This window comes from Camellia sinensis, chromosome 4 (genome assembly GCF_055761805.1).
Source record: "Camellia sinensis isolate YWXY chromosome 4, ASM5576180v1, whole genome shotgun sequence".
Taxonomy (NCBI): domain Eukaryota; kingdom Viridiplantae; phylum Streptophyta; class Magnoliopsida; order Ericales; family Theaceae; genus Camellia; species Camellia sinensis.
In genome coordinates this window covers 185859982-186004160 of record NC_138964.1, presented here as the reverse complement: position 1 = coordinate 186004160, position 144179 = coordinate 185859982, and the positions used below count along the sequence as shown (strand labels likewise).

General features: G+C 38.2%; 7 protein-coding genes and 4 long non-coding RNA genes across 19 annotated transcripts in view; 5 read left to right on the top strand and 6 right to left on the bottom strand.

Annotated features, from left to right (window-relative positions):
* The window catches only part of LOC145789083 (DNA mismatch repair protein MLH3-like), a 17596-nt gene extending 8872 nt beyond the window's left edge, over window positions 1-8724 (top strand). The window contains exons 12-26 of the mRNA XM_082923930.1: window positions 253-322; window positions 422-505; window positions 1157-2668; window positions 2753-2846; window positions 2935-3032; window positions 4457-4545; window positions 4602-4859; window positions 6421-6465; window positions 6540-6593; window positions 6721-6827; window positions 7159-7207; window positions 7538-7597; window positions 7732-7804; window positions 8115-8200; window positions 8326-8724. Coding sequence (XP_082780056.1) covers window positions 253-322; window positions 422-505; window positions 1157-2668; window positions 2753-2846; window positions 2935-3032; window positions 4457-4545; window positions 4602-4859; window positions 6421-6465; window positions 6540-6593; window positions 6721-6827; window positions 7159-7207; window positions 7538-7597; window positions 7732-7804; window positions 8115-8200; window positions 8326-8505 — 2859 coding nt within the window. The 3' untranslated portion in view covers window positions 8506-8724. The remainder of the gene's footprint in view (window positions 1-252; window positions 323-421; window positions 506-1156; window positions 2669-2752; window positions 2847-2934; window positions 3033-4456; window positions 4546-4601; window positions 4860-6420; window positions 6466-6539; window positions 6594-6720; window positions 6828-7158; window positions 7208-7537; window positions 7598-7731; window positions 7805-8114; window positions 8201-8325) is intronic.
* Window positions 8725-13274: 4550 nt separating this feature from the next.
* On the bottom strand, window positions 13275-18278 carry LOC145789771 (uncharacterized). Its single transcript, XM_082867134.1, has 4 exons — window positions 17720-18278; window positions 16790-17225; window positions 16064-16143; window positions 13275-15042 (listed from the first exon to the last, which is right to left on the bottom strand). The coding sequence occupies exons 1-4, from the start codon at window positions 18086-18088 to the stop codon at window positions 13657-13659; spliced, it is 2271 nt and encodes a 756-aa protein (XP_082723260.1). The 5' UTR covers window positions 18089-18278; the 3' UTR covers window positions 13275-13656.
* A 2974-nt stretch (window positions 18279-21252) lies between these two features.
* Window positions 21253-27823, bottom strand: LOC145789774 (uncharacterized). Its single transcript, XR_014328088.1, has 4 exons — window positions 27592-27823; window positions 25921-26090; window positions 21769-21838; window positions 21253-21676 (listed from the first exon to the last, which is right to left on the bottom strand). It is a non-coding gene; the product is annotated as an uncharacterized LOC145789774 (long non-coding RNA).
* A 42681-nt stretch (window positions 27824-70504) lies between these two features.
* Window positions 70505-88088, top strand: LOC145789772 (DNA mismatch repair protein MLH3-like). 8 transcript variants are annotated; one of them, XM_082867140.1, is made up of 27 exons: window positions 70505-70744; window positions 70854-71024; window positions 74598-74649; window positions 74744-74791; window positions 76116-76227; window positions 76341-76398; window positions 77459-77516; window positions 77657-77749; window positions 77832-77997; window positions 78096-78111; window positions 78254-78474; window positions 79647-79716; window positions 79829-79899; window positions 80551-80722; window positions 80857-82062; window positions 82147-82240; window positions 82329-82426; window positions 83850-83923; window positions 84055-84252; window positions 85784-85828; window positions 85903-85956; window positions 86084-86190; window positions 86522-86570; window positions 86902-86961; window positions 87096-87168; window positions 87479-87564; window positions 87690-88088. In XM_082867140.1, exons 4-27 carry the CDS (start codon window positions 74745-74747, stop codon window positions 87867-87869), a joined length of 3408 nt encoding a protein of 1135 aa, XP_082723266.1. In that variant the 5' UTR covers window positions 70505-70744; window positions 70854-71024; window positions 74598-74649; window position 74744; the 3' UTR covers window positions 87870-88088. The 8 variants fall into 8 exon arrangements, with proteins under 8 accessions (XP_082723266.1, XP_082723261.1, XP_082723265.1 ...); XM_082867135.1 differs by having other exon boundaries at window positions 76073-76227; XM_082867136.1 differs by having other exon boundaries at window positions 70554-70744; window positions 70859-71024; window positions 76073-76227.
* A 483-nt stretch (window positions 88089-88571) lies between these two features.
* Window positions 88572-97807, bottom strand: LOC114296753 (uncharacterized). Its single transcript, XR_014328087.1, has 4 exons — window positions 97750-97807; window positions 90365-90419; window positions 89239-89377; window positions 88572-88916 (listed from the first exon to the last, which is right to left on the bottom strand). It is a non-coding gene; the product is annotated as an uncharacterized LOC114296753 (long non-coding RNA).
* On the top strand, window positions 91158-94757 carry LOC145789770 (putative protein phosphatase 2C 51). Its single transcript, XM_082867133.1, has 6 exons — window positions 91158-91292; window positions 91666-91772; window positions 92573-92675; window positions 92756-92897; window positions 93067-93241; window positions 93513-94757. Exons 3-6 carry the CDS (start codon window positions 92610-92612, stop codon window positions 93823-93825), a joined length of 696 nt encoding a protein of 231 aa, XP_082723259.1. The 5' UTR covers window positions 91158-91292; window positions 91666-91772; window positions 92573-92609; the 3' UTR covers window positions 93826-94757.
* On the bottom strand, window positions 94896-95561 carry LOC114266221 (uncharacterized). Its single transcript, XR_014365800.1, has 3 exons — window positions 95496-95561; window positions 95288-95358; window positions 94896-95176 (listed from the first exon to the last, which is right to left on the bottom strand). It is a non-coding gene; the product is annotated as an uncharacterized LOC114266221 (long non-coding RNA).
* A 1016-nt stretch (window positions 97808-98823) lies between the features above and the next one.
* LOC145789769 (uncharacterized) lies at window positions 98824-103873 on the bottom strand. The gene is made up of 4 exons (XM_082867132.1): window positions 103276-103873; window positions 102340-102775; window positions 101614-101693; window positions 98824-100592 (listed from the first exon to the last, which is right to left on the bottom strand). Exons 1-4 carry the CDS (start codon window positions 103642-103644, stop codon window positions 99207-99209), a joined length of 2271 nt encoding a protein of 756 aa, XP_082723258.1. The 5' UTR covers window positions 103645-103873; the 3' UTR covers window positions 98824-99206.
* A 6536-nt stretch (window positions 103874-110409) lies between these two features.
* On the bottom strand, window positions 110410-116916 carry LOC114283940 (uncharacterized). Of its 2 annotated transcripts, none has more exons than XR_014328085.1 (4): window positions 116700-116916; window positions 115043-115212; window positions 110890-110959; window positions 110410-110797 (listed from the first exon to the last, which is right to left on the bottom strand). It is a non-coding gene; the product is annotated as an uncharacterized LOC114283940 (long non-coding RNA). The 2 variants fall into 2 exon arrangements; XR_014328086.1 differs by having other exon boundaries at window positions 115043-115243; window positions 116700-116907.
* Window positions 116917-122330: 5414 nt separating this feature from the next.
* Window positions 122331-123572, top strand: LOC145824297 (uncharacterized). The gene is made up of 4 exons (XM_082923929.1): window positions 122331-122702; window positions 122791-122890; window positions 122966-123142; window positions 123558-123572. The coding sequence occupies exons 1-4, from the start codon at window positions 122344-122346 to the stop codon at window positions 123570-123572; spliced, it is 651 nt and encodes a 216-aa protein (XP_082780055.1). The 5' UTR covers window positions 122331-122343.
* Window positions 123573-123592: 20 nt separating this feature from the next.
* LOC145824296 (uncharacterized) lies at window positions 123593-125800 on the top strand. Its single transcript, XM_082923928.1, has 7 exons — window positions 123593-124070; window positions 124168-124197; window positions 124287-124414; window positions 124900-124989; window positions 125087-125173; window positions 125269-125610; window positions 125711-125800. Exons 1-7 carry the CDS (start codon window positions 123767-123769, stop codon window positions 125798-125800), a joined length of 1071 nt encoding a protein of 356 aa, XP_082780054.1. The 5' UTR covers window positions 123593-123766.
* Window positions 125801-144179: the final 18379 nt, after the last annotated feature.

Here is a 144179-nt window from a genome sequence, read left to right as displayed (position 1 = left end):
ATATATACATATATTTTCCTTCCTTCTGTCAATTTTGGATGATTGGTGTTGTTTCTTCCTCCATGTGTGTGATTCATTTGCCTAAATGCTGTAGATGGCTTTTCTACCTCATTCTTCTCACTTACAGTGTGCTAGTATTTCCTTCAGGGCTTTAGTCTTACTAATTTAATTTGTTTGGTTATCACTCTGTTGTGAAGTAATTTAGGAATCCAATTGTTCCCTTGATCCTCTCTCTCTCTCTCTCTCTCTCAGGATTGGTCTCCCATTATTAATTTTATTGAAAAGGCCATCACACACTTGTGGACTGAAAAATTTTCTCACGGTAAACTGCTAAATTTGTGAATAATCTTTTTGCTGTCTGTTAACATTATTTTTGTTAATTCATTTCTTAAACTTGTCTTGACTTTTGATATGTTTCAAGGAAATTCCTCCAGCCGTGGTACTGTTATGCCAGAAGAAGACAATACCTGGAGGGAAGGTAATGATGTTTCATCACCAGAAAAAGGTAGGATCTATATTTTATTATTGAATGTCTTGCTTCTGATAATTCTGTATATAGAGTTTGAATACCCTGATCTAGTTGTTTCAATAGTTACATTCCTCAAAACTATTTGGAGAAGAGAGAACACATTTCCAGAGTAACAAAATTTCATGAATGATGTTTATATAGCTTGCTTGTGAACTGGCAAAAAATCTGTTTGGGTAAATTATACTGTTGGTCCCTTTAGGTCCAGTGAAGTTTTCACTTCGGTCCCTGTAGTTTCAATTTCATCAATTTAAACCTCATACTTTCAATTACGTTTCAATGTGGTTCCTCTGTCCATTGTGGTTAGCATTTTGGACGGAAAAAGGCAACATGTGGAAATTTTAGCAATTCCTGCACAAAAAGAAAAATGAATAGGTTACACCTGTGGTCCCTATAGTTCTTTTGAATTCTACTGTTGTCCCTCTAGTTTCGCACATGTTTTCCATCCAAAATGTTAATGACAGCTGACCACATTGGTACGGAATTGAAAGTATGAGGTTTAAATTGATGAAATTGAAGCTATAGGGACTAAACTGAAATTTGGCTCAAACAAGGAGCAAAGGTGTAATTTACCCAATCGATTTCCTTCATGTGTATCCTAAGATTTCTTTTGTTGCCAAACATTGGCAGATTTGCCAGAAAAATATGAAATTGCAAAAAGGAGGTGCAGGATGTACAATCACCGTGCTTCTTTTGGCCTTCTCTCCCCCCAGCTGGAGATGCCAACTGAAGAAAGTGACCATATGTTTCACTGGAAAGACAATAGATTTTCTTGTCAAGATGCTTCAGAACACCAGATCAGGTTGGGATCTTTGTATCAAACTGACTACTCATTCCAGTTGTGTGATGGATTGCTTGCCCCATCCAGAGTAACTGTAAACCAAAAGAGTGCTAGCTATCTGCAGGCAACTGACCATAATGTTTTCTCTTCTGAAGACCATTTCTTGGGGAATAAGTTCTTTGGGGAAAAAAGATCCAGTGAGCACACAGACTATATTTTGGGTTCTAGATTGGAGGATGCACATTTCAATGTGGATGCCAGCATAAGTAATGGATTTAATGGGAGTGCATTATCTCCTGATTGTTTTGAAATAGGTGATGATGTGGACAAGATCAGCGAGGATCTAAAGCCCTTTCTGCATAATTGCTCCTGTAGGAGAAGCCTTCCAGTTGATGGGGCATCACCTGCAAGCTCTGAAGGATTTGACTTTCGGATTAATGGTTTTGGAGCCAAAAGAAAGAGTCTTGAACCTAATGATTGGGTTTGTGTTGGAGAAATTGATGACAATAACCAGAGGTTTGATTTCCTTCCAGGGACTCTATGGCAGGATGAGGCAGCAAGTGCTTGGTCTTCCCCCGGACCCATGTCTAAGTGTGACGTGCTTACAGGTCTGGATTTTTTGTCAAGGGATTCAATAGAGTCTTCTGCAATAGGTGGAGAGTGTTTAGCTGGAGAGAATGACCTTCCACCAGACTCAATTGCACGTGTTGGAAAATTTTTCTCAAGTCGTCAGTCGCTTAAATCTGAATGGTCTTCTGTAATGTCAGATCCATTATTTAGGACCAAATCTCAGAATGTGGATAATTTCTTTGATGAGAATGCACTTGAGAGGCGTATCAAATATGACAATAGATATGACTATTTAGCGGAAAGGGTTGTTAAGGACCGTGGTTTTTATTTTGATGATTCTTTGCGAAAAAGCTCAAGCCAAGAAGACTTCTCAACAAGTTTTGCAAACATGTGCTCAGGTTTTGAAAGTTGTGTTCGTTCCAAGGAAGATAATTGTAGATTTATCCAACAACATAATCTAGATGATGTTCTCTTTTCAAAATGTCCCGATATATTTATTGATGAAACAGAGTGGTTATGTTTAGACTCGCATGGTAAATATAATGCCAACTGTTCTGCAGTAACGTCACACCATATTTCTTCAACAATTTATGATGTTGTGGATGAAGGCCTAAAGGATCCGGTTATATATCAACAAGAAGGATATGTTTGTAAGAGAAGGCCAAAAAGAAGCCATTCAACTCCACCTTTTTACAGAGGCAAGAAAAAATTCTTCACCTTAAATACACATTTGGCCATGGAAGCAAAAAAACTCAAAGCCCAGGCCATCAATAATGCCCCTACTTCACAAGGTGTTGCTTTAATACAAACTGTTTGTAGGACTTGGTGGTGGTGCAAATAAGCTAGACCAGTTAAGATTTATGTGTATTGTGCAGAAACGAGTGGGTTGAAGCATCCTCAACAATCATCTGGTGAATGTCAACTATATTCTGAGCCAAATTCTGTGGAAGATCCATTGATCTACACCAGGTATAATTACTTTTAGTATTTCCATGTCAAGCTTAAAATGCTAGATCAAATCTGATAGTTGCTAACTTCATTGAGGTTTTGCTTTCAGACCAGATAAGAAGAAAACACATGACATGAAGGACATTAAAAAATGTGATATGCAAAAATCAGAGGATCTTAACATTTACAGTAAGGGTTTGGTTGAAGGTAATGCTGTTGTTATGTGTTGGCAAAAGTTACGTTTCCCATTGATCTATGGGAGAAGCTACCATGTTTGTTAGGCAGGTGTCCATCTATTATGATTATGTTAGTATTATGTAGCATCGCAAGACATAATTGACGTTCAAAAATTTAAAATGCAAAAAGTCAAAGCGCCTCCACATTTACGGCATGGATTCAGTTGAAAATAATTCTGTTATGTGTAGGCAAAAGTTATGCTTCCCATTGATCTATGGGTGAGTACCAGATTTTTTTAGGTAGATTTCCGTCTGTTAAGATTATGTAGCGTTATGTAGGATTGTAGATTGAACAGTTAATATTATTTTGCCTATTCTCCCACAATATGGAAGCATTTATGAATAATGTATTATAGAATGAAGGATTAGTTACCTTTTTAGTCCCCAAAGAATGTGATGTGTCATTGTGATCCCAAATTTTAAATTGTGTCAATTAAGGCCTAGTTTGGGAACAAGCTATTTTAGTAACTTTTTTGCTTGTTACGAAAAGATGTGCAGAAAAGTAAAGGGAGTGATATGACAACTTATAGTGACTTTTTGACCAAAATAGTTACTCTCCAAGTGAGGCCTAAGCCCTCAATGTATAAAAAGTGTTTCATTTTGGTCCCCCAACTTAACTTTGTCTGTAGACTTCATTAAATTTAGGGGTAAATGCAGAAACTCAATTAAAAAAAATACACTTTTAGCTCCCAAAGTAGTGATCCGTGTCATTTTGGACCCCCATGTTTAAATTGTGTTAATTTACTACCCAATTTATAAAAAGTGTTTCAGTTTGGTCCCCTAACATAATTTTGTCTCTCTCCGTCTGAACTAGGGGTAAAGCGTTAAAATCATAATTACATATCTGCTAAAAACAAAAAAAAGAACCAACATCTTTAGAAGGAAATATTCCTGCCATCCAACATGTATATAGATGTTGCTTCCGACATTTGCGAGCCCTACAGATGTGTGTATAGAGAAATTAGGGTTTAGGTTTTTATCCAAAAGAGTAATTTGTTTGAGGGACAAAACTGTAATAAAAAAAATTAGAAGATGGTGTGAGCACTGAGAAAATGAGGGGTGTGCAAATAGAATTAACTGGACTAAAAATGTGTTTTTATTAATTGAGTTTCCACATTTACCCTTGACTTTAACAACACTTCCAGATAGAGTTAGGTTGGGGGACTAAAGTGAAACACTTTTTTATACATTAGGGACAAATTTTAGACATTTGTGACCAAATGACAAATTGCATACTTTAGGGACTAAAAAAGTAAAAAACCCTAGAATAAATTTAACTTTGTTTTTTTTTTCTTCACCATTATTTGATTATCACTTTTGTTGCTTAGCACTTTATACCTTCATCATACCCATATAAATGATATACTTCTGATTTTATGCTCTCTTAACCTTCAGACTGCACATTGAATGAATCTCATGATCCATTAGATTCTGGGCTAAAATGGCAGAAGAGCTGTCTACGGACTGCAGTTGAGTACCTTAGCGTTTTTTCTTTTCTTTTTGAAATCACATTCTATCATGATTACCAGTTTGTTAAAAGAACTTGGGGTTGTCAAGTTATGAAATTAGTGGTTACAAAGTGATTTTGTTTTCTATACAAAGGGGAGACAAATTACATAATCTTCACAATGAGAGTAATATACTTGATGTCTCTTCTGGGATCTTGCATCTGGCTGGTGATTCATTAGTTCCTGAATCTATCAATAAGAATTGTCTGGAGGATGCCAAAGTTCTCCAACAGGTGGATAAGAAGTTCATTCCAATTATGGGTGGTGGAGTGCTTGCTATTATTGACCAGGTTTAAGCACTGCTCTTCTTTCTTTCTTTTTTTCTTCTTGAGATCCATCTATCTCATGTTTTTAAATTTTTGAAAGACCGTAGCCAAATGATATATTTGGGTAGTGTTCTATTCACTGGAATAGAATGGAATGGAATTATCATTCCATCAAAATATCCATTCCCATGTTTGATTGACTAAAAAATATATTGCAAATGGAATCATCATTCATCATTGTAATGGACTGATCATTCCATAGGGGAGCCTAAGGAATGATTATTCCATTCCATTCCATCTTATTCTAGTGAGCCAAATAGAACATTAGTTCACAAGTTAAAACATTATGCTATGGACGTTGTAATTGTGGACTATTTAGTACCTCTGTTACATGGACTCGCTGGATTAGGGCAGAGTACCCGTGTCGACACGATACGACATGGGTGTGGGTGTGAGATGTGTCAGATTCGGCATGGGTTTCTTGGACATGGCTGACATGAGAGGAGAAAGAAGGGTTGTTGAGAGAAACTTATAGTGGAGCAATGGTAGCAACAGGGTGAAGATCTATGTCGATTTGTGTCTCTGTGTCGTCTTGTCTCTGTCTTCATCTATGTCGATCTCCTCTTCTCTCTCTCGGTCTTCTCTTCTTCATCATCTCCTCCTCGTCTTCTTCTTCTTCTTCTTCTTCTTCTCTCTCTCTCTCTCTCTCTCTCTCTCTCTCTCTCTCTCTCTCTCGTCGATTTGTGTTCTCTATCTCTCCCCCCTCCCGTTTTTAACATATAATAAATAATATAATTTGTTATATAATAATAAATCTAATTAAATCATATATAATAATAATAAAAAATCTATAAAAATCTATAAAATAAATCATCCAAATTTTATTTTTTATTTATTTTAACATATTTTGTTATTATTTATTTTTTATATTTTTTTTATTTATAATATATATATCAATTAAAAATAAAAAAAATAAATTATATAAATAAATTAAAAATATTATCAATAAAAATAATACATAAGATAAAAATAATAAATATATTTAAAAATAACTATTTAACTCATCTTTATATAATAAATATATTTAAAAAATAACTATTTACCGTATTCCCGTACTCGTATCCAAATTTGGATCCATATTTATGTATTTTCAATTTTTAATTTTGAAGTATCCGACCCCTAGATATACCTGCACCTGTGCCCGCACCCAATATCTACACCCGAGTCCGTGTAACATAGTTTAGTACTGCTTCTCATGATTCTCAGTCGAGGCCTATTTTATCTCGACAGAATGTTCAATGACACCAATTGTTGAGATGTACATAGCACAGGAAATCTTAGAAGTGGATTGAGGACATGGAATGGTTAACAGTTTCTCATATGAGAATCTTGTAACTGGGAAATCTCTCGTGTCAGCATTAGCCAGTAGATGCCTGGTAGTATATATACATCTACATGCAAACATGTGTGGGCTTGATTCGTGTACATACCAACACACATAATCATATTTATTGGCTTAGGGTTTTGGAGTCTGCTTCCAGCATTTGGCTGCATTTCTTACTTTGCAAGTGATTGTCTTTTACAGCACGCTGCAGATGAAAGGATCCGCTTGGAAGAACTACGTCAGAAGGTAAAATGCTTTTGTAGTTCAAACTTTTTAAAATGACAAATCTAGTGTGGCTAATAGACTAGTGAAATTCGTAGGTGCTATCTGGAGAAATGAAGACAGTCACTTACCTAGATACTGAGCAAAAATTGGTATTTCCATTTCACAGTATATGTCGGGGTTCTATTACAGCCCTAGATGCTGTGCCAAGTTAAACATTTATCTGAAAATTTTTAGATCTTCACTATTGATTTTTATTGTTTTCGAAACTGTAAACAGGTTCTGCCTGAAATAGGGTATCAGTTGTTGCACAACTATGCTGATCAGATTCAAAATTGGGGTTGGCTCTGCAACATTCGTTCTTTGGGTTCAAGGTCTTTTAAAAAGTAATTTTTCTGTGTTCTGTGTCTAGAAAATCTTTAATTAGTACTGTTGATCTATGTGTCAATCATTGTGTGAATGACCTTCAAAGATATTAACCCCATACCAATGTTGGTGAACAAGTTTGTCAAATTTTTGTTTGTGCTGATGACTTTGGAGAACCTTTTGGATTTCCTGCTTCATATCTTTCGTTAAGGATTTGCTGGGATGATTTTTTTTTTCCCCGCTAAATGGATGGTGTTAGAGAATGCATGATATATTGCATTTGTCTTGTTATACAATTCATCTTTTAAATTCTGAGATTTTTTTGGTGTACACCCTTTTGTGTTTTTACAGGAATCTGAATCTTCTACACAGGCAGCCAACTGTTGTCACACTTAATGCGGTGAAGAACATTCCTGCCCCTCTCTCTCTTTCTCTCTCTCAGCCATTCTTTTACAAGCTTAAATTTTTTTTTTTTTTTCTTGATTGTATTACTAGTTAGTCTGTCAACTACGTACATATATATGCATGTATAGAGGAAAATATTATTGCCAGAGAAGTTATTGTTATTACTTCCATAGACATACACATTGACCAACCAGGTGCTTTAAATGTTTAAGTGTCCTCAATGTTGTATATTTACTCAAGATGTATAACATTATTGACATAGTTCAGAGATCCACAATCTCTATTTTGTCTCATTATTGAATATCACAATTACTTTAATGTGCAGGTGCCGTGTATTGTAGGAGTCAATTTGACTGATGTAGATCTCTTGGAATTTCTTCAACAGGTAATACAGAGAAGTTTTTACAGTTCCATTTCCATGATTTTTCTGGAGTTTATTGATTCATCATTCATTATCTAAAATTTTCCCAAACTATATTTGTTGATTTTCTCACTCCAGTTTGTATTTGTGATCAACAGCTTGCTGATACAGATGGATCATCAACTATACCGCCATCCGTTCATCGGGTCCTTAACTCCAAAGCATGTAGAGGTATAATAACCTCAATCTTTAGGAAAAATGCTAGTCTGTGTAAAAGTTGCATTAGTTACCAATCATCCACAAATTAAGTTATTTAATGCTTTATGCGAGGTGATGCTTGTCCACAAAATATTCTCATATGGACTAGTGTCATTTGCCATTTGCCGTGGTTTTTCTTTCTTGCTTCCTGATACATCTCAAATTTCCAGCATGTTAGCAACTTTTTAGCTGCACCGGAGTTGTATTTCCTGCTCTTAAAAGGGTGAAAGCTTCTTTCTTGGGGATTATGTTCTTAATTTTGCTTATTGGTTTTACTATTTAGGTGCAATAATGTTTGGGGACACATTGCTACCTTCAGAGTGTTCCCTAATTGTTGAAGAGCTGAAGCAAACATCATTGTGTTTCCAAGTGAGTTGACAGTATCCTAGTCTATTTGTCAATCAATACAAAAAATTGAGAGTTTGTTTTGCTTAGCTGAGAGAGAGAGATTGCTTAGCTGCATTGTTGATAATTCTGGAGAGTTTGTTTTGCAGTGTGCTCACGGGCGACCAACAACTGTCCCTCTTGTCAACTTGGAGGCATTGCATAAGCAGATAGCTAAGCTTGGATTGTGGAATGGTGGTTCTAATGAATTGTGGCATGGGTTACATCAGCATGAACCCAGTTTAGAACGTGCAGCACAGCGTTTGAGCTCTGCCAGAGGTCTGTCTTGATGAGTAACCAGTTGGTTTTCCAGATTCAGTGGTGGCTGTGGTTCTCCACCAACACGCCTTTTTTCCTTGCCACTGTGAACCCATTCTTTCAATTTGTTATGTATAGTTCTCATTCTGACCGCTGAAGTACCAATAATATGTTGTACCAGTGTAACAGAGTCGCTTGTAGTTTGTAATGACAGTTATTTGCATACAATAAAATCACACCTTATTTTTTCACCTCTTTTTTAAAATCATTTAAGGCAAAGCTACTTGGCAGATGTGTGATCAAAACAGCTAGATATAGTTGCTTCTTCTCTTGTCCCTTTTTTTTTTTTTTTTTTCTTTGTCCAGCAAATATACTAAAATTATGAGTGCTAAAATCATACATGGACTATGTCAAAATTTGAAGTAAATACCTCCAGATAACCCTATTACTGTGAATGAAGTTGGACAACAAAAAAAATAAAAATAAAAATTTCCAATGTATATCATCTAGAACACAATAGACGTTAAATCAACACAGCACGGCAGCTGGACAGAAGATATAATTGAATGAAAAAATTTGACAACCATCTTTCTCAAAGAAGCAGCAATTCAATCATCCAACAACCAGGTGGGCTTAATCTACTGCATGCTAATGATGTCCATGCAGGTATTCCCTATGATTTACATATTTTGAAGTGCAGTGACCAATAAAAGGATTAAAGCAGACACTATATTGATTCTTCTAATGAATAGATTGGTAAAATCAATTTCTTAAAATTTCCCATCTTCCGTTTGCAGAATATGAAATGTATATCAATTCAATCATGTACAAAACACTCAGTTGAGGGAACAAAATTTAGCACAGTCGCCAATCTCATAATGATGTTATATTATATCAAGTACCATTGACCAGGAACTGTCCGAGAAGGTAGATTGTGGTGCATCATAGCTCTTTATTCGAAACAGTTCAACACCATTGATTATTTTATCTACTTGGAACTTGAGTGACCGGTTGTCAGTGGCAGCACATAACGCCTTCCAGATTGGGATTAACATTTTCACTGGTGGGTGAAGTTCCTGGACAAGAATTCAAGCCCTATTTGAGTCAGTACAAAGAGGGAGAGTGGGGGCTGAATGGAAATAACAAGGGGCAACATCTTTGCAAAAAATAGTTCCTTATTTATTAAACAATAAATCACCCTATTCAACTGCTTTAGCAATCAGCTGTTCTTCACAGAATGGGACATAGGATGGGTCCCACATGTGGGGTGTGAAAATCCTCTATGCACTATAATATGCACTTCAAGGCTCACTTGTTCTTTGTGACTTTTTAACAAGTGACTGGGGTCACACATTCATTCAGGACAGGTTTCAAAATCTTTTCAATGGGAATGAAGCGGTGGATTATTCTCCCACTATGTGAGGAAAAAAAGAGTAGTATTAGTGAAGCCGATGATTAGAAATGACAAAAGGAGAAAAAATACATATAACAGGCAAAACAAAATATTATTCTTCGTGATTGTTTGAACTGGTGAATAGAAGGGAGATCCTAAGCATAAACTACTCTAGTGGTGCTATTGAGCAGCTAAAGGCAAGGTTGGCCATATTCTTTTTTAGGCTAGAAAAACTGGAGAATGTTTTGGGTTATGGAAAAAAAGGGAAGAAGAGATACTCCAACCAGTGCTCTTTTGTAACTGTTGCTTCAGTTTGATAGATATGATTTTTAAGTTTAATATCACAAATATACTTATGAATGGATGAGTTCCATAGCTTTTGTTTTGTTTAAAAACAAGCATCCTAAGATATAGGCACTAGGGCTGCAAACGAGCCGAGCCGAGCTGAGACAAGCTGAGCTTTGCTGAGCTCAAGCTCAGCTCATTTGCTTATTGAGCTCGTTTATTGAGCTTTAGCTCGGCTTGATAAGTAACTGGACTCAAAGCTCGGCTCAATAAATAACTGGGCTTGAGCTCAGCTCGATAAGATATTTTTTAATATTATTTATATTATTTAAATAAAAAATACTATTTATATTATTGAATATATAAATATTTATTATATAATTTAAATAAAGATAAACGAGCCGAACTTATTAGAGCTTGGCTCGTTTATTAAACGAGCTGAGCCGAGCCTATTCATGAACAGTTTGGTTCATTTGCAGTCCCAATAGGCACCAATCAATATCCATATCTTTTTTTTTGGACATTGCTATTCAAAGAACCAGCAGAGACATTCTAATAAACAGAGTGTACCATTGAACCAACTTTTCCTTTTCCCAGTTTGACACCTAACATATATTTGCAAATGGGAGTTAGATCCACTCTCTCAATAAATGAAAAATTCTCATACATAAAAAAAATAAGGAAGTACTTGCTGTAGTGAGTTTCAAGCTGGACTCCAAAAGCTGGCATGATTATGATGGACTCTGAAACATTAAGACATAAAACAAAGTGAACAGGTAATGAAAATACCTCCCCAAAATGAAACAAATAAACAACTAGCTTATCTTGCGGGGAAGTTAAAAAAAGGAAAAAATATAAGGGAAGCTAAGTAACAGCCGCAATCTTGCATCATAAAAAACCAGCTATCAACTGCACATAACATAATGAAGATTTAATTTAGGACAGCAAGCATTCTTATCCTCATACTACTTGTTTGGGAATTACTCTAATTTGTTTGTAGACTATCTTTTTTTTAGGGGGGGGAGAGAGAGAGAGAGTGGATAAATATCAGAGAATGTTATCCAACTTGTTCTCATAACCACTTTTTAATAGTCCACATATCAAAAACATAGATACAATTCAGAAAAAATGGCCGGTGTAATAGTCTAAATTTGTGGAAAAAAATATGTAATTACCAAATGGCTTGTGTTTTCAAGAATTAGAGAACCTTGTGCTGTGCAGACCAAGAGAGAGAGAGAGAGAGAGAGAGAACCTTATGCTGCAATACATGTTCACAAATCCTCTTTCCCTTGTAGGCTTGTATGATATATGTATGCTTGTTTATGTTTGTGTTTTCTTTGTGTTGCTTAGAAGGACAATAGAGTTATCATTAGTCAATTTTAAAAATACCAGACAAATATTATAAATAATACACGTGCTGCTCAGCAATGTGTTTCAATATGTCCTCAACAATTAAATACTGAAGAATATAATTTCACAAAAGTTGTGAAATAGACAGGATAATACAAATGAACTTACACACAGTTTTGAAGCAAATAAAGATAGACTAATGTGAGCGCCTAAATTGGTGATGGACAAGCCTGATTACATATGATCTGTCAATAAGTTTTAGACATGTCAATTCTTGGTAGGGAAACCATAACAAAGAACTCTGCAGTTGTAACTTTTTAAACAAAGTGCAATATGTTAATTAAAGGGATTGGTCCAGCACATCATGTTACATGTAAAAAAATTGTTAATGTTTTTTAAACAACTCAGCTGACTCTCATATCTTGATCATATGGTCCGAATAGTGCAATAACTTTGGCGAACTAAACCATTTTCACAAGAAAATGATGATAGACAAGGAGAATGCAGGATAAATAAACTTATGATAATGACAAAGAAATGCCCTCTGCTTTTGCAATGCCTCCAAACAAGGATAACAGTTAGTGTCATCATCCAAATTAACTTGAAGCTATTACTAATAATATAAACCAAACAAATTAAATCCTGCAAACAGAAGTTCAGAGCAAAGAAACCCTTTTTGCTAGCTTCTCACCTTTCTCAACAGGCTTCCAAATAAATTGTTTGACAAGGAATGCACTTAAAAATAAGCTCCAAAGAAGTACATGAATTGATCCATCCTGTTGTTTGTTGGATCATCAGGTCAGAGTTTATCACGCATAACTCGGGTCCCATAACAAAAACATTTTGTGATATTCTTCAAATAGTACACACACATACACACTCCACAAGTAAAATCTTGTAAATCATCATTCTGGCATTGAGATAAATTGAATATCTTTAGCAGAGTTTCCAAGATTTACATGTATGTTGATGATACCCAGAAATTTAAACACCCTTTTTACTGTTATAATTTCCCAAGATTGTTGCATTGCATCAAATAGGTACACCCATGAACACAAAACAGTTGCTCAAACAAAGTAGCAACAAAAAAGCTTTCTTTCACTAAACCCACAAGCAGAAAGTACAATTTATGAGTGAAAATAAAAAAGTAAGATTTTATGTTATTTGTATATATAATATATATTCACTATGATTTAATAATCTAAATTATTTTAACATCATGTAATGACTAATAATTTATATGTATATTTAATATTTTTATATATCTATATATATATAATTCGAGTTTCAGGTTGTTTGACGTCTTTACTCAAGCCCGCCCAAATTTAATTCGGTCTTATGAATTTTTACGCAAACCTGTACCGAATTTGAAAATATCTTTATCCAAACCTTAAAAAAAATTCAGAATGGATTCGAATTGCTCGGGTTGAACCCGTCCGAGTTGTACCCCTAATCCTACGACCTCAACAACAACAAAAAAAAAAAAACAAAATAGAGTAACTTACATTAATTATACCTTTTTTTTTTTTTTTTTAAAGATTAAAAAGACTCAATTAATACAAATAGTATGAAAATAAAAATATATACAAGATAGAACATATATTTTATGTAAAAGAGATGATAATATTATTTTTTTATCTATGTAAGTAATGAATTCTTGATGAAAATAGCTTACATGTTGTATGAATTAAAATTTTAAGAAAACCAAATATAATTACTTCAAATTTGTAAGACTTATTATATTTTTTTCAGACATCAAGGGAAGTAATATAATTTACCCAAACAAATACGGTGGTTCACAATCTTCTATTGATCTGGGATTGTCCAGCAGACTGGTCCAATACAAAAAAATAGTTAATGTATCAAATAATAAACTCAATATACACTCAAAAGGAACCCCAAACCAACCCATATCCTATATCACAACCATCCCCAATGAAAAAAGATATGCAATATTTTGTTGACACTCACCTACAATAACTAACACTGCCTACAATAACTAACACTGCTTCTGCCTCAGCCTCAGCCTCAGCCTGTGAGGAAAGAGATCCCACATCGCGAGCTGAAATTTTCAGCACTTTCTGCACCCTCTACCACGGTCCCTTTGACCATCAGAATGGCCACAACACAGAAGAAGAGGCTTTTCTATGCACCGTTATGACTCTACATGCATATCCTTCACTATTTCTTCAATCAGATATCCGGTAATCTGGGATTCCATCTCTTTCCCCACAGCATCAATGTCATCATTCATCAACCCTGACCAAGTGGTGAACCCCAGATCTTCGGCCACCATATCATTAATGCAGTAATGAAATTTGTCTGTTGGAGGGTATAGATGTGAACGAACAATCTCCCATGCACGATCCAATAACTTCTGTCCACGTGGAGGAAGTAGTGCAGGACCAATAGCCTTTCTGAATCTAGACATGGTCACAGGTGGTCCAAGTACAACTGAAAGTGCTTCATTTAACAAATCAAGCAACAACTTGTGATCTCTTCTGGACCCTTCATTATCCTTGGTCATTTTCTTGTAAGACTCTTCTACTGCTTCAAAGATGTCGTTGGTTATAGGCTTTGCTAGTGGGTCCCATCTTGATAAAATGTTGTCAGATGAACCATTGTACAGACCTGAAGCAACAAGCAAGTCTCGGATGTAAGCTTCTGCTTCATCCTCTAACTCTGCCATTTCAGTTTCCAAGGGCTGCTCTTCGGTGACTGTCTTCTTGGGGCCATCAGCATCGAGTTCATTCAGTTGCCTCAGGATCACTATCCTTGTTGGAGCAGAAGATATATCCAGCTTCTGGTCGGAATTAATCAGAGATGGCTGCTCAAAATCTCTAATTAGGGTTCGGTTCCTTGAAGAATATGATCCCTTCTGCTCAGATGGAAAAAGTTCCTCCCTAAATCCATGATGTTGCAACCCACTTTCACATGGGCTTGCTTTTACTGCATGACCCATAAAATCTATAGGCTTCTCACTTGCTGTAATTCTTCTTGAATTTGAATAGAGAGCAACCTTTTCCTTGTTGAGGGCTTCTTGAGCAAGCCACTGGCTAGGAATTCTGTCAAGTTCAACAACCTTTGAGCATTCCCTGATCCTTGCTGCTTGACATGCTTCAAATTCTTTCTTAAACTTCTGTAGTTCCTCCTCTTGAGGATGTTCTCGTGACCTTGGCTTTTTCAACTTCATGTGAACATGCTGACTATCAGGATCTTTGTCCTTGTTATGTTGAAAAGAATTAAACTCCATCTGTCTAGAAGAATTTGAGTTACAATGGACATGGCCACCTGAGCCTTTTTTATTCTGTTCCTTCTTAAGCAAATTGGTTCCTGGCTTTTGATTCTTTTTTCCATCCTGCCGAGCTACAGATTTTGTATCGAATGATAACATATCCATTCCCATCAGACGGGCCACAACACTCGGTACATTTTGTCTGGTGTTTGGTCCTTTGGACATTTCTTCACTGATCAACATCTTCATTGAAGCCTCAGTTGGATAAGAGTTCTCGCACCACTCATGTTTGACTTCATAAGAGTACTGAAAAATTCGTATATAGAAATAAGAATCAAGAAAGACACCTGCAGAGAGAGAGAGAGAGACACACACACACACACAACACACATGGAGAATGATAGAACAGAGAACATTGACTATTGGAACTTGGAACTGATATTAAGAAGCACTCCTGTATCATGCTACAAGGATGAGTAATGAGTACAAAACATTTGTTCAGTGTAGAAAAAATAAAAAAAGCAAACAAGACAAAAGTTCAATAATAACAAACTGTTTTATACAAAGATTTGGATTTAAATAATGTCGCTGACAAAAAATATATACATGGGAGAAGATTAACAAACGTATCAAAACAGAAAGAATTTGAGTTCAATGAGAAAAGGGCTTCTTAATCTACCAACCAAAATAGACAGCGACAACAGAAATTAACCTCTTCAAAGATGATAAATATCATCAAAATAGTGACAATTATTGATAGAAAAAAAATTTCCAAACCTGATGCGATTTATCCAAAGAGTACTATAAAAACTCAGGAATTGTTATTTTAGTATTTTTCTACTAATATAACAACATTCAATTTTACTTTAACAATAACCATTTTGGCTTGAACCCTTAATTTCTTGTTTGGAAAATTCATCCAAGTACAATTTGCACTGCACAATGGTAATTGTAAAAGTTTCAACCCCAAGTTTTATTTTATTTTATTTTTGGTGAGCCATCAAAGTGTTTGTAAAACCTCAAAACAAACTTCCTTCCAACAAGAGCTGTTGCCCAGTTCTTGTGAGCCTACACTAAAAAGAATCGGGTCAAGCAATCTCTTAAAATGAACACCATGAGCTAGAGCAACAATAAATCCCTTCTTTCTGAAGAATGCAGAGAGTAAACTGCAGTTTGAACACTTCAAATACAGTTTACATCAAAAGCTAACATCCTATCCTCTCTTAGTCACAAAATAACGACAAGAAATAGTAAACCGTTCAAAGGTTCCACCCCATAAACATAGTATAAAGCTCAAATAAAATAAGGTAAGCGATGATGTTATTACCGGGATATTGTCTCCAACAGCGTAATAGCTCTGCGAAGTTTCTACTAGAAGCTCCAGGCTGTTTTGAGGAGCCTCTAAGCCTGTATAGTTGTATCAGCATCATTACCCTACTAATTTAAAAAGCACAAAAGAGATTCAAATGGAAAAATGTGTTTCAAAACTTATTCTCTCTTGCCATAACTAGGTGAGATGAGGTTTTCTTGTGGTGGTAATCATTTTCTTACGAGTGCTAGTGCATCATCTAATATGACAATATTGTGAGTCAAATTAGTAGTTAAATCGTGGTTCTCCTCCCTGAGAAGCAAAGAGATTTGCACATCCTTTTTATTCAAAGAGTCTATAATCACCTTTACCTTGGTTAAGTGTTATAGGTATCAGAATGATGTCAACTTGAGTTTGACCTATGCCAATTGCAATTAGTTTATGAGGGAAGGCACTTGTGACATATCAAATAGTCTATAATCACCTTGATATGTCACAAGTGCCTTCCCTCATAAACTAATTGCAATTGGCATAGGTCAAACTCAAGCTGACATCATTCTGATACCTATAACACTTAACCAAGGTAAAACCATAGCTATTGTTCCATAATCACTGTCAAAATCAATTAGCTACCTTTCATGGTTTCTAGAAATTCAGAATTGAGAAGTAGTCAATTGACTGAATTTATCAAAGTACATTAACAAAAGTTTTGATTAAAATCAATTGTCAAAATCAATTAGCTACCTTTCATGGTTCCAAGTTCAACAACCTTTGAGCATTCCCTGATCCTTGCTGCTTGACATGCTTCGAATTCTTTCTTAAACTTCTGTAGTTCCTCCTCTTGAGGATGTTTTTGTGACCTTGGCTTTTTCAACTTCATGTGAACATGCTGACTATCAGGATCATTGTCCTTGTTATGTTGAAAAGAATTAAACTCCATCCGTCTAGAAGAATTTGAGTTGCAATGGACATGGCCACCTGAGCCTTGTTTATTCTGTTCCTTCTTATGCAAATTGGTTCCTGGCTTTTGATTCTTTTTTCCTTCCTGCCGAGCTACAGATTTTGTATCGAATGATAACATATCCATTCCCATCAGACGGGCCACAACACTCAGTACATTTCGTCTAGTTTTTGGTTCTTTCTTCTTCTTGTCTTTCTTTTCTAGCTCTTTCTCTTTGTTCTGTTTTCAAGAAAATGTAGGAAGATTTAGTTTTTAGATAAGATAATGGTCAACAATTTACTTAAAAAGATAGTTCTGAAACCGGTTTAAGTTTGACTTTTAATGTGTTCAAAAATTTGTTATTTATTTATTTATTTATTAACTCTTTTTCGTAAATAAAAAAAAAAAGTTAAGGGGACATTTAGGGTATGTTTGGTTTGGATTTGTAAAGTCATTTGGGAAAATTTTTTTTAAAAATTTGTTTGGTTTTAACAAAATATCAAATCATTTCAAACCCTCAAATTCCAAAATTACTTTCAAAATATACAACCAAACAAACCAAAAAAAATTTTAAACTCTCACCCAAAAACAATTTTTAAAGAGAACCAAACCAAACATACCCATCAACTCTGAACCATTAATCTGGGTTCAGTCTCTGAGAATATGTAGGAAAATTACCAAATTTTCTCAGCAACCAAACATCGTATTGAAGAGGGAAAAAAAAAAAAACGAACCATGGTGGGTTTGAACTCTTTCATTTTCTGCAACTTCTTCAGCTCCGTCTGAAGCGTTTCTCGCTCTTTCCCCCTTGCTTCAAGCTCCTTCTCCTTCATCTTCAAAGTCTCCTCTCTTGCCTTCAATAGCTCCTCAGTTTGCTCCTTCTCGATCCTCAACTGTTGAAGCTTTTCTTGCAACTCCTCAAAAGATTGATTTTGTTGTTGTTGTTTCGCTTTCGTCCCTGCTTTCTTAGCTTTCTTGGCGGATTGAGGCTGTGACAGGCTCTCATGGTTTTCGAAAGTGGTGGTGGTAGTGGTTGGGATGGTGGTGGTGCAGAACAGGGGGAGGATGCCGGAGTACCAAAAGGCGGCAAAAACCTTATTCATTTTTGAGAGAGAGAGAGAGAGAGATGGACTGTGTAATGGCGTCAAACACTGATGTGTGTTATGAAAGAGAATTAGGCAGAAGGTAGTAGTGGTGTCACCAAAGGCAACCGAATATGAATGTAGTGGTGTAATATGGAGGGAGAGTGATCCGCGGGCTGTCCTAATTTCTTTGAAAGAAATATCCTAATCTATCATAATTTCCATTATTTGGATCATTCTTATTTTAATACTTATTAGGTAAAATTATTAGGTAAAATATTTATATAAAAAATTAGGGTAAATTACACTGACACTCCTGAAATTTATGTTTATTACAATTCTTCCTTTACATTTGAAAAATTATGCTAACTCTCCTGTTAATTTAATTTTATGTATGATGATCATTACGGTAAGGGTGGAACTGTTATGTAACTTTAAACTTCAGGGAGCAATCTATAATGAAACTTTAAACTTTAGGGAAGTGGTGTAATTTTCAAAAGGTGAGAGGGAACTATAATAAACATAAACCTCAAGGGGTGTCAATGTAATTTACCCAAAAAATTAAGGGTAAATTACACCGACACCTCCTAAGGTTTATATTTATTACAGTTCCCCCTCACCTTTAGGAAATTACATCTCCCCTCCTGAGATTTAAAGTTTCATTACAGATTCTCTCCTTCAGTAATTTAATTTTTTTAAATACCAATTTTGCCCTCACTGGGTAAATTACATTGACACCCCTCACATTTTAGAAATTACAATCCATTTCTTAAGGTTTAAAGTAGCATTACCAATTGCCCCATCGGTTAGTATTAGTTGGAAAAAAAAAGTCATTGAAAAAAAATTTTAATTGGAAAAAAAATTAATTGAAAAAAAAATTTGTTAGTAAAATTTTTAAATTTTTGTTTAAAAATCAACGTAAACTCATGTTTTGAATTTACGTTTTTTTCTCAAAATTATCAAACAAGTTTTTTTGATAGTTTTTAAATTTTTGTAAATATAAATTGAAAATTGAAAACGAAATGATTACCAAACAAGTCTCGGATGGTAAAAATGTCAATTAACAAATAATTAAATAAGTTACCAACGTAAGAAATGATTTATCAAAAGATTCTTACACTATGTATAGTTTGATTTTTAGAAAAAAAAAATTTTAAAATTAAAAACTAATTTGGTTAAGAAATAAAAAATAAAAAATAATTATCATTTAAGGATAAAAAATAATGATCATTTTAACTTTTGAGCAGGTTATATACATACGTATGATGGTTTCAATTTAATTTGTAAAAAATTATTTCTAACCACTTGACAGATAAAAATTGTATAAAAAGGATAATTATTTTTTATTTTTTATTTCTTAACCAAATTAATTTTTAATTCTTAAAAAAAAATTCTAAAAATCAAGCAATACATAGTTTAAGAATCTTTTGATAAGTCATTTCTTACGTTGGTAACTTATTTAATTATTTGTTAATTTTATGACATTTTTACCATCTGAAGCCTGTTTGGTAACCATTCCATTTTCAGTTTATATTTACAAAAATTTTAAAAACTGTCATAAAAATTTCTTTGATAATTTTTTTGGTTTATAAATGGTTGTCTCAGTTTATAAATTTGAGGAAAAAACATAAACTCAAAAAATGAGTTTACGTTTTCAGTTTTCAATTTTTTTTTTCAATTAATTTTTTTTCAAATAATTTGTTTTCCAAATAATTTTTTTTCAATTATTTTTTCCAAAAAAAAAAAATTTCCAATTAATTTTTTTTTCAAATAATTTTTTCCCAATTAATTTTTTTTAATTAATTTTTTTCCAATTATTTTTTTAATTAATTTTTTTCAATTATAATGTGTGTGATTCCATTATCATAAATAATAAAAATAAATATAAATTAGTTTATGCTTTTAAAATTTTTTAAACATTTTATTCAAACCAAACGCGTTTGTAATTTATATTTTTCTTAAAATAAACAAAAACCAATTTATAAAAATTTTGTAAACATAAACAAAAAACGTAAACGTTATCAAACGCTACCTAAACATTTCGTATTCAGTTTTCAATTTAAATTTATAAAAATTTTAAAAACTGTCATAAAAATTTGTTTGACAATTTTTTTGATTTATAAATGGTTGTCCCAGTTTGTAAATTTGAGAAAAAAACGTAAATTCAAAAATGAGTTTACGTTGGTTTTTAAACAGAAATTTAAAAATTTTACTAACAATTTTTTTTTTTCAATTAATTTTTATTTCAAATAATTTTTTTTCCAATTAATTTTCTTTTCAATGATTTTTTTTTCCAACTAATGCTAACCAATGGGGCAATTGGTAATTTTACTTTAAACCTTAAGGAGGGGATTGTAATTTCCAAAATGTGAGGAGTGTCAATATAATTCACCCAATGAGGGCAAAATTGGCATTTAAAAAAATTAAATTGCTGAAGGGAAGAATCTGTAATGAAACTTTAAATCTCAAGGGAGGTGATGTAATTTCCAAAAGCTGAGGGGGGAACTGTAATAAATATAAACCCTAGGGTGTGTCAATGTAATTTATCAAAAAATTAAAATGATTAGATATTAGGGTAAATCCCAAATCACAAGTAAATAATCTCATCACTCAATCTTACCGTACTCACTAACCCAATCTACCTAGTAAGGAAAACAAACATGACCTTAGTTCCAATGATAGAAATTTGGAGGGAAAATGAGAATGTGAATCCAAATTTCTATAATTTTACTGTTTGTAACTAATTAGAATGGGATAATACCTACTAACACTGTAATCATTTTTCTTAACTAAGCAAAAATCTAATCCCACACTACCCCTAATAATCTCATGTTTGTAGAGAACCTGAATCATTTAAGAGTAAAAATAATAATAACCCCAAGAAATTCTATTATAGAAAATTTATTATTAAACAACTGCTTAAATGATAATAGCACAATAATTTTATTACTAATAACATAATTTTTTATAATGAGGTTTTCATTCTCTTTCTTTAATTCTTACCATTCAAAGGACACAAGCCCTCTAGTGTGATTGCCTTCCAAGAACATGTTAAGCTGACCAATTTGAGCAAGTGCATATTCAAAAAGAAATTTGATACTTGGCATTTCATAATGCACAAGCATTACTGTGTTCTATGAAATATGTTAGAACACACAACACACATTAATGAAGCAAATAGAGTATAAAATGAACCACCAGCTTAAACAAAACAAATGGAATGTGCGAATGCCTTGGCAGCGTGCGATTATGAATGCCTCAGCAGTCTAAACTCGTACATTCATCAGTCTCTGAGGAACTCTACTATCTTATAAATAAACACCGACACAGTACAAAAACAAGATTGTAATGACACAGTTCGGATAAAGAACATAGCTCATTGCATAGAAGAACAAAGCTAAGGTTTAAAGGAATGCATAATTAGGTCAAAGCCAATTTCTACTTATTGCTATTTTCTTCATAATCTTGTGACCACAAGATTGGGAATTTTACTTGGGTCGACTACGGTACGGATATAGAATGTCATCAAGACGTCGTTTCATGTGATTGCTTACTCTATGCAGGTTCTTGGCCACCCCCGTTGCAACCACGCTTGCATTTCTAGAAAATCTGCAGTTATAAACATAATACAAATTTTAAACCTTGTGAGAATTAACATCGAATTCTAACCGACTGAAAAAGTAATCATATAATTGGCTTGCCTGCTCAAGAACTCATCCCCTACGGAGTAAGCAGGTTTTTGTATTCGAGGCTGAGGAAATCCACGAGCATCTTCAAGAAAGAAATACCATATATTAGAGTCACAGTAATTATACCGAAACATAAGCCACATAACATTCCAGGTAATGAATTCAAATCATTAAAAAAAATGCCAGTAAATGGAGAAATTTCCATATGATACAAAATTAGGAGCACAAATAAGAAATAGTTGATAGATAGAACTAGAGGAAAACTTTTCATAACCAGTAAATGCCACGAGGAAAAACAAGATGATATCTTCATTGTTAACATGGCCACTAAAAAGCTTGCAATAATTTTTTTGAAGGAAAGATTTACCAAGAAAATGAAGTCCAAAACCTAGGGAGCATGGATTCAGAGAAATGTTCATGCCCAACAAACATTGGATACCAACACTCATCAAACATGTCCTGTTATTGTTATAGTTAGTTTTTTTTTTTTTTTTTTACCCCCACCCAAAATCAGCATTACTTTGGACACATGCAGAACGTGCATGTCTATGGTCTAAACACAGATAAAGCACATCTTGAATCTTGATGCAGGTTTGAAGAAAATAAAATGGGGGCCAAAGATCAAAATCAAAATTACGAATTTGTACATATTAACCCCTCCTTAAGGTTATATAATTTTTGAAACCAGTGGGTACCTGGTCCCACCATGCCACATGCCACATGCCACATGCCACATGCCATTGCCACATCATCTCCAAGATTCCTCCATGTCAATCTCATGAGGTGATATGTGGACCACTCAAATGTGTCGTACTAGCTCCTCCCTTGGTCAAGCTATGTTGTTCCTAAATGAGGTTAACGCACATAGCACCTTAGTCTCAACTCTCAAGACAAGTTACATGAACTTGGATGTAAGTACAGAGTGCAAGATGTGTCTCAACATCAATTCATCTAATTCCGAAGTCGAAGGACACCATGGCATGGCTACATATTTCTATTATATTAACATTCTTTTTCATTTTCTAGGGTAAAATATGTTTATAAAATAACATAGAGCAGTGTATCTATAGCATGGAAGTTCTACCAGAGTTTTACAGTAAAATTCTGCAAGTGAAAATATTTGTCGGGTGCCCTCCAACTAAACATGTTGAACATATATTCATATCATTAACCAAGTGTTGAGTGCCCACTGTCAATACGTCACACATTTAAAAAGTCTATGTAACATGCTTGGGGCCCTTCAGCTCAACCAAGCAAGCTTCCACTTGAGCATGTCCTTTCTACTCTAAGTGATGAAATGCTCAGACCCTCCTTGGCTCAACAAACAAACAACTCTTCACCTTAATGTATCCATCCTATGACGCATAGTCATTTCACTCCAATGGCACCTTAATGTTCTCACACAACATATGTTAGAAATGTTAGACTTAGGGATCCCTCAGGGTAGGTGTTGTGATTTTGACCTACGAGACTTCTAGGGATATGTGATGTGGTGGCTAGAATTCATCCAGTTACTCATCCATGTTCCCAAGGAACCTACTTACTGACCACTCTCAGAGAGAGAAATAGAGATCTCCATATAGGTACATCTATATAGCCTCACCAAGTGGTTATGCCAAGTTTGAGACAGGAACCTCACCATATCACCTGTGGTAAGAGCACGTTCAACCCTAACCAAGGGCCTAAGAAGCACAGAAATTTCTATGACACGTCAATTTTTGACAAAAATATGCCCACTCTTTTCTTGCTTATGAGATATAAATTCAATGTATAGTTGCATCTTTCAAATTTTAGTTCAAAAAAGTAACCAAGATCGAAGGCACAAAATAGGCAATCGCACACCCTCCAAGTGATCAAGCCGTGTACATATGTATGTGTGTGTATTTAAACAAGACCACAACAGTACAAAATCCCAGAGCTGACTCGATGCATTAGTGCACAAGCACTACGACAAGCTATGCCAAAGGCAGTCTGCTGTGAATTACATCAAAGAAAAGGAAGATATTATAAAAGATTGTTTAACAGAATTGCTACTACTATGGGCTTGTGTAAATGTAATATCATAAGGCTCCAATTTGTAGGGAAAATAGAGTATTGAGAGAAGTTAAAAGATACGAGGGATGGAGAAGATACCCAAGGAACGGACATTGTCTTTCCTGCAATTAGTTTGGTTGAGCAGGAAGAAGAAAAAAGCAGTAATTTTGTTTTATTTTAACATTCTGTAAGAAGGGCTAAGATTAAAAAGGTTCCTTCTTTCCTTCCTCCTCTCCATCCACATTTGGGCAAAAAGAAAATAATAGGCTAGTGGAATTAACACCTCTTTATGTTTCCTTCTGTTCTATTTATTTTTACTACTAAACATGGAAATTATCTGCATCCCCTCCTTCCTTTCCTCCCAGTATCTCAACCTACCAAATAGAGCTTAAACTATTAATAAAAGCAATCCACTCCAAAGATTAATGTCACCTCGTCAACCTACGAAAATTGTACCCTGCTATGTCCAATGCCTTCGAAATACAATGAAGAACAAGCCTACCAATTCAGAACTCAAAGATTAAAAAGCCAAAACCACACATTAAAAAATAAATAAATAAATAAAATTATAACATGTGCACAAGGTAAAAGAATTATGCCCCACCACAGTAATAACATTATTTCAACACTGTAATTTAGAATTCGATGACATTTTGGCCATCTAAGTTAATTGCAAGCAGTGTTGTCAGTATTCACAATACATATCTTACGATTAAATAGTTTTAGAGAGAAATCGATACATATCATAATGTAATATACAATACATGATACATGATACATGATACGATACAAAAATACTTAAATTTTTTAGCAATTTAAAAAATAATAATAATAATTGAACTTTTTTATGACAATTAATATTATTACAAATTTTCATTAACTTATTACAAAGAATATTTTTGGTACTTATCTTTTATTTTTCTCTACCTTTTGACAAATATCTACTTATTTGATCTGGTATTAAGCATATTGTGTTGTTGATTTAGACCTACTGACACCGGTTGAAGTTCAAAGTTGTCTACTATGGACAAGTACCTTGAGAACTTAAAAGGTGTAAATTAAATATTAAAACCTAAATGGTTAGTTAAGACAGTACTTTATACATGTTTTAACTCCACTCTTTATTTTATATTATATGCATGAAGTATTGAGAATAATACATTGTATATGCATTTATCTTTAAAATTACTTTTGCAATTTTAAATATTATACATTGTTTGGTGTCTTGTTCTTATAGGATATTTATTTTTCTACCTATTTTTAAAGATGCTAAAGTATCTTAGACACACGATACGATACATGATTTAGAGAAAAAACATGATACTCAATTTGTATTCCGATTTAACAACTCGGATTGCAAGTCAAACTGTTCAAAACTACAAATAATTATATATGACTTCTTGTTACTATAATTGTTCTAAACTAAGCTTCTTACCTATGATTTCGCATTTCTAAATCTAAATAAATTACCTTCTCTGCTATGAACATGAGCAGGAACAGAGTCAGCAGCATTAACTTTTTTGTCATACAAAACCAGCAGCAAGGGTTAATTATGTCAGTGAAACACAATGAAACATGCGCATGTAAGCCATACACCAACACCACCCTCCTATTTACACCAAAAATTCAAAATTTATATGCTTTATTTAATAAAGCAAATATGCACACTGTTGGTTTAAGTCAAACCTTAACTAACAGGAGCTAGCTCACTGGTCAGAACCCTTACGATCTCACTAGGAGGTCAGGGGTTCAAATCACAGCACCTGTGTACAGTGTATGGGGTCTTAATCCCCATGTATTTGTTCGGGGTTCCCTCCCCCAAACTTTGGGAGTTTCTTTATATTAATTATACGTTTTATTTGATCTTCACTGTGATTATGATTCATTGAGATTCACTATAATATAATACATCAATCAAAAAAGAAATTCCCAAATGATCAAAAGGCATTAAGAATCACATGTCTCTAATAATCATATCAAGAACTAAGAGGAGTAACATGACGCGAAATGACATAACAACATTGAAAAGTGTATACTTTCATTAGTTTTTGATATATCCTCTAATAAAATTATGCAAATTAAGAGAACCAAAATAGCATGAAAAAAAAGAAGGAAACTCAAGATGATAACCTCTAGGCCAACACAGACCGGCAATTCTGCTTGTGTTTCTTGCACATCTGCTGTAGGATCTTTTCCATTTGAGTACACAGAGTAACCAACACAAGCATATTTGAATTCTGCAAGGCTTCTACCTTCTCTAGAGGCGTCCACCTCAGATTCTCCAACAATGTGGCGTGGTACTAGTCATCACACTTGGAAATCAGTATCCATCTGTAGTTGCAGTGAAAAAATTCCAACCAGAAAACATATGTATGAAGTAAACTAATAAGAAATGCATTGTGCAATCCCTAGGGTGTACAACATTCCAAGATCCATACTGTAAAACACATCCTTCAAATAGTTAGTGCAGCAAAAATAGAACTTTGTGAATTTCTACTGGAAAAGGTGACATCATTTCAGTCTAAAAGGTACATTCATACAGGTGTAGAGGCAAAAACTTTTTCCCTCCACAAGTTAAGCAAATCCAAAGCCTCTTAAGTAACTGGCAGTCAATGAAGTACACTGGTAAGGGCTCAAGCACTAAGAACCACCAAACAAAAACAATCACAACATAATAGAAAGTCCACAAATAATAGTGTTCCCAACATAACTCACTCATAAGACATTCAGGATTTTTTTTTTTTCTCCCTCTTTTTGAACTACTTTCAGGATTAGTTAACAACCTAAAACATTGTCAAATAGCAGTGCATTACATTTCATGGACTTTCTGTTTTTTCAGCTACCTAGCACTTTCACACTTATAAAGCTACGGATAACCATGCTCTCTGACGTGCACACTAAGTGTTTATATAAATAGTTGAGATCAATTTCGCAACTGCCTTAAATGGACATTTTGCATATTTACAGTTTTGACATAACCTCACTATATAAACACTCCTTAAATATGTTAGCGAGCATGGTTCATAGCTCTAAAAGTGAGTGTAGAGGTTAAAAAAGGAAAAGAACACGCACCAATTCAAAATTCCTTTTAGATAAGTAAATTTTAAATTTAATTTTCCATTCATGAAACCTTCACGACTAATTCAAATTTGTTCGGCATATTGTTTAAATCTAATTGTATATTCTTGTTATTTACTGAGTGATTATTCTTAGTTGAATTATACGACCGATTCCAAAATTGCTAATTTTCTTTCATTCCTAAAGTTCATAGGGCCACTGGCCACATCAACAATTCAGAGGACCATGCTAGTTGCTTCTGTAAGAACCATATTAGTTCCATTCTATAATGATTTTTTATTTTCAAATCAAATCTATTTTATACAGTTCAAATTCAATTCAAGACATATTTTTGTTGATTTAAAAAATAATTAACCCTTGTTTCAAATGTAAAAATTATTTTAGAAAACATTATGATTTCAAATCATTCAATACTAATGGTTGTTCTGAAAATGATATCTATTATTTACTCAACTTTTTATTCATTTAATAAATTAATTTTCAATTAATAAGGTACCTTTCAAAAGATACCACAACTATTGTGCCTTGAAACCAGAGTTGATCATATCTCTAATCCAAACTAAAATTTGTTTCCACAAATAGGAGTTTTAGTTTCATATTAGCTACAAAACTCACAAAATACCTACTATAAAAAGGGTTTTCTATGCAAGTACATACATATCAAATGGGTATGTATGTATGTATGTATGTATGTATGTATGTATGAAGGAGAGAGAGAGAGACCTTGGGGAAGAGAACGAAGGATGCCGAGGCAGAGAGGGTTGCGAGAATTGGAGTTAAGGGTGGAGGAATAGAGAAGACAACCCTTGCATGACTTTGCCTTGTTGTTCATCTTCTGCTTGAGATTTTCTTCTAGGGTTTGGTTGTTGATTTTAGGCATACAAAAAAGTGAATATTAAAAAGTGAAGCCAAACAAGCTCCTTTTTTTTTTTTCTTTTTTTTTTCTTTTTTGTATAAATGACAAAAAAAAAAATTCTTTTCTTGATGTTTCAAAAAATTTCATTCCCTTTTTTTTGAGTTAAAAAAGTTTACTTTTTAAATCCATATAGATTATTATAAATAAAAATAGGGTAAATTATAACTTACCTCTCTGTGGTTTATCTAAAAAATACAGAGTTCCCCTATAATTTCATTTGTAACACTTAAATCCCTATACTTCGTACCAAAGTGTAATTTTGGACTGACATAACAGAAATTATAAAAAATCTAAATTACTCTTATTTATTTCTCTAATTTTCTCCTATTACAAATCAGAATATTCTTTAATTTTTCTTTATATTTTTTGTATGCCTCTTCTTCTTCTTCTTCTTTCTCATCCCATGGCAAATCACACACCTCTCATATTATCATCAAATACATATCTCTCTCTCTATAATTTAGACCCAAAAATACTCATCTCTCCCTCTCTAGAATTTAAATTATACATATTTGATATATGATATACATATATGATATATATATATATATATACATATTAACTGATATATATAATACCTATTTTAACAGGTATCTTGCATAAGGAAAAGCGATCTTATATTACTTCGTATCTCTCTCTCTCTATATATATCCTCCATCAAAACCACGAACCACCCTTTACAAAGTGATATAGATGAAGCAACAGAAGAAGGTAGATGATGAAAAAAAAAAGAAATAGATTTGGAGATGTTTTTTTGAAATGTGTGAAGTTAGTTTTCGGACAACTTTCGACATGCCGAAATCACCCATTTTAGGAAGAAGTGAGAAAACGAGGTAACGTAAGATGAAGTATAAAGTAAGGTGAGGAGATTGGTGAAAGAACGAGATAAAATTGTTAAGAATTGAGAAAATTATGGAGTCCAAAAGCGAAGAAATGTCAGAAACGGGAAGAAAAAGTGAATTTGGTTGGTATGAATCCCATCAATGCTATTTCAAAAATCTAAATATTTACACATATTAATTGTTTGATTTCATGGGTTGGGTTTGTTAGTAATATGAATTATAAGAAGAAAAGTGAGTTTGGATAATTTTTAGAGAGAGAAGTTGTGGTAGTGATTTTGAGTGGTGGTTTTGCATAAAATAAGAAGTTGGTTGTGGTTTTGCATGGAATATGATGGTGGTGATGTTGGTTGGTTGTGATTTTGTATGGAAAGTGATGGTGGTGGTTTTGTATGGAAGGTGATGGTGTTGCATATTTATATAATAAGGGAGAGAGAACCTGTGTGGTGGTCCAAGACTGTAACTCATGCTCTGTTGCACTATACCATTCTATGTATATATATGGCAATAAGGGTGTTTTGGTCATTTGTCATATGTTTTTGGGTAGGAAAAACTACTCCACTCACTATTCATGGTCGTGCAACACACGTTCCGTTTAAACAAATAGTTCCGTCGAAAATTACACTTTAGTATGAAGTATAGGGGATTTAAGTGTTACAAATGAAACTATAAGATGACTCCGTATTTTTTAGGCAAACCACAGGGGGTTAAGTTATAATTTACCCTAAAAAAAATTATAAAATTTTATTTGTTTTTGTTTTTTCTTAATTTTTTTAAAAATATTTAAATTGTTTTATGATTACAAGTTAAAACTATTTAATAAGTTTTTAAAAAGGTAAATTACAAATACACCTCCTGAGATTTGATTAAAATACGAATCGCTCCTTGTGATTTTGAAAATTACATTTCACCCCTGACGTTTCTAAATTTCATAACAAATTACCCCTTTTATTATTAAATCATCAAGTCAATTAACAGTTTTTAATGATGTTAAAAATATGTTTCAATTAATGATTTATGTAATTTTATTATTGTATAGTAGAATAATTATGAATTTCATTTTTTTAGTTAATTTTGCTAAATAAAAAATACTAACAATGAGGTATTTGTAATTATCCAAACTACAAGGGACAATCTATATTTTAAGCAAATATCAAGGAGTGTATTTGTAATTCACTCTTTAAAAAAGGACGCTCGGGTCAAAAATTTAAATTTCATTTGTCTAATGGTGTAGGTACTACTTTATTATGGCTCTGTTTGGGAAGCAAGTTTAGATCAAAATAGTTATACAAGATAAAATTGATTGTTTTAGTCAAATAAGACAAAATATCACATCTAACTCATAATCATTTTATTTTTTTCACAAAAAGTTAAAAAAATCAAAAAATCTATTCTAAACGAGACTTTTTAGCCTCAAACAATAAAAAAAAAAAAAAACTAAAAACCAAGCCATTACCATTATGTATTCCCACAAATTTATCTGTTGAATCCATTACCAAACCCAAGTCTCTCTCTTCTTTTTGTCTCTAGAAGCCATCGGCATCCACTTTCATTCTCTCTCTCTCTGTCCACTTCGTCTCTCTCTCTCTCTCTCTCACTCGCTCATTACCGTTTATGCGCAGCATCACCGACGCATGTCAATGCTGGATTGATTGACACCATGTAGACGTCCCCGAACGTCCTGGGAGGGAATCCCCCCTCCCCCCCCCGTTTTGTTCATTGGGCTCACTACAGTTCAGGACTCAATGTCACGGTCCTGTATCTAATCTCGCAGAGTGCAATGCAAGACCGATGAAATCATCAAAGAGTCTAAATCTGGCAAATCATTTTTGAAAACAGATTTTTTGAAAGAAGTGCCAAACATGGACTGCTTTGCCAGATACAGAGTCGCCACCTAAATATTTTATTTTGGGAAAATTTAGGAAACCCTGACTCGTTGCCTAAGGCCACATGTCTGTCATCACCAAAGTTGCCTCGGCTCGGGAACTTGGGTACGATTGGGGAAGGTCACTTCGTGAGCACTCCCGCTCGCCCGATCAAAGATCGGCCTCTACTAACCATGATATCGAGTTTTGAAAACATTATGCGTTCTTATTCCGGTTATTAGCCTAGATTTACTACGTGATGCGCACAGCATACAAGTATAGACTGGGTCGCCTGAATTGGAACAAAACATTTCATGTTTGTTTTGAAAACGGTTTGCTACTCGCAAGTAAACTAAAATGTGGATTTGTCACCCTCAGGTGGGCTTAGAAAACAAGATGATTTGCCACTATCTAGTGGGCTTAAAACTCACAATTGGTGAATTGTTCCAATTCGGATAACCCAACCTTCACCCACAGGCATTCAGGCAGGTATATCATATAAGGACATAGCCTCATGGTAAGCATGCTATCATGGCAGTCACTCACATACATGCAAAGATGCTAAAGCGTAAAACTTACCAAGTACTCCAAGCCAAAACAAAAGCTATGTTAGAAATTCATGCGTGATCCTAACTATACAGAAATGCCTAATGCAACATATGCAAAATGCAACTAAGATAGGCTCGGCTATTCTAAACATGGCATATGATGATGCTACAGCTAGCACATATTCAATTTGGAATTTGAAATACAAATGTAGTTAGTATGATGCGCCAAGCCCGATGCATGCAAGACAGATGAATGAATGCAGACATGCTATCATACTGTATGCTAATTGAAACATGCCCTAATCTAACCATCATAAGCTGGTAAATAAAAGGGAGAAAGACGTGGGGTTGGAAGACATACATCACACTCACGCACACTTATTGCAACATTGCCCTCGCTCGGAGGGTCCGAATAAATAGTACAGTCCGAATAAATACAAAATCCTAATTAATTAACAAATTAATCTAAGAAAGCAGGTAAATTAGCACGTAAATCCATGGACCGCCTCAGCTCTGTTCCAAATGATGAATGATGCATGCTCGAGTTGCCTTGTGCAGAAATCCATTACGATGCCCCGATTTGCCTCTGTTTGCAATTGTTTTCGGAAGGTTGCGCAACGCTCCAGAAGGCCGCTGATTTCTGATTTACTGCAACAGAGAGCAATAAAGGGGTATGGCAAAGTATTTCACATATGTATGCATGACTACTCTTCAGGGAGTGTAGTCCTCGATCTTCGTGCCACTAATCACGCATATCGATGCATGATGGCCGAGGAGTCGAATTGCACGACTCAATATGAAATGAATGCACATGAAAACACAACAAGACCTAAACTCCATCATGGGTAATCCGGAGTGTCGGCGACGGGGAATTGAGACACGTTCCGTCACTCGGAGTACGAAACGTCCCTCGTTTCCCGTGCTTGGGCTAACTCCTATCCCAAACACAATGCAAATGAAATGGCATACACAATGCGACTAACATACAACCTAGCATACGCAATGCTATGAGATGGTATGCACAATGCTCGATGTAACATGGCATACATAATGCTCTAAAATGCAACCTAGCATACGCAATGCTATGAATTGAAATGATATACACAATGCACGATGGACTTACACCAACATGAGTGAACCTCAGCCGCACTCACATCAGTGGCCATTAGATGAAAATGAGACAACCGAAATGCGTGCACACATGCACGCAAACCGAGGACCGAACCTAAGGCATAAAATACCACTCTACCAAGGCATGACAAAGGATGCAAGATGGCATTCAAACATGTAAATTTCAGCACTGAAACATGATGTTAAATGGTCCCGAAACATGGAAATATGGCACCCGATGCATGGAATAAGCCCCGAAACTCAAAACTAGGCACATGCATTGAACCACAAGCGCACAAAGCAAGCATTATTTGATCATGAAGCATAAAGACAGAGCCAAGGCAGTCCCAAAATATGCACATTTCTGGTTTAAAGCATGGCCAAAAGATGCTAACATGATGGACTAACATAGCATGCAACATTGGCAAGCAAGCATGGTTTACATGGCATGTATATGAAGAAAATGAGAACTCATCAAACTAGACAAAAACAGTGAATAAAATATGCCAAAATATGCCCAAATAATCACCGAAATGCTGCCAATGCATGCAAAAATGAGGGGCTTCTTTGGAGGGCCTTGCAAGGGGTTGTTAAGCACATATAAGATAGACACTTAGCATGGAAAAACTAACTCTGGAAATGGATTATGACAGCCCTAAAACTCACCAAATAGGCCCTGAAATCAGTCTAGGAAACATGCAAAGAAAGGCTCATTTGAAAAGCCTTGGATGGGATTGCTCTACACATGCATTGTAGGTATAAAATATGGCCAAAAGGGCCTTGTACAGAGCCAAAGCAGCCCCCAAAACTCACATAATGAGGCCTGAAACAAGACTTCGATGTATGCAAAATAGGGTCCCTTTGAAAGGCCCAAAAGACCCCCAAACAAGACAAGGAGAGAGGGGGTCACCCCCCTCTAATTTTGGCCCTCAAAAATGCATTTAAGCCACTGAAAATCCACTGTATTTCAGTGGTTAAGAGGCCAAACCATGGCCAATGCAAGTGCTCTAATGCATAGCCTTAATCATGAAGGGATGAAGCATGCATAGGGGGAAGATGACCCCAGACAGAAATGGGACCTTAACAAAACTTGAAGACGATGTCAAAACAAGACTTTTTCCAGTTTATAGAAAATCTCGAAAATGTTCACAATTAAGGCTAAAATAGGATGCAAAAATAGCCCTAAAAGAGAGATAGAAGATAAGGGGAAGTAAATGACCTCAAACAGCAAAGTGCCCTTAAACAAAGTTGAAGAGGGGGCCAAAATAAGATACTTTACAGTTTAGGTCAAAGCCCAGAAATTCTTTAAAATAAGGCTAACCAATCATGCAAAAAAAATGCAAGCTTAAGGGAAATAGGCACTTACCCTTGAAGAGCAGCAATGCTGGAGCTTTTGGACCAAGTTAGTGAACCTTCAACCTCTAGAAATCAGCTTCAAGGGGCTGGAATGAATGGTGGAGGTGGTAGGCTAGGAGTTGTAGTGTAAAATGACCAAGAACAAGGGTGTTTGAAGGTTTGAAGTAGAGAGATGGAGGGGAAATGGGTGTATATCTCAGCTGGTTTTTTCTAACCAGCCCAAAGGAGGGAGAGGACCTCCTATATAGACAAAGAGGTCTAAAGCTTCTCTTGGAAGCTAAAAACAACTTTGAAGATCCTCCATACACGTGTATGGAGGATGCTGCAAATGGCTCCCAGCTGGCACAGTTGGAACACACTCAGAGAGACAAAACAGAGGGTAGCTGGCCAACTAGTTCAAGTGGCCGGCCGACCACTTGCCTTGGTCGGCCGACCAGGGTTCAAAAGGTTCAAGGTCTAAAGCTGGTCGGCCATGAATCCCTTGAAGTTAGCTTTCCAATGCCGCAAACCTTGCATTAAAATTCCTCCTGTGCAAAAAGTTATGCCTGTTTTGGTGAAGCCGCGCAGATTCGATCCAACCGGACTTCAACCAACCATATCTCCCCTACTCGAACTTGGTTTTAGGAGATTCTTGAGTGTGAAATGAATCCCCAGAAGTCTCCTTTCCAATGGTAATGGCCTCACATCTAAATTCCTCCTGTGAAAAGAGTTATGCCCGTTTCGGTGAAGCCGCGCAGTTTTTGGTCCTCCCGGATTCATGCTGAACCACTTTGGACCACCTGATTTTTCTGATCTGCCATCTGATTTTCTGGTCGGCCATGTGGCCACATTGAAGCCCCAGAAGTTAGCTTCCCAATGGTGCCAACCTTGCATCAAAATTCCTCATGTGCAAAGAGTTATGCCCGTTTCGGTGAAGTGGCGCAGTTTCAGTCCTCCCCGGATTCATGCCGAACTTCTCCCAAACTAGTTTTCCTCTCTTTCCTCCTCTTTTCTTCAACTCCAAACCCCTAGACAAGGTGTTTTGAAAGATTTTTCAAATATTTCATCTCTTTTTCATTCATTTCCACTTTGTCCTTGCTCGGTTTACCGAAAAGCGCAACATTCAACAAAATGCGAGCCTCAGAACATCGTAGGAACTTTATTTTCAAAACGTTTTGAAAGAGAGGGTTTCAAGTCTAAAATCTTTTGATCAAGATTGTTTTGGTCCAAGAAAGGGGTATGATGTTGAGATTTGACTCTCTCATTGTTGAAGAAACTGAACCTTTGCCCTGCACACCTTTCTCCATCAAGTAAACCATCAGTCGCGTCCAAGTCTTAAGGGCTGTCAAAAATGGGGTGTCTACAGTTGCCCCTCTTTGATAGAACTCGAAAGTTAAGAAGTGACGGGAGTGAATGTCAAAGCCTAGAGACGAACCATTTTTGACAAGACCGAAGACTTGGACAAACAAACAAAGTACAGACAAATAAATAGTTGCGCCCGCAGGCTGCCTACGTATCCCTTTGCAAGGAATCAAACCAGCGTAGTTCAGGGGCAGGATGCAAAATGATATACAGAAAGATTTTGATAATTGGACTTATACGTTACCCGAAGCCGGTTTGAAAATTGGACTTATACGCTACGCGAAGCCGGTTTGAAAATTCAGGATTTATGCGATTCACTGTAATGACTAAAATGCAATGTGATAGCTAGGAAAAGGGAGGTACCTTACAGGGGCAATTGGCAATGACTTACCTCGGCAATGTCCTACCTCATGCTGATGTGGGAATCTTCTTCTTCTTCTCAGTTGAACTATAGGTACGGCTTTTCTCCCTGACTATGGTTGCAGTTTTCCCTATTCTCCAACAGGGTGACAGACTAGGTTGATTCGGTATCCAGAATTGAGGCGCATACATATGCTATCTCAATCTATGGGGCTGCCATACAGATTTCAAGCTGAGGATATACCCCTGGGTATTTAAACCAGACTTTAGTCTCGGAAATCCCGAACCTTTGCGTTCTAGGCAAGAGCCATTCGAACTCTAGTTTCCACCGTCTCAGCTGGTCTCTTAGGAACTCACCACAAACACAGGCAGGTGGCTATACCAGACCACTAGAAGTCGTTCGGGTACGACAAACACCAAAGGAATTGCACCTTTAGAGGATTTAAGGTCTCCTAGACCAAGGAGTGCACAAGACAGTGCGAATGATGCAAAAATACAATGTGCACAAGACAGTGCGATGCAGAGTGAATGCACAAAACAGTGCTAAGAAGATGCACAAAATAGTGCGATGCTAAAGGTGTACAAAATAGTACGAGCATGGTGAATGCACAAAACAGTGCAATACAGATAAGGTGCGCAAGATAGCGCAATGCGATATGCAAAGCATAAGACAGTGCGATTGAGGTGCGTAAAATAGCGCGAATGTAAACTACACAAAACAGTGCGATGCGCAAAATAGCACGAATGATAAACTACACAAAACAGTGCGATGCGCAAAATAGCACGAATGTAGACTGCACAAAACAGTGCGATGCGCAAAATAGCGCGAATGATAAATTGCACAAAACAGTGCGATTGAGGTGCGCAAAATAGCGCGAATGATAAACTGCACAAAACAGTGCGATGCGCAAAATAGCACGAATGATTTGAAATGCACTAAACAATGTGATACACTAAACAGTGCGAGTGATTTGAGACCCTCTTGCGAGAGGGCGCAATGTTGTAATAAGGGTGCATGTGCGTGTGCGTGTGCGTATGCATGTCTTCCAACCCCCACTTCTTTCTCCCTTTTACTTAACCGCTTTCGATGGTTAGTTTTAGGGCATTTTCAATTAGTATATTTTATGCTCTGCATGCGTGCATCATTCATTTGTCTTGCATGCACCGGGCTCGGCGCATTATTTAAACTGTATTGTATTTCAATATTTACTTGAATACGTGTTTAACAGCATGTTATCAAGTGTTGCATTCATTTGCCATCTTAGATAGCCAAGCCTACTTAGTTGCATTTTGCATGTGTTGCATTAGGCATTGTTGACATAGCTAGGATCATGTATTGATTACTAACTAGCTTCTGTTTTGGTTCGGAGTACATTGTAAGTGTTTACACTTTAGCATACTTGCATGAGTGTAAGTGTTACCATGATAGCATGCTTGCCATGAGGCTATTTGCTTAAGTGCTTAACTGTTTGAATGCCTATGGGTAAAGGCTTGATTGCCTAGATTGGAACAACTCGATGATTGTGAGTTTTGAGTCCACTTTGCGAAGTGGCAAAAATCATGTTTTAAAGCCCACTTGAGGGTGGCAAATCCGCATTTTAGCCTACTTGCGAGTAGTACTTTCAAACCATTTTCGAAAAACAAGAATGAGTTATTTTGTTCCAATTCTTGTGATTGAGTCTATACTTGTATGATGTGCGCATCACATAGTAAGTTAGCTTAATAACCGAATAAGAACACATGTATTTACAAAAACAACATATCATGTTAGTAGAGGCCGATCTTTGATCGGGCGAGCGGGGGTGCTCATTTCAGGACCTTCCCCTCTCGTACCCAAGTTCCCGAGCCGAGGCAACTTTGGTGATGACAGACACGTGGCCTTAGGCACGAGTCAGGGTTTTTTAAATTTCCCAAAAACAAAATATTTAGGTGGCGACTTTGAAATCTGGCAAAATAGTCCATGTTTGGCGCTTTTTAATTCAAAATCGATTTTCCAAAACGATTTGCCGGATTTGGACTCTTTGGTGATATATCAGTCTTATATTGCACTTTGTGAGATTAAATTCAGAACTGTGACAAGAGTCCGAACAATAATAACTAGAACTACAATTCGCGCCCTCTCCGAAAGGGGGGCGCGCGGAGCGAGTTCGGGCGGTCTACAGCCACTTGAAAAAGTGGGCTTAAAATGGAATATTAATTAAACTACCCTAACTCAAGCAAATAGCCTTCATCTACAGGCATTCAAACAATTATATCATTTAAGCACTTAGCCTCATGGAATTCATGCTTTGGACATGGCAACACAAACACTCAATGCAAGATGCTAAAACCTGAAATTACTCACCTAGTACTCCAAGCCAAAACAAAGCAAAATAATTAGAAAATATGCATGTTCCTAACTTTATGCGATTATGGCTAATGCAACACATGCGATATGCAACTAATAGGCTTTGCTACTAATTTATGACATGTGAATTAATTTGCTAACATGTGGTCTAAGCATGTATTCAAAGAATTATTTAAATGACAATGCAAGTTTGAATAATTAACCGAGCCTTGGTGCATGCAATACAAATGGATGCAAGGCATGAGAATGCTAATGAAATGTGTACGGGGAGCAAATATTCAGGCGAGCCCGTACTCCTTTCTTCCGAGCTCCGTTTCTGTCCGATCACCTGCGAGCAGATAATGGTGAGCTACCCGGCGGTGTGTGGCTGGAAAAACCCTCCGACGATCAAGTTAGCACACACCTTAGGATGGAGAGAGAGAGAGAGAGAGAGAGAGAGAGAGAGAGAGAGAGGAGTGTAAGAGTGTAGGAATTCCTTACAGAATGTTCGTCTGTCATGTATGGGGGGCGCAGACATGCTTATATACCCTCTGCGCCCCATATCCACTCCCAGTCATCTCCTGACACGTGGCTCCGCTATCCCATCTGTCAGCGTAAACCTTGCTGAACATCACCTAATCTCAACTGCCTGCCTTCTCAGCTGGAGCTCGGCAACCGAGCTGCTCTATCCACGGCCGTGCTGTGCTTCATACCCAAGCACTTTACTGGTTAAGCCCAAGGAGGACCAGGCTAGGCGGCATCTCGGCAAAGCCGAGCCCGGGGCACCTCCTGTGGTCGGCCTTTCTGCCGATCAAACGATTACCTCGGCAGACCACGCCTTTCCGGGCGCCGGTCACTCAGCTTGACTGGTTCCACCATCGCCTGATCAAGCAGCTCGATCCAACCGAGCACTGCTTTGCCGAGCAGCTTCTTTACGGTCTGGGGTGGCACATACTTGGCCTAACTCCTGCCCGACCCAAGTCCTGGCAGCCCATCTCCGGGCGGATCGCCGGTCATCTCGGCCCCATGCACCATTAAGCTCTCAACCCGCTCGGCCGTTACCTCGGCCCAATTCCAGATCATAAATCTCCCTCTCAATTGCCCCTTAATTCCGTCCGCTGAAGCGTGACTGGGATTACCTAAACTGACCGGGACAATGTTTTCCTCGGTCCGCGGTTTACAGAATGGCGATCAGGCCGGTTACTATCCCTGGCTTTAGAACTTGCACGGTTCAACTTCTCGGTTTTTCATTCCTGTCTTCAAGACCAGCCCGGCTGGCTCCTCGGTCATCGTCTTGCTTGACCTTCCTGTCGCTTTAACTCTGACGTCGCCATAAATGGGGACACGTGGCGGGCTGCCATTGGTTCTCGAGCAGCTAACCCGCCGTTTTGCCAAAATTTGAATTTGGGCGGTCTCTCTTGTCTATACATACAAGACCCTTCTTCCTCACTTTCCTCCTACTGTCTTTCTTGCTTATCAAGCTTCACAGAGCTATTGCTCATTCTCTGCCGTTCCTGAACTCGAGCTCCAAGGTGAAGAACACATTGCCCTAACTTGGTAAGTCCTGAAACTCCCCTTTTATTGTCATTTTCTTTGATATTTCACACACTAGGGGAGAGAAACGCAGCTTTTAGGATTCGGGCACCAAAAACCATCCCAAACCCTCCATTACTCATGATGTTCTTCATTTTTCCTGAAGAACACTGAAGAACTGGGGCTGACCGGGCTCCTGGTCTTCATTTGATCCAAAAAACCAATCTAACCGAGCAAATAACATGTTTGTCTCAACCCCAGCAAAAACCGAGATAGCAAAAGGAATCGGTCGCTCGATCGGGCTAACATCTGGTCTGCTTGGACGACCGAACTCCTTAGTTAGCTTAGACGACCGAGGTGGTTTGGCACTCTTAATGACCGAGCTAAAGTCCAGCTCCTTTCGTGCGACCGCGTTCACACTTACACTTGCCATCATTTTCCTGCAGAGTCCAAGGGGACCACTGTCCATTCCTGAGGCTCTCCAGGCCGAGCAACAACCAATTACCACAGTGCCAAACCCCTCAGCCGAGCTATCCTAGGCCGGCCACAAATCGGGAAATTTCGATTTCTCGTAGATACTCCGGCTGCCCTAGCCGCGTTCAGAGAGGAGTACGGCATCTCGGCCGATGTCCACCTTGAGCTAGCCGAGATTGAAACAACGTCTTGGGGCAGAGAGGAGTGTCCTTTCACCGTGCTATCCATCGTCGAAGGAGGTCTTCGTTTTCCACTCAACCCATTGATCACCGAGTTCTTGCGCCGAACTGGACTAGCACCAACCCAAGTATCCACCAACACCTACCGGATAACAAACGGCGTGCACGAGCTAAACAACCGGTTAGGCATAAGCCTAGGTTTAGCCGAGATCCTACGCCAATACACCCTAGGCCACACCGGCGACGACCTCAGCTATTATCTTAAGATTAGACCGGGCAGAGAGAAAATCGTGACCGGCACACCAGACAAGGATCTTCACGACGATGATTTCTTCTGGGTGTCAGGCAATTACGAGACAGCCGAGGTACCGGGCTGGATGATAAGCAAAAACTTTGGCAGCACATGTAAGCCGCGCAAATTAGCTCGGTTAATATTCTTTCTTCATGTTTCTGTACTTAGTCATTTTCTTTCTTGTTTCTTTTGCAGCAATCCAAGCCTGACAAGCCAACTATCATTTCCCCAACGTAGAGGCAATCAGGACCGCGCTCCGCTACCACGACCGAGATTGCAACCAATTGCTCGGCTACAGTCCCTCATACAGATACTCCGCTCCCCGTTGGAGTAAAGTCACAGACTTCCTCCGCGCTCCAACACCTCCACCAAATCCAACTCTGCCAGACGTCCCACTCATTCGCTTGACAGAGGAGCAAGAGATGGCCAAACGAAACAGAATCAAGAACCTGCTCACCGCCACGTCTGCCGAGATGCTAAGCGTTGTCACCCGCTAGCCAGCCGCCGGTCAATCCAGCGGCGCCGTGGTCGCTCTTGCCTCTCCAGCGACTGGCAGTCCAGCCGAGAACCTGCTTCTCGCCGTGCTGGTAAAAGAGCTCGCGCAGACCCATCTGCCGAGCTTGTCGTCGAGCTGACTACCGAGTATCTGAAACTCCTGTCCCAGTGCCGGCTTGGCGTCCACAGCTGAAGCACCGGGGTCAAGACATCCTGGCCACAGCTTCGATCAAGGGCGATAAAGAGCATTTGCTCGCCTTCGATCTTACCAAAGCTCTTCTTCTACCGAGTGACGTGGTCGGCAGCGACCACGTCCCTGACACTCGGTTGGTAAAATCATCAGTGAAGTCTATGGCTAGGGTAAGTCAATGTGCCTCCAAAATTTTCACAAGTGTTTGCCCGGTTCCTTCTCTAATCAACTTTGCTTCTTGTAGGCCATTCAGAAACAACACCTAGTAATGGAGCGCATTCATAGACTTCGGCAAAAGGCCAATGACACAGCCAGCCAAGTCCAGAGCCTCCAAGCCGAGCTCGGCCGGGCAAAGTCTTCACTTGAGATGGCTAATGCAGACAACAACAGACTGCTCGGTCAGCTGGATGCGGCCGTGAAAAAACAGGATGAGCTCCAGACCGAGCTAAACGCGCTCAAAAAGTCGCGGAAGAAAGACTGCCGGGCTGCTAACAATGCCGGCTTCAATGAAGCCGAGGAGAGCTATAAGAAACAAGTCTTTGCAATACAAGACATTTACTTCAAAGCTGGCTAGAAGTCCGCCTGCGAGCATCTCGGCCAGGGCTCTGACACCGACGCATTTGCCAATCCTCCTCCTGCTTTGCTACCGGTTTACCTCGTGCTTTACGCAAACAACGTCTTCAGCGCTTTGCAAGCTGAGGCCGAGGAAGGGCTTGAAGAGGGAGATGCCGAGACAGATACAGAGGCAGAGGATGCCGAGGTGCAGGAGCAGCCCGGCCATCACGAGCCCGGTGCCCAAGACAAAAGTCCAACCATCAACCTTGAGGCCGCCGAGGATGAGTTTACCAATCTCTCCCCCTTAGTTTAGTTTTCTTCTCTTTTTGTATGTTTGCTTTCTGCGTTTCTGATGTAACCGGGCTCTATCCCCACCTTTTGTATTGACTTTCTATCAATGAACAACTCTAATTTTGCCAAGTGTTTGCATGGTTGTCATCAATTCCATCTTCAGCAAAACATCTCAGTATAAATCATAGATTGAACATACCTCGTCAACTGGAATACATAACTCGGTTGAAGTACTTAAGCGGAACAAAACAACAACTTCATAAACCGAAATAACCATCTCGGTTGGTAATAACAAAGTTGAACAAATCACCAACTCTTTCAACCGGAGTAAATCATCTCGGTTGGGATTCCTAAGTTGGACAAAACACCAACTCTTCCAACTGGAGTAAACCATCTCGATTGGGAATCCGAAGTTGGACAAAACACCAACTCTTCCAACCGGAGTAAATCATCTCAGTTGGGAATCCGAAGTTGGACAAAACACCAACTTTTCCAACCGGAATAAATCATCTCGGTTGGGAATCCGAAGTTGGACAAAACACCAACTCTTCCAACCGGAATAAATCATCTCGGTTGGGAATCTGAAGTTGGACAAAACACCAACTCTTCCAATAGGAATAAATCATCTCGGTTGGGAATCCGAAGTTGGACAAAACACCAACTCTTCCAATAGGAATAAATCATCTCGGTTGGGAATCCGAAGTTGGACAAAACACCAACTCTTCCAACCGGAATAAATCATCTCGGTTGGGAATCCGAAGTTGGGCAAAACACCAACTTTTTCAACCGGAATAAATCATCTCGGTTTTCACATTAAAACAACAGCCCAAGTGCTAAAGCAAAATTACTTCTATATATTGACAAAAAGAATTACATTCTGATGTGCAGGCCAAAAAATTCCTTTGCACAAGAAAAGAAAGCAAAAGCTTAGAAATAATACAGTTTCAGGTTGGCCGCATTCCATGGCCGGGGTATTGCTCTTCCCTCTAGATCCTCCAAGTGGTAAGCCCCCTTGCCCGCCAGACCGGTGATCGTGTAGGGTCCTTCCCAATTTGCCCCTAGTTTGCCTTCACCTGGCACCAGGGTGTTGCCCATAACTTTCCTTAAAACCCAATCACCAACTTTGAACGGTCTGGGGTGCACCGTCTTGTTATACTTCTTTGAGAGCTCTTGTTGGTAGGCGGCCACATGGATGAGGGCCTTCTCCCGACGCTCTTCCACTAGGTCCAGCTCCAAGGCAATAGCCTCGGTATTCAGTTCGGGCTCAAAACTCTTGCTTCTTAGGGTGGACATGCCAACTTCCAAAGGTATGACCGCCTCCATACCATAAGCCAAGGCAAATGGAGTTTCCCCGGTAGATCGCCGCGGGGTTGTTCGATATGCCCAAAGGACGCTGGGTAACTCCTCAGCCCATTTTCCTTTTGCCTTCTCCAGCCGTTTCTTCAACCCATCCAGTATAGTCTTGTTTGATGCCTCGGCTTGACCATTGGACTGCGGGTAAGCCGGAGTGGAGTTGTAGAATTCAATCTTCAAATCTTCACAAAATCCTCTGAATAGGCGACCGTCAAACTGGGTGCCGTTGTCAGAGATCAAGATCTTGGGGACGCCAAACCGCGTGACCACGTTCTGCCAGACAAACCGCTTCACGTCTTTCTCTTTGATTGTTGCCAAGGGCTCAGCTTCAACCCATTTCGTGAAGTAATCTGTGGCCGCAATGAAGAATTTCCGGTTGCCCGGTGCTGTTGGCAGTGGCCCCACTATATCTAGCCCCCCCATGGCGAAGGGCCAAGGACTGGTGAGGGGAAGAAGTTCCCTAGTAGGCTGATGGATCTGATGGGCGAATTTCTAGCATTTTTCACACTTGCGGACGTACTTTTGTGCATCGGCCTGCATGCACGACCACTAGTATCCCTGCAAAATAGCTCGGTAGGCCAAGCACCTGCCCCCTATGTGGCTGCCACAGATGCCTTCGTGAATTTCGTACAAGAAGGCCTCCACACTACTCGGGTGCACGCACTTTAGATAAGGACCGGTGAAGGACTTTTTATACAACGCACCAGAAGGAGAGAGCCAAAATCGCTTTGACTTCACCCGGACTTTGTGTGCTTCCTTCTTGTCTGTTGGTAGAGTCCGGTCTCTGGGGAACAAGATTAAAGGGTCCATCCAGGAAGGACCTAGCGCGGCGTAGAGTACATCCGTCTGCCCGGCGTCTTCAATGCTTGGCCGTGGAACAAAGTGAATTAACAGGGGGTTTGGAGACATACTATCTACCATCGAAGCGAGGCCGGCCAACTCATCAGCTCGGCTGTTTTCTTCACGGCCAATCTGTTGGACTCTGATTGCCTGAAACTGCTTGATGTGCGCCCTGACCAGAGCTTGGTACTTCGCCATTCTGTCATCCTTTGCTTCATAAATCCCAGAGACTTGGTTAACCACAAGCTGGGAATCACTGTATACTAATAGCTCAGCAGCCTTCATTTGAATAGCGCTCTTGAGCCCGGCGAGAAGAGCCTCGTACTCAGCTTCATTGTTAGATGCTGGGAAGCCAAGCGTAATAGAATGTTCAATAGTTAGGCCATCCGGGGAGATAAGAACGATACCTAGGCCGGCACCATGACGGTTGGACGCTCCATCAATAAAAAGCTTCCACATTTCCCCCACAAAAAGCTTCCAACAGTCTGATGGGTCCTGAGAGTTGCGAAGGGCAATGGGATCACGGTTTCTTGGCTGTCTGGTTTCAAATTCTGTGTTGATTGGTTCCACTCCAGCCCCCCTTGCTGATTCGGCACCGGACTCAGCAAGTCGGTCTACAATGCTTAAGTCCGTAGGCGAATCACCAGGTTGCGGTATTGTGTCGGCTGCAGGCTCTGTGCTGAGTAATTCCATTACTTCACCTTCTGACGACGCGGTACCGGACAGAGTGAGTGGGTCAACAATACCTGACTCCGTCATCGCGTCACCGGTTGGTTGGATTGTACAAGTTAAGGGTACTACGGTGGGGCGCGCAAATTTCGCGTTGGCAACTCCACCCAGTTGTGGTATCTCGGACAGGCTTACGGTCCCTTCTTCTTTGGCCGCGGCAATATCGACCGGGCATGCCAGATGAGTTCCTGGCGAGAATTCAGCAACGAAATCGGCCAAAGTTTGGGCCTTTATGGTTGTGCGTGGTTGGAACTTTATATCAAACTGTCCCAATTCGACCGCCCACTTGAGAATTCGGCCTGAAAAGTCCGCCCGTTCAAACAAGGCCTTAAGGGGAAACTTGGTCAGTACGATGATGGTATGGGCGTGAAAATAATGCGCCAACTTCCTTGAAGCCATCATCAATGCCAACGCTAGCTTTTCCAGCGGCAAGTACCTCGTCTCAGCCGGCAGCAAGGTCTTACTGACATAGAAAATTTGGAGGTGCTTGATTCCTTCAGCGCGGACTAGCACCGCACTGACTGTGTGCTGGGAGACGGCAAGGTAAAGGTAGAGTTCCTCACCCGACTTTGGTGTAACCAACAGTGGCGGAGTAGACAGATATTCCTTGAGCTCGGCCAAAGCACGGTCACACTCTTCGTCCCACGAGAACTTTGACTTCAATGCTTGAAAGAAAGGGCGGCAGCGATCTGATGACCGACTTATAAACCGATTAAGCACGGTGGCCATCCCGGCCAGATACTGTACGTCCTTAGCCGAGCTGGGCTGCTTTAACTCTTGCACGGCTCTGATTTGAGTAGGGTCTGCTTCGATGCCTCGGTTCGTGACTAGGAACCCCAAAAATTTCCCGGATCCCACGCCAAAGGCACACTTTGACGCATTCAAGCGCAACTTGTGCTTCTTTAGAATGGCAAACATCTCGGCTAAGTCGGACAAATGGTTTCCCTCATGGCGGCTCTTTACCACCATATCATTGATGTAAGCCTCCATTGTCCGGCTAAGCAAAGGAGCAAACATTTTGGTCACCATCCTCTAAAAGGTTGCCTCGGCGTTCTTCAAACCAAAAGGCATGACTCGGTAGCAGAAGAGTCCCCTTGGAGTCGTGAAAGAGGTGATCTCTCGGTTAGGCCCATGCATGGCGATCTGATGGTAGCCGCGGTAGGCATCCAAGAAACTGAGCCTATTATGTCCAGCCGTCAAGTCCACAAGCTGGTCAATTCGTGGCAAAGGGAAGCTATCTTTGGGACAAGCTCGGTTGACTGTCTTATAGTCGACACAAACTCGCCACTTTCCATTCTTCTTGGGCACCACTACCGTGTTGGAAATCCACCGAGGGTAGTGCACTTCCTGAATTGCTCGTGCCTCAAGCAGGTTCTTCATCTCCTCTACAACTACCTCGGCGTGATGTAGTGCCGATCTCCTTGTTCGCTGGATGACTGGCTTTGCTCCAGGGAAGACGTTGAGGTGATGGCAGATAAAACTTGGATCGAGGCCAGGCATGTCGTAAGGTGACCATGCGAAGACTTCGATGTTGGCAATCAAAAACTCAACCATCTCGGTCTTCTCTTGGGCAGTAAGGCTGGAATCAAGCAGGAAGAACTTATCCGGCCGCTCTATATCGAGTCGCACCTCAACCAGGTCCTCCACAGCTTTGTCTTCTGCCTTAGTGCCCACATCCTCCAGAACTCCTCGGTCTTCCGGTCCTTCTATCATTTGCACGAATCCTTTGGCAACCCGGCTCCCGTTGACCGCCACGAAGCACTGTTTGGACATGACTTGATCCCCCCAGATCTCCTCGATTGCCCCCATAGCCGAGGAGAATCTCATCACCTGGTGGTAGGTCGACGCTACGGCTTGCATAGCGTGAAGCCATCCCCTTCCAAGGATAAGGTTGTACATTGAAGGCACTTGTAGCACCCAAAACTCCACTTGTTTGACAACGGATCCCACTTTAACAGGCAGGATAATCTTTCCCAAGGGCCACTCCGGTTGTGAGTTGAATCCAACCAGTGGCGAAGTTGCCGGAGCCAAGTCTGCCTCCCGGAGTTTGAGCTGCTTGAACGTATCAATACATGATCTCGACCGAGTTTCCCTGATCGATCAAGATCCGTTTAACATCAAATTCCTTGACGCGTAGTGTTACTACTAGGGCATCGTTGTGCGGCGTCTGGATACGCTCTAGATCCCTTGAGGTGAAACTAATCACGTCCTTTTCTTCAGTCTTCCCCCTTTTGATGGCAGGCTGTACCGACAAAACTTCCCTCATATGTTCTGCCTTTTTTATCATGCCCCGGAGTTCGCAAACACGCTCCGGTTCCATGATGCCGTGGATGACATTAATAACTCCCTGTGGTGGTGCGTCTCGGTCATCCTGTCCCCTGGGATCGACCGGAGCCTGATTCGGCTTTACGCCGCCATCAATGTAAAGGTCTAGGTGCCCGGCCGCGACCAGCTCTTCTAAGTGTTGCCTTAAAGGCAAACAACCCTCAGTCCGGTGGCCTCTCTCCCGATGGAATGTGCAACTATACCACGGATTGTAGCCTTTCTGTCCATCGCCCAACTTAGCAGGAAACCGGACATACTCCTCGTCTCGGATTTCACTAAGTATGCGATAGATTGGAATCTTGAAGACCGTGGTTATGCCAGTCCTTGCCTTCAACCTTCTGTTTGCGTCCGCTACGTCATCTCGGGGGTAGTCATCCCGGTCCGTCCGACGTCCTCTACCCCGGTTTTTCCATTTCGATCCACGGTCTGATTCCTCAGCACAGTCAGAAGATCGGTCGGACTCTTGTTCGGCTGTATGCACTTTTCCAGCCTTCTTGTCTATCGCTGCCGGAACTGACTTTGCGGTAGACGCCGACGCGTCGTCCTCAACTCAAATATGCTCATTGATGCGTTGCATGAGTTGGCCCATGGATGTCAGTTGGTGCATGGTAAGCGAGTCCCGCAGTCTATGTCCGACCGGAAGACCACGCTTGTATTGCGTGATTGCAAGGTTGACCGGGCAATCCAAGATCTCGTTGAAGGTTTCCCAATACCTTGAGTTGTATGCCTTCAATGTGTCGCTCGGTTCCATCTTGACACTAAGTAAATGATCTACTTCTTTTGGTGTTTTTGCGTTGGTTTTGAAGCGCGTCACAAAGGCTTCGGCCAACTGATGCCACTGTTGTATGCTCCCTTCCGGAAACCTCTCGAACCACTTCAAGCCCAGCTCGCCTAAACTCGACGGGAAGATCAGGCACATAAGTCCATCATTTCGCCTATGTCCGGCCATGACCTGTCGGAAGTGGCTCACATGCATGTAAGGATCGGTTTTTCCGTCGTAGAGTGTGAACTTAGGCTGGTGGAAGCCTGCCGGAAGCGGTGTTGTTTCTATTTCCAGGGAAAAAGGGGTAGCGCTCAGCCTGGCCAGGTCCATATCTACAAAGAGTGGAGCTGCTGGGCGGGGTGGAGGCATTCCGACCTCCTCGCTGGCATGAACCCCATAGGATAGCCGTTGAAATGCCGACACCCTTTGTACCTCCCGTCGGCGAGCTCTTTCCTTCAAGACTGCCCGCAAATCCTCTGAGTGAGCAGAATATTAGTACCTCGACGTCGTCACCAGACGCGAGGGCTGGTATGTGCTATCTTGCGCGCTAGACTTCTCTGCATGCACGTCGGAATCACCAACCTGGTAACTTCTGGTAATAGAGATGGATGGAGTGCGTCACTGACTCTGACTGCCTGAACGGCGGGATGGGGTGCGTTCATTGTGGTCACCCACTCCAGCTACACCCTTCCCTTTGACATGCCGCTTGAGCTCCTCCATCTCCTCCGCCATTCGCCGGATGACAGCGTCTTGGTCCCTCAACTTATTTTCCAGACGTCTGGCGTGTGAGTCTCTCCTCCGCCGGTGACCGTCTGGACTCCGTGAATGACCATGACTTCTTCCGGGCTTATCCCGCACGTCTCCTGACTGTCCTCCGGTGGCCGTCCCCAAGTCCGCCATTGGATGGACGGCAGGAGGTCCCTCTCTCCTTCGGGTGTACTCCGGGGTGGCTCCGTCTATGGCGGACAACAGAAACTCATCGTTGTTCGCCATGGACGGCGATCAGACGGGCCTAGAAGACAAGGTTTTGTCTGTCAAGCTTCCCACAGACGGTGCCAATTGTACGGGGAGCAAATATTCAGGCGAGCCTGTACTCCTTTCTTCCGAGCTTCGTTTCTGTCCGATCACCTGCGAGCAGATAATGGTGAGCTACCCGGCGGTGTGTGGCCGGAAAAACCCTCCGACGATCAAGTTAGCACACACCTTAGGATGGAGAGAGAGAGAGAGAGAGAGAGAGAGAGAGAGAGAGAGAGAGAGGAGTGTAAGAGTGTAGGAATTCCTTACAGAATGTTCGTCTGTCATGTATGGGGGGCGCAGACATGCTTATATACCCTCTGCGCCCCATATCCACTCCCAGTCATCTCCTGACACGTGGCTCCGCTATCCCATCTGTCAGCGTAAACCTTGCTGAACATCACCTAATTTCAACTGCTTGCCTTCTCAGCTGGAGCTCGGCAGCCGAGTTGCTCTATCCACGGCCGTGCTGTGCTTCATACCCAAGCACTTTACTGGCTAAGCCCAAGGAGGACCGGGCTAGGCGGCATCTCGGCAAAGCCGAGCCCGGGGCACCTCCTGTGGTCAGCCTTCCTGCCGATCAAACGATTACCTCGGCTGACCACGCCTTTCCGGGCGCCGGTCACTCAGCTTGACTGGTTCCACCATCGCCTGATCAAGCAGCTCGATCCAACCGAGCACTGCCTTGCCGAGCAGCTTCTTTATGGTCTGGGGCGGCACATACTTGGCCCAACTCCTGCCCGGCCCAAGTCCTGGCAGTCCATCTCCGGGCGGATCGCCGGTCATCTCGGCCCCATGCACCATTAAGCTCTCAACCCGCTCGGCCGTTACCTCGGCCCAATTCCAGATCATAAATCTCCCTCTCAAAATGTGATGCTCTATACTAACCATCGTAAGTAAAAAAATAAAAGGGAGAAAGACGTGGGGTTGGAAGACATACACATTATTACAACATTTGATCCCTCACGCAGGAGGGTGCGAATCAATGTCCGAAAGTTCAAATTAACTAACTATTACAAAACTTAGCGAATGAATAATAATTAACTTAACTAAGCTAATTAACTACTTTATTACAACAATTTAACTGGCCATACCAATAGCTAATTAACTACTTATTTACAACAATTTAACTAGCTATACCAGCTATCAATAAGCAATGGCTACAACCATACTAATTCCAATAAGATTAATTTACAGCTATGATAATTATGATAATTATAACATTAATGAAACAATTAATCGCATTTGACAAAGGGGTAAGTGCAGATGGATGAGGGTTGCATGCACAGTGCCTGAGAGCTACTATGTCTGTCCAAGCCAACTTTGTTTCACCTTCAGCCACTGCCTCTGTTTTCTGCAAAACTACACTGCTGGCCACACACTGAGGGCTGGCCGTGGATCAATGATGGCTGGCCGGGTCTACAGATGGCCGGTCATGCCTCAATTTGGTGCAAAACTCTATTTTTGAGTTCTGAGGTGAACTAGTGCGGATAGAGTGTTCTCAAGTTCTGTTTGTCCCATCTTTCCTTCTCTGTCATGGAGAGGGTCGAGAGAATAATGAAGTTGGTCCCAAAACCATCAACGAGCAAGTTGATTGCTTGATGATTCCGGATACAAGTTTGGACAAAAAGCCAATGAATGCAATAAATAAGACCACCACTTCCTTTTGTCATAGAGTGAGCCCAAAGAGGGAGGTTGCAACGCTTCAAGAATCATCAAAATGCCATGAATTAGCATGTGACGACTCTTGACACAAGGAACTTAGCATAACGTCCGGCCAAGTTCAAGCGATTCTAACCATTTTCTTTATATGGGTTGTTCCAAGTTTTAAGCCAATTTTATGAAGCCTTGCCATTCTTTAGTCCATTTGTCCATAGTGATGTTAAAGTCCTCTAAACAAGAAGTAATTTCAAACAAGAGGTTCTTCTAAAGCATGAGAGAGAGAGACTATACCATTGACAATGAATCTCCGAAAAGATTAAGCCATTAGGTAGAAGTCTCTCTTACATGTTTTGAGCAACCTCAATTGGTTGAAATCATTCTCAAGAATGAAAGATGGTAGATGGTTAGATGATTTGTTAGAATGAGACTCTTAGACATGGAAAGTAAGTAAAGGAAAGCTTAGAACAACATGCAACAAGTTATGTATGTCAATTCATGAGACAACAAAGGAACTATCCAAAGCTCAAACTAATTAAACAAGTTAGAATAACCCCAAAACAGCCATGAATAAATGAAAAACAGAGGCTAAAAAAATGCATGAAAAGAGCCTAAAAAGCTAAACAATGAGGAGAAGAATCAAGGCTAGCAAAGCCACCCCTCCACTTTTGAAACCTTAAAGAATGGTTTTTAGCCTTTTTAAAACTCTGAAAATTAGTGTAGATATCAAAGAAAAAGAGTGTAAAAGAAAGATTTGAGCTATAGGTAAAGATATAGAAAGAGTGTGAACTCTCTCTACTCTTTTGGTTACTCTTCAAACCCAAACTTAAACACTTAGAATAAACTCAAAGCAACACAAAACAATAATAATTAGGTAGGAAATGGAAGATATGAAAGCAAGAAGGAAGATAAAAACAGCTTGTACCTTGCAAATAAGTTAGCTTTTGATTATGATTCAAGCTTAGTCTCAACCCACTCTCAAGCTTGAATTATGCTTCTCAAAGATCAACCAAGGCTCTAAGATAGTGAGACAAGGTTGTATATGGTGTATGGAGATGACACAAGGGAGCTAGGTCAACTCAAAGGTTGCTTGCAATGGAAGAAGGAGGAAGAAGAAGCTCTCAAGGTGTATATAGGCTTTCTAAATTTTGTTCAACCCCCAAAACAGAGGCTTGACCTCATTTTTATAGAATTCGAACTCAAAAGGTGATAAATATCTTCAAAAATGGACAGCTGGCGGCCTCCTGCCCAAAACAGTGTTTCTCGCCACCAAGGCCCGGCCGACCATTCATAGCCACGGCCGGCCATCACTGATGCACGGCTGGGCCTTGATGCCCTCCCCTATTTTTTTTGGTTCAAACTCAGCTTAAGGTGGCAAAAGGTCCAAAAATGAGACTCAAAAATTCAAACAAGGTAAATGTTGATGATTTGAGGTTATTTCGAGAGCCTGACTGAATCCGAATCACTGTGAATTCAAAGCACACAATTCAATTTTCATCATTGAGTGTATTGAACCAAGCACCTAAGTCTTGTGGGCAGTCAAAATGGGGTGTCTAAAATCACCTTGGAGAGCGCCGGCTCTCTTTGTGAAGAAGAATGATGGGTCGTTGCGGTTATGTATTGATTACCGCAAATTGAATCGAGTTACTGTTAAGAACAAGTATCCTCTACCCAAAATAGATGATTTATTTAACCAACTTAGAGGGTCTCGCTGTTTCTCGAAGATAGATTTGAGGTCGGGATACCATCAGTTGAGAGTCCAGGAGGAGGACAACCAGAAAATGACCTTTCGTATGTGTTATGGCCACTATGAATTTCTTGCAATGCCTTTTGGTTTGACCAACGCACCTGTTTCCTTTTATGGATTTGATGAACCGATTTTTTTGAGAATTCTTGGATCGTTTCGTGGTCGTCTTTGTGGATGACATCTTAATTTATTCAGTCTCCGATGAGGAACACGAGAACCACTTGCGGTTAGTGCTTGATTTGTTGAGAGAGCACCAATTGTATGCCAAGTTTGGGAAATGTGAGTTTTGGTTAACCGAGGTGAAGTTTTTGGGACATATAATGTCAAGCGAAGGAGTAACTGTAGACTCTTCAAAGATAGATGCCATGCAGGATTAGGAACAACCTAAAAATATTTTTGAGATCTGGAGTTTCTTGGGATTAGTCGGATATTATCGTCATTTTGTAAGGAAATTCTCTAGATTAGCTACACCTTTGACTAGGTTGACAAGGAAGAGTGTCAAATTTGTTTAGAGTAAAGCTTATGAAAAGTCATTTCAAGAACTTAAGACTAGATTGACCACCGCACCGGTTTTGATAATTTCGGAAAGAGGTTTGGGTTACACGGTCTATTGTGGTGCGTCCCGAGATGGTCTTGGTTGTGTCTTGATGCAAGAAAGGAAGGTTGTGGCCTACGGCTCACGACAATTAAAAACTCATGAGAAAAACTACCCCACTCATGATATAGAATTAGCGGCGGTAATTTTTGCCTTGAAAATTTGGAGACATTGGTGAGAAGTTTGAGGTTTTCTCCGATCATAAGAGCCTAAAGTATTTGCTTTCCCAAAAAGAAATGAATCTACGCCAACAGAGATGGATGGAATTTATGGAGGATTACAACTTCGAGTTGTACTATCATTCGCTGGCTCCTTCTCATCCGTAATCAACCCCTGTTTCATGGCATCTTCGATTTGCATCCCTATCTCATGGAGCTCGGTGAATGTGAACAAGGGTAGGATGATCATCTTCTGTAACAACTTCCCATGCAGATTGCTGTAGATATCCTATTTTTAACCGTCCTCAAGAATTAGACATCATCACTCATGCACTTGATGATTGTGTGTTTGTGTTCGTTTTGAGTGCTCGAAGTCCTCGGCGGAATGCCCTGTCTTTGAGTCTTTAAACCTTATTCTTTCTATGCCTTGTTTTGGACCAAAACTTGGTGTTTGGACCTCTTGGTGACCTATCGGCCACCACCCAAGGCTGTCGGCCATGGGTGTGGCTGGTCGGCCACCAGTGGTGGTCGGTCGGTTATCATTGGTGGCCGACGGCCACCATTGCCTTTTTCCAGATATTTATTGACAGTTGTACCAGCTGTTGCATATTGAGCTGGATCTCCATACACGTGTATGGTGAGATGTTTCTAAGCTCAATGGGTGTTTTTCTATATATAAGGGGGTTCCTCTCCCATTTTGGAGGGTTATAAAAATGAGAGCAAAAATATCTCTCTCTAGCTTTCTCTTTCTCTCTTGATATTTTGTACACATTTGCTCACAAGTCCTTAGCTTTTGCATACCAACCCTTAACCAAATACTCTCACCTCTGGGCTAAGATTATTTGGAGTCTTGTTTGAGCTCTAGAAGGCGGTTTGAGCTTGGATTATTGGCTATTTTGTGTTTGGCTTCAAAGGTATAGGACTTACCTCATTTATACTTGTTTTGTATCTTTGTTTTGCCATCTATTTCAACTATTTTTGGGCTGATTTTGAACTGTCAAAAACTCTATTTTTGTGACTTAAAAATGGTGGTTTGAGGTCTCTTTGAGTTAGGGGGTGGTCCACCATTCTTGCTCCTTTGTTTGTTAAGTTTTTGTACCATTTTTCATCACTTTCAAATCAACTTTTTTGGGCCTTTTAACCACTAAATTTTAGAGGTTTTTCAGTGGTAAAAACCTTATTTTGAAGTCCAAAATTGGAGGGGTTAGTCTCTTCTCCTTGTGTCTTGTTTGCATGCTTTGATAGCTTCACATGTTGGCATGTTTCTCTAGCTTAATTTAGCTTAAGTCCAGCATGTTTTTGCCTCTGAAATAACCTTTTTTGGCTTTGTTTTGGGCTGATTAATTCATTTGAGGCTTGTTTTGCATAGTTATAGTGTTAATTCTTTCACTAGTTTAGTGCTTTAAGGCTTTAACTATCATTGTTTTGAGTTAATAGCATGTTTTAGTGTTGTTTTGCACTTCATTTCAGTACTTAAAATCTCTGCAATCTCCCTCTATTCTTCACTCTTTTGTTTGCTTTGAAAGTGGTTTCAACCCACTTGTTTACCTAAGAGTGAAATGGGGGTGCTACTCTTAATGGTTTAATCCCTTAGGGGGTTCATTACCAACAATGTAATGCCTCTTTCATGCTCAAAGCACCATGTGGTTTGGGCCATTTTTTCCATTAGAGGACACTCACTGATGGACAAATCCTTAAAGAATGGTTTTGGTAATTAAAATGAGTAAACAAAATTGGACAAGTAAAAGAGGCAAGATAAACATCTTTTGTGTTGCATTGCGTGTGTTCAAATCGGACGTTAGGTTGAACACAAAGAAAATGAGACATTTCATACTCAAAAGTGATGAAATGTGCCATTTTCCTTGGTCACCATTGCCCTTGATCATGCATGATAGGGTGATGGTCCTTTGGTCTCATTTTGTATTTATTGAACTTGCACAATTGGTTTCACAAGCCATCATGCAACAAAATTGCTGATTGATGGTTTGTAAATCCAAATTTTGTCCCTCCTTTAATTTCCCCATGAAAAGGAGAGGCAAAGTGTGCAAACAATTTGTGAGAATACACTGTTTTGCTCTGTCTGCTCTCTGTTGCAGCAAAAGAAGAGTTCATGTCATCAGTGGCCGACCGGCCACCACTAGCAGCCGATCGGCCACCATTGGTAGCCGGCAAGCCCCCTGTCGGCCACCAATGAAATTTGCACAGTGTGTTCCTGAGGTGGAGCAAAGGTGTTCTGGAAGTGGATGAATTCTTTGGTGTTTAGATGTGCAAACAGAGGCTCACAGCAGCAAAACGATGGCTTTCGGGTGGAGAAACTGAGCATGCATGCATCCCTCGTTTCCCGAGGTTGTTTAGTTAACTTGCCTAGTTAATTAGTTGTAGTTGATGCTTACAAATGTTTAAGTAGATTAGTTAATTAATTTATGTCGTAATTAATTAATTTAATTGCTTTGTAATTAGTTAGTTAAGTGTTGTTATATTTAATTAGCTTAGAGTAGTTAGTTAAATATTGTGTTATAATAGTTAGCTTAGCTTAGTGTAGCTTAGCTTATTCATTCAGACCCTCCTTTACGAGGGCGTAATGTTGTAACAAGTGCGCGTGCGTGTGTGTATGTCTTCTAACCCCAAGTTTTTCTCCCTTTTATTTAATCACTTTTGATGGTTAGATTAGAGTCATGTTTTGATTAACATACCTCATGCTTATATCCATTCATTTGTCTTACATGCACCAAGGCTCGGTGCATTATACAAATTGCATTGCAATTTCAATACTTCTTTGAACACGTGTTTAAACGCATGTTGTTCAAATCGATTCATATGCCACATTAGTAGCCGAGCCTATTAACTGCATATTGCATGTGTTGCTGTGACGACCCTCACCTCTGATTAGTGCTAATCTATGATTAAGCATGATAAGTAACTGATTAGGATGAAATCCTAAATTGATTACATTTGTGCCATTGAAATGGGCCACTTTGTTAAACCTTGTTTGGAGCTTATTGCCATACCATTTGCTCATCTTCTTGAGACCAAACCGTGAGCAAGAGAGGGAGAGTAGGAGAGCTTTGGTTCAATAAGAATTAGCTTGGAAAATTAGAAGACTTGAAGGGGAATTGCATAATTAGGCTTCTACATTGGGAATTCAAGACTTAAGGTAGGAAACTCACCCACATAATTGTGAATTTAAGTTGTATCTTGCATGGTTCATGGAAATGTTGGAGATTAGAGTTAAGTTTTAGCTCAAGGTGTTGAATTATGAGGCATTGTGTGCATGCATGTACATGTTCTTGCATTTTGAGGTTGTTTTCATGAAAATTCTTACATGCATGTCCACATTTTAGTTGTGGTCCATGGATTCATTATGTTTTTGTAGGTATTAACTCATTTGATCATGTATTAGAAGCTTTGAATTCAAATGAACACATGTATGATATATTTACATCATATTCTTGAAGTTTTAATTGAAATTGTGTTCAATTGTCTCACATTTGGGCTTGATTTTACAAAATTGATCTTCAAAATATGTTGTAATATGAGTTTTCAAGTGTTTTCCAGAAAATGGGCCCAAAAGGTTGAGTTTTGATGTGTTGAATGCTTGGTTTGAGCTTCGAAGGCAAATTTGGAAAACCCAGAATTTGACTTCCTCGCTCGAGCAAAGGATTCCACGCTCGAGCGACCGTCTTTTGTTCAGGGCTCTACTCGAGCGAAGGAATTCTGGCTTGAGCGTAGATTGCAAGCTCTCAGGTTTTTGGTGCGCGCAGACGCACGCTTGAGCGAAGAGCTGTGTCTCACGCTTGAGCGAGCATTAAGCGAAGATTTTCAACATCCAGCACTTTTTGCATTTTTATAGACTGCTCGAGCGAGGAAGTCCACACTCGAGCGACCCCTCTGTTTTGGCAAGCTCGCTCGAGCATAGAAAGCCACGCTCGAGCGAGACCCTTGTTTTCAGCAAATTTTGAAAAGTGTTTTTAAGCGCATCTTTGCATCCTCATTTCATCCTAGGCATTCTTAGGCCTATTTTAAGGCATCTTAAAGAGGATATTGTTGTAGAACCACACCGAGTCAAGATAGGGACTAAGTTATTGTTTCCCAAGCGTGTAACTTAGTGTGTGTTCATTCTGTAACTATGTAGGGTTGGCACCCGAGGACGCTAACTAGCCTATCCGTAGCCCAGTACTCTGTGAGTAACAATGTCGTAAAGATATGCTCAATTACAACTGGTTCTGAACGACTGCTTATACTGCTTTCTGAAATGACACTACTTACTAAATGAATGTTTGTCCTATTTGTAAACTGTAGTCGTGGCATCCATAGTAATTTATTGTTGCTGTACTGTTACTGCTACTGTCACAGAGATCTCTGTCAGTTCCCATGCTTGGAACTACCACTGTTTACTTTTATAATGGCCATCATCTGACTGTTCAGTCTGTTAAGACCTACTGCACTGTTTTACTATTGGATGTACCACTTATGACTATTATGTTCTCTAAATGACTGTTATGGCATGAAATATGAGCCACTAATTGAATAACTGATTTACTGATATAATGGACTGTTTTGATTACTGAAAGGACATTCATTCTTAACCCCTTTACTCATATGTTAATCACTGGGCTTTAGCTCACTGTTTATATTTATATGTAGGTGTCCAGGTACCAGATCGATGCTAGGAGCGTTAAGTTAAGCTTATGTTTTGTCAAGCCAACCTTTATGCCTCGCCTCGAGGTTCCAAGTCCGTTCAAGCCACGGCTGTTTTGGGGTGTCCTGATTCACCCTTTCATTTATGTCATGTAATGAATGTTAAGACTTAACCGTACAGTTTTAGTTAGGGATTTGGTCCTTGGCAAGGATGTTTGTATATGATGCATGTACATATGTTGTGGTTATCAATGTGGCATGTTTATAAAAAGTCTTTTTGCATCCAGATCGTCACAGCTTATTGGACATCTTTTATTTATTGTTTTGGCTTCCGCCAGCCCCTTTACTCTGTATTACTGTCATTACTGTTAAGCAGGCTTTCAGTAATCACGGATTACTAGTCGGTTGCGATGCTAAACCCATAGGGGCGGGTTTGGGTCGTGACAGTTGCATTAGACATCTTACATAGTTAAGATCATGCATCTTTGTAACAGCCCGATCCGTAATTAAGGATGTTAATTAAGTGGTTAAAATAAATTATGTGTTTATCATGTATTTTGTATGTTATTTGGCTTTTTATCTGTTACTTGTAGTAATATTTGTTGTGAATTCTGTATTGATCTAAAAATTGAAAGCCTTATCGTCATTCGAAACTGGAATTGATTACATGGATGTGTTATTTGGGATTTTTAGAATCATTTGGAAACTTTTATTAAAAATTAATTCGGTTTGGTAAATTAAGTTGTGTTTGTATGGACCAATGTCCTAATTATTGTATAATGGCATCACAACTATATTTATGAGCTCTTAAGCTCATTCTTGAGCTCAATTTGCTCCAAGTGAGTGGAAAAATCCGAGAATTTATTTTAGAGAGAGAGAGAGAGAGAGTGCAATTCTAGAGAGAGAATAGAAGAGATTGAAGAAGAATTGAAGATCATGGCTAGGATCCATCAAAATTAAGCTAGAACAAGAGTGATTCAAGACTCTAGGTAAGCCTTTGACTATTAATTCATGAAGATTATGTATTGTAGAGATGAATTCATGGAGTTATTATGATCATTTGCATGTATTTCATATATGTTTGTTAAGAAGATGAAGAATTTGATTATAATTCTAACATGCATGTATATATAAGTGTTAAATCATCACTTTGATCATGAGTTTTATCATTTGTGTTGAGTTTGGAGTGTGAGATGTACATGCATGCATATGTCAACAAGTTTTGTAAGTAAATTTCCATGTTTGAGGAGTCTTAGGAAAGAATTAAGAAGAAAATTCTACATGCATGCCAAAACATGTTGGGTTTTGCTATATCCAGTTTGATTTTGATCATTCATGTAGAAATTTTGGATCATTGACACATGCATGTTTGAACCTTGGTTTCATGTTTTGGAAAATAATTCCTTACATGCATGGAGTTTATGAACTCAAATTTTGTTAACTTCATGAGTTTTGGAGAAAAGAGCTTGAAGGTTTACATACATGAAAGTTGAACTCAATTTTGGCTAAAATCATGAGTTTTGAGCTAAAGGGTTTATAAAGGATCATGTGTTCATGTTTTAGAAAAGTTTTCAAGCTTTAAAGAGAAGCCTTGCACGAGTTTACCTTTGAAATTGCATTTGGAAGCTCAAAACTCTGTTTTTGAAAACTCATAATTCCACAATCAATGCGAGCTCTCAGCACTTTTGCAAACATAATCACTCTGCTCGAGCGACCAAAGTTGCGCTCGAGCGAACCTTTTGTATCTTGTTGAACCGCTCAAGCGTGGGAGTTATGGCTCGAGCGTAGATTGAGACCAACCAGTACTTTTTCAAACAAGCCGGTTCGCTCGAGCGACCAATGTTGCGCTTGAGCGACCAAGCCATTTTTAGTGCATTTTGACAAGTTGTTCTGCATTTCATTTCCATCAATTTCTGAGCATATGTAGACATGAATTATGAATTATTAAAGAGTCATGAGCTAAGAATCGATGTATGTAAAGTGAATTAGAAAATATGTGTCGAATCCAAGTATATGGGTAATATGAACAAGTTATGTGGCATGGAATGAATAAGAAGTTAAGTAAGAGAGCTAAGCCATAACGGCCACGTGAACACGTGTAATGATAAGATATGTTTGTGTTATGTACTTTTGTGTTTGTAGGTCAACGTTCGACGATCGATTGACCGTTTTTAGAAGCCCACTGTGAGTAACATTTCTGTAAAGATATGTTGATATAAATTATGTTTTAATTGTTATCGATAAGCTATGGCTTCTTGAAATGCTATCTTGATTATGTGAACGAATGTCCTATTTGTGAATCTATTATGGCATCTATAGATAGTCCCAAGTCATGGAGGACGACATATAAATGCGAGTCCATGACATATATATGATACGAGGTCTCGTTAGCCACTTCATTGTGGTGATATGTGTTTAATCGGTATCTGGAACCGATTACTTTAGTCAGAAGACGATGTATGATGTGTTCTATGGGATGTACCATTAGTATGTTCAGATATGAGAATGATTATGTTATGATTTGTCTTATGATTATGAAATGTTCGGAATTCGTTCACTAACTCCTTTACCTTAATGTTATTCACTAGGCTTTAGCTCACTATGTGTATATATATGTATAGGTGGGCATTCTGGAGATCGAGCCTGAAGGTTTTTGTCTGGATCTGTGTTCTGTTGTCAGCCAACCACCATGCCTCACATGGAGGTTCCTGAAGTGTCACGTATTATGAGTTCGGGTTGTTTATGCATATAAGACTTTCTTTGTTTTTGTTAGCTGTACTTAAGATGCCATTATGTGTGTGGGTATAATGCAAGACTGACTTTTGGATATGTATATAAAGTTTTAAATATTCTATTTTATATGAGTCTGCACAGCTCATTGGACAACTATATTTATGTATTTGCTTTCGCTAGCCCCTTAATTCTGTTAATCAGTTCAGAGGCCTTCGGTAATCCAAGGATTACTGGTCGGTTATAATGCTAAACCTATAGGGGTGGGTTTGGGTCGTGACAATCTTTCTAACTAGTTTCTGTTTTGGCTTAGAGTACTCGGTGAGTTTTACATTTTAACATACTTGTATAAGTGTGATTGCCATGTTGCCATGATTAACACGCTTGTTATGAGGCTATGTGCTTAAATGCTAAACTGCATGAATGCCTGTGGATGAAAGCTTGTTGTTTGGATTGGAACGATTCAACGAATGTATGTTTTAAGCCCATTTTGTTGAGTGGCAAATCAACAATCTTTAAGCCCACTTGAGGTGGCAAATTCAAATCCTTTTCGCAAACAAACATGAGTTGAATTGTTTCAAGTCTTGCAAACTAGTCTATACTTGCTTGTGCTCATCACATAGTAAAGCTAGTTTAACAATCAAAATAAGAACACATAATGTTTATAAAACTCATATCATGATTAGTAGAGGTCGATCTTTGATCGGGCGAGCGGGGGTGCTTAATTCATGACCTTCCCCCCTCGTACCCAAGTTCCCAAGCGGAGGTAACTTTGGTGATAAAGGACACATGGCCTTCGACACGAGTCAAGATTTCTTAAATTTTCCAAAAATAAAATATTTAAATGGCGACTCTATATCTGGCAAAGCAGTCCAATTTTGGCATTATTTGATTTAAAATCGATTTTCTAAAAAGATTTGCCAGATTTGGACTATTTATCAGTTTCACATTACACTTGTGAGACTAGATTCAGAACCGCGGGAGTCCGAGCTGTGAGGCCTTTCATTTCAAACCTTTCCGAAAGACGGGGCGCGGAAAAAAGCGAGTCTACAATTGTGGACTACCATCCTTATCTAATCCTTCTCAGAAGGCCTTGTAGTCATCATAAGGCCTTAGCTCTCTACCTCGTCACAGATTCCGAAAAGTCCTCCTTCGACTCTTGGCGCGTTGCCTCGAGATCACGAATTGTGACCTCGATTTGTATATTGTACGAATATTGTGCGATGAAGGCCTCGGCCATCTCCTCCCAATTTTGCTTAACAAAATCCTCCAACTTCGCATACCAAATAATCACTATACCAGACATGGTACGGCCAAATAGAAACAACTTTTGTAATCTAGTCAGGCTCATCGGCTGCAAGATGTCTGAAAACAACCGCAGATGAACCATGGGATCTTTGGAGCCGTCGAACCGATTGATGTGCGACATTTTGAACCAATCTAGCAATGTCACTGTAGAGTTGGTATACTTATCTTCTATATCGAGAATGGAGTTAACACCCTGTGCTCTCTTGAATAGTTTCTCCAATTTATTAACCTTAAGCATAGTCGGGTCCACCTCAAACTCAAATTGAGCCTCAGTTTGATACACAGGTGCTTTAGAGGCTTATGCTGGGATCGGCTCTGCTGGATTGCCCTGATTTTCTTGGACATTAGCAGTATGGGCAGTGGCTCCGGGTGCAGGGATACTCGTGGGAGGTGCATGGGATGCAGAGGCCGCTACCGGCTATGGTTGTTATTGTTGTAACCTGTTTATTACCTCAGCCTGACGGGCTATGACCTCAGCCTAACAGGCAACATCTTGATGTAGGGTTTCAACTGTTTGCTGAAGATGATGTATCAATTCCTCCATACTGTCTAGGGGATACTGTGTCATCGGAATAGGCGAGTAATCTTATATTGGACTAGAGGTAAAAGATTGTCCTTGAACTTGACTGGATACAGGTGAATTGAGGGGTGACTGTTGTAAAAACTAGACTGGTGAACTCTGCATGACTTTCCTTTGTCTTGTAACCAATGGGAGTGAAGTAAACACCGGTTGTCCCCGAACAAGATCTCCAGCTTTGCAAAGCCTTCTGACTCGGGTCCAGAGTACTTAGGGGATATCCTAACTTTTTGAAGCTATGGTGTTAAACTACCTAGTAAAAAGAAATAAAGCAAAAAAAAATAGTAATCAGAAATTGCACAGCACCTCAGCTAATGATGTTACCAACACAGATGTAATCAAAGTTGTAGAACTACACTAAACACTGAATTCTGCCCCAAAAACAGATACCAAACTCGCAACTGATGTGCACATTTCTGTACAATTTCACTGTAAAGCACATACCAGTTAAGTGAGAACCAAAACACCCCTATGAGAGGATAGGGTTACCCTATCCTAGTTTCGTCAAGAACTAGGGTTCACTATTCAAACAAAGCAGCTTCACTCAATTCTATATTCGGGTAAGCATCCTGTCCTAGTTTAGAACAGTCTCTATGACTTTTCGATATGTAACTAGGCTGAATGGTCAAAGAGTACCTCAGCAAGACTACCTAATATACCTCTCACACCTAACACCGAGAAGTGAAAGGAGAATCAAACGGTACAGCGGTAATCCAGATCCAAGGGTTGTGTTCCTATCATGGCAGAGCCCATGACTGGTCAGCCTTTTGGCAAGCTTTTAAGCAAGCCTCCAGCAAACCGTTCAGGAATAGCAGATGGCAAGCAAAGTGACTTAAGGGCACCAATGCAAATGCAATGCAAAGAAACATATAAGTGTAGATAAAATTTCACATCATGAATTTCTAGTCAAGTTCTCTAATTTCCCCAACAGAGTTGCCAGAAACTGTAACTTGACTTTTCGTGTCCCCTTTCGGAAGATGAATAAGCCCTATAGTATCGGACTCCCGCGGTTCTGAATCTGATCTCACAAGTGCAATGTGAAATAGATAAATACCAAAGAGTCCAAATCTGACAAATCTTTTAGAAAATTGATTTTGAATCAAATTGCCAAAAATTGACTGTTTTGCCAGATACAGAGTCGCCACCTAAATATTTTTAAGAAAGTTAGGAAACTCATGACTTGTGCCAAAGGCCACGTGTCCGTCATCACCAAGATTGTCTCGGCTCGAGAACTTAGGTACGAGAGGGGAAGGTCATGAATTGAGCACCCCCGCTTGCCTAATCAAAAGATCAGCCTCTACTAATCATGATGTGAATCTTATTTATATTATAAGCTCTTGTTCCGATTATTAGGCTAGCATTACTATGTGATACGCACACATATAAGTATAGACTAATTTGCAAAAATTAAAACACTTGATTTCATGTTTGTTTTGAAATATGTACCACTTGAAAAAGTGATCGCATATGAACATTTACTAAAATTATTCTAATTCAAGCAATTAGCCTTTATCCACAGGTATTCAAATAGTTTATCACTTAAGCAATTAGCCTCATGGCAAGCATGATAGACATGGCAACAATCACACTCATGCGATATGCTAAAGTACAAAAATACTCACTTAGTACTTCGAGGTGAGCCAAAACAAGCAAAAGAGTTAGAAAATATGCATGATCCTAACTAATGCAACATGACTAATGCAACACATGCGATATGCAATTACTAGGCTCAGCTTACTAATATAGCATATGAATCAATTTGATAGCATACGGTCTAAGCACGTATTCAAAGAAGTATTTAAACGACAATGCAAGTTAGACTGATGCGCCGAGCTTAATGCATGCAATACAAGTGGATGCAAACATGGATTATGCTAAACAAAGCATGATGCTCTAATCTAACCATTGTAAATAGTTAAATAAAAGGGAGAAGGACATAGGGTTGGAACACATACACATTATTACAACATTTGTGCCTTCACACAGGAGGGTTCGAATGAACTAACTAGCTAACTAATTGAAGCTAAACTAATTAAGTAGTTATTACAAACCAAAATGAATAATTTAGCTAAACTACTTAATTAATTATTATAACAAATTAATTAACTATTCTAGCTAACTAACTATTACAACAAATCAAAATGAACAAATTATTTACATGAAAACAACATAAAAAGGGTGCTAAGCTAGTTATTCTAATTACTCCGCCTCGGGAAACGAGAAATCCTCATGCATGCACGAACTTTCCATTCAAAAAAGCCACTGTTTCTGCTGTCAAATGCCTCTGTTGCACAGTAGAACACTTGCATTAATTTCCACCTCAAAACCAACTATGTTATTCTTCAAAAGTACACTACTAGATTTTGCACTGGTGGCCGGCATGCTAGTAGTGATGGCCTGCCAGCCACAGAAGGTGGCCAGCAAGTGGCTTGCCAGCCACTGATGACTGGACTTTCTTGCTGCAACAGAGAGCAAACAGAGTAGGAACAGGGTATTCTCAAGGGTTTGTTTGCATAACTCACCCCTCGTTATCATCAAATAGCTCAAAAGAATAGTAAGTTTGATTCACAAACCACCAATAGATACAATTTCATTGCATGATGGCTTATGAACCAAGTGTGTAAGTTCAATGAATGCAACAAAATAAGACTCTCAAAACCACCTCCCTATCATAAAATATCAAGGGAAGTAGTTGACAATGAATCTTGAACCGTTTTCATCACTAATGAGTATAAAACGACTCAAGACTCAAGGGTTCAATTAACGTCCAATTGAATCCTAACCAAATTACTATCTTGCACCTTTTTATTTAGCAATTTTATTACTCCATTTTAGTTACCTTTCAATTCTTTAATCAATTAAGTCCAGAAGTGAGTTTAAGTCCTCTAATGGAAAGAGGGCTCAAACCAAGTGTTGCTTTGGGCATAAAAGAGACATCATACCATTGGTAATGAACCTCCAAAGAGATTAAACCATTAAGCATGACACCTCAATCTCATGCTTTAAACAAGCAACTAGTTTAAACTAACTTTCAAAGCAAAGCAAAGCAAAGCAAAAGCCAAGAAATGAGGGAGGTTGCAAAAGTGATTAGGGGTGAAACAAGTATGGAAAACCATAAACAAATGCTATTAACTCAAATAGGTTGGTGGCTAAAGCTTGAACCACCAAGCCTGTGAGGATAATCACACTATAAGCATGCAATATAAGGCTCAAATGCAATGAATCACTAAAAACAGTCCTAAAATAGTACTAAATAGTCCTAAAACATGTTGGAATTAACTAGAATAATAAGCTAAAACATAGATCATGCTAGGCTAGTAAGCAAAACACAAGGAGGGGTGGCTAACCCTTCTAATTTTGGACTTCAAAACAACATTTTAACCACTGAAATAACTCTGAAAATTAGTGTTTAAAAGCTCAAAAAAAGATAGTGTAAAGATGGAAAACACAAGGGTAAAGGCCTTGAGAGCAAGGTGTAAAGAAAGGTGAACCACCCCTCAACCCTTATTGGGCTTAAAACCCAAGTTTCAGCCCAAAAATACAGAGTTTATACAGCCCAAAAATAGTAGGAAAAAGAGTGATTAAAGCAAGTAGAGAAGTAAGGCTTTATACATCTTGAAGAGAAGACCAATTCTAGGCAACAAATCAAAGCAAACACACCCTTGAGAGCTCAAACAAGGTTCAAAGGTACCTCAGCTTAAAGATGGAGAGGTTTGATTAAGAGTGTATAAGCAAAAGCTTGCAAAAAGCTAAGAAATTGTAAGAGAGAGAGAGAGAGAATTTTTGCTCTAAAAATTCCAACCTTGAAAATGAAAGGGAAGGCCTCCTATTTATAGAAAATCATGCAACTCCCTCAGAAATATCAATACATACACGTGTAAGAAAGTACATACATCTGTGCCAACTGCTGGCACAGTTGACAGAAAAATATCTACAAAAACACACTTGTGGCCGGTAAGCAGAAGCAGTGGCCGGAAGGCCACAAGAGGTTGCAGGTTTGAAAATCTATGGTGTTGGTCCAAAAATAAGGCAACAGGTGTGTAGGGTTTAAAAGGCTCAAAACTGTGACATTCCGCTGAGAACTTCGAGCACTTAAACGAGCATATATACTCATCATTGGGTGTGCAAGCGCCGACGTCCAAGTCGCAAGGGCGGTCAAAAATTGGGTGTCTACAATTAGCAACTGCATTTTGAAGTTCAAGAAGGAAAATAAATATGAGTCATAGGAGGTGTTTGGCATAGATTATTTTGGCCAAATTATAGATTTTAGCTTTAAAAAAATTATTTTGGACTGTTTGGATAAATTTATTTCAAATAATTTCTAATTTAGCTACTTATTTTAACTCAAAAAATCTAACTCTAAGAAACTGATCACTCTCTACTTTTGATTGTCAGTTTCTGTCGTGGACATGTTAATTTATAATTATACCTTTAGTTTTTTTTTTTTAAATATTAAAGACCCAAAATGGCCATAGATTATTATTTTTTTAAATGGGAAATGTGTAATATGAGTGAATAACAAAAAATAAAAATTAATTCAATTTATAACTAATAAATGTTAATTCAATTTATAATTAACAATGGGTAAAAATGCATTTACACATCAAAAAACTATTTTACAACATATTTACCAAATACTATTCAACAATTTAAATTTATAATTAAGCACCTTCACCAAATAGAACAATAACTTATGACTAAAGCTATAATTTTATAGTCTGTTAAGTTATAATTTATAATTTGTTTTAACAGCTATACCAAATACCCCTATAATTTAATAAGATTTACTGTAATTTATCCTAAAATAAATTATAAGCAACTGATTTAAGTTACACCAAACAGCTTCCATGATAAGAGAATTTGGGACTTACATGGTAAATTCGGAGAAACATTTTAGGAGTCTTAATTTTTTATTTTTTTTTCGTTATTTGGGTAATTAAAATTTGGAAAAGAAAAATTAACAAATTTTAAGCAACCTTAACAACTTAGGTCACGTTGGTTTGGTTTTATAAGATGGAGGAGATTAAAAATATGGTGGAATTAACTGAGAAAATTATTAATATGGTGGTATTAGGTTAAAGATATAGGATAAAAAATGTTTATTTGTACACCACTAGATTAGTAATACTATATATAATATTAATATATAAAATTAATATTTTTTTAAGTTTTAGTATTTTTTCCCTCACTCAATTTATAATCTCAAGGCTTCCATGGCTTTGTTAGTCGTACTACATGGGGGGTTATTAGTACAAGGGAATAGTTAATCATCTCACTCATGTTCTCAACAAAACACTCTTTAAGTGAATTTCACATACTATTAATTCAATCATCTTTCTCAAATAGTCAAACAAACCTAACCTTAGGATAATTTCGTAATTGCACATTCCATTTCAATTTTTTTTCAAGTGATTCTACTTATATCACTACTTTACCTCTTTACACCCTCCATATGAGATTTCCCTCCCCTCTCCAATTTTACCTATGTGTGAAATTACCTTTAAGGACAAAATACTAAAATTAAATATATTTTATTATCTCTTTACACCTCTTAGTCTTCAATGCCTACTCCTCTTCTTCCTTTCTTATTTTTTTTTTCTCTCTTACACATCTATTTTCAAAAAGTGAGAATCATAGTATTTTGATCATAAAAGAAAGCAATGAATGAAAAAACTGTGGTCAAGAACCATGAAAAAAATGAAATATTGAGTTTTTTTTTTATTATTTATTTGGTAGGTTTTTGTTTCATTTTTCTGGACTGTTCTTCGACTTTTGTTCGGTATTTCGAAATCGAACAAATTAAAATAGTCCAACATTACATTGCCGAACAAAAAATATATGTCTGGTAACCAATTGCCGAATAAAAGACACATTTTCGATAATCTAAGGCCGAATGTTTTTAATTTGTCCAGCTATTCATTACCATGTATTTCTAGTTTTATTTTTTATATTATTTATTTTTTTGATTGAAAGGATTATGATTATGCTTATACTCATTGTAATAATGTAAGTATTGTATTATTAGTGGACTCCAGTCATAAATTCATTACAGACAAGATTTGTTAAGTTTTTTTATGAATACGATTTTTTTCTTATTTTTAATTTGTATTGAGTTTTATTAATAATTTGACATATAAATGTGTTTATTATTTTTAGATTTGTAGTAGTAGTCAAGTATTAATTAAATGGCTTTTTGACGTTGGGAATAATACTAGATTTGACATTGTTATAAAGACATTAGATGTCAAACAACTGGATTTGTTTTCATCACCCACATGCTAGTGGATGGGAGAAAACTTATACTACTTGTATTCATCAATTACGTACGCTTGTCGATCCTGATGTAGTAACTACCGAAACCATCGATATAGACGAATTGTGATAACATGTTTGATTGATAGATGCAAACAATGACAGATTTTATGGATGTTTGTACACTTGATATTTTTATGAATATTTTTATAGATACTTTTTATATATGATTTTATGGATGCGTATTTGATTTATGGATTTTTTTTTTATATGCTTGAGGGAAAAAGTAAACATTTCAACATATAGCGATAAGTGGCTAAACAAATCTATTATAATTTGACAATATGACACTAGAGTAATCTAATTTATATAGCAACGTATCACCGAATAGACACTTCACAAGTGATCTCGAATTAATTTATTGTTATCATCCAATCGAACGGCAACATATTGCTTGGAAAAAAAGTTTGTTTGGTAACATGACATTGGATTAATTCAAATTTATTAGCATTGTATTAGCGAACAGGCCTGACACAAATTAAAAATCATTTTTTGGAGAAAAAAAAATGGCTCTGTAAATGTATAGCAACAAAACGTTGGAGAAATCTATTTTTTCCGGCAACATAACACCTGAGGAATGTAAATTGTTTAGCACTGTGTGACCGAACAGGCACTTCGTTGTGGGCTCTACTCAGTATCTTCCCTGCATCTTTCTCTTTCCCTTTGTTGCGTCTTTCTCTGTTCTCTTATTTTCCCTTAAAAAACTATTAGTGTAAAGAGATGAAAGAGTTTTGAAGAGTCTTACTTTAGGGTTAATTTTGGTAATATAATAAGGCCTCATTTGGGAATAGGTTATTTTAGTAACTTTTTTATTTTTTTAGCTAAAATATGAGGTATAAAATTAGTATGTTCGAAATGAATTTTTGTAGAGAGAAAAAAGAATCATTAACTTTTTGATATATATTGTTGATTTTTTAATTTTTTAATTTTTTGAGTGACTTTTAAATTTTTAAATTAAAATATTAAGTTGTCAAACGAAATCTAAAGTGTAATAAAAATCATATTTTGCTTTCGCCAATCACAAAACAGCAACAGAAGTGTATGTAACGTACTTGCTGAATAATACTTCGTTGCTCGAAAACGGTGGCTCGAAATTGGCTTGAATATACAAAACGACGTCGTTTTGTATTTTTATTTATTTTTCTTTTCTTTTTCCTAGTTTCAAATACAAACAGACAGAGGGAAGAGAAGAGAAGAGGCGAGAGAGAGAGAGAAGAGAAGAGGAAGAGAGAAGAGGCGATGGCGGTGATGGAGGAGGAGGAAGAGAAGGAAGATCGACGGTAATGCCGATGGGGATCGACGGTAATGCCGATGGGTATCGCCGATCGCCTCCTCTATTTTCTCTACTTTCTTTTTTCTTTTTCTTTTTCTTTTTTCCCCTTTCTAGTAGATCTGAATCTGGATCTTGATCTTATTGTTGATGATGATGATGTGTTGATGAAGATGTTGTTGTTGATGATGATGATAATGTTGATGAAGATGTTGATTCTCTCTCTCTGTATTGATGTTTGTTGAAGATGATGATGTGTTGATTATCTCTTTTTCTTGTCTCCTCTTCTTATTCTTATTCATCTTCTTTGCTGTTGCTTCTTTTTTCACCTTCATCTTCTTCATCTTCAGTAAAACAGGAAAGAAAAGTGAAAAAAATAAAAAATCACAACAATCAGTGTGTTTGGTTTGAGTTTTTTGAATTAAGTTTTTTAAAAATTGAATTTTTTGATTTTCGTGTTTTTTTGTTTTTAGTGAATATTTTTAAAATTTTAAATATTTTTTTTTACTTTTTTAGATACACCTTACTTAGATGTATCAAAAAAGTAAAAAATTTGTGAATTTTTTTTAAAAAAATTAATAAATATATAAAAATATAAAAAATGTACTGAATTCTCGTATTTATTTTTATATTTTTGGTATTTAGTGAATTTTTAAAAGGTTTTTTTCAATTTTTTTTACTTTTTAGGTATATTTATGTTAAGTATGTCTAAAAATTAAAAAAATTGCTCAAAATATTAAAAAAATTCAGTAAAAAAAAAAAAACACGAAAAATAATAAAGTAAAATTTTCTGAAAAATATTTTTAAAAAGTGGTAACCAAGCAATATGAATGTCATTTTGGATTCGGGGCATTAGCAACCCGTTTTCCGAGCTACCAACCGGAGTTGGTACTTGCGGACCAATCAGAATCCACGTGTGACTTCAACTTTTAACTCGGTGACGTAATCATCGGTCACCACACAAACAGTACCCCGCGAGTATCTTTAATGTTTCCCCGCAAGTTACACTACACTGTAAGCGCAACTTAGAACAGTCCGGCGCACACAATCCCGCGAGCTCTAAACCGCCTTTTTTCTTCAGGTTTCGAAATCCATGCCCACCAAAATCGAACCTCTCATTCCTCTCTGTTTTGTCTTCAAAGATCGATCAGAACCCTAACCCTAGGCGAAAATTATCGTCGTCTTCAGGTTGGCAACTAGCTATTACGAATTTCAAATTTTCGTTTTGGGTCTGTAATTTCAGGTAGTTTTTGTTTGTGGGGTTTGCCTGTAAATGTATGAATTATGGGTTTTGTAGTTCAGATATGAAATGATTGAAGAATTATTATGATTTGGGGTCAGTATGAGGGACATCAAGCATTTGCCTGAGGCTGTTCGCAGCTCGGTTCGTTCTGGCATTGTCTTGTTCAACTTGACCAGAGTCGTGGAAGAGCTGATTTTCAACAGTCTTGATGCTCGTGCAACCAAGGTAAAATTTTGAAATGTATTTTTATAAGATTGTAAAATGTATGAATTTAAAATCTGAAAACTGAAATGAATTTGGAAAAATCAGAAGTTCCAAAAAAAAAAAAAAAAAACTGAATTCAGTGTATAAATGGCCATGTAACTGCTGTAGGGATATTTTGGAAAAACCCAAAAAATGAGACATCAATACCAACTCACGCCTTCCCTTTATGATAGTATAGATAGATGTAGGTAGATAGACATAGAAGATAGAAGATAGAAGATAGAAGATAGATAGATAGATATAGATAGCAGAAGAAGATAGATTATATCTGTGTGCATATGTAAATAATGATTTAGCTACAATTTTGTTTGATAACTCAAACGTCTTGATCTTTTATCTCTTTTAGAGGAATAAGATTTCTGCGGCGGACGTTTATTTTATTAATGGCAAAATATTCAACACCTACCTGGACAATTGGTAGACTCTTTGATGACAAAATATGCCTAGAATAAGCAGTTTATGTTAACCTGTGTAGTGATCAAGCTGGTTTTTACCCTGTGCTAGGATTGCCCATCCTTAGAGCTAATAGGTTGAATTCAGGAGAGTTATACTTATTAAGGAAAGATAGGAGTGGGGTACCTCTTTGGAACATGGATCAATGTGAAACCGAAATAATTTCCACTTCGTACTTTTTAGTACTTTTGATGCCATGTGTTGCTTTAATGTCTATTGAAGTATTCACTTTGAAACCCTTTCAATAGAATTTCTTTTTTCAAAGGGTCTGGTTTTATACTGTTATAAATAAGGACAACCGATGTAATCAAAGGATGTAGGCTATATAAAAGAACCATGTGACCTGTGAACCTAACCAACCCAATGTCTGGTTCCAACCATGGGGTTGTGTTGGGTTCATTTGATCATGGGAGAGGCTCGGCTTGGTTCTGGGTTCATTCCTTGAGTAACCTGAACAAAACCAAGATCCGCCCCTCTATGTATTTTGTTAAAAGACTTGTATGATGTACAAATGTACATGTGATATTTTCAAGTTATTAGTAAAAAATGTTATCATCACATATAAGAGAATTATTGTAAAAATAGAATTTACAAATTACAATGGACATCTATCAAGCCTTATAAAATATTTACTTATAGCTTGAATTGTGGGTTACCCCGAACGACACCAAGGTTTCTTGGTTTGGTTTAATTAAGTTCCATTTGTTTTTTGACATCCATTTGTTGTTTGGTTTAATTAAACAATTGTATAGATGAAAAAAGGGGTAATTACATTTCACTCTCATGTGGTTATGCCAAAAAACATAGCGCCCCTTGAAGTTTTAATTTGTGATATTAATTCCCCCTAGGTCAATATCAAAATGAAAAAAATGACTATTTCCATCTAAATTAACAGTACCAAGGCGTGACGTGTCAAATATTGTTTTAATTTTAAATTGAATTATTCAAATTTTGAAATGATATTTATGCCTTCTTTCCCCCAATTATTCCTTTGTTTAACCTTAAACATGCCATTCTTTAAGCTTCAATTCTGCCATTCTGAAGGGTTCAAAGCTGCATATTGGCTAGGGGTGAGGAGGGAGAACATGGTTGGGGGGAATAGGGCAATGATTGGCTTGGGGTGGGGGGGAGGGGAAGGGGTTAATGACTAGCTTAAGGTGTAGGAGGGAGTAAGGGGGCAATAATTGGTTTATGGTAGGATGAGGAAAGAAGGTGGTGGATAGAGATGAAGCATGCAGTGGATTAGGTTGGCTTAGGGAGGAGGGTGGTAGGGGACATGGTTAGCTGATTGGCCCTAGTGCAGAAGGATGATGATGGTGGGGGAGAGGATAGTTGACTATGTTGTCATGCGAGGAAGGAGGACAATGGTGGAGGAATGGTAACTGACTAAGTTGGGGTGGGAGGAGGGAGGACAGTGGTGGGTGAGGGGGAAGCCAACTGGTTGGGGTTGTAAAGAGGGAGAACAGGTGGAGAAGTTGGGAAAGGAGGCAATTGATTGGTTGGGAATAGGAAGGAGGTAGATCAAAGGTTGGGAAAAGGGGAAGGGGCAACCAACTTATTTTGGTGGGGAGCAGGGAGATTGGGGGTGGGTGGAAAGGGAAGAGGTCAAGCGATGTGGTGGTGGTGGTGATGGGTGTAAGCTACAAACTGAGTTGACTAGGGTATAGAGCTGCTGTCAATGTTGTTAGTGGCAATGTCAAAGGTTCACTAGTAGATGACGATGGGACACCTTTGATGCTAGAATGATAGATGATGAAGTCGTTGTAAGAAGAATCAAAGGATAAGGTAAGGTGGAGGAGGGAGAATGGGGGTTAGGAGAATGGGGAAGGGGGAATGAGGTAGCCTATGTGGTTGTGGTGATTTTGGGTGGTGGTGATGAGTGGTGATAGTGGTTTTGGGTGGAGGCGATTGGTAGTGGTGGATGGTAATTGTGATTTTGGTGGTCGTGGAGGGTGTTAGTGATGCCAATGGATGGTGATGGTGGTGAGATGAGGCAAAGAAAGATAAAGAGAGGATATAAGCAAAAGAGAAGAAATAAGAGGGTTATTTTTGTCTTTTTAACTATTCTATCAACCATTCATTTTTTCAATATGGTATTGAACCTAGGAGGGTTGTGTCACAAATTAAACTTGGAGGGGGCACCCTGTTTTTTGTCCATTATCCAAACATAAAATAAATTGATTTTGGTATATGTTATACAATAGTTCTTATATAAGGACGTGATTACATTGTCTAATTGTAAGCGATATAAGTACAAATCCCATCAACCACAAAAGTATTTAAAAATCATAATATATTATCCTTTGATATTCAAAAATGGACCTAAAAACCCTAAATAGCATAGAATAAGAAGAAAAAATAAGTTGAAACCTTTTATTTTAAAACCTAAAACATTTTAAAATTGTTTATACTTATTGTTAAAAGAAAGTTAAAAAACAAGACAAAGTTGTGGAATCGTTGTGTCCAATTGGCTTGTCTCATACCATATTAAACCATGTTTATTTTACCAAATTAGCAATAGATAATTCATGGGTGCAAGTTACTTTAGCCTTAATCATCTAGATGTATTTTGACATTTTTCACATTGGATCCTATTAAACCCTATGATCACTAAAATAACAACAAATCATGATTAGATATTGATTATTTTTGTACTAAACACTTTGAGAAGTTGTATTATGACATATTTACAAAAAAAAAAAAAAAAAGAAAAAGAAAAAGAAAAAGAAAAAAAAAGAGGAAAATGAGGTTGCCATTTGTTGGGCCTGATAGTTTCAAGAGTCACATGAATTGAATTGTGAATGGTCATATTTTGATAACAAAGGTTTCGGTTTGGTTTTGGGTCCTAAAAATGATAATTGAATAGGTTGGTTCAGTTTTGGATTTGGCACTAACTCGGACCAAATTAACCCATGCACACCCCTAACAAGAATTGTGTATCCCTTTAGTTGAAATTAGACCGTTGCTAAACCACTACGTAAGTTTTACCATTATATAGTTGTTCTATGCATGATTTTTACATTTGGTTTTTTTTTTTTTTTTTTTTTTTTTTTTTCACTGAGGACTGATTTGTTCTTTCAGGTATCTGTTGCAGTTGGTGTTGGGACCCACTACATTAAAGTAGTGGACAATGGTTAGTTGTATTTTCCCCCTTCTCAATAGTTAACTCACATTGCACCCTGAGCTCTCTAGTTTATTTTTTGCCTTTTATGTCTGTTTACTTGCAGGATGTGGTATTACTTGGGATGGGTTGGTATTGTTGGGAGAAAGATACGGTAACTGAATATCTTTCTTCTTCTGAAAAACTTTTATTTTGGCTGCTGAGATTCTTGACACGATGCAAACAAGTAGATCCATACAAGCTTGTTGGATGCATGCCCAACTATACATGTCTGACCTTTGTTCCATACCCTTTTCCATGTGTTGAGTGTCCGGCATTGGTATTTTGCACATTTAGAATAGTCCATGTAACATAGGAAATAATAGTGAGGGATAAGAATTTATACTTTGTTTTTCATAGGACGTGTCATAAATCTTAGAGGGAACCAATCTCGCAATTTCAGATGTAAAAATTCTCAATATGAATTGGGATTTTTAGCAAAAACCTGTTTTAAGTCATCATGGAACACCTAATAGTGCTCATTCCAATAGGGACACTTACCTTAAATTTTGAGTTTCACATACTCTTTTGTTGTCCTTGTTTATTTATTTTTTCTAGATGGAATGCGTGTGAAAATCAACTAATAAGCCAACGAGTGTGTTTTTTTTTTGGTTGTGTGTGTGTGTGTGTGTGTTTGCTTGTTGGATATGGACATGGAGGGGATATGGCAATTTTTTGTTTATTTATTTATTATATATATGAATATAAATTTAGAATGTATAGATACGAGAAGCATCGATATATATTTGGGTGTATTTTTATTTTTTATATTTTTATTTTCCGTTATTTTACTTTGACCCCAAATCATCTTTCTAAAATTATAAAAAAAAAAATAAATCTACAAAGGTGTCTTGAGACATGTCCAAACACAGGACACGTGTGTTCATGAAGAATCCCCACATGCCCTACAAAAAAAATAATAAAAAAAAAATTGACATACCACGTGGTGCGTCGGACACAAGGACACACATCCCCGTCGTGGCACATATGAACACAGCACCAATCTTGGAGTATCTGTGCTTCTTAGCTGCCTATATATGGCTGTCTCGTATATGAATGCCAGTTGGAATAAAATTCTCTCTTCTTTTAAGAAAACTGGTCAATCCCATGTGTTGGTGAAAAGAAAGAGTATATCTATTGCACGACCCATAGCATTTCTTCTGTTGAATATGCTATTATAGAACATTGAATAAGCACAGGGAAATCTTATACATTGGAAAGTGTGGCATTATTTTACTTTTGAAAGTATTGATGACTGATAGCCTACTTCTTAGTTTTTGGAATGTAGGTGCTTAGTTGGACTGTTTAACCATTGCTATCATGTGGGGATAACTACAAATACAATTTATTTATTGACCATGTTATCTAATGATTTGTGTGTTTACTATGAGACCAGCAACGTCAAAAGTTGATCAGCTAGCTAATACTAATGCTATTAGTGGAAGCTTTGGCTATCGAGGAGAAGCATTGAGCTCCATTTCTGATGTTTCATTGTTAGAAGTCATTACAAAAGCTCATGGGAGGCCAAATGGATATCGTAAAGTCATGAAGGCATGGATTGTTCTTCAATGTTTCGAATTTAATTTTTCATTTGTCAATTTTGATCGTCTTTACTGCCATTTTTCCAAGTATCCTGGTGGTTGACTTCCCATCATTCTTTCCAGGGACGCAAATGTTTGTATCTTGGAATTGATGATGGTAGGCAAGATGTAGGCACAACAGGTAAAAATTGTAGTGTAGTCACTATTGGCAAGCAAGTCACTATTATTTCTCCCATTTGGAAGATCTGTTTGTGCTTTTTTTGCCTGTTGTTTTCTTCTCTTTCTTGACACTGTTAAATGTTTGATAACAAGTTTAAATAAAACAAAAATTGGATTTGTAAGTAACAAGAACCTGCACAAGTATATTATGGTGGAGAGCATTATTCTGTTTGGTAGAAGGTAAGCAAATAGATTGGAGCTGGCCTTATGTGTGCACAAGTAAAGATTGCTTCTTTAGCTTTACAAGAACAACACTGGAACTTCACCTGAAAACAAAATGATAAGCCGCTTTTAATCACCGTTCCTTTTCTTTGTTTTGAATTGTTTGGAACAGGGAGTTTCTGGCTTAATTAGCTCAGTGTTGAAAATGAACAAATTCAGGATTGGATCAGCCTTCCAGAAATTCCACTTAGAAGCCTCCTCTTAATAACATCTAATTAGCGTCTTTCTAGTGTCGCATGACTGCTTTTCATCACATTATTGTTTCCAAATTTTATATAAATAACTATTTTTGTTTTAATCTGCCATAACATTGTTCTCTTCACATTACATTGAGAAATTGTCCTTTATAAAAGGTTACTTTGGTAGATTGTCTAGTGAAAAGGAGAGATGGAATTTATAAACACACTTTGTGTCAATGCCTTACAAGTTTGTTTAAACTGATCATCAAAGCATCAATGTTTGCAGCGTGAATCCATTTTTGTAGCTTATTTTGAGGAAGTCAAACAACACAAAAATCATATCAATGGGCAAGAATTACCAAAGTACTGTTGGATTTGTCCATTAAAATTGTAAAGTTGGGTCACTTTGTGCTTCTTGTATGAACTACTCTGAGTATTTGTCCCAGTTTTCTTATATCTTTCTTTCAAATGATATTGGCTTTTAGGAATGCTAGAGTGTATGTGAATTGTAGGCTTGTAACTGCTTTATATGGTGAATAAATTTGCCTTCCCTTTTTCCTGTTGATTATGATGCAGATAAGCTTTGATTTGTTTTCTAAGAATAGTCTTGGGTCCTTGCAGTCATTGTTCGGGATTTATTTTACAACCAGCCAGTTCGGAGGAAGCATATCCAATCTAGGTTCCTCTTACTTTGCACATATTTTGCTTTGGGTTTAAATTTATTAATGATAGCCAACTACCTTAGCTGATATGATCATTTTACTCGTGATGATGTGCACTAACTTGATTTAGTTGTGATTTGCATAATGAAATTGGAAGCCCGAAGAAGGTCTTGCACTCAGTCAAAAAATGTGTTCTTAGAATTGCCATTGTTCATCCAAAAGTATTCTTCGAAGTTGTTGATATTGAGAGGTGTTCCTGCTCTACATTTGTCAATATAGCACTTGGAGGGTCATATATGTGTTTGCTTACATTTTGTTTTACCTGCATGCAGTGAGGATGAGTTGTTCTGCACGACTCCTTCCTCATCTCCTTTGTCACTGTTGACGAGTGGTTTTGGAATTGAGATTTTCAGCTCTTTACATGAATTAAATGTCTCTGATGGTGTATTAAAGCTTTCTGGATATATGTCTAGTCCTCGTGATACTTCATTTGTGAAGGTATACTTCATTTGATGATATAACTATTTAACTGTTTAGATATGCTTTACTGATTCCCCACTGTCAATAGTGCTAATTGAGGGTCCTTTTTCTTGCAGGCCTGTCAATTTGTCTGTATCCGTGAAGTTGATTATCTTGTTAGTGTGCAAAGGTTATATTGCACTAGATAGATTAGCAATTAAGATACTGATAAAACAAAAAGATCGGCACTTGAGATAATTGAGAATTTTGATTTTCTTGACCTTCACTTATGTAGACATCAACTCTCTTTATATCTGCAAGGGCCCAATTCATAAACTGCTGAATGAGTTGGTCACTAGGTTCAACTCTTCGGATCTGCAAGAGGCTAACATGAAGTTACAAAATGGGAAGCGAAGTAGGTCTCAAACATATGAAACATACATTTTGAATTTAAGTTGCCCAAGATCTTGGTATGATATAACATTTGAACCATCAAAGACTTCTGTTGAATTCAAGGTAACATTTCTTCTTGTTTGATCATGAACTGTGATTCATATAATTAGCTAATTGATTGAGAATTTTCCTGGCTTATGAAGTTTGTTTGCCCCTTGTCAATTAGATTGTTTTGAGTGGAAAAGTGATTTTTGTCATTTCTCAAAAAGTTGAAATATTGGAGACTTCAGTAAAATGTGCCTAGAAACGGAAAAGGGGTTGGGGGGGTGGTGAATTATGTTTATTAGCCCTATTTTAGTCTTTTAATCAAAATTTACCACAGTAAATAGCAATCACACGATAACACAGATTTTACGTGGAAAGCCCAAAAGGGAAAAACCATGGCCACAACACCCAACAAAAATCCACCAAACGATGATGGAATACAGGACACAGTCGAGAAAACTTACAACCGTATACCTAGGTTTATCTACAACTCTGATGACTTGTAGTTACTCCACGAGCATAGCTTGACTTAGTCAGCCTTTTTGATCTTCTGGACACTACGAAGCAACAGCCTCGATCTCTATTCTTGAACGGATCCAATTACCCAATCAACCCTGTGTGCAGAACACAACAATGCAAAGATATGTAAGGTTTTTGGAAAACTATCTCGAGAAAATTCTCTCACAATGATCAAAATATTTGCTCAGAATTTTTCTAGAGTTTACAGAATTTTGACTGTGAAAAAACAATGGTTGGGATATAGAAAACCAAGTTATAGAGGTGTTTATATTGAAACTCAGCTTCCAAAACCAATTTACGAAGGATTTGTGAAAACTAGGGTGGCAATCGATCACAACTAATAAGGGATCGATCACTTTCAAAGTGAGGGATCGATTTCACATCGATCTCTGTTGATCGCATGCTTCTGTTGAAACAGGGATTGTTTGGGGATTGATGCTTCTGTTGAAAAAATTTCATTTGTGCATTACACTTGATATAGCAGTATATATACATATATTTTCCTTCCTTCTGTCAATTTTGGATGATTGGTGTTGTTTCTTCCTCCATGTGTGTGATTCATTTGCCTAAATGCTGTAGATGGCTTGTCTACCTCATTCTTCTCACTTACAGTGTGCTAGTATTTCCTTCAGGGCTTTAGTCTTACTAATTTAATTTGTTTGGTTATCACTCTGTTGTGAACTAATTTAGGAATCCAATTGTTCCCTTGATCCTCTCTCTCTCTCTCTCAGGATTGGTCTCCCATTATTAATTTTATTGAAAAGGCCATCACACACTTGTGGACTGAAAAATTTTCTCACGGTAAACTGCTAAATTTGTGACTAATCTTTTTGCTGTCTGTTAACATTATTTTTGTTAATTCATTTCTTAAACTTGTCTTGACTTTTGATATGTTTCAAGGAAATTCCTCCAGCCGTGGTACTGTTATGCCAGAAGAAGACAATACCTGGAGGGAAGGTAATGATGTTTCATCACCAGAAAAAGGTAAGATCTATATTTTATTATTGAATGTCTTGCTTCTGATAATTCTGTATATAGAGTTTGAATACCCTGATCTAGTTGTTTCAATAGTTACATTCCTCAAAACTATTTGGAGAAGAGAAAACACATTTCCAGAGTAACAAAATTTCATGAATGATGTTTATATAGCTTGCTTGTGAACTGGCAAAAAATCTGTTTGGGTAAATCATACTGTTGGTCCCTTTAGGTCCAGTGAAGTTTTCACTTCGGTCCCTGTAGTTTCAATTTCATCAATTTAAACCTCATACTTTCAATTACGTTTCAATGTGGTTCCTCTGTCCATTGTGGTTAGCATTTTGGACGGAAAAAGGCAACATGTGGAAATTTTAGCAATTCCTGCACAAAAAGAAAAATGAATAGGTTACACGTGTGGTCCCTATAGTTCTTTTGAATTCTACTGTTGTCCCTCTAGTTTCGCACATGTTTTCCATCCAAAATGTTAATGACAGCTGACCACATTGGTACGGAATTGAAAGTATGAGGTTTAAATTGATGAAATTGAAGCTATAGGGACTAAACTGAAATTTGGCTCAAACAAGGAGCAAAGGTGTAATTTACCCAATCGATTTCCTTCATGTGTATCCTAAGATTTCTTTTGTTGCCAAACATTGGCAGATTTGCCAGAAAAATATGAAATTGCAAAAAGGAGGTGCAGGATGTACAATCACCGTGCTTCTTTTGGCCTTCTCTCCCCCCAGCTGGAGATGCCAACTGAAGAAAGTGACCATATGTTTCACTGGAAAGACAATAGATTTTCTTGTCAAGATGCTTCAGAACACCAGATCAGGTTGGGATCTTTGTATCAAACTGACTACTCATTCCAGTTGTGTGATGGATTGCTTGCCCCATCCAGAGTAACTGTAAACCAAAAGAGTGCTAGCTCTCTGCAGGCAACTGACCATAATGTTTTCTCTTCTGAAGACCATTTCTTGGGGAATAAGTTCTTTGGGGAAAAAAGATCCAGTGAGCACACAGACTATATTTTGGGTTCTAGATTGGAGGATGCACATTTCAATGTGGATGCCAGCATAAGTAATGGATTTAATGGGAGTGCATTATCTCCTGATTGTTTTGAAATAGGTGATGATGTGGACAAGATCAGCGAGGATCTAAAGCCCTTTCTGCATAATTGCTCCTGTAGGAGAAGCCTTCCAGTTGATGGGGCATCACTTGCAAGCTCTGTAGGATTTGACTTTCGGATTAATGGTTTTGGAGCCAAAAGAAAGAGTCTTGAACCTAATGATTGGGTTTGTGTTGGAGAAATTGATGACAATAACCAGAGGTTTGATTTCCTTCCAGGGACTCTATGGCAGGATGAGGCAGCAAGTGCTTGGTCTTCCCCCGGACCCATGTCTAAGTGTGACGTGCTTAGAGGTCTGGATTTTTTGTCAAGGGATTCAATAGAGTCTTCTGCAATAGGTGGAGAGTGTTTAGCTGGAGAGAATGACCTTCCACCAGACTCAATTGCACGTGTTGGAAAATTTTTCTCAAGTCGTCAGTCTCTTAAATCTGAATGGTCTTCTGTAATGTCAGATCCATTATTTAGGACCAAATCTCAGAATGTGGATAATTTCTTTGATGAGAATGCACTTGAGAGGCGTATCAAATATGACAATAGATATGACTATTTAGCGGAAAGGGTTGTTAAGGGCCGTGGTTTTTATTTTGATGATTCTTTGCGAAAAAGCTCAAGCCAAGAAGACTTCTCAACAAGTTTTGCAAACATGTGCTCAGGTTTTGAAAGTTGTGTTCGTTCCAAGGAAGATAATTGTAGATTTATCCAACAACATAATCTAGATGATGTTCTCTTTTCAAAATGTCCCGATATATTTATTGATGAAACAGAGTGGTTATGTTTAGACTCGCATGGTAAATATAATGCCAACTGTTCTGCAGTAACGTCACACCATATTTCTTCAGCAATTTATGATGTTGTGGATGAAGGCCTAAAGGATCCGATTATATATCAACAAGAAGGATATGTTTGTAAGAGAAGGCCAAAAAGAAGCCATTCAACTCCACCTTTTTACAGAGGCAAGAAAAAATTCTTCACCTTAAATACACATTTGGCCATGGAAGCAAAAAAACTCAAAGCCCAGGCCATCAATAATGCCCCTACTTCACAAGGTGTTGCTTTAATACAAACTGTTTGTAGGACTTGGTGGTGGTGCAAATAAGCTAGACCAGTTAAGATTTATGTGTATTGTGCAGAAACGAGTGGGTTGAAGCATCCTCAACAATCATCTGGTGAATGTCAACTATATTCTGAGCCAAATTCTGTGGAAGATCCATTGATCTACACCAGGTATAATTACTTTTAGTATTTCCATGTCAAGCTTAAAATGCTAGATCAAATCTGATAGTTGCTAACTTCATTGAGGTTTTGCTTTCAGACCAGATAAGAAGAAAGCACATGACATGAAGGACATTAAAAAATGTGATACGCAAAAATCAGAGGATCTTAACATTTACAGTAAGGATTTGGTTGAAGGTAATGCTGTTGTTATGTGTTGGCAAAAGTTACGTTTCCCATTGATCTATGGGAGAAGCTACCATGTTTGTTAGGCAGGTGTCCATCTATTATGATTATGTTAGTATTATGTAGCATCGCAAGACATAATTGACGTTCAAAAATTTAAAATGCAAAAAGTCAAAGCGCCTCCACATTTACGGCATGGATTCAGTTGAAAATAATTCTGTTATGTGTAGGCAAAAGTTATGCTTCCCATTGATCTATGGGTGAGTACCAGATTTTTTTAGGTAGATTTCCATCTGTTAAGATTATGTAGCGTCATGTAGGATTGTAGATTGAACAGTTAATATTATTTTGCCTATTCTCCCACAATATGTAAGCATTTATGAATAATGTATTATAGAATGAAGGATTAGTTACCTTTTTAGTCCCCAAAGAATGTGATGTGTCATTGTGATCCCAAATTTTAAATTGTGTCAATTAAGGCCTAGTTTGGGAACAAGCTATTTTAGTAACTTTTTTGCTTTTTACGAAAAGATGTGCAGAAAAGTAGAGGGAGTGATATGACAACTTATAGTGACTTTTTGACCAAAATAGTTACTCTCCAAGTGAGGCCTAAGCCCTCAATGTATAAAAAGTGTTTCATTTTGGTCCCCCAACTTAACTTTGTCTGTAGACTTCATTAAATTTAGGGGTAAATGCAGAAACTCAATTAAAAAAAATACACTTTTAGCTCCCAAAGTAGTGATCCGTGTCATTTTGGACCCCCATGTTTAAATTGTGTTAATTTACTACCCAATTTATAAAAAGTGTTTCAATTTGGTCCCCTAACATAATTTTGTCTCTCTCCGTCTGAACTAGGTGTAAAGCGTTAAAATCATAATTACATATCTGCTAAAAACAAAAAAAAGAACCAACATCTTTAGAAGGAAATATTCCTGCCATCCAACATGTATATATATGTTGCTTCCAACATTTGCGAGCCCTACAGATGTGTGTATAGAGAAATTAGGGTTTAGGTTTTTATCCAAAAGAGTAATTTGTTTGAGGGACAAAACAGTAATAAAAAAATTAGAAGATGGTGTGAGCACTGAGAAAATGAGGGGTGTGCAAATAGAATTAACTGGACTAAAAATGTGTTTTTATTAATTGAGTTTCCACATTTACCCTTGACTTTAACAACACTTCCAGATAGAGTTAGGTTGGGGGACTAAAGTGAAACACTTTTTTATACATTAGGGACAAATTTTAGACATTTGTGACCAAATGACAAATTGCATACTTTAGGGACTAAAAGAGTAAAAAACCCTAGAATAAATTTAACTTTGTTTTTTTTTTCTTCACCATTATTTGATTTTCACTTTTGTTGCTTAGCACTTTATACCTTCATCATACCCATATAAATGATATACTTCTGATTTTATGCTCTCTTAACCTTCAGACTGCACATTGAATGAATCTCATGATCCATTAGATTCTGGGCTAAAATGGCAGAAGAACTGTCTACAGACTGCAGTTGAGTACCTTAGCGTTTTTTCTTTTCTTTTTGAAATCACATTCTATCATGATTACCAGTTTGTTAAAAGAACTTGAGGTTGTCAAGTTATGAAATTAGTGGTTACAAAGTGATTTTGTTTTCTATACAGAGGGGAGACAAATTACATAATCTTCACAATGAGAGTAATATACTTGATGTCTCTTCTGGGATCTTGCATCTGGCTGGTGATTCATTAGTTCCTGAATCTATCAATAAGAATTGTCTGGAGGATGCCAAAGTTCTCCAACAGGTGGATAAGAAGTTCATTCCAATTGTGGGTGGTGGAGTGCTTGCTATTATTGACCAGGTTTAAGCACTGCTCTTCTTTCTTTCTTTTTTTCTTCTTGAGATCCATCTACCTCATGTTTTTAAATTTTTGAAAGACCGTAGCCAAATGATACATTTAGGTAGTGTTCTATTCACTGGAATAGAATGGAATGGAATTATCATTCCATCAAAATATCCATTCCCATGTTTGATTGACTAAAAAATATATTGCAAATGGAATCATCATTCATCATTGTAATGGACTAATCATTCCATAGGGGAGCCTAAGGAATGATTATTCCATTCCATTCCATCCCATCTTATTCTAGTGAGCCAAATAGAACATTAGTTCACAAGTTAAAACATTATGCTATGGACGTTGTAATTGTGGACTATTTAGTACCTCTGTTACATGGACTCGCTGGATTAGGGCAGAGTACCCGTGTTGACGCGATACGACATGGGTGTGGGTGTGAGATATGTGTCAGATTCAGCATGGGTTTCTTGGACATGGTTGACATGAGAGGAGAAAGAAGGGTTGTTGAGAGAAACTTATAGTGGAGCAATGGTAGCAACAGGGTGAAGATCTATGTCGATTTGTGTCTCTGTGTCGTCTTGTCTCTGTCTTCATCTATGTCGATCTCCTCTTCTCTCTCTCTGTCTTCTCTTCTTCATCATCTCCTCCTCGTCTTCTTCTTCTTCTTCTTCTTCTTCTTCTCTCTCTCTCTCGTCGATTTGTGTTCTCTATCTCTCCCCCCTCCCGTTTTTAACATATAATAAATAATATAATTTGTTATATAATAATAAATCTAATTAAATCATATATAATAAAAAAAAAATCTATAAAAATCTATAAAATAAATCATCCAAATTTTATTTTTTATTTATTTTAACATATTTTGTTATTCTTTATTTGTTATATTTTTTTTATTTATAATATATATATCAATTAAAAATAAAAAAAATAAATTATATAAATAAATTAAAAATATTATCAATAAAAATAATACATAAGATAAAAATAATAAATATATTTAAAAATAACTATTTAACTCATCTTTATATAATAAATATATTTAAAAAATAACTATTTACCGTATTCCCGTACTCGTATCCAAATTTGGATCCATATTTATGTATTTTCAATTTTTAATTTTGAAGTATCCGACCCCTAGATGTACCTGCACCTGCGCCCGCACCCAATATCTACACCCGAGTCCGTGTAACATAGTTTAGTATTGCTTCTCATGATTCTCAGTCGAGGCCTATTTTATCTCGGCAGAATGTTCAATGACACCAATTGTTGAGATGTACATAGCACAGGAAATCTTAGAAGTGGATTGAGGACATGGAATGGTTAACAGTTTCTCATATGAGAATCTTGTAACTGGGAAATCGTGTCAGCATTAGCCAGTAGATGCCTGGTAGTATATATACATCTACATGCAAACATGTGTGGGCTTGATTCGTGTACATACCAACACACAATCATATTTATTGGCTTAGGGTTTTGGAGTCTGCTTCCAGCATTTGGCTGCATTTCTTACTTTGCAAGTGATTGTCTTTTACAGCACGCTGCAGATGAAAGGATCCGCTTGGAAGAACTACGTCAGAAGGTAAAATGCTTTTGTAGTTCAAACTTTTTAAAATGACAAATCCAGTGTGGCTAATAGACTAGTGAAATTCGTAGGTGCTATCTGGAGAAATGAAGACAGTCACTTACCTAGATACTGAGCAAAAATTGGTATTTCCATTTCCCAGTATATGTCGGGGTTCTATTACAGCCCTAGATGCTCTGCCAAGTTAAACATTTATCTGAAAATTTTTAGATCTTCACTATTGATTTTTATTGTTTTCGAAACTGTAAACAGGTCCTGCCTGAAATAGGGTATCAGTTGTTGCACAACTATGCTGATCAGATTCAAAATTGGGGTTGGCTTTGCAACATTCGTTCTCTGGGTTCAAGGTCTTTTAAAAAGTAATTTTTCTGTGTTCTGTGTCTAGAAAATCTTTAATTAGTACTGTTGATCTATGTGTCAATCATTGTGTGAATGACCTTCAAAGATATTAACCCCATACCAATGTTGGTGAACAAGTTTGTCAAATTTTTGTTTGTGCTGATGACTTTGGAGAACCTTTTGGATTTCCTGCTTCATATCTTTCGTTAAGGATTTGCTGGGATGATTTTTTTTTTCCCCGCTAAATGGATGGTGTTAGAGAATGCATGATATATTGCATTTGTCTTGTTATACAATTCATCTTTTAAATTCTGAGATTTTTTTGGTGTACACCCTTTTGTGTTTTTACAGGAATCTGAATCTTCTACACAGGCAGCCAACTGTTGTCACACTTAATGCGGTGAAGAACATTCCTGCCCCTCTCTCTCTCTCTCTCTCTCTCAGCCATTCTTTTACAAGCTTAATTTTTTTTTTTTTTTCTTGATTGTATTACTAGTTAGTCTGTCAACTACGTACATATATATGCATATATAGAGGAAAATATTATTGCCAGAGAAGTTATTGTTATTACTTCCATAGACATACACATTGACCAACCAGGTGCTTTAAATGTTTAAGTGTCCTCAATGTTGTATATTTACTCAAGATGTATAACATTATTGACATAGTTCAGAGATCCACAATCTCTATTTTGTCTCATTATTGAATATCACAATTACTTTAATGTGCAGGTGCCGTGTATTGTAGGAGTCAATTTGACTGATGTAGATCTCTTGGAATTTCTTCAACAGGTAATACAGAGAAGTTTTTACAGTTCCATTTCCATGATTTTTCTGGAGTTTATTGATTCATCATTCATTATCTAAAATTTTCCCAAACTATATTTGTTGATTTTCTCACTCCAGTTTGTATTTGTGATCAACAGCTTGCTGATACAGATGGATCATCAACTATACCGCCATCCGTTCATCGGGTCCTTAACTCCAAAGCATGTAGAGGTATAATAACCTCAATCTTTAGGAAAAATGCTAGTCTGTGTAAAAGTTGCATTAGTTACCAATCATCCACAAATTAAGTTATTTAATGCTTTATGCGAGGTGATGCTTGTCCACAAAATATTCTCATATGGACTAGTGTCATTTGCCATTTGCCGTGGTTTTTCTTTCTTGCTTCCTGATACATCTCAAATTTCCAGCATGTTAGCAACTTTTTAGCTGCACCGGAGTTGTATTTCCTGCTCTTAAAAGGGTGAAAGCTTCTTTCTTGGGGATTATGTTCTTAATTTTGCTTATTGGTTTTACTATTTAGGTGCAATAATGTTTGGGGACACATTGCTACCTTCAGAGTGTTCCCTAATTGTTGAAGAGCTGAAGCAAACATCATTGTGTTTCCAAGTGAGTTGACAGTATCCTAGTCTATTTGTCAATCAATACAAAAAATTGAGAGTTTGTTTTGCTTAGCTGAGAGAGAGAGATTGCTTAGCTGCATTGTTGATAATTCTGGAGAGTTTGTTTTGCAGTGTGCTCACGGGCGACCAACAACTGTCCCTGTTGTCAACTTGGAGGCATTGCATAAGCAGATAGCTAAGCTTGGATTGTGGAATGGTGGTTCTAATGAATTGTGGCATGGGTTACATCAGCATGAACCCAGTTTAGAACGTGCAGCACAGCGTTTGAGCTCTGCCAGAGGTCTGTCTTGATGAGTAACCAGTTGGTTTTCCAGATTCAGTGGTGGCTGTGGTTCTCCACCAACACGCCTTTTTTCCTTGCCACTGTGAACCCATTCTTTCAATTTGTTATGTATAGTTCTCATTCTGACCGCTGAAGTACCAATAATATGTTGTACCAGTGTAACAGAGTCGCTTGTAGTTTGTAACGACAGTTATTTGCACACAATAAAATCACACCTTATTTTTTCACCTCTTTCTTAAAATCATTTAAGGCAAAGCTACTTGGCAGATGTGTGATCAAAACAGCTAGATGTAGTTGCTTCTTCTCTTGTCCCTTTTTTTTTTTTTTTTTTTTCTTTGTCCAGCAAATATACTAAAATTATGAGTGCTAAAATCATACATGGACTATGTCAAAATTTGAAGTAAATACCTCCAGATAACCCCATTACTGTGAATGAAGTTGGACAACAAAAAAAATAAAAATAAAAATTTCCAATGTATATCATCCAGAACACAATAGACGTTAAATCAACACAGCACGGCAGCTGGACAGAAGATATAATTGAATGAAAACATTTGACAACCATCTTTCTCAAAGAAGCAGCAATTCAATCATCCAACAACCAGGTGGGCTTAATCTACTGCATGCTAATGATGTCCATGCAGGTATTCCCTATGATTTACATATTTTGAAGTGCAGTGACCAGTAAAAGGATTAAAGCAGACACTATATTGATTCTTCTAATGAATAGATTGGTAAAATCAATTTCTTAAAATTTCCCATCTTCCGTTTGCAGAATATGAAATGTATATCAATTCAATCATGTACAAAACACTCAGTTGAGGGAACAAAATTTAGCACAGTCGCCAATCTCATAATGATGTTATATTATATCAGGTACCATTGACCATCAACTGTCCGAGAAGGTAGATTGTGGTGCATCATAGCTCTTTATTCGAAACAGTTCAACACCATTGATTATTTTATCTACTTGGAACTTGAGTGACCGGGTTGTCAGTGGCAGCACATAACGCCTTCCAGATTGGGATTAACATTTTCACTGGTGGGTGAAGTTCCTGGACAAGAATTCAAGCCCTATTTGAGTCAGTACAAAGAGGGAGAGTGGGGGCTGAATGGAAATAACAAGGGGCAACATCTTTGCAAAAAATAGTTCCTTATTTATTAAACAATAAATCACCCTATTCAACTGCTTTAGCAATCAGCTGTTCTTCACAGAATGGGACATAGGATGGGTCCCACATGTGGGGTGTGAAAATCCTCTATGCACTATAATATGCACTTCAAGGCTCACTTGTTCTTTGTGACTTTTTAAGTTATAATCATCATTAGGTTTTTCCGAAAAGCATAGAAAGTACAAATGAGAAAACATCATTTTACCTTGAAAACTAACACAAGTTCTTCTTCCTCACGTACAATCAGAGACAAGTTCCAATAACAAGTCACTGGGGTCACACATTCATTCAGGACAGGTTTCAAAATCTTTTCAATGGGAATGAAGCGGTGGATTATTCTCCCACTATGTGAGGAAAAAAAGAGTAGTATTAGTGAAGCCGATGATTATAAATGACAAAAGGAGAAAAAATACATATAACAGGCAAAACAAAATATTATTCTTCGTGATTGTTTGAACTGGTGAATAGAAGGGAGATCCTAAGCATAAACTACTCTAGTGGTGCTATTGAGCAGCTAAAGGCAAGGTTGGCCATATTCTTTTTTAGGCTAGAAAAACTGGAGAATGTTTTGGGTTATGGAAAAAAAGGGAAGAAGAGATACTCCAACCAGTGCTCTTTTGTAACTGTTGCTTCAGTTTGATAGATATGATTTTTAAGTTTAATATCACAAATATACTTATGAATGGATGAGTTCCATAGCTTTTGTTTTGTTTAAAAACAAGCATCCTAAGATATAGGCACTAGGGCTGCAAACGAGCCGAGCCGAGCTGAGACAAGCTGAGCTTTGCTGAGCTCGAGCTTAGCTCATTTGCTTATTGAGCTCGTTTATTGAGCTTTAGCTCGGCTTGATAAGTAACTGGACTCAAAGCTCGGCTCAATAAATAACTGGGCTCGAGCTCAGCTCGATAAGATATTTTTTAATATTATTTATATTATTTAAATAAAAAATACTATTTATATTATTGAATATATAAATAATGTAATTATTTATATATTATTGAATATATAAATATTTATTATATAATTTAAATTAAGATAAACGAGCCGAACTTATTAGAGCTTGGCTCGTTTATTAAACGAGCTGAGCCGAGCCTATTCATGAACAGTTTGGTTCATTTGCAGTCCCAATAGGCACCAATCAATATCCATATATTTTTTTTTGGACATTGCTATTCAAAGAACCAGCAGAGACATTCTAATAAACAGAGTGTACCATTGAACCAACTTTTCCTTTTCCCAGTTTGACACCTAACATATATTTGCAAATGGGAGTTAGATCCACTCTCTCAATAAATGAAAAATTCTCATACATAAAAAAAATAAGGAAGTACCTGCTGTAGTGAGTTTCAAGCTGGACTCCAAAAGCTGGCATGATTATGATGGACTCTGAAACATTAAGACATAAAACAAAGTGAACAGGTAATGAAAATACCTCCCCAAAATGAAACAAATAAACAACTAGCTTATCTTGCGGGGAAGTTAAAAAAAGGAAAAAATATAAGGGAAGCTAAGTAACAGCCGCAATCTTGCATCATAAAAAACCAGCTATCAACTGCACATAACATAATGAAGATTTAATTTAGGACAGCAAGCATTCTTATCCTCATACTACTTGTTTGGGAATTACTCTAATTTGTTTGTAGACTATCTTTTTTTTAGGGGGGGAGAGAGAGAGAGAGTGGATAAATATCAGAGAATGTTATCCAACTTGTTCTCATAACCACTTTTTAATAGTCCACATATCAAAAACATAGATACAATTCAGAAAAAATGGCCGGTGTAATAGTCTAAATTTGTGGAAAAAAATATGTAATTACCAAATGGCTTGTGTTTTCAAGAATTAGAGAACCTTGTGCTGTGCAGACCGAGAGAGAGAGAGAGAGAGAGAGAGAGAGAGAGAGAGAGAACCTTATGCTGCAAGCACTACAAGAAAAGTAGCATATAACCATGCTTTTGTTATGGCGTTTTTTTAAAAAACGTCGTTTTAAAGATTTTCAAAATATTTTTGTAAATAACTCATTTTAAAAAACACGCGTGCTTTTGGTGTACGAACATGTTTCCCTTTAAGACCCACGCGTTATTCATTCTTCTATTCTATTTCACGCAGCAATTGATAGATCTAGGTTTTCTATCTCTTCATCACTCCTCTTTCTTATGGTGAAAGTTCACTAGATCGAGCTTGGTAGGCTCCGATTCACGATCTGGTTCTCTCCATCTTGGCTCAAAGCTCTCAATCAGTCCGATTTGAAGATTAATTTTGTGGGTCCTCTGATTTTTTTCATTTTATTTATATACAAACTTAGATCTACGATCTCAAATCTGATATATATATATATATATATATACTAATTTATGTCTATTGATCGCGATCGATTTTTATTCTGTTGATCGATTTTTAGGCAAATCTCGATTGATTGATTTTTAATTTATTGATCGTGATCGAACACTCTTCTCTGGATTTGATCGATTGATTGCTTTCGTTCAGATCTGTAAGTTTGAGTTCCTATGCGCATATTAACATCCTCAAACCAACTCTATTTCTGACTCGTTCGTGGTGATCTTTGCGTTTGTGCTTTGTATGCAATTCTAGGGTTAGTCTATTGAGGCTAATCTCTATTGCGTTTGTGTATAGAGTCACAGAACCACCATCACAACCATACTGTGTCAATCTTTGTAGCAGCAATGTCTCTTTTCCTCACAATGGGTTTTGTGCACTGCAGACACCTGATTTCCACTCTGGTGAGTCTTCTTTGATTCCCTCCTTCCTTACCTTGCTTATGATCTGTCTGGCCCTGTCGTTTGTGCATTTGGTTTTTCTGCTACTTTCCATAAATTTTAATGTCTTCAAAAGCCATGTATCTGTGTGTTTGTTTATATGTGCATCAAAATTTTATTGGATTTTATCTGATGGACCCGCAGAGTACTTAGAGTGACCAAAATTTGAGTTTATGTTCTGCAGCTCCAATAACAAATAGGAGGAAAACCTTGGAAGAGGTAGAAAGATAGGCTAAAATTTGAGTTTATGATAGGCCAAAATTATTGACAAAATTATTGTTAAGATGATGGGTAGAAAGATTTACTTATCCTGTCTGCTGTAGTTATATAAATAGAATCAGACGATGGTTTGAGTTGGGACCAATTTAAAATTCAGTCTGTCTATTGGTTAATTTGGGTATTGATTAAATTTGATTTTTTCCAGCAGTGACCTCTCCGGAATATTACATAAGCTTTCCCCAAAATTTTGAAGCTTTTTATTCTCAAGCATAGTTTTTGCTTTTGAATTTATTTGCATACTCATCTTAAAAGTCTCTGCTTATAATTGCATTTCAGTATTTCCATTTTATCCACATGGTGACCCTTTTTCTGAGATTTCTGTAGTTTTATTATTGCATCCACTTGAACTTTTAAATTTTATTTTTTGTTTTGTTTGTGTATTATTTATATCGTTCAAATATCGACCCGTTTGACTTTTTAAAATAAGAATACCACCTTTAGCATGGGTTAGTGATATCTGATTTATTTTTGTTATGTCGTCATAGTTCTGATGAAGATCTACCTGTATCTGGTGATGAATCAATGCATGAAATTCTGCAAAAAGCTTTGTTGAGGACAATTCATGATATTGATACAAAATTTTCACTGGTAAGTATTCAGTCTTTACATTTTTCTTTCTCAAAACAAGTGTTTCTCATTAGTTTGTTGTGATCATCCTACATTCCCAGGAAGCTTTCAATAACAGATATATTTCTGGATCCACGGCCACCATCGTTCTCTTGGTGGATGGTCAAATTTTAGTTGCTAGTGTTGGTGATTCAAAAGCACTCCTGTGCTTGGAGAAAATCAAGTCTGCTTTGGGGGATGAAGGTCTAATTCTTCCCATTATTATCAAGTCCCTTTGTGGTTGGACTCACATTCACTAGGCACTGCTAGATTAAAAAAATACACTTGTCTTGCATGTTATTAGCATATGACAACTAATCTACATGTATACCCATAATTAGAAGTCTTATTTCAAGCCATTTGGACATAACAGGTGCTTCAATAACAGTGCTTGATGTGGAAGAACTGACAAGAGATCATCATCCAGATAGAGATGATGAGAGAGCCCGAATAGAAGCTGCTGGTGGGTTTGTACGTTTGTGGGGTGTGCCTCGTGTCAATGGTATCTTAGTTGTATCCCGATCTATTGGTGATGTGTACTTAAAAAGGTGAATTTTCGGAAGCTAAAGTTAGCTTAGTCTGCTCATCTTTTTCCTCTTCACTTTTTTATGTTTTGCTGTTAGTTCTGCTCTTTAGCCATCATCCTATGGTAATGATGAGAATTATGTAATTTTCAAATAGTTTTGGTGAGCCCATTGCCGATCTCTGATATTATCATTCTCTGTCAAACGTGTGAACTTTGCACTGATCATTATTACATGGCTGATATAACTAGGGATGAGACGTTTTTTCACAGTTTATTTTGTTTTTAACTGTCAGATATGGTGTTAGTCCCGTGCCTGAAGTGATAGGTTGGCGGCATTTAACTGCCAATGATTGCTATTTGGTTGTTGCATCTGATGGCATCTTCAAGAGTTTGAAACCACAGAAAGTTTGTGATCTTTTATGGGATGCAAATGTCCAAGTAGATGAAATGTCCAAAAGCTCATGTTCATGTTCATCCTCTTCCTCATTGGCTGACCGCATTGTCAACAAAGCGTTCAAGAAAGGCAGTAGGGACAACTTGTCAGCTGTTGTAATTCCACTGAATTTTACTGGTTTTCCCCAAGAACCCGCTGGACAGAATTTGTGATTTTGGAAAATCAGCCATTTTAGCCTTTCAAAAGGCATCTGCAATCAGATCGATATTCTTCAAGTTTCTACTTTGACAAACAGAGCATGTTTTTCATTTGCTCTGAAACTCATTTGAGATAGGATTGATAACTTTTGAAAGTTAAGAGTTTTAGAGTTTTCATGTACTATTGAGGTTTTGGAGTGTTTTTTTTTTTTTTATATTTTTTATAATCGCTACATTGTGGGTAGAATACTACCATGCTATGTTTGGGACCTAGGATTTGTTCAAGGGAAAGGAAAAGAATTTTTTTTGTCAATACATTTGAGTGTAGAATAATGATGATGTACTCGTGAATGTCCAGTTTAACATACTTCGCGTAATATTCGTAATTTTTGTAGCTCATCTCGTGTCGATTGATAATAAAAATAAAATAAAATCCAATTCAACCAATTAGTATATTGTCATTACTGTACAATATCCTAAGCAATGCAAAGCTAAAGACTGAATGCTTCGTCATTGCTGCTTCTATTTTGCAGGTTCTTATACAGAAGACCAGCTGACTTCAATGGAACCACAATGGTCGACAAGTTATCCATGCTGCCTTCTTCAAAGGCAGTCTTTACTATGCATTCGGCTGATGGATAATCGCAAGAAGGGAATAGCTTCAACATTTCATAACCTTTGGAATGCCTCACGGTTAGCTTTTCGTATATTCCCTCAGATGAAACCACTAAGTAGCTGTCGTTTCTGGTTAACTTTTAAGATGAGAGCTTATTGTAATGTGTTTCTGCTTGTTCAGACTTAAATTACGAATCTCTTCAAATTGTGTAATGTATAAAGCATCATAATAGATTATATAAGTTAGTACTTTCTTTAATACTACATAAGCAAGAGTTAAACAAACCTCTCTTCTGCAGCAGAAATGAGACCAGCTGTCAAAGCAACACCACCAAACTAAAACAAATAACAGTATCATTAATTCTATGCCAAAACTAGTATATGTAAAGTAGTACTCCGCGCAATTTACACAAACTCCGAAACTAACCAGTTGTATGCTACAAAATAATTTTCTTTGGAGGCCTATACGCCCTGTCAATAGAGAACCAAACAGATAACTCTTGATGTAAATCTTCCCCTATGAGAGCATATCATTTTTGAAAGCAATCTACCTGTTGAAAGAATGCTCTTTGTGATAGCTTCTGCAAGGCCAATGCAATCTTCTTTCTTTGGTTTAGATTGAAAAAATGAGTAGCTGTCCCACATTGGGAACCCACCATTAATGCTGGAATACAAACCATCTGACATATCACTTCTTCTTGGAAATTCCATATGCCATGTATCTTCCAGCATATCTTCATAGTCATTAAACCTAGTGGAGTAAAATCAGTATGTTAGAAGGTAGGAGAAAGAAAAAGGAAAAAAAGTAATTCAGCACAAGTAACTTAACAATGTAAAGCCATAAATCTTGAAAGTTACACACCAAAAACGGGGTGGAGGAGGATGCACATCTGGAACCAAAAGCATAGGGTAGAACAGACCCATAGGGGGAACCTATTTTAACAAACTATCAGAAAATAATTGCATTCTCAAAAAAACTGCATTATATTCTTCCTACTACAGAAAGACAGCCAAGCTGAACATTTATCAAGGAGACAAATGCAACAATATTAAGGTCCAAACAGACATACATTCAGAGCTGTTAGTCTGGTCTTATGAGATCCAGCAGGCATGCCATCTTCATATGAATGAACTACGGCAACAGCTTTGATTGAATTCGGTTTTATATGTTTCTGGGTATTCTTAATTTCTTGTAGTCAGTACTTGGCATAGCTCTTAGCAAAGCACCAGAAGCTTGAACCTTTCATGCAAGGCGTTCCCATATGCAGCCGACTGTTGAATCAAGGTTGGCAACTACCTTTGGTTTTGGATCTTGTCTTACTATGTTTCTATTGGGTTATCTTGTTTTTTGACTAATTTCTATAATGGTTCTGTTATATTATGAGAGAGAGAGAGAGAGAGAGAGGATTGGGATTGTGCATAAACCAAATTGGCTTCCAATTGGTTTTCTTGTTTTCAACTTTTTTCCAGTTGAAGTTTGAAGGGATATTAATTTAAATTAAGGTTATGATTTGTGTTGAATATGTATTTAGAATTAGAGATTCTTGAATATTTATCAAAAAAAAAAAAAAAAAAGAGAAAAGAATTAGAGATTCTTGAAGGGTGTTTGTGTAATGGCTTAACAAATTTTGGTATTTGGTGTTTCTATGTTTTGTTGATCTCAACGAGCATGAATTGATTGACACGATCCCTGGAATAGTAGGAACCCATTGGAAAATATCGTGGGGGCATGACGATTACATGTATTTGGTATGTGCCTCAGTTTCACCCCTTTAGAAAATATTCAAGTATTTAGTCAAATTTCGATCTTTAATGCTATAAAAACAGGTTGTTAATGTAATTTGGATTTTCATTTTTCAGGTGGCTAAGGAAAACACAACAGAGATGTTCTATCAATAAACAATTTAAATGCATTTGGCGGGATGTAATTTCATTCCTTTGGCATTTGTTTCTTTTAATTTCTATTGGATTGTTGACGATGAGCTTTTTTGTAGATATTATACTCTCTCTATTTAATGCTTTTGCCCAAGATAAAACATACACAGGTAGAATGATGTTGGGATTGAACTTATTGGATTTTTTTCTTGAAGAATGTTGTATTGGGTACTATTATAGATGTGAGGGAATAGTAATCTCACAGAAATATATGTCTGTACAAAGTTTTATTCATTATTGCTATTTTATAGGTATATTTTTAAAGTTAAATCTTACAAAATTAGTAGTTTAAAAATTTTTTTTTTAAATCTATAGTTTTTCAAAACGCCACTATAGTTATATTTTTAAAATAACAAAAAAGCTATTACGACGTTTTTGAAGCGTCGCTGAATGACTGTGACGTGATGCTACTGTTGGCTGCCATATTTAGCGGCGTTTTTATAAACGCAAACGCCGCCTATACTTATTTTACGACGTTTTTAAAGCGTCATAAACTTATAGCGACGGCCGCGTCTTCGGCGTTTGGTGGTAAGCGTCACTAAAGAAATTAGCGGCATTTTTCATACATATAGCGGCGTTTTTGAAACGCCGCTAAAAGTCGTTTTTCCAGCAGTGAAGACAATATACATGTTCACAAATCCTCTTTCCCTTGTAGGCTTGTATGATATATGTATGCTTGTTTATGTTTGTGTTTTCTTTGTGTTGCTTAGAAGGACAATAGAGTTATCATTAGTCAATTTTAAAAATACCAGACAAATATTATAAATAATACACGTGCTGCTCAGCAATGTGTTTCAATATGTCCTAAACAATTAAATACTGAAGAATATAATTTCACAAAAGTTGTGAAATAGACAGGATAATACAAATGAACTTACACACAGTTTTGAAGCAAATAAAGATAGACTAATGTGAGCGCCTAAATTGGTGATGGACAAGCCTGATTACATATGATCTGTCAATAAGTTTTAGACATGTCAATTCTTGGTAGGGAAACCATAACAAAGAACTCTGCAGTTGTAACTTTTTAAACAAAGTGCAATATGTTAATTAAAGGGATTGGTCCAGCACTTCATGTTACATGTAAAAAAATTGTTAATGTTTTTTAAACAACTCAGCTGACTCTCATATCTTGATCATATGGTCCGAATAGTGCAATAACTTTGGCGAACTAAACCATTTTCACAAGAAAATGATGATAGACAAGGAGAATGCAGGATAAATAAACTTATGATAATGACAAAGAAATGCCCTCTGCTTTTGCAATGCCTCCAAACAAGGATAACAGTCCAAATTAACTTGAAGCTATTACTAATAATATAAACCAAACAAATTAAATCCTGCAAACAGAAGTTCAGAGCAAAGAAACCCTTTTTGCTAGCTTCTCACCTTTCTCAACAGGCTTCCAAATAAATTGTTTGACAAGGAATGCACTTAAAAATAAGCTCCAAAGCAGTACATGAATTGATCCATCCTGTTGTTTGTTGGATCATCAGGTCAGAGTTTGTCACGCATAACTCGGGTCCCATAACAAAAACATTTTGTGATATTCTTCAAATAGTACACACACATACACACTCCACAAGTAAAATCTTGTAAATCATCATTCTGGCATTGAGATAAATTGAATATCTTTAGCAGAGTTTCCAAGATTTACATGTATGTTGATGATACCCAGAAATTTAAACACCCTTTTTACTGTTATAATTTCCCAAGATTGTTGCATTGCATCAAATAGGTACACCCATGAACACAAAACAGTTGCTCAAACAAAGTAGCAACAAAAAAGCTTTCTTTCACTAAACCCACAAGCAGAAAGTACAATTTATGAGTGAAAATAAAAAAGTAAGATTTTATGTTATTTGTATATATAATATATATTCACTATGATTTAATAATCTAAATTATTTTAACATCATGTAATGACTAATAATTTATATGTATATTTAATATTTTTATATATCTATATATATATAATTCGAGTTTCAGGTTGTTTGACGTCTTTACTCAAGCCCGCCCAAATTTAATTCGGTCTTATGAATTTTTACGCAAACCTGTACCGAATTTGAAAATATCTTTATCCAAACCTTAAAAAAAATTCAGACTGGATTCGAATTGCTCGGGTTGAACCCGTCCGAGTTGTACCCCTAATCCTACGACCTCAACAACAACAAAAAAAAAAAAACAAAATAGAGTAACTTACATTAATTATACCTTTTTTTTTTTTTTTTTAAGATTAAAAAGACTCAATTAATACAAATAGTATGAAAATAAAAATATATACAAGATAGAACATATATTTTATGTAAAAGAGATGATAATATTATTTTTTTATCTATGTAAGTAATGAATTCTTGATGAAAATAGCTTACATGTTGTATGAATTAAAATTTTAAGAAAACCAAATATAATTACTTCAAATTTGTAAGACTTATTATATTTTTTTCAGACATCAAGGGAAGTAATATAATTTACCCAAACAAATACGGTGGTTCACAATCTTCTATTGATCTGGGATTGTCCAGCAGACTGGTCCAATATAAAAAAATAGTTAATGTATCAAATAATAAACTCAATATACACTCAAAAGGAACCCCAAACCAACCCATATCCTATATCACAACCATCCCCAATGAAAAAAGATATGCAATATTTTGTTGACACTCACCTACAATAACTAACACTGCCTACAATAACTAACACTGCTTCTGCCTCTGCCTCAGCCTGTGAGGAAAGAGATCCCACATCGCGAGTTGAAATTTTCAGCACTTTCTGCACCCTCTACCACGGTCCCTTTGACCATCAGAATGGCCACAACACAGAAGAAGAGGCTTTTCTATGCACCGTTATGACTCTGCATGCATATCCTTCACTATTTCTTCAATCAGATATCCGGTAATCTGGGATTCCATCTCTTTCCCCACAGCATCAATGTCATCATTCATCAACCCTGACCAAGTGGTGAACCCCAGATCTTCGGCCACCATATCATTAATGCAGTAATGAAATTTGTCTGTTGGAGGGTATAGATGTGCACGAACAATCTCCCATGCACGATCCAATAACTTCTGTCCACGTGGAGGAAGTAGTGCAGGACCAATAGCCTTTCTGAATCTAGACATGGTCACAGGTGGTCCAAGTACAACTGAAAGTGCTTCATTTAACAAATCAAGCAACAACTTGTGATCTCTTCTGGACCCTTCATTATCCTTGGTCATTTTCTTGTAAGACTCTTCTACTGCTTCAAAGATGTCGTTGGTTATAGGCTTTGCTAGTGGGTCCCATCTTGATAAAATGTTGTCAGATGAACCATCGTACAGACCTGAAGCAACAAGCAAGTCTCGGATGTAAGCTTCTGCTTCATCCTCTAACTCTGCCATTTCAGTTTCCAAGGGCTGCTCTTCGGTGACTGTCTTCTTGGGGCCATCAGCATCGAGTTCATTCAGTTGCCTCAGGATCACTATCCCTGTTGGAGCAGAAGATATATCCAGCTTCTGGTCGGAATTAATCAGAGATGGCTGCTCAAAATCTCTAATTAGGGTTCGGTTCCTTGAAGAATATGATCCCTTTTGCTCAGATGGAAAAAGTTCCTCCCTAAATCCATGATGTTGCAACCCACTTTCACATGGGCTTGCTTTTACTGCATGACCCATAAAATCTATAGGCTTCTCACTTGCTGTAATTCTTCTTGAATTTGAATAGAGAGCAACCTTTTCCTTGTTGAGGGCTTCTTGAGCAAGCCACTGGCTAGGAATTCTGTCAAGTTCAACAACCTTTGAGCATTCCCTGATCCTTGCTGCTTGACATGCTTCAAATTCTTTCTTAAACTTCTGTAGTTCCTCCTCTTGAGGATGTTCTCGTGACCTTGGCTTTTTCAACTTCATGTGAACATGCTGACTATCAGGATCTTTGTCCTTGTTATGTTGAAAAGAATTAAACTCCATCTGTCTAGAAGAATTTGAGTTACAATGGACATGGCCACCTGAGCCTTTTTTATTCTGTTCCTTCTTATGCAAATTGATTCCTGGCTTTTGATTCTTTTTTCCATCCTGCCGAGCTACAGATTTTGTATCGAATGATAACATATCCATTCCCATCAGACGGGCCACAACACTCGGTACATTTTGTCTGGTGTTTGGTCCTTTGGACATTTCTTCACTGATCAACATCTTCATTGAAGCCTCAGTTGGATAAGAGTTCTCGCACCACTCATGTTTGACTTCATAAGAGTACTGAAAAATTCGTATATAGAAATAAGAATCAAGAAAGACACCTGCAGAGAGAGAGAGAGAGAGACACACACACACACAACACACATGGAGAATGATAGAACAGAGAACATTGACTATTGGAATTTGGAACTGATATTAAGAAGCACTCCTGTATCATGCTACAAGGATGAGTAATGAGTACAAAACATTTGTTCAGTGTAGAAAAAATAAAAAAAGCAAACAAGACAAAAGTTCAATAATAACAAACTGTTTTATACAAAGATTTGGATTTAAATAATGTCGCTGACAAAAAATATATACATGGGAGAAGATTAACAAACGTATCAAAACAGAAAGAATTTGAGTTCATTGAGAAAAGGGCTTCTTAATCTACCAACCAAAATAGACAGCGACAACAGAAATTAACCTCTTCAAAGATGATAAATATCATCAAAATAGTGACAATTATTGATAGAAAAATTTTTTCCAAACCTGATGCGATTTATCCAAAGAGTAATATAAAAACTCAGGAATTGTTATTTTAGTATTTTTCTACTAATATAACAACATTCAATTTTACTTTAACAATAACCATTTTGGCTTGAACCCTTAATTTCTTGTTTGGAAATTTCATCCAAGTACAATTTGCACTGCACAATGGTAATTGTAAAAGTTTCAACCCCAAGTTTTATTTTATTTTATTTTTGGTGAGCCATCAAAGTGTTTGTAAAACCTCAAAACAAACTTCCTTCCAACAAGAGCTGTTGCCCAGTTCTTGTGAGCCTACACTAAAAAGAATCAGGTCAAGCAATCTCTTAAAATGAACACCATGAGCTAGAGCAACAATAAATCCCTTCTTTCTGAAGAATGCAGAGAGTAAACTGCAGTTTGAACACTTCAAATACAGTTTACATCAAAAGCTAACATCCTATCCTCTCTTAGTCACAAAATAACGACAAGAAATAGTAAACCGTTCAAAGGTTCCACCCCATAAACATAGTATAAAGCTCAAATAAAATAAGGTAAGCGATGATGTTATTACCGGGATATTGTCTCCAACAGCGTAATAGCTCTGCGAAGTTTCTACTGGAAGCTCCAGGCTGTTTTGAGGAGCCTCTAAGCCTGTATAGTTGTATCAGCATCATTACCCTACTAATTTAAAAAGCACAAAAGAGATTCAAATGGAAAAATGTGTTTCAAAACTTATTCTCTCTTGCCATAACCAGGTGAGATGAGGTTTTCTTGTGGTGGTAATCATTTTCTTACGAGTGCTAGTGCATCATCTAATATGACAATATTGTGAGTCAAATTAGTAGTTAAATCGTGGTTCTCCTCCCTGAGAAGCAAAGAGATTTGCACATCCTTTTTATTCAAAGAGTCTATAATCAACCTTACCTTGGTTAAGTGTTATAGGTATCAGAATGATGTCAACTTGAGTTTGACCTATGCCAATTGCAATTAGTTTATGAGGGAAGGCACTTGTGACATATCAAATAGTCTATAATCACCTTGATATGTCACAAGTGCCTTCCCTCATAAACTAATTGCAATTGGCATAGGTCAAACTCAAGCTGACATCATTCTGATACCTATAACACTTAACCAAGGTAAAACCATAGCTATTGTTCCATAATCACTGTCAAAATCAATTAGCTACCTTTCATGGTTTCTAGAAATTCAGAATTGAGAAGTAGTCAATTGACTGAATTTATCAAAGTACATTAACAAAAGTTTTGATTAAAATCAATTGTCAAAATCAATTAGCTACCTTTCATGGTTCCAAGTTCAACAACCTTTGAGCATTCCCTGATCCTTGCTGCTTGACATGCTTCGAATTCTTTCTTAAACTTCTGTAGTTCCTCCTCTTGAGGATGTTTTTGTGACCTTGGCTTTTTCAACTTCATGTGAACATGCTGACTATCAGGATCATTGTCCTTGTTATGTTGAAAAGAATTAAACTCCATCTGTCTAGAAGAATTTGAGTTGCAATGGACATGGCCACCTGAGCCTTGTTTATTCTGTTCCTTCTTATGCAAATTGGTTCCTGGCTTTTGATTATTTTTTCCTTCCTGCCGAGCTACAGATTTTGTATCGAATGATAACATATCCATTCCCATCAGACGGGCCACAACACTTAGTACATTTCGTCTAGTTTTTGGTTCTTTCTTCTTCTTGTCTTTCTTTTCTAGCTCTTTCTCTTTGTTCTGTTTTCAAGAAAATGTACGAAGATTTAGTTTTTAGATAAGATAATGGTCAACAATTTACTTAAAAAGATAGTTCTGAAACCGGTTTAAGTTTGACTTTTAATGTGTTCAAAAATTTGTTATTTATTTATTTATTTATTTATTAACTCTTTTTCGTAAATAAAAAAAAAAAGTTAAGGGGACATTTAGGGTATGTTTGGTTTGGATTTGTAAAGTAATTTGGGAAATTTTTTTTAAAAAATTTGTTTGGTTTTAACAAAATATCAAATGATTTCAAACCCTCAAATTCCAAAATTACTTTCAAAATATACAACCAAACAAACAAAAAAAAAATTTAAACTCTCACCCAAAAACAATTTTTAAAGAGAACCAAACCAAACATACCCATCAACTCTGAACCATTAATATGGGTTCAGTCTCTGAGAATATGTAGGAAAATTACCAAATTTTCTCAGCAACCAAACATCGTATTGAAGAGGGAAAAAAAAAAAAAAACGAACCATGGTGGGTTTGAACTCTTTCATTTTCTGCAACTTCTTCAGCTCCGTCTGAAGCGTTTCTCGCTCTTTCCCCCTTGCTTCAAGCTCCTTCTCCTTCATCTTCAAAGTCTCCTCTCTTGCCTTCAATAGCTCCTCAGTTTGCTCCTTCTCGATCCTCAACTGTTGAAGCTTTTCTTGCAACTCCTCAAAAGATTGATTTTGTTGTTGTTGTTTCGCTTTCGTCCCTGCTTTCTTAGCTTTCTTGGCGGATTGAGGCTGTGACAGGCTCTCATGGTTTTCGAAAGTGGTGGTGGTAGTGGTTGGGATGGTGGTGGTGCAGAAGAGGGGGAGGATGCCGGAGTACCAAAAGGCGGCAAAAACCTTATTCATTTTTGAGAGAGAGAGAGAGAGAGATGGACTGTGTAATGGCGTCAAACACTGATGTGTGTTATGAAAGAGAATTAGGCAGAAGGTAGTAGTGGTGTCACCAAAGGCAACCGAATATGAATGTAGTGGTGTAATATGGAGGGAGAGTGATCCGCGGGCTGTCCTAATTTCTTTGAAAGAAATATCCTAATCTATCATAATTTCCATTATTTGGATCATTCTTATTTTAAAACTTATTAGGTAAAATTATTAGGTAAAATATTTATATAAAAAATTAGGGTAAATTACACTGACACTCTTGAAATTTATGTTTATTACAATTCTCCCTTTACATTTGAAAAATTATGCTAACTCCCCTGTTAATTTAATTTTATGTATGATGATCATTACGGTAAGGGTGGAACTGTTATGTAACTTTAAACTTCAGGGAGCAATCTCTAATGAAACTTTAAACTTTAGGGAAGTGGTGTAATTTTCAAAAGGTGAGAGGGAACTATAATAAACATAAACCTCAAGGGGTGTCAATGTAATTTACCCAAAAAATTAAGGGTAAATTACACCGACACCTCCTAAGGTTTATATTTATTACAGTTTCCCCTCACCTTTAGGAAATTACATCTCCCCTCCTGAGATTTAAAGTTTCATTACAGATTCTCTCCTTCAGTAATTTAATTTTTTTAAATACCAATTTTGCCCTCACTGGGTAAATTACATTGACACCCCTCACATTTTAGAAATTACAATCCATTTCTTAAGGTTTAAAGTAGCATTACCAATTGCCCCCTCGGTTAGTATTAGTTGGAAAAAAAAAGTCATTGAAAAAAAATTTTAATTGGAAAAAAAATTAATTGAAAAAAAAATTTGTTAGTAAAATTTTTAAATTTTTGTTTAAAAATCAACGTAAACTCATGTTTTGAATTTACGTTTTTTTCTCAAATTTACAAACTGAGACAACCATTTATAAACTAAACAAAATTATCAAACAAGTTTTTTTGATAGTTTTTAAATTTTTGTAAATATAAATTGAAAATTGAAAACGAAATGATTACCAAACAAGTCTCAGATGGTAAAAATGTCAATTAACAAATAATTAAATAAGTTACCAACGTAAGAAATGATTTATCAAAAGATTCTTAGACTATGTATAGTTTGATTTTTAGAAAAAAAAAAATTTAAATTAAAAACTAATTTGGTTAAGAAATAAAAAATAAAAAATAATTATCATTTAAGGATAAAAAATAATGATCATTTTAACTTTTGAGCAGGTTATATACATACGTATGATGGTTTCAATTTAATTTGTAAAAAATTATTTCTAACCACTTGACAGATAAAAATTGTATAAAAATGATAATTATTTTTTATTTTTTATTTCTTAACCAAATTAATTTTTAATTCTTAAAAAAAATTCTAAAAATCAAGCAATACATAGTTTAAGAATCTTTTGATAAGTCATTTCTTACGTTGGTAACTTATTTAATTATTTTTTAATTTTATGACATTTTTACCATCTGAAGCCTGTTTGGTAACCATTCCATTTTCAGTTTTCAGTTTATATTTACAAAAATTTTAAAAACTGTCATAAAAATTTCTTTGATAATTTTTTTGGTTTATAAATGGTTGTCTCAGTTTATAAATTTGAGGAAAAAACATAAACTCAAAAAATGAGTTTACGTTTTCAGTTTTCAATTTTTTTTTTCAATTAATTTTTTTTCAAATAATTTGTTTTCCAAATAATTTTTTTTCAATTATTTTTTCCAAAAAAAAAAAATTTCCAATTAATTTTTTTTTCAAATAATTTTTTCCCAATTAATTTTTGGGAGTTTTTTTGATAAATCCATTTTCTAAGAGGTTTATTCCATCCAACCCATATTCTTTTTGACTATTCCATTAGGTCCAATTTGAGATAAGAAGACCAAAATACCCTTTTCATCTACTTATGTTCCATTTAGTTCACATTATTTTCTTATATTTCAATAAGTCCTATGGGTGACATAATTACCAAAATACCCTTAATGTGAATGTTCACACCGTCAACGTAAATGTTCATATCGTCAATGTGTAGGGGCCCGGCCCATGTCGATCCTCGTGGGTGCCCGAAAAAATTCGAGTCGGGCCGGGCCGGCCCACAGGCCAAAAAAATAGGCCCGGCTCGGCCTGTTGATAATATGAATATTCACATTGACAAGTTAACATTCACATTGATAGGAGTATAAAATTGGCCTGCGGCCCGTGGGCGGCCCGAAACCAGCCCGCCGCCCGGGGCGGGCCCGGACCGGCCCGTTCACAATGTGAATATTCACATTGACATATTAACATTAACAATAACATTGACAAGAGTGTAAAATTGGCCCATGACCCGTGGGCAGCCCGAAGCCCGGGCCCGGCCCGTTGACAATGTGAATATTCACATTGATATGTTAACATTCACATTGATAGGAGCGTAAAATTAGCCCGCGGCCTGTGGCCGGCCCGAAACCCGCCCGCGACTCGTGGGCTGCCCTAGGCTGGCCCGGCCCGACCCGTTGATAATGTGAATATTCACATTGACATGTTAACATTCACATTGATAAAAGTATAAAATTAGCCCGCGCCCCGTGGCTGCTCGAAACTAGCCCACGGCCCGTGGGCGGCCCGGGGTGGGCCCGGCCCGGCCTGTTGACAATGTGAATATTCACATTGACATGTTAACATTTACATTGATAAGAGTGTAAAGTTAACTCGCGTCCCATGGGCCCGTGGGCGGCGCGGGGCGAGCCCGGTCCGGCCCGTTGACAATGTGAATATTCACATTGACATATTAACATTCACATTGATAGGAGTGTAAAATTGGCCTGTGGCCCGTGGGCGGCCTGAAACCTGCCCGCTGCCCAGGGCGGGCCCGGCCCGGCTCGTTGACAATGTGAATATTCACATTGACATATTAACATTAACATTGATAAGAGTGTAAAATTGACCCGTGACTCGTGAGCAGCCCGAAGCCCGGCCCGGCCTGTTGACAACGTGAATATTCACATTGACATATTAACATTCACATTGATAAGAGTGTAACATTAGCCCGTGCCCCGTGGCTGCCCGAAATACGCCCACGGCCCGTGGGCGGCCCGAGGCGGGCCCGGCCCGGCCTGTTGACTATGTGAATATTCACATTGACATGTTAACATTCACATTGATAAGAGTGTAAAATTGACTCGCGTCCCACGGGCGGCCTGAAGCCCGTGGGCGGCCTGAAGCCCGTGGGCGGCCCGGGTTTGGGTCCGGGCCTACCCCGGGCCGCGGGCGAGCTTCGGGCAGCGGACAAATTTTACACTCCTATCAATGTTAATGTTAACATGTCAATGTGAATATTCACATTGTCACGGGTCGGGCCAAGCCCGCCTCGGGCTGCGATCAGGCTTCGAGCAGCCCACGGGCTGCGGGCCAATTTTACACTCCTATCAATGTGAATGTTAACATGTCAATGTGAATATTCACATTGCCAACGAGCCTGGCCTGCCCCCGCCTGTGGTCATGCTTCGGGCTGCACACGGGTCACGGGCCAATTGTACACACTTATCAATGTGAATGTTAACATGTCAATGTGAATATTCACATTGTCAACAGGCCGGGCCGGGCCCGCCCCGGGCCACCCACGGGCCGTGGGCGGGTTTCGGGCAGCCACGGGATACGTGCTAATTTTACACTCCTATCAATGTGCATGTTAACATGTCAATATGAATATTCACATTTTCACGAGTCGGGCCAAGCTCGCCTCGGGCTGCGGTCGGGCTTCGGGCTGCCCACGGGCTGCGGGCCAATTTTACACTCTTATTAATGTGAATATTAACATGTCAATGTGAATATTCACATTGTCAACAGGCCGGGCCGGGCCCGCTCCAGGCAGCGGGCGGGCTTTTGGCCGTCCATGGGCTGCGGGCCAATTTTATACTCTTATCAATGTGAATGTTAACATGTCAATGTGAATATTCACATTGTCAATGGGCCGGACCAGGCTCGCCCCGGGCCGCGGGCGGGTTTCGCGCCACCACGGGACGGGGGCCAATTTTACACTCCAATTAATGTGAATATTAACATGTCAATGTGACTATTCACATTGTCAACGGCCGGGCCGGGTCGGCCCGCCCTGGACTGCTGTCCAGTTTTATACTCTTATCAATGTGAATGTTAACATGTCAATGTGAACATTTACATTGTCAACAGGCAGGGCCGGGCCCGCCCACGACCCGTGGGCGGGTTTCGGGCAGCCATGAGGTGCGGGCTAATTTTACACTCCTATCAATGTGAATGTTAACATGTCAATGTGAATATTCACATTGTCAACAGGCCGGGCCGGGCCTGTCCTGGGCCGCGGCCTAATTTTATACTCTTATCAATGTGAATGTTAACATGTCAATGTGAATATTCACATTGTCAATGGGCCGGACCGGGCCCGCGCCCGGGCCGCCCATGGGCCGCGGGCGAGTTTCGCGCCGTCACGAGACGGGGGCCAATTTTACACTCCTATTAATGTGAATGTTAACATGTCAATGTAAATATTCACATTGTCAACGGGCCGGGCCGGGTCGGGCCCGCCCTGGGCTACTGTCCAGTTTTATACTCTTTTTAATGTGAATGTTAACATGTCAATGTGAACATTCACATTGTCAACAGGCCGGGCTGGGCCCGCCCACGGGCCGTGGGCGGGTTTTGGGCAGCCACGAGGCGCGGGCTAATTTTATACTCCTATCAATGTGAATGTTAACATGTTAATGTGAATATTCACATTGTCAACAGGCCGGGCCAGGCCCGCCCCGGGCCGCGAGCGGTTTTTTGGCCGCCCATGGGCCGCGGCCCAATTTTATGCTCTTATCAATGTGAATGTTAACATGTCAATGTGAATATTCACATTGTCGACGGGCCGGACCGGGACCGCCCCGGGCCGGCTATGGGTCGCGGGCGGGTTTCGCGCCGCCACGGGACGGGGGTCAATTTTACACTTTTATTAATGTGAATGTTAATATGTCAATGTGAATATTCACATTGTCAACGGGCCGGGCCCGCCCCGACTCGCAGCCGGGTTTCGGGCCGCCCACGGGCTAATTTTACATTCCTACCAATGTGAATTTTAAAATATGAATGTTCACATCATTAAATTGCTAATTGTTCAAAAAATATTTATAAGGGTATCAAAATTAAATATAAGGGCATAAGTGTCCAAGAAAATAGTGTAAATCAAGAAAATGGACTTTATGGAATAAAACTATACATACATGAGACTAAATGGGTTAAAAAATTCCTTCATGGACTTCTTGGGTTAAAACACTTCTAAATTGGACTTATCAATAAAAATCCCATAATTTTTTTTAATTAATTTTTTTCCAATTATTTTTTTAATTAATTTTTTTCAATTATAATGTGTGTGATTCCATTATCATAAATAATAAAAATAAATATAAATTAGTTTATGCTTTTAAAATTTTTTAAACATTTTATTCAAACCAAACGCGTTTGTAATTTATATTTTTCTTAAAATAAACAAAAACCAATTTATAAAAATTTTGTAAACATAAACCAAAAACGTAAACGTTATCAAACGCTACCTAAACATTTCATATTCAGTTTTCAATTTAAATTTATAAAAATTTTAAAAACTGTCATAAAAATTTGTTTGATAATTTTTTTGATTTATAAATGGTTGTCCCAGTTTGTAAATTTGAGGAAAAAATGTAAATTCAAAAATGAGTTTACGTTGGTTTTTAAACAGAAATTTAAAAATTTTACTAACAATTTTTTTTTTCAATTAATTTTTATTTCAAATAATTTTTTTTCCAATTAATTTTCTTTTCAATGATTTTTTTTTTCAACTAATGCTAACCAAGGGGGCAATTGGTAATTCTACTTTAAACCTTAAGGAGGGGATTGTAATTTCCAAAATGTGAGGAGTGTCAATATAATTCACCCAGTGAGGGCAAAATTGGTATTTAAAAAAAATTAAATTGCTGAAGGGAAGAATCTGTAATGAAACTTTAAATCTCAAGGAGGGTGATGTAATTTCCAAAAGCTGAGGGGGGAACTGTAATAAATATAAACCCTAGGGGGTGTCAATGTAATTTATCAAAAAATTAAAATGATTAGATATTAGGGTAAATCCCAAATCACAAGTAAATAATCTCATCACTCAATCTTACCGTACTCACTAACCCAATCTACCTAGTAAGGAAAACAAACATGACCTTAGTTCCAATGATAGAAATTTGGAGGGAAAATGAGAATGTGAATCCAAATTTCTATAATTTTACTGTTTGTAACTAATTAGAATGGGATAATACCTACTAACACTGTAATCATTTTTCTTAACTAAGCAAAAATCTAATCCCACACTACCCCTAATAATCTCATGTTTGTAGATAACCTGAATCATTTAAGAGTAAAAATAATAATAACCCCAAGAAATTCTATTATAGAAAATTTATTATTAAACAACTGCTTAAATGATAATAGCACAATAATTTTATTACTAATAACATAATTTTTTATAATGAGTTTTTCATTCTCTCTCTTTAATTCTTACCATTCAAAGGACACAAGCCCTCTAGTGTGATTGCCTTCCAAGAACATGTTAAGCTGACCAATTTGAGCAAGTGCATATTCAAAAAGAAATTTGATACTTGGCATTTCATAATGCACAAGCATTACTGTGTTCTATGAAATATGTTAGAACACACAACACACATTAATGAAGCAAATAGAGTATAAAATGAACCGCCAGCTTAAACAAAACAAATGGAATGTGCGAATGCCTTGGCAGCGTGCGATTATGAATGCCTCAGCAGTCTAAACTCGTACATTCATCAGTCTCTGAGGAACTCTACTATCTTATAAATAAACACCGACACTGTACAAAAACAAGATTGTAATGACACAGTTCGGATAAAGAACATAGCTCATTGCATAGAAGAACAAAGCTAAGGTTTAAAGGAATGCATAATTAGGTCAAAGCCAATTTCTACTTATTGCTATTTTCTTCATAATCTTGTGACCACAAGATTGGGAATTTTACTTGGGTCGACTACGGTACGGATATAGAATGTCATCAAGACGTCGTTTCATGTGATTGCTTACTCTACGCAGGTTCTTGGCCACCCCCGTTGCAACCACGCTTGCATTTCTAGAAAATCTGCAGTTATAAACATAATACAAATTTTAAACCTTGTGAGAATTAACATTGAATTCTAACCGATTGAAAAAGTAATCATATAATTGGCTTGCCTGCTCAAGAACTCATCCCCTACGGAGTAAGCAGGTTATTGTATTCGAGGCTGAGGAAATCCACGAGCATCTTCAAGAAAGAAATACCATATATTAGAGTCACAGTAATTATACCAAAACATAAGCCACATAACATTCCAGGTAATGAATTCAAATCATTAAAAAAAATGCCAGTAAATGGAGAAATTTCCATATGATACAAAATTAGGAGCACAAATAAGAAATAGTCGATAGATAGAACTAGAGGAAAACTTTTCATAACCAGTAAATGCCATGAGGAAAAACAAGATGATATCTTCATTGTTAACATGGCCACTAAAAAGCTTGCAATAATTTTTTTGAAGGAAAGATTTACCAAGAAAATGAAGTCCAAAACCTAGGGAGCATGGATTCAGAGAAATGTTCATGCCCAACAAACATTGGATACCAACACTCATCAAACACGTCCTGTTATTGTTATAGTTAGTTTTTTCTTTTTTTTACCCCCATCCAAAATCAGCATTACTTTGGACACATGCAGAACACTATGGTCTAAACACAGATAAAGCACATCTTGAATCTTGATGCAGGTTTGAAGAAAATAAAATGGGGGCCAAAGATCAAAATCAAAATTACGAATTTGTACATATTAACCCCTCCTTAAGGTTATATAATTTTTGAAACCAGTGGGTACCTGGTCCCACCATGCCACATGCCACATGCCACATGCCACATGCCATTGCCACATCATCTCCAAGATTCCTCCATGTCAATCTCTTGAGGTGATATGTGGACCACTCAAATGTGTCGTACTAGCTCCTCCCTTGGTCAAGCTATGTTGTTCCTAAATGAGGTTAACGCACATAGCACCTTAGTCTCAACTCTCAAGACAAGTTACATGAACTTGGATGTAAGTACAGAGTGCAAGATGTGTCTCAACATCAATTCATCTAATTCCGAAGTCTAAGGACACCATGGCATGGCTACATATTTCTATTATATTAACATTCTTTTTCATTTTCTAGGGTAAAATATGTTTATAAAATAACATAGAGCAGTGTATCTATAGCATGGAAGTTCTACCAGAGTTTTACAGTAAAATTCTGCAAGTGAAAATATTTGTCAGGTGCCCTCCAACTAAACATGTTGAACATATATTCATATCATTAACCAAGTGTTGAGTGCCCACTGTCAATACGTCACACATTTAAAAAGTCTATGTAACATGCTTGGGGCCCTTCAGCTCAACCAAGCAAGCTTCCACTTGAGCATGTCCTTTCTACTCTAAGTGATGAAATGCTCAGACCCTCCTTGGCTCAACAAACAAACAACTCTTCACCTTAATGTATCCATCCTATGACGCATAGTCATTTCACTCCAATGGCACCTTAATGTTCTCACACAACATATGTTAGAAATGTTAGACTTAGGGATCCCTCAGGGTAGGTGTTGTGATTTTGACCTACGAGACTTCTAGGGATATGTGATGTGGTGGCTAGAATTCATCCAGTTACTCATCCATGTTCCCAAGGAACCTACTTACTGACCACTCTCAGAGAGAGAAATAGAGATCTCCATATAGGTACATCTATATAGCCTCACCAAGTGGTTATGCCAAGTTTGAGACAGGAACCTCACCATATCACCTGTGGTAAGAGCACGTTCAACCCTAACCACGTTCAACCCTAACCAAGGGCCTAAGAAGCACAGAAATTTCTATGACACGTCAATTTTTGACAAAAATATGCCCACTCTTTTCTTGCTTATGAGATATAAATTCAATGTATAGTTGCATCTTTCAAATTTTAGTTCAAAAAAGTAACCAAGATCGAAGGCACAAAATAGGCAATCGCACACCCTCCAAGTGATCAAGCCGTGTACATATGTATGTGTGTGTATTTAAACAAGACCACAACAGTACAAAATCCCAGAGCTGACTCGATGCATTAGTGCACAAGCACTACCACAAGCTATGCCAAAGGCAGTCTGCTGTGAATTACATCAAAGAAAAGGAAGATATTATAAAAGATTGTTTAACAGAATTGCTACTACTATGGGCTTGTGTAAATGTAAAATCATAAGGCTCCAATTTGTAGGGAAAATAGAGTATTGAGAGAAGTTAAAAGATACGAGGGATGGAGAAGATACCCAAGGAACGGACATTGTCTTTCCTGCAATTAGTTTGGTTGAGCAGGAAGAAGAAAAAAGCAGTAATTTTGTTTTATTTTAACATTCTGTAAGAAGGGCTAAGATTAAAAAGGTTCCTTCTTTCCTTCCTCCTCTCCATCCACATTTGGGCAAAAAGAAAATAGTAGGCTAGTGGAATTAACACCTCTTTATGTTTCCTTCTGTTCTATTTATTTTTACTACTAAACATGGAAATTATCTGCATCCCCTCCTTCCTTTCCTCCCAGTATCTCAACCTACCAAATAGAGCTTAAACTATTAATAAAAGCAATCCACTCCAAAGATTAATGTCACCACGTCAACCTACGAAAATTGTACCCTGCTATGTCCAATGCCTTCGAAATACAATGAAGAACAAGCCTACCAATTCAGAACTCAAAGATTAAAAAGCCAAAACCACACATTAAAAAATAAATAAATAAATAAAATTATAACATGTGCACAAGGTAAAAGAATTATGCCCCACCACAGTAATAACATTATTTCAACACTGTAATTTAGAATTCAATGACATTTTGGCCATCTAAGTTAATTGCAAGCAGTGTTGTCAGTATTCACAATACATATCTTACGATTAAATAGTTTTAGAGAGAAATCGATACATATCATAATGTAATATACAATACATGATACATGATACGATACAAAAATACTTAAATTTTTTTAGCAATTTAAAAAATAATAATAATAATTGAACTTTTTTATGACAATTAATATTATTACAAATTTTCATTAACTTATTACAAAGAATATTTTTGGTACTTATCTTTTATTTTTCTCTACCTTTTTGACAAATATCTACTTATTTGATCTGGTATTAAGCATATTGTGTTGTTGATTTAGACCTACTGACACCGGTTAAAGTTCAAAGTTGTCTACTATGGACAAGTACCTTGAGAACTTAAAAGGTGTAAATTAAATATTAAAACCTAAATGGTTAGTTAAGACAGTATTTTATACATGTTTTAACTCCACTCTTTATTTTATATTATATGCATGAAGTATTGAGAATAATACATTGTATATGCATTTATCTTTAAAATTACTTTTGCAATTTTAAATATTATACATTGTTTGGTGTCTTGTTCTTATAGGATATTTATTTTTCTACCTATTTTTAAAGATGCTAAAGTATCTTAGACACACGATACGATACATGATTTAGAGAAAAAACATGATACTCAATTTGTATTCCGATTTAACAACTCGGATTGCAAGTCAAACTGTTCAAAACTACAAATAATTATATATGACTTCTTGTTACTATAATTGTTCTAAACTAAGCTTCTTACCTATGATTTCGCATTTCTAAATCTAAATAAATTACCTTCTCTGCTATGAACATGAGCAGGAACAGAGTCAGCAGCATTAACTTTTTTGTCATACAAAACCAGCAGCAAGGGTTAATTATGTCAGTGAAACACAATGAAACATGCGCATGTAAGCCATACACCAACACCACCCTCCTATTTACACCAAAAATTCAAAATTTATATGCTTTATTTAATAAAGCAAATATGCACACTGTTGGTTTAAGTCAAACCTTAACTAACAGGAGCTAGCTCACTGGTCAGAACCCTTACGATCTCACTAGGAGGTCAGGGGTTCAAATCGCAGCACCTGTGTACAGTGTATGGGGTCTTAATCCCCATGTATTTGTTCGGGGTTCCCTCCCCCAAACTTTGGGAGTTTCTTTATATTAATTATACGTTTTATTTGATCTTCACTGTGATTATGATTCATTGAGATTCACTATAATATAATACATCAATCAAAAAAGAAATTCCCAAATGATCAAAAGGCATTAAGAATCACATGTCTCTAATAATCATATCAAGAACTAAGAGGAGTAACATGACGCAAAATGACATAACAACATTGAAAAGTGTATACTTTCATTAGTTTTTGATATATCCTCTAATAAAATTATGCAAATTAAGAGAACCAAAATAGCATGAAAAAAAAGAAGGAAACTCAAGATGATAACCTCTAGGCCAACACAGACCGGCAATTCTGCTTGTGTTTCTTGCACATCTGCTGTAGGATCTTTTCCATTTGAGTACACAGAGTAACCAACACAAGCATATTTGAATTCTGCAAGGCTTCTACCTTCTCTAGAGGCATCCACCTCAGATTCTCCAACAATGCGGCGTGGTACTAGTCATCACACTTGGAAATCAGTATCCATCTGTAGTTGCAGTGAAAAAATTCCAACCAGAAAACATATGTATGAAGTAAACTAATAAGAAATGCATTGTGCAATCCCTAGGGTGTACAACATTCCAGGATCCATACTGTAAAACACATCCTTCAAATAGTTAGTGCAGCAAAAATAGAACTTTGTGAATTTCTACTGGAAAAGGTGACATCATTTCAGTCTAAAAGGTACATTCATACAGGTGTAGAGGCAAAAACTTTTTCCCTCCACAAGTTAAGCAAATCCAAAGCCTCTTAAGTAACTGGCAGTCAATGAAGTACACTGGTAAGGGCTCAAGCACTAAGAACCACCAAACAAAAACAATCACAACATAATAGAAAGTCCACAAATAATAGTGTTCCCAACATAACTCACTCATAAGACATTCAGGATTTTTTTTTTTTTTTTCCCTCTTTTTGAACTACTTTCAGGATTAGTTAACAACCTAAAAAATTGTCAAATAGCAGTGCATTACATTTCATGGACTTTCTGTTTTTTCAGCTACCTAGCACTTTCACACTTATAAAGCTACGGATAACCATGCTCTCTGACGTGTACACTAAGTGTTTATATAAATAGTTGAGATCAATTTCGCAACTGCCTTAAATGGACATTTTGCATATTTACAGTTTTGACATCACCTCACTATATAAACACTCCTTAAATATGTTAGCGAGCATGGTTCATAGCTCTAAAAGTGAGTGTAGAGGTTAAAAAAGGAAAAGAACACGCACCAATTCAAAATTCCTTTTTGATAAGTAAATTTTAAATTTAATTTTCCATTCATGAAACCTTCACGACTAATTCAAATTTGTTCGGCATATTGTTTAAATCTAATTGTATATTCTTGTTATTTACTGAGTGATTATTCTTAGTTGAATTATACGACCGATTCCAAAATTGCTAATTTTCTTTCATTCCTAAAGTTCATAGGGCCACTGGCCACATCAACAATTCAGAGGACCATGCTAGTTGCTTCTGTAAGAACCATATTAGTTCCATTCTATAATGATTTTTTATTTTCAAATCAAATCTATTTTATACAGTTCAAATTCAATTCAAGACATATTTTTGTTGATTTAAAAAATAATTAACCCTTGTTTCAAATGTAAAAATTATTTTAGAAAACATTATGATTTCAAATCATTCAATACTAATGGTTGTTCTGAAAATGATATCTATTATTTACTCAACTTTTTATTCATTTAATAAATTAATTTTCAATTAATAAGGTACCTTTCAAAAGATACCACAACTATTGTGCCTTGAAACCAGAGTTGATCATATCTCTAATCCAAACTAAAATTTGTTTCCACAAATAGGAGTTTTAGTTTCATATTAGCTACAAAACTCACAAAATACCTACTATAAAAAGGGTTTTCTATGCAAGTACATACATATCAAATGGGTATGTATGTATGTATGTATGAAGGAGAGAGAGAGAGACCTTGGGGAAGAGAACGAAGGATGCCGAGGCAGAGAGGGTTGCGAGAATTGGAGTTAAGGGTGGAGGAATAGAGAAGACAACCCTTGCATGACTTTGCCTTGTTGTTCATCTTCTGCTTGAGATTTTCTTCTAGGGTTTGGTTGTTGATTTTAGGCATACAAAAAAAGTGAATATTAAAAAGTGAAGCCAAACAAGCTCCTTTTTTTTTTCTTTTTTTTCTTTTTTGTATGAATGACAAAAAAATTTCTTTTCTTGATGTTTCAAAAAATTTCATTCCCTTTTTTTTGAGTTAAAAAAGTTTACTTTTTAAATCCATATAGATTATTATAAACAAATAAAAAAAGGGTAAATTGGTTTATCTAAAAAATACAGAATTCCCCTACAATTTCATTTGTAACACTTAAATCCCCTATACTTCGTACCAAAGTGTAATTTTGGACTGACATAACAGAAATTGTAAAAAATCTAATTACTCTTATTTATTTCTCTAATTTTCTCCTATTACAAATTAGAATATTCTTTAATTTTTCTTTATATTTTTTGTATGCCTCTTCTTCTTCTTCTTCTTCTTCTTTCTCATCCCATGGCAAATCACACACCTCTCATATTATCATCAAATACATATCTCTCTCTCTAGAATTTAGACCCAAAAATACTCATCTCTCCCTCTCTAGAATTTAAATTATACATATTTGATATATGATATACATATATGATATATATATATATAGTTTCAATTATACATATATGATATATATATATATATATATACATATTAACTGATATATATAATACCTATTTTAACAGGTATCTTGCATAAGGAAAAGCGATCTTATATTACTTCGTATCTCTCTCTCTATATATATATCCTCCATCAAAACCACGAACCACCCTTTACAAAGTGATATAGATGAAGCAACAGAAGAAGGTAGATGATGAAAAAAAAAAGAAATAGATTTGGAGATGTTTCTTTGAAATGTGTGAAGTTAGTTTTCGGACAACTTTCGACATGCCGAAACCACCCATTTTAGGAAGAAGTGAGAAAACGAGGTAACGTAAAATGAAGTGTAAAGTAAGGTGAGGAGATTGGTGAAAGAACGAGATAAAATTGTTAAGAATTGAGAAAATTATGGAGTCCAAAAGCGAAGAAATATCAGAAACGGGAAGAAAAAGTGAATTTGGTTGGTATGAATCCCATCAATGCTATTTCAAAAATCTAAATATTTACACATATTAATTGTTTGATTTCATGGGTTGGGTTTGTTAGTAATATGAATTATAAGAAGAAAAGTGAGTTTGGATAATTTTTAGAGAGAGAAGTTGTGGTAGTGATTTTGAGTGGTGGTTTTGCATAAAATAAGAAGTTGGTTGTGGTTTTGCATGGAATATGATGGTGGTGATGTTGGTTGGTTGTGATTTTGTATGGAAAGTGATGGTGGTGGTTTTGTATGGAAGGTGATGGTATTGCATATTTATATAATAAGGGAGAGAGAACCTGTGTGATGGTCCAACACTACAAGAAAACATAGCAAAAAACACGGAGTTTTAGCGACGCCGCGCCCCCCGTCGCAAAAAACGGTTTTTTGCGACAGTAACTGCACCTGTCGCAAATAATACCCTTTAGCGACGGTAATGACCCGTCGGTAATGAAACCAAGCGGAGGGGTCGGAAATGCGGACGTATTAGCGACGGTAAATAAAACCGTCGCAAAAAACCTTTTTTTGGAGACGGCACATATCATTTGCGACGGAAATTTGCCGTCGCAAAAAAGGATTAATGCAAACGGCGCCGTTTTGCCTTATTTTTGCGACGGTCTACATCATACTGTCGCAAAAAGTCCAAAAAAAAAAACCCCTCCTTTTTCCTCTTGGCTGCCGCTCGATCCTCCTCCCCAAATCCCTAACTTCACCCCCAAATTCCCCAAACGGCCTACGAGGAAGACATCAGTGGTGCGGCGGCTCCGGCTCCGGCGACAAGAGTGGTGCTCCGGCGACGACTCTCTCTCCCTCTGCGTATGCTCTCTCTCTCTCTCTCTCTCTCTCTCTCGGTCTGTGTATATATATATAAATCTGTGTATATATATATATATATGCAATGTGTATAAATCTATATATATATATATAAATCTGAAAAATCTATATATATATGTATATATAAATCTGTTTATCCGAAATCTATATATATAAATCTGTCTATATATATATGCAATGTATATAAATCTATATGTATATATATAAATCTGAAATCTGTCTTTGTCTCATGGTTATTAATAAATCTGTCTATATATATGTATATATATATATATATATATAAAACTGTTTATTTTTTAATTATTATCAACATTTATCAATTATTATCAATTATTATCAATTAGTGTTTTTAAGTTTTTTTAATTATTTTTATGGTTGTTTTCATTTATATCTCTTCAACTATTATCATTTTTTTTTTCTATTTCATCCATAAATTATCAATTTTACCATTCAATCCTTCAAGTTTTTTATTTTTTTTTTTTTTCCAAATCATATGCTCTAATTAGAAATAGTTTGTCAAAATCAGTAAAAATTATATGCATATATATATATAGTTTGTCTAATTAGAAATAGTTTGTCAAAATCATATGCTCTAATTAGAAATAGTTTGTCAAAATCATATGCTCTAATCATATGCTCTAATCCTTTAAGTTTAAATTATCAATTTTTTTTTTCTATTTCATCCATAAATTATCAATTTTACCATTCAATCCTTCAAGTTTTTTATTTTTTTATTTTTTCCAAATCATATGCTCTAATTAGAAATAGTTTGTCAAAATCAGTAAAAATTATATGCATATATATATATAGTTTGTCTAATTAGAAATAGTTTGTCAAAATCATATGCTCTAATTAGAAATAGTTTGTCAAAATCATATGCTCTAATCATATGCTCTAATCCTTTAAGTTTAAATTATCAATTTTTTTTTTCTATTTCATCCATAAATTATCAATTTTACCATTCAATCCTTCAAGTTTTTTATTTTTTTATTTTTTCCAAATCATATGCTCTAATTAGAAATAGTTTGTCAAAATCAGTAAAAATTATATGCATATATATATAGTTTGTCTAATTAGAAATAGTTTGTCAAAATCATATGCTCTAATTAGAAATAGTTTGTCAAAATCATATGCTCTAATCATATGCTCTAATCCTTTAAGTTTAAATTATCAATTTTTTTTTTCTATTTCATCCATAAATTATCAATTTTACCATTCAATCCTTCAAGTTTTTTATTTTTTTATTTTTTCCAAATCATATGCTCTTAAATAGGAATTTTAGACATTTCGTTAATTTGCCAAATAGGATGTCGAGTGAATATTTATGTGTAGGTATTATATTTAGAGTTACTTTGGTGAGATATTCTTGTGGATGTGTACAGATGATGGATAAGAGTTGGATTGATTTGCCAAATAGGATGTCGAGTGAATACATTAATGGGATTGATGAATTCCTTGTGTTTGCCTACACCAATAGGGTTGAAGGTTCGATGATCAGTTGTCCGTGTAGGAAGTGTGAGAATCGATACTATTTTGTACGAGATGGTGTACGGGAGCATCTGATTTTGAATGGTTTTTTTAAAAAATACAAACATTGGATTAATCATGGGGAATCTTACATATCTCTACATAGTAATCGAGAGAATGAAACATTAGCTAATTTAGACATTGGAGATGATATGATTGGAATGATACAAGGGGCTATGGGAAATCCACATGTCGGTACAAGTGTTGAGGGTGATGAACCACAGGGGCCTGATCCCCGTGCATCTGAACCCCAGCTCGGTCCAAATGTAGAGACTGCAAAGTATTTCAAACTTCTTCAAGATGCACAAAGTGAATTGTATCCGGGTTGTCAGAAGTTCACATCTTTGTCATTCATTGTTCGACTTCTACATTTGAAGGTGCTTAATCAGTGGACGGACAAGTCTGTTGACATGTTGCTTGAGTTATTGAATGAGGCGTTTCCGTTGGGTGTGAAACTCCCGGACTCATATTATAAAGCTCAAAAGGTCACAACAGATTTGGGCTTCACGTATGAGACGTGGGATGCATGTCCCAACAGTTGCATGTTGTTTCGAAACGAGGACGCCAATCTTGATAAATGTGTCATATGCAACAGTTCTAGATGGAAATCAAATGGTGATGGTGGTTCAAATGGTCCTAACACAGGTGGCAAACAAGTAGCTGCAAAACAGATGAGGTATTTTCCTTTAAAGTCAAGGTTGCAGAGGTTGTTTATGTCATCCAAGACGGCCAAGTTAATGAGATGGCATGCAGAGGAACGAACTGATGATGGTGTCTTCAGGCATCCTGCTGACTCCCTTGCATGGAAAGATTTTGACCGTCGGAATATTGACTTTAGTAATGATTGCCGAAGTGTAAGGCTTGGCTTAGCATCTGATGGTTTTAACCCATTCAGGACGATGAACATAGTTCATAGCACTTGGCCTGTTGTGCTCATTCCATACAACTTGCCGCCATGGATGTGCATGAAGCAACCATTTCTAATTTTATCTGTGCTTATTGACGGCCCGAAAGGACCTGGTGACAAGATTGATGTTTATATGCAACCGTTGATTGAGGAGTTGAAAGAACTATGGAATGAGGGTGTGTCAACATTTGATGCATCAACAAATCAAATGTTTCAAATGCATGCAGCTTTACTGTGGACAATTAGTGATTTTCCTGCATACGCAAACTTGTCAGGATGGAGCACTAAAGGAGAATATGCATGTCCTTGTTGCAATAAGGAAACTACATCGTGTTGGTTGAAGCATAGTAGGAAACAATCATACTTGGGTCATCGCAGATTTTTACCTACTGGCCATAAATTCCGGAAGGATAAAGTATCATTTGATGGTAGTCGGGAAGTCAGACTCAAACCAAAATTGTTGTCTGGAACTGAGATGTTGCTACAATTAGAATCTGAGGGTATTTTAACCCAATACAATAGGGATGACCTTAAGGAGAGGCATAGGAGACAGGTAGAGAAGGAGAAAGCTGGACATCGCACCCATAGTTGGAAGAAAAAGAGTATCTTTTATGAATTGCCATATTGGGAGCACAATCTAATAAGACACAACCTCGATGTGATGCATATAGAGAAGAATGTTTGTGACAATGTGTTGTGGACAATATTAGGGGTTGCAGGAAAATCGAAGGATGGTGTTAATGCTCGGCGTGATTTACAAGATATGAATATTAGAAAACCCCTACATTTACAGTTAAGAGGGTCGAATAAAGCCTATTTACCACCAGCACAATTCACGATGACCAAGGATGAGAAAGATTTGTTCTTGAAAGTGTTGAAGGAAGTAAGAGTTCCCGACGGGTATTCATCCAATATATCACGTCGTGTGCGCTTACATGATAGAAGCATTGGGGGTCTTAAGAGCCACGATAGTCATATTCTGATGCAACAACTTATTCCATTGGCTATTCGCAGATCGTTACCGAAGAATGTAATTGAACCCTTGATTGAATTGAGCAATTTCTTTAGACAATTGTGTTCGAAAGTGAATCGTGCGACGGATTTGCAATATATTAAAGATCGTATCGCTGTAACACTTTGTCATCTAGAGAAAATATTTCCTCCGAGTTTTTTTGATATAATGGAGCACTTGCCTATACATCTAGCTGATGAAGCGTTATTGGGTGGAGCGATTCAGTTTCGATGGATGTATCCAATTGAGAGATATCTTCTTACTTTGAAGCAATACGTGCGTAATAGAGCTCGTCCTGAAGGATCAATTGCTAAAGGATATCTTATGGAAGAATGCATGAATTTTTGTGCACAATATCTCAGTGATGTGGAAACCAAATCTAGTCGACCCGTGAGGAACTATAGTGGTGCTGATAATTTGGGTCATGCTACTGGTGAAAACACAAGCTTTTATCTTGATAATACTTCTTGGGTACAAGCTCATCGGTACATCTTATGCAATACAAGCGCGGTTCAACCATTCATAAAGTAGGTTAAGTCACTCACTCAATATTTTATTATGTTTATTGAATTTTCAACTAAAATTTTTGTATGGCTAAAATTTCAATCTACACAGCAAACACCTTGAAGTACTTAAGCTCAAAATGCCTCGTGTCGACGATCATCAACTTCGGCGTGAACATTTTGAAACTTTTCACATTTGGTTCAAGGAACATGTATGTATTTAACTCTATAGATTCTAGTTACTTAAGTCGATCTACATTTTAAATTTTACATTTCGTGTTAAATAGGTCCAAACTTTGCGAAGGACTACTGATGTCATACTTTCTGAAGAGCTTATTCTATTGGCAAATGGTCCTCATAACCTGGCAAGGAGGTTCAACGGGTATATACTGAATGGGTTTCGGTATCGAGTAAAGGCCATGGATGATCATCGAGCCACACAAAATTGTGGTGTAGCTTTGAAGGCAGATACCATAAGTTATGCTAGTCGAAAAGACAAGAATCCTCGTCTGGGGTCTGTGTACTATTATGGACAATTGACAGATATTGTTGAGATTCGATATTCCAATGAGAAGAAACATGTGTTGTTTAAGTGTGATTGGATTGACAACATTCACGGAAAGAAAGAAGATGTCTTCAATTTCACGTTGGTGAACTTCAATCATTTGTTGTACCGAGATGATCGAATTACCAATGAACCTTTCATCTTGGCGTCCCAAGCAGAGCAAGTTTAGTATGTTGCAGACCCGTTACAACCAGACTGGCAAGTCGTGGTGAAGATGTCTCAAAGAGGTTTATTTGATATGAGTTCAACTGATCCACAAATCGAGCCATACATGAGCCAACAATTGGAAGAAAATATAATGCTTCGTGATGAAGAAGTTGGTTGGATGAGGGAAGCCACAGAAGGGGAAACAGTTGATGTTCAAATAGGCTGATATGTAATCAACATTAGTAATTCAATTAAGGCCAAGGTTGTAGTTAATCATCAATTTCTTAATTTACTTTGTCTTTGTAATTGTATTAGTTCAAATCATGTCATATTATAGTTGATGACAAACCATTGTCTATGTTTCTAATGTCAATTAATGTTATATTGCTTGAAGATTATTATGGGAAGGAAGAGGAAGCCTGATCATCCCCGGCGCATGATGTCTGATGTGCTACATAACAGGACATCAGTAGCACCACCATTAGAGGACACATCACATCGGCCAGCATCAGAGGGGCCATTAGTGCCACCAGCATCTGAGGGGCCATTACCACCGTATCGACCACCATCAGTGGCACCACAGCAGCTACCATGTACTCGGCCTCCACGCCTACCATCGGTGCGTCCACCATCAATGGCACCACAGCAGCTATCATCATCAGCTTATGAGCCATCCGCAGGTATTTAAATTTACTTTGAGTTGCATGAAAATTATTTACACATACATTTATTTATGCTCATTATATATAACTTGTTTATTCTCATTGTATTTTGCAGACCCTTCGACTTCTTCACAGCCCACATCAGGTTTATTTGATATGATTTGTATTCACATTATTTAAATTTGCATTTGGTTGTTACCATTGCATATTGTTTATTATTATTGTATATCGCAGGTCATGTTAGTTCTTCATCGACCTCGACTAGGCGTGGTAGAGGATGTGCCAAGGGCATTAAAAAGTGGGGTACTGGTAAAAAGCTGCACATACAATTTGATGGAAATTACTGCCCAATAGGAGATAACGTGGCCAAGTTAACTACTCAACTTGGCATTATTGTCCGGAATGGTAACATTGTTCCTCTTACTTTTGTTGACTGGAACAGTGTGCCTGATGATATTATTGATGCTATCTGGAAGGATGTGAAGGTAAAAGTATATTTTTGTCCACAAATTCGAATTCCAAATTTGTGTTATACTTAGCCTTAAACTTTGTGTTTTATAGGACAATTTGAATATATGTCCAGAGGAGTACAAGCCAATCTGCATGAAAAACTGCAACAGCATATGGAAGGATCACAAGAACAAGCTTAAGGCTAAGTATTTCAAGCCTAGAAGCTCTGATCCTAATCTGAAGGATGATGTTCCTATGAACGTTGTGCCAAGCCAGTGGGAACAACTTGTAGAGTATTGGCGTACTTCCGATGCTGAGGTATACAATTACGTTATATTTATGATATGTAAACATACAAATCATATTTACATACTTACATTTGTTGAACTTGTTATAGAAAATTGCAAGTAGGAACGCTAAAAATCGGCGAGCTCACGGCATAGCTCATAACACAAGGCGTACTACTTTCTCTCAGATACGGCATGAGGTTTACATTTTATTGTTTTATTTTTCTATATAAATAAACATTGTATATTTGCAAATTATTTGGATTCTAATTTTCATATTTCTTAAAAAAAATTTAGATGACCAGTAAGGGGGAGTCTACTGATAAGATGAATGTTTGGCTTATGACACGTAGAGTAGATGACCCAGAGGTTATCCAGACCTTGGTAGTTTCCAAACACCTTTGATTGTATTTAAAGTTTATTTTTTGTGTGTCAACCATCTTAATTTCGCGTATACTTGTGTGTCTTATTCAATACAGGATGAGTTTAATCGTCAACTCTCTATGCTACCTGAGGATGGTCGGACTTTGGAGGCTAGGAATGCCATTTTCCATGAGTTGATAGGTCATGACAGACATGGATATTGTCGCACATACGGGAGAATCGTGCCTCGGAGAGTGGTGTATAAGGATGGTGCTGGGCCATCACAGTCAACACCCCATCCATCGACTATTGATCAGATCACGCAGCAGGTTCGTGCTGAGCTAAGGGATGAGTTGAGGGAGGAGCTGCGAGCAGAGTTCTCTACACATTTGCAGCAGATGAGAGCTGAGATGATGGCCCTTGTGTCACAGGGGGCGAGTGTGGATCCCAACAGACAGGTTCCATATAAACATCACAATTGTTTGATAGTTCAATTTTCACTCAAGACTATGTATGAAATTCGAATATGATTAACACATTATGCACTGACTAACATAGGTTCCTGATGCATCGAGTGGCCACCGGGCATTTAGGGAATCTACAGAAGACGAGAATCCATATACACCACCACCAGAAGATCAGGTATAAAATTTATCTTTGCATTCTAAGCTAAAATACATCTTTGTGTTTCAGAAACTTGAATCGGGTTCCCGGTTTGGGAGTTAGAGCCGGATTTCACTTTAGGCAAACAACTTCCTTAAGAAACTTGAATTCGAGGCGTTAACGCCCCAAAATCACCAAACGGCGTCGGTTTAGCACGAAACTTGGCACACACGACCGCCTAGGCACGAGAGACTTGTGGGAGAAGACGGGGCTCGAATCGGGTTCCCGGTTTGGGAGTTAGAGCCAGATTTCACTTTAGGCAAACAACTTCCTTAAGAAACTTGAATTCGAGGCGTTAACGCCCCAAAATCACCAAACGGCGTCGGTTTAGCACGAAACTTGGCACACACGACCGCCTAGGCACGAGAGACTTGTGAGAGAAGACGGGGCTCGAATCGGGTTCCCGGTTTGGGAGTTAGAGCCGGATTTCACTTTAGGCAAACAACTTCCTTCAGAAACTTGAATTCGAGGCGTTAATGCCCCAAAATCAGCAAACGGCGTCGGTTTAGCACGAAACTTGGCACACACGACCGCCTAGGCACGAGAGACTTGTGGGAGAAGACGGGGCTCGAATCGGGTTCCCGGTTTGGGAGTTAGAGCCGGATTTCACTTTAGGCAAACAACTTCCTTAAGAAACTTGAATTCGAGGCGTTAACGCCCCAAAATCACCAAACGGCGTCGGTTTAGCACGAAACTTGGCACACACGACCGCCTAGGCACGAGAGACTTGTGGGAGAAGACGGGGCTCGAATCGGGTTCCCGGTTTGGGAGTTAGAGCCGGATTTCACTTTAGGCAAACAACTTCCTTAAGAAACTTGAATTTGAGGCGTTAACGCCCCAAAATCACCAAACGGCGTCGGTTTAGCACGAAACTTGGCACACACGACCGCCTAGGCACGAGAGACTTGTGAGAGAAGACGGGGCTCGAATCGGGTTCCCGGTTTGGGAGTTAGAGTCGGATTTCACTTTAGGCAAACAACTTCCTTAAGAAACTTGAATTCGAGGCGTTAACACCCCAAAATCACCAAACGGCGTCGGTTTAGCACGAAACTTGGCACACACGACCGCCTAGGCACGAGAGACTTGTGGGAGAAGACGGGGCTCGAATCGGGTTCCCGGTTTGGGAGTTAGAGCCGGATTTCACTTTAGGCAAACAACTTCCTTAAGAAACTTGAATTCGAGGTGTTAACGCCCCAAAATCACCAAACGGCGTCGGTTTAGCACGAAACTTGGCACACACGACCGCCTAGGCACGAGAGACTTGTGGGAGAAGACGGGGCTCGAATCGGGTTCCCGGTTTGGGAGTTAGAGCCGGATTTCACTTTAGGCAAACAACTTCCTTAAGAAACTTGAATTCGAGGCGTTAACGCCCCAAAATCACCAAACGGCGTCGGTTTAGCACGAAACTTGGCACACACGACCGCCTAGGCACGAGAGACTTGTGGGAGAAGACGGGGCTCGAATCGGGTTCCCGGTTTGGGAGTTAGAGTCGGATTTCACTTTAGGCAAACAACTTCCTTAAGAAACTTGAATTCGAGGCGTTAACGCCCCAAAATCACCAAACGGCGTCGGTTTAGCACGAAACTTGGCACACACGACCGCCTAGGCACGAGAGACTTGTGGGAGAAGACGGGGCTCGAATCGGGTTCCCGGTTTGGGAGTTAGAGCCGGATTTCACTTTAGGCAAACAACTTCCTTAAGAAACTTGAATTCGAGGCGTTAACGCCCCAAAATCACCAAATGGCGTCGGTTTAGCACGAAACTTGGCACACACGACCGCCTAGGCACGAGAGACTTGTGGGAGAAGACGGGGCTCGAATCGGGTTCCCGGTTTGGGAGTTAGAGCCGGATTTCGGTTTGTCAAAATTATTTACTAAACTATCTTTCTAATTATATAGTAATCAATTTTTTTTTTATATTTTTATATAATTAAAATATTAACACATTATATGGTTTTTAATTATTTTTATCTTGTTTTTTTCAGATATTTCCTGAGTAGCAGTTGGCTTTTTCTGGAATGCGGGCGTATCAAGATTATGACTAATTTTTGTTTTTGTAACCCACGAATGAATGAAGACGAAAACTTTTGATTTTGATTTTGATTTTCATTTATGTTATTTAAATTTGGGAGCAACATTATGTATGTATTATGCGACATTATGTAGTGGTATAATTTTTATTGTTCTGAATTTTTATTTCTGTATTGCTATGAATTGAACAATATTATTAATTTTCATTATTTGTCAATTTTTGTTTATGTACGTATTTATATTATTCTGTAATTTTTCAATTTTTTATACTTATTTTTTATCTAATACAGGTTATTTTAATTTTTTTAATAATTTATCAGCAGGGTTTTTTATTTTTTATTTTATTTTTTGAGACGGGAGAAGAACCCGTCGCAAAAACCAGTAATAGGCTTTTGCGACGGTACCAACACAGTCGCAAAAGCTGCCTTATTGAATGTACAGGACACCTTTAGCGACGGTAAACCATGCCGTCGCCAATACTTATATGATGCCATAGCCTTTAACGACGGTAATTTTCCCGTCTCAAAAACTCACTTTTAGCGACGGGAATTACGTGCCGTCGCGAAAAGTGATTTTTCCACCATTATTTGCGACGGGAAAAATGCCGTCGCAAAAAACTTGGCATACCGTCGCAGAAACTAATGGCGACGGTACATACCGTCGCCAAAGGTCTTTTGCAACCCCGTCTGTCGCGACCCCCCCTTACCGTCGCAAAAAGCCACATTACCGTCGCAAAAGACATTAGCGACGGCTTTCGGGGCATTTGCGACGGCCGTTTACCGTCGCAAAAAACAGATTTTTTTGTAGTGCAAGACTGTAACTCATGCTCTGTTGCACTATACCATTCTATGTATATATATGGCAATAAGGGTGTTTTGGTCATTTGTCATATGTTTTTGGGTAGGAAAAACTACTCCACTCACCATTCATGGTCGTGCAACACATGTTCCGTTTAAACAAATAGTTCCGTCGAAAATTACACTTTAGTATGAAGTATAGGGGATTTAAGTGTTACAAATGAAACTATAAGATGACTCCGTATTTTTTAGGCAAACCACAGGGGGTTAAGTTATAATTTACCCTAAAAAAAATTATAAAATTTTATTTGTTTTTGTTTTTTCTTAATTTTTTTAAAAATATTTAAATTGTTTTATGATTACAAGTTAAAACTATTTAATAAGTTTTTAAAAAGGTAAATTACAAATACACCTCCTGAGATTTGATTAAAATACGAATTGCTCCTTGTGATTTTGAAAATTACATTTCACCACTGACATTTCTAAATTTCATAACAAATTACCCCTTTTATTATTAAATCATCAAGTCAATTAACAGTTTTTAATGATGTTAAAAATATGTTTCAATTAATGATTTATGTAATTTTATTATTGTATAGTAGAATAATTATGAATTTCATTTTTTTAGTTAATTTTGCTAAATAAAAAATACTAACAATGAGGTATTTGTAATTATCCAAACTACAAGGGACAATCTATATTTTAAGCAAATATCAAGGAGTGTATTTGTAATTCACTCTTTAAAAAAGGACGCTCGGGTCAAAAATTTAAATTTCGTTTGTCTATGGTGTAGGTACTACTTTATTATGGCTCTGTTTGGGAAGCAAGTTTAGATCAAAATAGTTATACAGGATAAAATTGATTATTTTAGTCAAATAAGACAAAATATCACATCTAACTCATAATCATTTTATTTTTTTCACAAAAAGTTAAAAAAATTAAAAAATCTATTCTAAACGAGACTTTTTAGCCTCAAACAATAAAATAAAAAAAAAAACTAAAAACCAAGCCATTACCATTATGTATTCCCACAAATTTATCTGTTGAATCCATTACCAAACCCAAGTCTCTCTCTTCTTTTTGTCTCTAGAAGCCATCGGCATCCACTTTCATTCTCTCTCTCTCTGTCCACTTCGTCTCTCTCTCTCTCTCTCTCTCTCTCTCACTCGCTCATTACCGTTTACGCGCAGCATCACCGGCACATGTCAACGCTGGATTGATTGACACCATGTAGACGTCCCCGAACGTCCTTGGAGGGAATCCCCCCCTCCCCGTTTTGTTTATTGGGCTCACTACAGTTCAGGACTCAATGTCACGGTCCTGTATCTAATCTCGCAGAGTGCAATGCAAGACCGATGAAATCATCAAAGAGTCTAAATCCGGCAAATCATTTTTGAAAACAGATTTTTTGAAAGAAATGCCAAACATGGACTGCTTTGCCAGATACAGAGTCGCCACCTAAATATTTTATTTTGGGAAAATTTAGGAAACCCTGACTCGTTGCCTAAGGCCACATGTCTGTCATCACCAAAGTTGCCTCGGCTCGGGAACTTGGGTACGATTGGGGAAGGTCACTTCGTGAGCACCCCCGCTCGCCCGATCAAAGATCGGCCTCTACTAACCATGATATCGAGTTTTGAAAACATTATGCGTTCTTATTCCGGTTATTAGCCTAGATTTACTACGTGATGCGCACAGCATACAAGTATAGACTGGGTCGCCTGAATTGGAACAAAACATTTCATGTTTGTTTTGAAAACGGTTTGCTACTCGCAAGTAGACTAAAATGTGGATTTGTCACCCTCAGGTGGGCTTAGAAAACAAGATGATTTGCCACTATCTAGTGGGCTTAAAACTCACAATTGGTGAATTGTTCCAATTCGAATAACCCAACCTTCACCCACAGGCATTCAGGCAGGTATATCATATAAGGACATAGCCTCATGATAAGCATGCTATCATGGCAGTCACTCACATACATGCAAAGATGCTAAAGCGTAAAACTTACCAAGTACTCCAAGCCAAAACAAAAGCTATGTTAGAAATTCATGCGTGATCCTAACTATACAGAAATGCCTAATGCAACACATGCAAAATGCAACTAAGATAGGCTTGGCTATTCTAAACATGGCATATGATGATGCTACAGCTAGCACATATTCAATTTGGAATTTGAAATACAAATGTAGTTAGTATGATGCGCCGAGCCCGATGCATGCAAGACAGATGAATGAATGCAGACATGCTATCATACTGTATGCTAATTGAAACATGCCCTAATCTAACCATCATAAGCTGGTAAATAAAAGGGAGAAAGACGTGGGGTTGGAAGACATACATCACACTCACGCACACTTATTGCAACATTGCCCTCGCTCGGAGGGTCCGAATAAATAATACAGTCCGAATAAATAGTACAGTCCGAATAAATATAAAATCCTAATTAATTAACAAATTAATCTAAGAAAGCAGGTAAATTAGCACGCAAATCCATGGACCGCCTCAGCTCTGTTCCAAATGATGAATGATGCATGCTCGAGTTGCCTTGCGCAGAAATCCATTACGATGCCCCGATTTGCCTCTGTTTGCAATTGTTTTCAGAAGGTTGCACAACGCTCCAGAAGGCCGCTGATTTCTGATTTACTGCAACAGAGAGCAATAAAGGGGCATGGCAAAGTATTTCACATATGTATGCATGACTACTCTTCAGGGAGTGTAGTCCTCGATCCTCGTGCCACCAATCACGCATATCGATGCATGATGGCCGAGGAGTCGAATTACACGACTCAATATGAAATGAATGCACATGAAAACACAACAAGACCTAAACTCCATCATGGGTAATCCGGAGTGTCGGCGACGGGGAATTGAGACACGTCCCGTCACTCGGAGTACGAAACGTCCCTCGTTTCCCGTGCTTGGGCTAACTCCTATCCCAAACACAATGCAAATGAAATGGCATACACAATGCGACTAACATACAACCTAGCATACGCAATGCTATGAGATGGTATGCACAATGCTCGATGTAACATGGCATACATAATGCTCTAAAATGCAACCTAGCATACGCAATGCTATGAATTGAAATGATATACACAATGCACGATGGACTTACACCAACATGAGTGAACCTCAGCCGCACTCACATCAGTGGCCATTAGATGAAAATGAGACAACCAAAATGCGTGCACACATGCACGCAAACCGAGGACCGAACCTAAGGCATAAAATACCACTCTACCAAGGTATGACAAAGGATGCAAGATGGCATTCAACACATGTAAATTTCAGCACTGAAACATGATGTTAAATGGTCCCGAAACATGGAAATATGGCACCCGATGCATGGAATAAGCCCCGAAACTCAAAACTAGGCACATGCATTGAACCACAAGCGCACAAAGCAAGCATTATTTGATCATGAAGCATAAAGACAGAGCCAAGGCAGTCCCAAAATATACACATTTCTGGTTTAAAGCATGGCCAAAAGATGCTAACATGATGGACTAACATAGCATGCAACATTGGCTAGCAAGCATGGTTTACATGGCATGTATATGAAGAAAATGAGAACTCATCAAACTAGACAAAAACAGTGAATAAAACATGCCAAAATATGCCCAAATAATCACCAAAATGCTGCCAATGCATGCAAAAATGAGGGGCTTCTTTGGAGGGCCTTGCAAGGGGTTGTTAAGCACATATAAGATAGACATTTAGCATGGAAAAACTAACTCTGGAAATGGATTATGACAGCCCTAAAACTCACCAAATAGGCCTTGAAATCAGTCTAGGAAACATGCAAAGAAAGGCTCATTTGAAAAGCCTTGGATGGGATTGCTCTACACATGCATTGTAGGTATAAAATATGGCCAAAAGGGCCTTGTACAGAGCCAAAGCAGACCCCAAAACTCACATAATGAGGCCTGAAACAAGACTTCGATGTATGCAAAATAGGGTCCCTTTGAAAGGCCCAAAAGACCCCCAAACAAGACAAGGAGAGAGGGGGTCACCCCCCTCTAATTTTGGCCCTCAAAAATGCATTTAAGCCACTGAAAATCCACTGTATTTCAGTGGCTAAGAGGCCAAACCATGGCCAATGCAAGTGCTCTAATGCATAGCCTTAATCATGAAGGGATGAAGCATGCATAGGGGGAAGATGACCCCAAACAGAAATGGGACCTTAACAAAACTTGAAGACGATGTCAAAACAAGACTTTTTCCAGTTTATAGAAAATCTCGAAAATGCTCACAAGTAAGGCTAAAATAGGATGCAAAAATAGCCCTAAAAGAGAGATAGAAGATAAGGGGAAGTAAATGACCTCAAACAGCAAAGTGCCCTTAAACAAAGTTGAAGAGGGGGCCAAAATAAGATACTTTACAGCTTAGGTCAAAGCCCAAAAATGCTTTAAAATAAGGCTAACCAATCATGCAAAAAAATGCAAGCTTAAGGGAAATAGGCACTTACCCTTGAAGAGCAGCAATGTTGGAGCTTTTGGACCAAGTTAGTGAACCTTCAACCTCTAGAAATCAGCTTCAAGGGGCTGGAATGAATGGTGGAGGTGGTAGGCTAGGAGTTGTAGTGTAAAATGACCAAGAACAAGGGTGTTTGAAGGCTTGAAGTAGAGAGATGGAGGGGAAATGGGTGTATATCTCAGCTGGTTTTTTCTAACCAGCCCAAAGGAGGGAGAGGACCTCCTATATAGACAAAGAGGTCTAAAGCTTCTCTTGGAAGCTAAAAACAACTTTGAAGATCCTCCATACACGTGTATGGAGGATGCTGCAAATGGCTCCCAGCTGGCACAGTTGGAACACACTCAGAGAGACAAAACAGAGGGTAGCTGGCCAACCAGTTCAAGTGGCCGGCCGACCACTTGCCTTGGTCGGCCGACCAGGGTTCAAAAGGTTCAAGGTCTAAAGCTGGTCGGCCATGAATCCCTTGAAGTTAGCTTTCCAATGCCGCAAACCTTGCATTAAAATTCCTCCTGTGCAAAAAGTTATGCCTGTTTTGGTGAAGCTGCGCAGATTCGGTCCAACCGGACTTCAACCAACCATATCTCCCCTACTCGAACTTGGTTTTAGGAGATTCTTGAGTGTGAAATGAATCCCCGGAAGTCTCCTTTCCAATGGTAATGGCCTCACATCTAAATTCCTCCTGTGAAAAGAGTTATGCCCGTTTCGGTGAAGCCGCGCAGTTTTTGGTCCTCCCGGATTCATGCTGAACCACTTTGGACCACCTGATTTTTCTGATCTGCCATATGATTTTCTAGTCGTCCATGTGGCCACATTGAAGCCCCAGAAGTTAGCTTCCCAATGGTGCCAACCTTGCATCAAAATTCCTCATGTGCAAAGAGTTATGCCCGTTTCGGTGAAGTGGCGCAGTTTCGGTCCTACCCGGATTCATGCCGAACTTCTCCCAAACTAGTTTTCCTCTCTTTCCTCCTCTTTTCTTCAACTCCAAACCCCTAGACAAGGTGTTTTGAAAGATTTTTCAAATATTTCATCTCTCTTTTATTCATTTCCACTTTGTCCTTGCTCGGTTTACCGAAAAGCGCAACATTCGACAAAATGCGAGCCTCGGAACATCGTAGGAACTTTATTTTCAAAACGTTTTGAAAGAGAGGGTTTCAAGTCTAAAATCTTTTGATCAAGATTGTTTCGGTCCAAGAAAATGGTATGAAGTTGAGATTTGACTCTCTCATTGTCGAAGAAACTGAACCTTTGCCCTGCACACCTTTCTCCATCAAGTAAACCATCAGTCGCGTCCAAGTCTTAAGGGCGGTCAAAAATGGGGTGTCTACAGTTGCCCCTCTTTGACAGAACTCGAAAGTTAAGAAGTGACGGGAGTGAATGTCAAAGCCTAGAGACGAATCATTTTTGACAAGACCGAAGACTTGGACAAACAAACAAAGTACAGACAAATAAATGGTTGCGCCGCAGGCTGCCTACGTATCCCTTTGCAAGGAATCAAACCAGCGTAGTTCAGGGACAGGATGCAAAATGATATACAGAAAGATTTTGATAATTGGACTTATACGTTACGCGAAGCCGGTTTGAAAATTGGACTTATACGCTACGCGAAGCCGGTTTGAAAATTCAGGATTTATGCGATTCACTGTAATGACTAAAATGCAATGTGATAGCTAGGAAAAGGGAGGTACCTTACAGGGGCAATTGGCAATGACTTACCTCGGCAATGTCCTACCTCATGCTGATGTGGGAATCTTCTTCTTCTTCTCAGTTGAACTATAGGTACGGCTTTTCTCCCTGACTATGGTTGCAACTTTCCCTATTCTCCAACAGGATGACAGACTAGGTTGATTCGGTATCCAGAATTGAGGCGCATACATATGCTATCTCAATCTATGGGGCTGTCATACAGATTTCAAGCCGAGGATATACCCCTGGGTATTTAAATCAAACTTTAGTCTCGGAAATCCTGAACCTTTGCGTTCTAGGCAAGAGCCATTCGAACTCTAGTTTCCACCGTCTCAGTTGGTCTCCTAGGAACTCACCACAAACACAGGCAGGTGGCTATACCAGACCACTAGAAGTCGTTCGGGTATGACAAACACCAAAGGAATTGCACCTTTAGAGGATTTAAGGTCTCCTAGACCAAGGAGTGCACAAGACAGTGCGAATGATGCAAAAATACAATGTGCACAAGACAGTGCGATGCAGAGTGAATGCGCAAAACAATGCTAAGAAGATGCACAAAATAGTGCGATGCTAAAGGTGTACAAAATAGTACGAGCATGGTGAATGCACAAAACAGTGTGATACAGATAAGGTGCGCAAGATAGCGCAATGCGATATGCAAAGCATAAGACAGTGCGATTGAGGTGCGTAAAATAGCGCAAATGTAAACTACACAAAACAGTGCGATGCGCAAAATAGCACGAATGATAAACTGCACAAAACAGTGCGATGCGCAAAATAGCGCGAATGTAGGCTGCACAAAACAGTGCGATGCGCAAAATAGCGCGAATGATAAACTGCACAAAACAATGCAATTGAGGTGCGCAAAATAGCGCGAATGATAAACTGCACAAAACAGTGCGATGCGCAAAATAGCACGAATGATTTGAAATGCACTAAACAATGCGATACACTAAACAGCGCGAGTGATTTGAGACCCTCTTGCGAGAGGGCGCAATGTTGTAATAAGGGTGCATGTGCGTGTGCGTATGCATGTCTTCCAACCCCCACTTCTTTCTCCCTTTTACTTAACCGTTTTCGATGGTTAGTTTTAGGGCATTTTCAATTAGTATATTTTATGCTCTGCATGCGTGCATCATTCATTTGTCTTGCATGCACCGGGCTCGGCGCATTATTTAAACTGTATTGTATTTCAATATTTACTTGAATACGTGTTTAACAGCATGTTATCAAGTGTTGCATTCATTTGCCATCTTAGATAGCCAAGCCTACTTAGTTGCATTTTGCATGTGTTGCATTAGGCATTGTTGACATAGCTAGGATCATGTATTGATTACTAACTAGCTTATGTTTTGGTTCGGAGTACACTGTAAGTGTTTACACTTTAGCATACTTGCATGAGTGTAAGTGTTGCCATGATAGCATGCTTGCCATGAGGCTATTTGCTTAAGTGCTTAACTGTTTGAATGCCTATGGGTAAAGGCTTGATTGCCTGGATTGGAACAACTCGATGATTGTGAGTTTTGAGTCCACTTTGCAAAGTGGCAAAAATCATGTTTTAAAGCCCACTTGAGGGTGGCAAATCCGCATTTTAGCCTACTTGCGAGTAGTACTTTCAAACCATTTTCGAAAAACAAGCATGAGTTATTTTGTTCCAATTCTTGTGATTGAGTCTATACTTGTATGATGTGCGCATCACATAGTAAGTTAGCTTAATAACCGAATAAGAACACATGTATTTACAAAAACAACATAACATGTTAGTAGAGGCCGATCTTTGATCGGGCGAGCGGGGGTGCTCATTTCAGGACCTTTCCCTCTCGTACCCAAGTTCCCGAGCCGAGGCAACTTTGGTGATGACGGACACGTGGCCTTAGGCACGAGTCAGGGTTTCTTAAATTTCCCAAAAACAAAATATTTAGGTGGCGACTCTGAAATCTGGCAAAACAGTCCATGTATGGCGCTTTTTAATTCAAAATCGATTTTTCAAAACGATTTGCCGGATTTGGACTCTTTGGTGATATATCAGTCTTATATTGCACTTTGTGAGATTAAATTCAGAACCGTGACAAGAGTCCGAACTATAATAGCTAGAACTACAATTCGCGCCCTCTCCGAAAGGGGGGCGCGCGGAGCGAGTTCGGACGGTCTACAGCCACTTGAAAAAGTGGGCTTAAAATGGAATATTAATTAAACTACCCTAACTCAAGCAAATAGCCTTCATCTACAGGCATTCAAACAATTATATCATTTAAGCACTTAGCCTCATGGAATTCATGCTTTGGACATGGCAACACAAACACTCAATGCAAGATGCTAAAACCTGAAATTACTCACCTAGTACTCCAAGCCAAAACAAAGCAAAATAATTAGAAAATATGCATGTTCCTAACTTTATGCGATTATGGCTAATGCAACACATGCGATATGCAACTAATAGGCTTTGCTACTAATTTATGACATGTGAATTAATTTGCTAACATGTGGTCTAAGCATGTATTCAAAGAATTATTTAAATGACAATGCAAGTTTGAATAATTAACCGAGCCTTGGTGCATGCAATACAAATGGATGCAAGGCATGAAAATGCTAATGAAATGTGTACGGGGAGCAAATATTCAGGCGAGCCCGTACTCCTTTCTTCCGAGCTCCATTTCTGTCTGATCACCTGCGAGCAGATAATGGTGAGCTACCCGGCGGTGTGTGGCCGGAAAAACCCTCCGACTATCAAGTTAGCACACACCTTAGGATGGAGAGAGAGAGAGAGAGAGAGAGAGAGAGAGAGAGGAGTGTAAGAGTGTAGGAATTCCTTACAGAATGTTCGTCTGTCATGTATGGGGGGCGCAGACATGCTTATATACCCTCTGCGCCCCATATCCACTCCCAGTCATCTCCTGACACGTGGCTCCGCTATCCCATCTGTCAGCGTAAACCTTGCTGAACATCACCTAATCTCAACTGCTTGCCTTCTCAGCTAGAGCTCGGCAGCCGAGCTGCTCTATCCACGGCCGTGCTGTGCTTCATACCCAAGCACTTTACTGGCTAAGCCCAAGGAGGACCAGGCTAAGCGGCATCTCGGCAAAGCCGAGCCCGAGGCACCTCCTGTGGTCGGCCTTCTTGCCGATCAAACGATTACCTCGGCAGACCACGCCTTTCCGGGCGCCGGTCACTCAGCTTTACTGGCTCCACCATCGCCTGATCAAGCAGCTCGATCCAACCGAGCACTGCCTTACCGAGCAGCTTCTTTACGGTCTGGGGCGGCACATACTTGGCCCAACTCCTGCCCGACCCAAGTCCTGGCAGCCTATCTCCGAGCGGATCGCCGATCATCTCGGCCCCATGTACCATTAAGCTCTCAACCTGCTCGGCCGTTACCTCGGCCCAATTCCAGATCATAAATCTCCCTCTCAATTGCCCCTTAATTCCGTCCGCTGAAGCGTGACTGGGATTACCTAAACTAACCGGGACAATGTTTTCCTCGGTCCGCGGTTTACAGAATGGCGATCAGGCCGGTTACTATTCCTGGCTTTAGAACTTGCCCGGTTCAACTTCTCGGTTTTTCATTCCTGTCTTCAAGACCAGCCCGGCTGGCTCCTCGGTCATCGTCTCGCTTGACCTTCCTGTCGCTTCAACTCTGACGTCGCCATAAATGGGGACACGTGGCGGGCTGCCATTGGTTCTCGAGCAGCCAACCCGCCGTTTTGCCAGAATTTGAATTTGGGCGGTCTCTCTTGTCTATACATACAAGACCCTTCTTCCTCACTTTCCTCCTACTGTCTTTCTTGCTTATCAAGCTTCACATAGCTATTGCCCATTCTCTGCCGTTCCTGAACTCGAGCTCCAAGGTGAAGAACACATTGCCCTAACTTGGTAAGTCCTGAAACTCCCCTTTTATTGTCATTTTCTTCGATATTTCACACACTAGGGGAGAGAAACGCAGCTTTTAGGATTCGGGCACCAAAAACCATCCCAAACCCTCCATTACTCATGATGTTCTTCATTTTTCCTGAAGAACACTGAAGAACTGGGGCTGAGCGAGCTCTTGGTCTTCATTTGATCCAAAAAACCAATCTAACCGAGCAAATAACATGTTTGTCTCAACCCCAGCAAAAACCGAGATAGCAAAAGGAATCGGTCGCTCGACCGGGCTAACATCTGGTCTGCTTGGACGACCGAACTCCTTAGTTAGCTTAGACGACCGAGGTGGTTTGGCACTCTTAATGACCGAGCTAAAGTCCAGCTCCTTTCGCGCGACCGCGTTCACACTTACACTTGCCATTATTTTCCTACAGAGTCCAAGGGGACCACTATCCATTCTTGAGGCTCTCCAGGCCGAGCAACAACCAATTACCACAGTGCCAAACCCCTCAGCCGAGCTATCCTAGGCCGGCCACAAATGGGGAAATTTCGATTTCTCGTAGATACTCCGGCTGCCCTAGCCGCGTTCAGGGAGGAGTACGGCATCCCGACCGATGTCCACCTTGAGCTAGCCGAGATTGAGACAACGCCTTGGGGCAGAGAGGAGTGCCCTTTCACCGTGCTATCCATCGTCGAAAGAGGTCTTCGTTTTCCACTCAACCCATTGATCACCGAGTTCTTGCGCCGAACCGGACTAGCACCAACCCAAGTATCCACCAACACCTACCGGATAATAAACGGCGTGCACGAGCTAAACAACCGGTTAGACATAAGCCTAGGTTTAGCCGAGATCCTACGCCAATACACCCTAGGCCACACCGGCGACGGCCTCGCCTATTATCTTAAGATTAGACCGGGCAGAGAGAAAATCGTGACCGGCGCACCAGACAAGGATCTTCACGACGATGATTTCTTCTGGGTGTCAGGCAATTACGAGACAGCAGAGGTACCGGGCTGGATGATAAGCAAAAACTTTGGCAGCACATGTAAGCCGCGCAAATTAGCTCGGTTAATATTCTTTCTTCATGTTTCTGTACTTAGTCATTTTCTTTCTTGTTTCTTTTGCAGCAATCCAAGCCTTGCAAGCCAACTATCATTTCCCCAACGTAGAGGCAATCAGGACCGCGCTCCGCTACCACGACCGTGATTGCAACCAATTGCTCGGCTACAGTCCCTCATACAGATACTCCGCTCCCCGTCGGAGTAAAGTCACAGACTTCCTCCGCGCTCCAACACCTCCACCAGATCCAACTCTGCCAGACGTTCCACTCATTCGCTTGACAGAGGAGCAACAGATGGCCAAACGAAACAGAATCAAGAACCTGCTCACCGCCACGTCTGTCGAGACGCCGAGCGTTGTCACCCGCTCGCCAGCCGCCGGTCAATCCAGCGGCGCCGTGGTCGCTCTTGCCTCTCCAGCGACCGGGCAGTCCAGCCGAGAACCTGCTTCTCGCCGTGCTGGTAAAAGAGCTCACGCAGACCCATCTGCCGAGCTTGTCACCGAGCTGACTACCGAGCATCTGAAACTCCTGTCCCAGTGCCGGCTTGGCGTCCACAGCTGAAGCACAGGGGTTAAGACATCCCGGCCACGGCTTCGATCAAGGGCGATAAAGAGCATTTGCTCGCCTTCGATCTTACCAAAGCTCTTCTTCTACCGAGTGACGTGGTCGGCAGCGACCACGTCCCTGACACTCGGTTGGTAAAATCATTAGTGAAGTCTATGGCTAGGGTAAGTCAATGTGCCTCCAAAATTTTCACAAGTGTTTGCCCGGTTCCTTCTCTAATCAACTTTGCTTCTTGCAGGCCATTCAGAAACAACACCTAGTAATGGAGCGCATTCATAGACTTCGGCAAAAGGCCAATGACACAGCCAGCCAAGTCCAGAGCCTCCAAGCCGAGCTCGGCCGGGCAAAGTCTTCACTTGAGATGGCTAATGCAGACAACAACAGACTGCTCGGTCAGCTGGATGCGGCCGTGAAAAAACAGGATGAGCTCCAGACCGAGCTAAACGTGCTCAAAAAGTCGCAGAAGAAAGACTGCCGGGCTGCTAACAACGCCGGCTTTAACGAAGCCGAGGAGAGCTATAAGAAACAAGTCTTTGCAAAACAAGACATTTACTTCAAAGCTGGCTAGAAGTCCGCCTGCGAGCATCTCGGCCAGGGCTCTGACACCGACGCATTTGCCAATCCTCCTCCTACTTTGCTACCGGTTTACCTCGTGCCTTACGCAAACGACGTCTTCAGCGCTTTGCAAGCTGAGACCGAGGAAGGGCTTGAAGAGGGAGATGCCGAGACAGATACAGAGGCAGAGGATGCCGAGGTGTAGGAGCAGGCCGGCCATCACGAGCCCGGTGCCCAAGACAAAAGTCCAACCATCAACCTTGAGGCCGCCGAGGACGAGTTTACCAATCTCTCCCCCTTAGTTTAGTTTTCTTCTCTTTTTGTATGTTTGCTTTCTGCGTTTCTGATGTAACCGGGCTCTATCCCCACCTTTTGTATTGACTTTCTATCAATGAACAACTCTAATTTTGCCAAGTGTTTGCATGGTTGTCATCAATTCCATCTTCAGCAAAACATCTCAGTATAAATCATAGATTGAACATACCTCGTCAACCGGAATACATAACTCGGTTGAAGTACTTAAGCGGAACAAAACAGCAACTTCATAAACCGAAATAACCATCTCGGTTGGTAATAACAAAGTTGAACAAATCACCAACTCTTTCAACCGGAGTAAATCATCTCGGTTGGGATTCCTAAGTTGGACAAAACACCAACTCTTCCAACTGGAGTAAACCATCTCGATTGGGAATCCGAAGTTGGACAAAACACCAACTCTTCCAACCGGAGTAAATCATCTCAGTTGGGAATCCGAAGTTGGACAAAACACCAACTCTTCCAACCGGAATAAATCATCTCGGTTGGGAATCCGAAGTTGGACAAAACACCAACTCTTCCAACCGGAATAAATCATCTCGGTTGGGAATCCGAAGTTGGACAAAACACCAACTCTTCCAATCGGAATAAATCATCTCGGTTGGGAATCCGAAGTTGGACAAAACACCAACTCTTCCAACCGGAATAAATCATCTCGATTGGGAATCCGAAGTTGGGCAAAACACCAACTCTTCCAACCGGAATAAATCATCTCGGTTTTCACATTAAAACAACAGCCCAAGTGCTAAAGCAAAATTACTTATATATATTGACAAAAAGAATTACATTCTGATATGCAGGCCAAAAAATTCCTTTGCACAAGAAAAGAAAGCAAAAGCTTAGAAATAATACAGTTTCAGGTTGGCCGCATTCCATGGCCGGGGTATTGCTCTTCCCTCTAGATCCTCCAAGTGGTAAGCCCCCTTGCCCGCCAGACCGGTGATCGTGTAGGGTTCTTCCCAATTTGCCCCTAGTTTGCCTTCACCTGGCACCAGGGTGTTGCCCATAACTTTCCTCAAAACCCAATCACCAACTTTGAACGGTCTGGGGTGCACCGTCTTGTTATACTTCTTTGAGAGCTCTTGTTGGTAGACGGCCACATGGATGAGGGCCTTCTTCCGACGCTCTTCCACTAGGTCCAGCTCCAAGGCAATAGCCTCGGCATTCAGTTCGGGCTCAAAACTCTTACTTCTTAGGGTGGACATGCCAACTTCCAAAGGTATGACCGCCTCCATACCATAAGCCAAGGCAAATGGAGTTTCCCCGGTAGATCGCCGCGGGGTTGTTCGATATGCCCAAAGGACGCTGGGTAACTCCTCAGCCCATTTTCCCTTTGCCTTCTCCAGCCGTTTCTTCAACCCATCCAGTATAGTCTTGTTTGATGCCTCGGCTTGACCATTGGACTGCGGGTAAGCCGGAGTGGAGTTGTAGAATTCAATCTTCAAATCTTCACAAAATCCTCTGAATAGGCGACCGTCAAACTGGGTGCCGTTGTCAGAGATCAAGATCTTGGGGACGCCAAACCGCGTGACCACGTTCCGCCAGACAAACCGCTTCACGTCTTTCTCTTTGATTGTTGCCAAGGGCTCAGCTTCAACCCATTTCGTGAAGTAATCTATGGCCGCAATGAAGAATTTCCGGTTGCCCGGTGCTGTTGGCAGTGGCCCCACTATATCTAGCCTCCACATGGCGAAGGGCCAAGGACTGGTGAGGGGAAGAAGTTCCCTAGCAGGCTGATGGATCTGATGGGCGAATTTCTGGCATTTTTCACACTTGCGGACGTACTTTTGTGCGTCGGCCTGCATGCACGACCACTAGTATCCCTGCGAAATAGCTCGGTAGGCCAAGGACCTGCCCCCTATGTGGCTGCCACAAATGCCTTCGTGAATTTCATACAAGAAGGCCTCCACACTACTCGGGTGCACGCACTTTAGATAAGGACCGGTGATGGAATTTTTATACAACGCACCAGAAGGAGAGAGCCAAAACCGCTTTGACTTCACCCGGACTTTGTGTGCTTCCTTCTTGTCTGTTGGTAGAGTCCGGTCTCTGAGGAACAAGATTAAAGGGTCCATCCAGGAAGGACCTAGCGCGGCGCAGAGTACATCTGTCTGCCCGGCGTCTTCAATGCTTGGCCGTAGAAGAAAGTGAATTAACAGGGGGTTTGGAGACATACTATCTACCATCAAAGCGAGGCCGGCCAACTCATCAGCTCGGCTGTTTTCTTCACGGCCAATCTGTTGGACTCTGATTGCCTGAAACTGCTTGATGTGCGCCCTGACCAGAGCTTGGTACTTCGCCATTCTGTCATCCTTTGCTTTGTAAATCCCAGAGACTTGGTTAACCACAAGCTGGGAATCACTGTATACTAATAGCTCAGCAGCCTTCATTTGAATAGCGCTCTTGAGCCCGGCGAGAAGAGCCTCGTACTCAGCCTCATTGTTAGATGCTGGGAAGCCAAGCGTGATAGAATGTTCAATAGTTAGGCCATCCGGGGAGATAAGAACGATACCTAGGCCGGCACCATGACGGTTGGATGCTCCATCAACAAAAAGCTTCCACATTTCCCCCACAAAAAGCTTCCAACAGTCTGATGGGTCCTGAGAGTTGCGAAGGGCAATGGGATCACGGTTTCTTGGCTGTCTGGTTTCAAATTCTGTGTTGATTGGTTCCACTCCAGCCCCTCTTGGTGATTCGGCATCGGACTCAGCAAGTTAGTCTACAATGCTTAAGTCCGTAGGCGAATCACCAGGTTGCGGTATTGTGTCGGCCGCAGGCTCTGTGCTGAGTAATTCCATTACATCACCTTCTGATGACGCGGTACCGGACAGAGTGGGTGGGTCAACAATACCCGACTCCGTCATCGCGTCATCGGTTAGTTGGATTGTACAAGTTAAGGGTACTACAGTGGGGCGCGCAAATTCCGCGTTGGACACTCCACCCAGTTGTGGTATCTCGGACAGGCTTATGGTCCCTTCTTCTTCGGCCGCGGCAATATCGACCGGGCATACCAGATGAGTTC

Excerpts from the sequence above, each read along its gene's own strand:
- LOC145789769 (XM_082867132.1), bottom strand. The coding sequence starts at position 103,644 with ATGAATAAGGTTTTTGCCGCCTTTTGGTACTCCGGCATCCTCCCCCTC. Across the intron at positions 101,694-102,339 it reads TGAACTTGGAACCATGAAAG|GCTTAGAGGCTCCTCAAAAC; the intron begins GTAGCTAATTGA and ends ACAACTATACAG. Across the intron at positions 100,593-101,613 it reads CTGTTGGAGACAATATCCCG|TACTCTTATGAAGTCAAACA; the intron begins GTAATAACATCA and ends CGAATTTTTCAG.
- LOC145824297 (XM_082923929.1), top strand. The coding sequence starts at position 122,344 with ATGGAGCACTTGCCTATACATCTAGCTGATGAAGCGTTATTGGGTGGA. Across the intron at positions 122,703-122,790 it reads GCGGTTCAACCATTCATAAA|CAAACACCTTGAAGTACTTA; the intron begins GTAGGTTAAGTC and ends CAATCTACACAG. Across the intron at positions 122,891-122,965 it reads ACATTTGGTTCAAGGAACAT|GTCCAAACTTTGCGAAGGAC; the intron begins GTATGTATTTAA and ends CGTGTTAAATAG.
- LOC145789772 (XM_082867135.1), top strand. The coding sequence starts at position 70,899 with ATGAGGGACATCAAGCATTTGCCTGAGGCTGTTCGCAGCTCGGTTCGT. Across the intron at positions 76,228-76,340 it reads GATATCGTAAAGTCATGAAG|GGACGCAAATGTTTGTATCT; the intron begins GCATGGATTGTT and ends CATTCTTTCCAG. Across the intron at positions 85,829-85,902 it reads TGGAAGAACTACGTCAGAAG|GTGCTATCTGGAGAAATGAA; the intron begins GTAAAATGCTTT and ends TGAAATTCGTAG.
- LOC145789771 (XM_082867134.1), bottom strand. The coding sequence starts at position 18,088 with ATGAATAAGGTTTTTGCCGCCTTTTGGTACTCCGGCATCCTCCCCCTG. Across the intron at positions 16,144-16,789 it reads TGAACTTGGAACCATGAAAG|GCTTAGAGGCTCCTCAAAAC; the intron begins GTAGCTAATTGA and ends ACAACTATACAG. Across the intron at positions 15,043-16,063 it reads CTGTTGGAGACAATATCCCG|TACTCTTATGAAGTCAAACA; the intron begins GTAATAACATCA and ends CGAATTTTTCAG.
- LOC145789770 (XM_082867133.1), top strand. The coding sequence starts at position 92,610 with ATGCATGAAATTCTGCAAAAAGCTTTGTTGAGGACAATTCATGATATT. Across the intron at positions 92,676-92,755 it reads TTGATACAAAATTTTCACTG|GAAGCTTTCAATAACAGATA; the intron begins GTAAGTATTCAG and ends CTACATTCCCAG. Across the intron at positions 93,242-93,512 it reads GGTGATGTGTACTTAAAAAG|ATATGGTGTTAGTCCCGTGC; the intron begins GTGAATTTTCGG and ends TTTAACTGTCAG.
- LOC145824296 (XM_082923928.1), top strand. The coding sequence starts at position 123,767 with ATGTTATATTGCTTGAAGATTATTATGGGAAGGAAGAGGAAGCCTGAT. Across the intron at positions 124,415-124,899 it reads ACTGCCCAATAGGAGATAAC|AAAATTGCAAGTAGGAACGC; the intron begins GTGGCCAAGTTA and ends AACTTGTTATAG. Across the intron at positions 125,174-125,268 it reads CAGAGGTTATCCAGACCTTG|GATGAGTTTAATCGTCAACT; the intron begins GTAGTTTCCAAA and ends TATTCAATACAG.